The 124,288-nt window shown below is 39.1% G+C and overlaps 2 protein-coding genes across 8 annotated transcripts; one reads left to right on the forward strand and one right to left on the reverse strand.

Moving 5' to 3' along the window:
• Positions 1-18,231: 18,231 nt before the first annotated feature.
• On the forward strand, positions 18,232-108,721 carry YLPM1 (YLP motif containing 1). Of its 7 annotated transcripts, XM_072622581.1 has the most exons (22): positions 18,232-19,098; positions 31,401-31,637; positions 38,877-39,008; positions 42,245-42,424; positions 43,283-44,319; positions 51,167-53,371; positions 57,014-57,143; positions 57,699-58,080; positions 61,462-61,554; positions 61,765-61,960; positions 62,431-62,573; positions 64,570-64,724; positions 65,457-65,519; positions 65,858-65,977; positions 66,244-66,420; positions 66,510-66,593; positions 68,330-68,413; positions 69,393-69,473; positions 72,746-72,797; positions 78,026-78,156; positions 90,493-90,676; positions 91,016-91,419. In XM_072622581.1, exons 1-21 carry the CDS (start codon positions 18,232-18,234, stop codon positions 90,637-90,639), a joined length of 6,696 nt encoding a protein of 2,231 aa, XP_072478682.1. In that variant the 3' UTR covers positions 90,640-90,676; positions 91,016-91,419. The 7 variants fall into 7 exon arrangements, with proteins under 7 accessions (XP_072478682.1, XP_072478684.1, XP_072478685.1 ...); XM_072622583.1 differs by lacking the exons at positions 90,493-90,676; positions 91,016-91,419 and adding an exon at positions 108,591-108,715; XM_072622584.1 differs by lacking the exon at positions 38,877-39,008.
• An 8,563-nt stretch (positions 108,722-117,284) lies between these two features.
• PROX2 (prospero homeobox 2) lies at positions 117,285-118,724 on the reverse strand. Its single transcript, XM_072622587.1, has one exon. It carries the CDS (start codon positions 118,643-118,645, stop codon positions 117,302-117,304), a length of 1,344 nt encoding a protein of 447 aa, XP_072478688.1. The 5' UTR covers positions 118,646-118,724; the 3' UTR covers positions 117,285-117,301.
• Between the last annotated feature and the right edge of the window lie 5,564 nt (positions 118,725-124,288).

Genomic DNA, 124,288 nt, shown 5'->3' on the forward strand with positions numbered 1-124,288 from the left:
CTAAGAATAACACAGAATATAAAGAACGGGTATGGAAGTGGGAGAATGGAACACATAGGATGATGTTTGATACTTTCTGGAGTATAATCAATAGAACTGGGGAGAATTATCAACATTGTATATGGAAGAGGAAACAACAACTATGGAAGGGTAAGTCAGAGATCATGAAAGGGGGACCATTAGGCCCAGACGATGTGAAGTACTTTCCGGCTGTGGATTATAGAGTAAGACTGTTTCTAGAGGAAAATCCTGCTTTGAGAGGACATTATTGGATATGTGGGCAGACAGCTTATACTCACCTTCCGCTAAACTGGAGAGGTGTTTGTTACATTGGATTGGTGAGACCTAAATTCTTTTTCTTGCCTGAATCAGGGAAACAGCATCTAGGGGTCCCTCTATATGATGATCTAGCCAAAAGGAATAGGAACATTGACACCTCCCTCACTCAGACTGGAAATGCAAATGGGTGGGGTGACACTTGGCCTCCTCAGAGGATAATTAGAGAGTATGGGCCTGCAACTTGGGCTCAAGATGGGAGTTGGGGTTATAGAACCCCTATATATCTATTAAATAGACTAATCAGACTCCAAGCAGTAGTTGAAATTATAACCAATCAAACAGCAGAAGATTTGGACTTATTGGCTGATCAAGCCACACAAACTAGGGAAGCAGTACTGCAACATAGATTGATCTTAGATTATTTACTTGCAGAAGAAGGGGGAGTTTGTGGGAAACTCAATTTATCTACATGTTGCTTAAAAATTGATGATAATCGAAGGATAGTGAAAGAGATCACCAAGAATATCAGGAAAGTTGCCCACGTTCCACTACAAATTTGGAACTCCCTTTTCAATATGTCTTGGTGGTCCTGGTTTGAAGGGAGCTGGTGGAAGACATTACTGTGGTTTGGTCTCATAGCAATTAGTGGTATCATATTACTTCCTATTTGTTTACCGTGTTTGATTTCACTTATTACTAAAATAGTTAGAAATTCTCTCCTAAAACTTGCTAGAGTAGAAGAGAGGACTGAAGGAGCCATTTGGTTGATGATACTAAAGAAGGAAGGATGGGTATCTGTGGAGACAAAAGACAGGAATGACCCTGATTGGGATGAGGAGATTAATAGACAGTGTGAGATCATGTTACAGAACTTTGGTTGAAATATCTGTGAGAAGTCTTCAGGTTAATAAATAAGAGGAGGGATTGAGTGGGATAGGTTTAGTGAAGACTTCTCAGATTGTAATTCTTCTCTCAGGGGTGAGGTAAGACCTAGAGGCTCAAGGTTACAATATTTTTAGAATAGAATAGTTCCATATAAGGATATAAAACTGTGTAGTGTATTAGGGTCTTAATGATTGGATAAAACTTACATAATTCCTCCATGTCTTCATTTCACAAGGGATTGGTTAGATTTCGTGTCTAGAATGTAAGATCATATTCTCAGCTAATGAGGATAATGGTCAGTGGGGGAGGAGGGACTTGCGTTAGGGTCTATATAAATCACTGCCTTTTCTTTGTCTTTGTCTTTCCTACTCCAGATGAACTGGTGTAGGATTGTCCCAATTCTCGAGAATCTAGTAAATAAACTTTCTGTCATCACTTTGAGAGGCCTCTGAGTAATTGATTTAAGTAGGGACCTGAGCCATCCCACACAGTGGAAAGACTCAAGGAGGTTCCCAGAGTCTATACCCCATCACTAGGATAGACAAGTTACATGTAGAAAGCAAAGAGCAGAGAAAGGAAGGCAGGTGGTGCTCTGGAGCCTTTAGGGAAGATCTAAAACTGAGAGAATTGTGGGAATTGAATGAACCACACTTAACTCCATCTTGTGACTCAATTCTGGCTCTGACTCAGTTTGCTTTCTCTTCAGTTATGGGTCTAGTCCAATTTCTGTCTTGTGAGAGAATTTTATTCAATTGTGGGAATTGTGAGAAAGTTTTATTACATTGTTTGAACCTATCCCCATGTAGCTGTGTATGGGATGGCAAGACCCCTACTCAAATTGACTGCTCAGAGGGGTCTCAAGGTAAAAAACAGAAAATCTCCTTTATTTGGTTCTCTTGAGAAACTGGGCGGTCCCTTCACCAGCAAAGCTGGAGTAGGGAGGCGCCTTACAGAAGCAGAATGGTAATTTATATAGACCCTGATGTGAAAAGCCCCCTCCCACTGACCATTATTCTCATTGGCTGAGAAGCAAGGTCTTACATTCTAGGCGCAAAATCTAACCAATCCCTTTTGAAACCCAGTTCAAATTTCCCGCTCCTGATGTTACAAAGTCCGCGAAAATACACATCATTATATCCAAACTAGGCATGGAGGAGCTAGTGAGTCATATCCAGTCATTGATCCTAATGCAATACATAGCCTTATATGGAAATCATCCGACTCTGAAGGAATGGAAACCTGGGCCTAAGGTCTCTTCCACTCCAGGGAGAAGGCTTCACATTCCTGAGAAGTCTTCACTAAATCTGTTCCCATTCAGCTGGGAAGCTGGACCATCTCTATCTGCTACTTAGATAGCCTTAACTAGGATCACACTGACCAGAAACCCAGTCAGATCCGGTGATTAATGCAGTTTTCTCACAATTTTTCACAATTATATATCTCAAGCATCCCACATGTCATATCTGAAAACTGGTCACATATTAGTCAATCAGTTATTGTTTCTCCTTTGATTGAATACAGACACTTGTGGAGAGTGGGACACCTTTTTTCTAATTTCAGGAAATTGCACCTGTTCACTCTCCTTCTACCAACTTGGAAAGTCCCTAATCTTTCCTCTTATTAGAAATCAAATTACCTAATTTTGTATCCTGGTTAATTGTTTTTTTCAATTTATTGGCCTTATTTAATTGTTTTTAATAAACAAAAATCTATTTCAGGATCCCTATATTCGAGGTCTTTGGACTGACTGAGGAACCCATTGGTCTGTTTATTAGGCCTGTTTTGCAAATAAATCTTAGACCTCTGGTTCTTTCCTCAGTTGTTATTGATTATCCACCACAGAAGTCTAAGCCTGAACGCTGCAGCTAGAAGTACCCAAACCCAACCTAACCAAAGCTTTTATCTAGGCCCCTGACTGCTGGAGCCAGAAACAACAACTTTAGGGTACTCTGGACTGGTCCAACATGACACTCCCTGCCTGAGCCAAATAGCTCCTGAGCCCAGCCTAATTCTTTTCCTAGTTAATAACTATAGAAGCTAAGACTGGGAGAGTAACTTTGAAGAATTCTTAGGTAGTTCTGGTTGAATTCTTTGTCTGAGTCAAACAGAGCCAGAGCCCTGCTCAATAATGACCAAGCAGAGATCAAACTAAGCCCAAAGAGTAGCTTTGGGGACTCTAGTAGAGTCTAACATGACAAAATCCAGTCCAAGCAGTTCCTGAAAACTGATCAGGAACCCAACATGGGAGTAAGCACTGACTCTGGAAGCAAGGAGGAAGAACCTCAAAGTAGAGCCTATAGCAAGGAGAGCTACTGGAGTTCAATGACAAGAGGAGCCTCAAGGGAGAGCCTAACACTGTAAACCCTTAGTCCTTTGAAAGAAGGACCTAAACAAATTGTGGTGTAAATAATGAAACAAACAATTTCAGGGGAAACTGGGAAAATCTGTAAGAACTGATGCAAAGACTGATTATAAGTGGATAGAAATAATTTTTTACAGGAAAGGCATTGCAGATAAAACAGTAAACTAGCAAAAAAGAAAAACTTAAAATATCCAATCAAATGGATAAATACTGTAGAGTGTTTGTATTTATAGAATGTGTAATAGAGTGAAAATGCCTGAGTAACAGGAAAAAGTTCTAAAAAATTAAAATTGGCATCTATCTCTGAAGCTATAATGGAACAATGATTTATAAGAGCATTAAAAGAATCAAAAGAAGAATTAGCAATAGAAATAAGGACAGCAACTAGAGGTCTCAAAAAAGAAATCTAAAAATCAAAGGAATAGAGGATTTAAAGCAAATGATGGAGAACCTCTCCAAAACAGTAGATTCTAAGAAGAAAAAAATACATTCAGAACTCAAAAAATTAGGAGGTAAAAGAAAAATTGACAGAAAAAATCAAAAGACATCAAAGAATAGAACAGATGAATTCTCTATTAACCAAAACAATTGAACTTGAAGTTTAAATGTACAAGGATAATATCAAGGTCATAGATCTTCCAAAAGGAAAAAAAATAATGAAATAGAAATCTGAGATACCGTATTTCAGGAAATCATATCAGAACTTTGCCAAGAAATATTTAGCACAAAGGCAAAGTACAAAAAGATTCCACAACAGTCCCAATGAAAGCAAATCTCAAGTTTAACTCATCAAAGAATATTGTTACCAAGCTTTGGAATTTTAATATCTAACCATGAACATTGCAAACAGCTGAGAGGAATCTTTTCACATGCTAACATAAGAGTCTGAGCCACTCAATACATGAAGAATCAAAAGAAAATTTAGAATATAATATCCTAAAAGTTAAGGATTGAAGGAAGACAAAGCCAAGATGTCAGAGAAAAGGAAAGGACTTGCTTCAGCTCTCTCAAATTTCCCACCAAACAACTTTAAATAATGCCTCAAAACAAATTCCAGAACAACAGAACCCAAAAAGGGTGATGTGCAACAATTTACCAACCCAAGACAACTTAGGTCAGCAGGAAAGGTCTATTGCACTGGGGTAAGAATAGAGTACAGGCTATGCCATCACAGGCCATGGCATGGGAAACCAGTCACAGGTCTTGGGAATGAGAATCACCTATAGCAGTGGCTACTTCTAGAGTTCTCAGCCCACAGATGGAAGAGAGGTAAGAAGGAGATTACAGGTTTCCTTTTGTTGCCACTGGGCACAGGACTCTGTTGCATTAGCCATACTCAGATCTAGGTCACCGTCCTAGGTGGCAGTTCCAGCACAAGAAGGAACATTAACATATCAGAGTTTGAATCTGCAGGGAAACAGGGACCCTGGTCACAGTTCCAGGACAGAGAAGAATATTTGAGGTCACTCACTGACCAGAGCACAGGCCAGGACAGTAGTAAACACACCTCTGTTTAGATCATACCATCTTGGAAGAACTGAAAACTTACAGACTCTCAGAACTAGCTCTGAAAACAACTGCACAAAAAACCTGAAGTTTGGGATACTGCTCCCTTGACCCTGGGAGCAGAGTCTGACTTTAATATAAAGTTAGAAAGTCAAGAAATAGAGTAGCTGAGTGCTGATTGAAGTGTATTATTTGCTTTCTCTCCTTTTTTCTTTTTTTGTTTGTTTCTTCTTTCTTGTGGTTTCTCCCATTGGTCCTAATTCTTCTTTACAACATGACTAATGTGAAAATAGGTACAGTATGAATGTATATGCAGAACCTATATCAAATTACATGCCACCTTGGGGTGGGGAAAGGGGAGAGATGGGGAGAAAATTTGGAACTCAAAATCTTATGGAAGTGAGTGTTGAAAACTAAAATTAAATAAACAAATTTAAAAATAAAGCAAAATGTGATACTTAGACCTGGAGAAAAAAGAAATAGACTGGGAAAATGAGTAAACAACAACAAAAAAGATCCTGACTATAAAAAGTTACTATGGTGACAGGGAAAATCAAAACACAAACTCAGAAGAACACAACAAAGTCAAAATTGCTACATCCAAAACCTTAAAGAAAAGTGTGAATTGGTCTCAAGCCCCCCAAAAATTCCTGGAATAGATCAAAAAACATTTTAAAATCAAGTAAGAGAGATCAAGGAAAAATTGGGAAAATAGATGAGAGTGATAAAGAAAAATCATGAAAAAAGAGTCAATAGTTTGGTAAAGTAGACATACACACAAAAAACAACAACTAAAGAAACTAACACTTCAAAACCAGAATAGGACAAAAGGTAAAAGAAATACAAAAATTCAATGAGGAGAAGAATGCCTTGAGAAGCAGAACTGGCCACATGGAAAAGTTGTACAAAAATTCACTGAAAGGCAAAGACCAATTTGCACTACAGAATACCATATCCTGTAAAGTTGAACTTTGTCATCAATGAAAGAAAAATGAACTTTAAACATGAGAGGAATGGGAATCTTTCCTTCAAAAGAAACTAGAGGTGAGTAAAGCATTTGACATACAAATTCATCAAATGAAAGAAACACAAGACAGATAAACAATTATTTATAAAAAGAAAAAACTAAGTTTAATCAATGCTTACACACTTCTAGAACTAAACACAGCTTTGGATTTGGAAATTTGGAAATTCTCTTCTTTGTTTGATGTCTATGAAGAGATCAAAGAAAATTTCTATATACACATTTCAAAGAGAGTCCAAGAAGCAAAGAGAGAACTCAACAATTTTTCCTTGAATTAGAATCAAAGTTCCTCCATTAGTAAATTAACATAGTGGTGAAAAGGGAATACAAAGAAGATCATTCATGTAAGGGAATATAGTGAGGAAGGATTATAGAGACAGAAATTTAGAAACACGATCTTGCTGTGGTTTGTTTAGTCTCAACCTATCTGAGGGAAGTGGGACATTTGGAGAATGGATCCAAAGCATTGGAGAATAGAACCAAGATGGGTGAGAAAGCAGCCTGTGGAGAGAATAAATTCTGAAGGCATCAGGGTATCACAGACAGAGGTGAAGTATGTGATAGGTCTTTTTATGTGGGTTTTTTCAAAGGAAAGTAACTATGGCTCTTCAGATGACTCTTATTCTAACTCTAGGAAGAGTCAGTGTTTCTCAGGACCATATTCTATCTTAAGGGAAGAGCAATCTAGGTCCCCAAAGGGACTGGAAGAAAGATGATGTACTAGACCCAGAATGAGCAGATGATAAATGGGAAGACTTTGATTGGACTGGGTCCTATATCTCTGGATACAGAGATCCATATATATTGCCTCTTTGAATTAGTACTTCTGGGAATTGGGCTCCTCAAAAGTTCTTTCAAATAAAATGATGGGGAAGGGAAATATGAGTGAAAACAATTACATTTTTAGATGAACTAGATAAAGGATGGAACAAAGATTTAGTCTTCTAGAAAACTTACTTTAAAAGGGGTACCATAAAGAAAAAAATATTTAAGAGCAAAGCCCATAAAGAAGGGGCAAAAATCATAAGGAAGAGAATGAATTAAATGCACATTTATTGGGATGAATGTTATACAAGCCAAAAAATTAGATGAAGATCAAAGGCGGGGAAGATTCTGTATAGTACTCTTATCTAGTCTTAGAAAGGAGAGGGAAAGGGAGAAAAGGAAAGGAGAAACAAAAGGACAGAGAGAGAGAAAGAGATAAACATAAAGAAAAACAGAATAAAAATAGATGGTGGAATCATCCAAGGAATCTTATGTGGGGTAATAAGAAGGTGGAGAGAGAGTTAATATAACAAACCATAGGAACTTAGTACATTTTTTAAAACTTAGTACATTTTTAAAAAGGGAAAAATTGAGTGGTTGGAGCCAAAATGGAGGAGTTAAGACAGGGATTCACCTGAAATCTCCCTCAAACACCTCCAAATACCTGTAAAAAATTAACTCTAAACAAATTCTAGAGTAGCAGAACCCACAAAAAGACAGAGTGAAACAAATTTCCAGCCCAAGACAATCTGGAAGGTTGATAGGAAAGGTCTGTTGCACCAGGCTGAAAGAGGAGTGCAGCACAGACCAGGCCCGAGCAAACCCCTAAAAATAAAATAAGAGAAGTAGAGGAAATTTGGAAAGAAATGAGAGTGATGCAAGAAAATCATGAAAAATAAGTGAACAGCTTGGTAGAAGAGACCCCAGAAGTACTGAAGAAAATGACACCTTATAAAATGGACTAGACCAAATGGCAAAAGAGATCCAAAAAGCCAACGAGAAGAAGAATGCTTTAAAAAATAGAACTGGCCAAACTGGAAAAGGAGGTCCAAAAGCTCAATGAAGAAAGTAATTCCTTAAAAATTAGAATGGAGCAGATAGAAGCTAATGACTCTATGAGAAATCAGGAAATTATAAAACTAAACTAAAAGAATGAAAAATAGAAGTCAATGTAAAATATCTCATTGAAAAAACAACTGAGCAAGAAAATAGATCCAGGAGAGATAATTTAAAAATTATTGGACTACCTGAAAGCCATGATCAAAAAAGGGTCTTGAGATCATCTTTCAAAAAATTATTAAGGAAAACTGCCCTGATATTCTAGAACCAAAGGGTAAAATAGAAATGGAAAGAATCCACTAATCACTTCCTGAAAGAGATCCCCAAAGGAAAATTCCCAGGAATGTTATAACCAAATTCCAGAGTTCCCAGGTCAAGAAGAAAATATTGCAAGCAGCCAGAAAGAAACAATTCAAGTATTATATAAATCCACAATCAGAATAACACAAGATTTACCATTAAGGGATCTGAAGGTTTGGAATATGATATTCCAGAGGTCAAAGGAGCTAGGATTAAAACCAAGAATCATCTACCCAGCAAACTGAGTGTAATGCATGAGGGGAAAAATTAATATTCAATGAAGTAGAGGAATGTAATGCATTCTTGAGAAAAGACCAGAACTAAACAGAAAATTTGACTTTCAAATACAAGACTCAAGAGATGTATGAAAAGGTAAGCAGGAAAGAGAAATAATAAGGGACTTATTAAAGGTGAACTCTTTACATTCCTACATGGAAAGATGATATTTGTAACTCATGAGACCTTTCTCATTAGGAGGGTGGTTGGAGGGAATATATATCAGAGAGAGAGAGAGAGAGAAATAGATATAGACATAGATAAAGATAATGATAAATAGACAGAGGGCACAGGGTAAGTTGAACATGAGGGGATGATATCTACAAAATTAAGGGGTGAGAGAGAATGTACTGAGAGGAGAAAGGGAAAGGTGGACTGGGGTAAATTATCTCACATAGAAGAGGCAAGAAAAAGCTTTTACAGTGAAGGGGAAGAGGGGGGAGGTGAGAGAGAAGAAGTCAAACTTACTCTCATCGGAATTGGCTTAAGGAAGGAAAAATATAAACACTCAAATAGGTACAGACATCTATCTTACCCTACAGGAAAGTAGGGGTAGCTAGGTGGTACAGTGGATAGAGCACAAGTGCAGGAGTCAGGAGGACCTGAGTTCAAATCTCACCTCAGACACTTGACACTCACTAGCTGTGTGACCTTGAGCAAGTCACTTAACCCCAACTGCCTCATCCTGGGTCATCTCCAGTCATCTTGATGAATATCAGGTCACTGGATTCAGATGGCTCTGGAGGAAAAGTGAGGCTGGTGACCTGCACAGCACTCCCTCACTCAAAACAAAGTCAAGTGCAAGTCATATCATCATTTCTCTGATGGCATGATCTTCTTTGGCAACGAAGGACAAACACACACACAGGAAAGTAGTGGGGATGGAGTAAGTGGGAGGTGGGGTTATAGAAGGCAGGACAGATTGAGGAAGTGGGTAATCAGAAGCAAACCATTTTGAGGAGGTCAAAGGAGAGAATAAAATCGGGGGCAGGATAGGATGGAGGGAAATGTAATTAATCTTTCACAACATGACTATTATAGAAGTGCTTTTGTTGCATGAGTACACATATATAACCTATATCATATTGCTTGCCTTCTCAATGAGGGTGGGTGAGGAAGGAGGAAGGGAGAGAAAGTTTTTAAAGCAAATGTTAAAAATTATTTTTACATGTAATTAGGAAATAAGATACACAGGCAATGTGATATAGGACTCTATCTTACCCTACAGGAAAATAGAAACTGAGGGGGATGAGAGAAGAGGGGTATGATAGAAAGGAGGTAGATTGAAGATTGATAGATTGAAGGAAGGGGTAATCAGAAGCAAAACTCTTTAGATGAAGGAAAGGGTGAAAGGAGAGAGAAAATAGAATAAATAGCAGTAGTGAAATACAGTTAGAAATAGTAACTATGAAAAACATTTTTGAAGCAAGTTTCTCTGATAAAAGCTTAATTTTCTAAATTGTGTCACATTTATAAAAACAATCAGTTTTCAGATGAAGTAATTAAAACTATCTATAGCCATATGAAAAAGTATTCTAAATCACTGTTGATTGGAGAAATGCGAGTTAAAACAATGCTGAGATACCACCTCTTACCTATTAGATTAGATAATAGAGCAGAAAAGGTAAATGACAAATGTTTGAGGTGATGTGGGAAAAATAAGACATCAATGTACTGCTGTCGGAGTTGTGAATTGATTAAACCATTCTATAGAGCAATCTGGAACCATACCCAAAGGGCTATAAAACCAAACATATTCTTTGATGTAGCAATAATACCATTACTAGGTCTGTATGCCAAAAGAGATTAAAAAAAGAAAAAGGAAAAGAACCTATATGTACAAAAATAATTATAGCAGCTCTTTTCTGAGGGTAAAGAATTAGAAATTAAGGGGATGCACAATTGCAGAATGGCTAAATAAGTTGTGCTATGTAATTATAAAGGAATACTATTGTACTAGAAGAAACGATGAGCAGGAAGATCTCAGAAAATTCTAGAAAGACTGATGCAAAGCAAAATGTACTAGGTTCAAAGTATTAGCAATATTGTGAGATGATCAGCTATGAATGACTAAGCTATTCTCAGCAATCCATGACAACTCTGAAGGACTTAAGATGAAAAATGCTATCCATTCCCAGAGAAAGAACTGATGGTGTCTGAATACGATTGAAGTAACTTTTTTTCACTTTATTTTTCTTGAGAGTTTTTTTTGTCTATGTTTTCTTTCACAATGTAACTATTAGAAATATTTTAGCATGACTACACATATATAACCTATATGGAATTGATTGCCTTCTCAATGAGAGGAGGTGAGGAGGGAGGAAGGGAGAGCATTTGGAATTCAAAGTTTTAAAAGCAAATGTTAAAAATTGTTTTTACATGTAATTGGGGAAAAATAAAATATTAAATAAATACAAAAGGGAGGGGAAAATTAATATTACAAGTTAGTGGAGGAAAATACAGATTGTAATCTTTAATGTGTTTGTATGTAATTCAATAATCAAAGAGAATATCAAAATAAATTTAAAAGTAAAACAACAATTTTCTGCATACAAGAACCATAAATATACATGTAATGTTACATTAAACTTCGGAATTAAATTATTTTATTTAATTTCTGTTGTCCATTTAGAATTTTTGATAATCAATTACTTTAGTTAATAGTTGAGTTGTTTCAATTCAATACCACAACTTTTTCTTCTTATTATTCTCTATTCTTGTTTTCAACTAATCCTGATATTAGTTCTCCTAAATTCATAGTCTGGCTATGAGGAAGTTGACTCAAGCATAACTCTCTGAGTCTGTTTTTCCAAGTGTAACCAAGCTACACAGCCTGGTTGTATGGACTCATAGGAATTGTAATAAACAGAGACAAAGTAGGATCCTCTCACTTGAAGACTGTCTAAATATGTAGAAGCAGCTAACTCATGGTTGGCCTGGATAAATATGATATGATAAATATGGTCTAGATCTGTAGTAAGTAAGAGTATGTGAAGAGAATAAGAGGAGAGCAGTACTGGCAGTACCAACTACCTAGATAGGCAAAAGGGCACAGGGACCAAGACTGCTGTAGATGGGCAATCTCTCACCCAGGCTTCAAGAGGAGCTTTGGGCTAGTTTTATATCTATCAATGCCACCTCAAATATTACTAGTCTAGGGGTATAAGCTTGTATTCAGAACAAAAGCCACTATCCTTGGTTGCTCTCAAGAGGAAGGATAGCCCTTAGCTTATACTTGCCATCAAATGCTGATTATAGAAAAAGAAAACTACAAACATCTAAACATCTTTATTAAAGAAAGTAAACAGAAATTAGGCAACTTGTACAGATTAGCATGTACTAGAGAATATAAGAATAAATGAGATCTTCAGTTGGGAGAAAGATCTCAGTTCAAATCAAGAAGGCCTGAGGTCAACCTTCAGCATATCTAGGACTGCAGGTGCTAGAGAACAAGGGACATGATGGAGGCTGGTTTCCTCTACAGGTCTGCAGTTCTGGAGTTCCAGTCTTTCATTCAAAAGCCCATGCATCCTCTTTCGAATATTAGACTGTGTTGACCTGAAAACTTTGTTAAGAAAAGGCAGCAGGTTAAATGCATACATTTTATGATTTAATTAATTAATCAATTCCCTATTAAAGATAACGGTAACATAATGCATTATGGAGCCAGAGATGTTCTGGCTACCCAGTGCAGAAATCTTCTGGCTTATATACATTTTGCCGTGAGAAAGGAACTCTCCTAGTTGAACAAATCATAAACTTAGTAAGACAAGACAATTAATAAAGCAATGTTGGTCAGGCCTTGGGATTACAGCTGGGTAAACATATGTCTCGGTGATAGAGAAGGAAATCCCACCACCAGTAAGTGGCAGGCTTCCTGTCCTAAACAGATAACTGACATAGGAAAGGGTAAACAAAGTTCAATAGAAATTACGACCTAAGATGTCTGTGTTTTCTTTACCATTAACATGCCATAACATAGTATATGTAAAGGAAAGTCCCATTATTCAAGATAGTGTCTTAGGTTAAAGGTCTCTTAAGGAGTGTAGAGTCAGCCTTGGCTGGTTTTGTTGACATAGGAGAGGCATTCTCTGAGTTTGCTTCAGAGAGAACAAAGAGATTATTCCAAAATTTTATATTAAACATTATCAACTGTTAGAGGGAGCATCAACATGAACAATGAAGTTTCCTATTATAAGGGCAGGAGTTTGGGAGGAGAGGAAGACTGTACTCTGAATTCCTTGAGACAGGAGGGAGACTAGTTTTCTTGATGTCCTCTCTTCAAGAAGTGTGTCTCCAACAGTATGAAGGAGCATTCTTCTGGAGAAGGCAAGAGGAGACAGGATCAAGGGCACATGTAGTAGAGTTGACATGGACAAAGGTAAAGACCACCTAATTTTCAGAGATCAAGGGAAAGGAAGAGAGAATGGGAGATGATGTTTTGAGACAAAGGGAGAGAAAAGGGAACTGATGATGAATGGTCTCAGTTTTCTTTTTTTTAATTATCAAATTAGTTTTTCTTTTTCAATTATCAAGCATTTTTTTACCCTTCCATCTTCCTCTCTGAAACTAGAAAAACAAAAAAGCTTTTAACAAATATGCATAGTTGAGCAAAACAAAATCGCATGCTATGTCCAAAAATATATGTTTCATTATGCATCTTGAGTTCATGACTTCTATGTCAGGAGGTGGATAGCATGCCTTATCCTCTCATGGTTGATGACTGGAATGATCAGAGTTCTTAAGTCTTTAGAAGTTTTTTGTCTTCAAAATGTTATTACTGTTGTATAATTTGTTGTCCTGTTCTGCTCATCTTATTCAGCATCAGTTCATACAAATCTTCCCAGTTTTCTCTAAAATTTTCCCCTTTAAAATTTTTTATGACACAATAATATTCCATTAGGAGGCAGCTAAATGGCTCAGTGGATAGAGTACTGGACCTGGAGTCAAGAAGATCTGAGTTCAAATCCAGCCTTAGATACTTACTAGCTGCATGACCCTGGGTAAGTCACATAACTCTGTTTGCCTTGGTTACCTCAGCTATAAAATAAGCTGGAGAAGGAAATGGTAAACTACTTCATTATCTTTACTAAGAGAACAAGACAGAATAGAGCAAACAAAATCAATAGAGGAACAAGATAATTAAAGTAATTCACAGTAATTTGCTGTGATAGGGTAAGGGTCTGAGATATATAAAGTGGAAGATAATGCAGAATTGAATTGGTTAACTATAGGGTTAAGATTGGGAAGAAAGGAAATTGAAGTCAGAGCAGAGCAGGGTTAAGGAAGTACTGATAAGTGGAGGTATCGGAAGTTGTTGTGAGGGCTAAGAGTACATTTAAAAGGAGTCCTAGAGAGAGATGGAAAAACAAGAGGTTGTGGTCAAATAGAGGAACATCAGAGATTTTTCTTTTCTTTTGTTTTTGTTTTTATCAAGGAAGTGGAATACTTGCGGGTAAGGGTGAAACACAGGGTGAGACCCTATGTGTGGCTAATATGTAGCAGAGGAATAGATAGCCATTTTCTCTGGCTGGATCCCATGCCTGGAATGCTCTTCTTCTTCAATTCCAAATACTGACCTCCTTAGCTTCCTTTAAGTCCCAGTTAAAATTCCATGTCCTATAGGAAGCTTGCCAACCTTTTCCTATTTATCCTGTATATTGTTCCCTTTGTATGCATGTTGACTGTAATCTCCTTGAGATTAGACTGCCTTTTGTCTCTTTTTGTATACCCAGTACTTAGCAGAATGCCTGGTATATAGATATGTTGAATAAATGTTTATTGATTGATTGAGAGTGAGGAATTGGAAGGTTAGGATATTTGAGGAATCATTACCTAGAATATTGAAGTTTCCAATCTATTATCAAGGCAAGAGTTTGGGTTGGGGGAGAGGAAGACTATGAGCTGAATTTCTTGAGAAAGTATGGAGACCTGAATGTGGTGGTGGTGGATACCTGTTTTCCCAGCTACAAGAGGAGGCTGGGGCTAGTAGATCTCTTGAACTCTGGGGTTCTGAGCTACAGTAGAGTTAAAACCTATTGGTTGCTCAAACCATGACCAGCACCAGTATGGTGTCCCCAGGATTGAAGGGCCACCAGGCTGTCTAAGGAGAGGCAAGTTGATCCAGGTCAGAAATGGAGTAGGTTGTCATACAAATTTAGAGTGGAGTTTGGGTGAATAGCATGTAGCAACACTAACATGTGCTAAAACAGTTTGATGACACTCATATCCAAGTACAACATAGGAGGTTATGGATAGATGTACAGCAATTCAGTTAGTGATAGCAAGTGGCCTCCTGACTTAAAAATTAAAATAATTTTAAAAATTTAGAAACTAAAAGAATTTAAAAAGATCAGCACACTACCAGTCCATGGATTGTAGACAGAGAACAATCACAGCCAGATGGGTCTTACAGGGTAGTAGTATGCAGGATGGTGGCTCAGATCAACAGTTGGATATGAACTCCAGTTGAAGAGACAGAATCATTAGGGATTCAGTGGTTTATATAGGGTTTTTAGACAAAGGAACTGACATGACAGGCATTACCTCACTGGTGAAGTGATAGGGTTAGAGAATATGAGCCAATAATAAAAGTGAGGTTTCTAAAGATTGACCAGGAAGGCCTACTCAGGATGAGGAAGGCATCAGTAAGCTTGTGGGGAGTACTGATTACTAGCAGAATCATGCTAGCTCCTGTATTTCCAGTTTTGGCCAAATAGAGAGAATCAAGTCTCAGGAAAAAAAAAAAGGAAGGAAGGAAGGAAGAAGAAAGAAGAAGAAAGATGATCTGGGGATGGGTAGACATGCCACCATGATCTGTATCAAGTGATAAATTTAAATAGAATGAATTTTAAAGGAGGGGGAGGCTATTGAGGGATGGCAGTAAAGGGAGTGTCTGGAAGTGTCCCTGAGGAGTAAAGGTCCCCTCTAGGACCAGTGTGGTTGGAGTAGGGGGAGAATATGAATGAACCTACCACCAATGGTGGAGAGAACGTCAGGGATGAACGGTCATCTGGAGGAAGCCAGATTTCAGTGAGAGCAAGTATATGGACGGAGCGTGAAAGAAAGAGATCCAGATTGAAAAGTAAATTTGTTCCTTTTTGGAAAAGGACCTTCCAGAAGGTGTAGGGGAAAGGATGAGCAGACTTGGAATGGAACACAAGTTGAGGGTAAGATAAAGGAATGAGATTATTTACTTAGGGAGCCAAGAGGAGTAGCTAGGTGATGGAGTGCATAGAGTGCTGGGACTAGAGTCAGGAAGACTCTACCTGAGTTTAAATAGTCACAAACTTAACTCATCTGCAAAATGAGCTGGAGTATCTTTGCCAAGAAAACCCCAAACAGGGTCATGAAGAGCTAGACACAACTGAACAACAATAACAACAGATAGCCAAGGGAGAATAATGGGTGGTTGGAGTTTGCTAGCCATAAGGGTAGTGGTGGATGACATTTGAAACGTAATAGTCATAATCTCCACAGGATAGTATTTTAGAACAAAAGGTCAAAGGTACTGGGCCTTGGTATCTCCATCTGTTCCTGTGGATTAGAATGAATGAATCTATTCCCTTTTCTACAACCATACAGTCCTCATCCTAGTTTAAGTTCTCATTACCCCTAGCCTGGACTATTTTAATAGTCTTCAAAGTAGTGTCTTTGTTTCAGTCTCTACCATCTCTGGAAATAGATTGTTCTATGTAAGAAATAGCAGGTACATCTTCAGACATATCAAATTGGATGTCCATTGGACATCTTAAATTCAACATGTCCAAAATTGAACTCATCTTTCCCTGAAAACCCTCCCTACCTCCTACCTTCCCTATTACTACAAAGGGTAATACCATCTTCTCAGTCCCTCAGGGAAGGTAAGAGGTAGGTAATGGCAATGGGATATGAACCCCTAAAAGGAAAACATTATGTCTTTGAAAGCAACCCAGTTCCTGAATTTTCCCATACATTTCCGTAGACCAGATCACTGGTGCCTCTGCCCAAGGCATCTGGCCCACCTTGATTACTTAATTAGCTTACTTGCCACTCTTTCATCCCAGCCAGATCTTCTCACAATCTTTCTGTATGAAAATATGTCACGTCCTCATCAAATGCACAGATTCCTTAAGAATCCCAAATCCTAAACACACATGCTCCTCTGGTAACTCATTTCCTTAGAGAGATGGTCTGTGATAGTTACTTTCAAGTCACCAAGTCTTGATTGGTCTTGGTTAACCAAGTCTTGGTTACCTGGCGTATTCTCATCCTTGTGCTAACACTGAGGGAAATAAGAAAACACATTCCTTGCCCTCAGATTACAGTTTGGTTGCTAAAATGAGAATAACACACATATGTGGAACATAGAAGTGTGAAAAGTATAGAAGCAAATGATAGGTGGTATGGTTCATGCCATAAGTGCAATAGGACGAATTCAGAGAAGAAAAGAGCGTGTGACTTCACATTGCCAAAGAAAATTTCTGGAAGGTGGTGGAATATTCACAGGTCCTTTATAGACAGGGAGGATTTAGATGAAGGGCGTAGAAGTATTCCAGGTCAAGGAATCAGTACAAATACAGAAAGGTAAGAATGAGCAAGGCATGAGAAGGAATGAAAGGATTTAGAGCTGGAAAGAACTTTGGAGTATTTGTTCTTTAGTCCAATTGCCTCATTTACTTCACAGTTGAAGAAAGAGAGGATTGTAAAGAATTCAATTCAATCTGGGGGTGGGTGGGGCTCTTTAGGGCAGCTGTAGGAAATAAGATGGGAAAGAGGTCATCAAATAAAGGAATATAAATTGTAGAGAAGATGCTGCTGAATCTGTGCATCTTCTTTCAAAAAAATTCTTTTCTTAAAAATTCTTTTTTAAAAAAAATTATAACCTTGACAAGGACCAAGAAACAGAAAGGAGGTTGTCCATAGCACTGTGACACATACCTTAATTTTTAAAGCCTACATTTATCCTAGCATGGTCGCGTCCACACTGCCCTGCAAACGTCCTGAGCAGAGGTGGCTCCTGCAGCAGGGTGCCCCTTCTCAGAATGCAGAGTAAAAGCACACAGGAGATCAATCATATTGAAATGGCTGTCAACTCCTTTTGTTTTGAGGCCCCGGGTCTGCTGCAGAACCTCAGGAGCCGTTCCCCTTCGGCTTCCATTTACCTATCCGTTAAAAAAGGGGATGGCCCGCTCTACAAGACGGGCCTTCTTTCGGTTCCGAACTTCTCCTTCTAATTTCCCTAGACGGGTTGTGGGGGATCAGGCTGAAAGGCAGCTTGAGTCTGAGGGTCCAGAGGCCAAGGAATGGCTGCACAGGGCTTCCGGGGGCATTTGGGCCTCAGCTTCCTCCTCTGTAAAACGGGAGGAGCAGATCAGAGGATGGCCAAGGTGCCTTCCAACTCTGGACCTCTGATCTGGCGACACCGTCCACCTCTTCCAGGGTGGCACGCGGCTCGAAATAGTCTGGGATTCTACGGCAACGTTCCTCAGCCCGAGACAATTTTCGGGCCTGAAGGAAGATGGCAACCGAGAGTCAACACGCGCCTGGGCCGCTCTACCTTGCCTTTGTTCTCCTCTCGATGGTTACTGCGCAAGCGCCCTGGGATAGACCCCGCCCCTGCCTTCGCCTCTGCAGTCGCGGGCGAAGGCGTTCGGCGCCTGCGCACTTGCGCGCTCCGTTTACACGCTCCGGGGCCTGGAGACGCCGCGAGTTCCGGCTGTCGCGGCGGCTGCAGATCTCCGGGTCGGTTGCGACGAGTAACGGCGCTGGGGATCGCTCTGCCCCTTCCTCCGACATGTACCCGACTTGGGGCCGGTATGGCGGCGCCAGCCATTACCCGCCGCCCCCGGTGCCTCCGCCGCCCCCGCCCGTGGGGCTGCCCGAGGCCTCCCCGGGGCCCGGCGGCTACTCGAGCGCGGCGGCGCCGGCGGCCCCTGCCTCCTCGGGCTTCCTGAGCTTCCGCGAGCAGCACTTGGCGCAGCTCCAGCAGCTGCAGCAGATGCACCAGAAGCAGATGCAGTGCGTCCTCCAGCCCCATCACCTCCCCCCGCCCCCCTTGCCGCCCCCTCCGGTCATGCCCGGCGGGGGCTACGGGGACTGGCAGCCGCCGCCGCCGCCGATGCCCCCGCCGCCGGGGCCGGTGCTAAGCTACCAGAAGCAGCAGCAGTACAAGCATCAGATGCTCCAGCAGCAGCACCGAGACGGGCCCCCCGGCCCAGTGCCCATGGAGCTGGATTCACCTCCTGAGTCTCCCCCGGTGCCCCCCGGTTCCTACATCCCCCCATCCCAAACCTACATGCCTCCCGGTCAGCCCCCGCCCTCCTATTTCCCCCAGTCCTCATCCCAGTCCTACCTGCCACCAGCTCAACCCTCCCCTTCCCAGTCCCCCCCCCAGTCCTACATGGCCCCTTCCCAGTCCTCCTCTTCCTACTCCAGCTCCTCTCAGTCTTACTTGCCCCATTCCCAGGCTTATTTGGCCCAGTCCCAGTCATCTCCTTCCCACTCCTCTCAGTCCCATTCCAAATCACAGCTGGCTCCACCACAGCCCAGCCCTTCTGGTACCAGCACATCTGCCCAGCAAGAGCCGTTGGAGAGTGGTGTCAAGAATGCAAGTGCCGAGCAGCCAGCCCCGCAACCAGATCCTTCCACCATGACCCCACAGGTAAGCATTGACGTTGGACCGAGGGTTTGCTAGTTGGGGAATTTTCAGATTCACTTACCAAGTATTCACATACTTCCTTAATGGAGTATGTATATTTTGGAACCTGGAGGGGTCATTTGTGATTAGTAGGATTCACTTTACTAGAAATAAATCCAGAGGGTTATTTATGAAGGTATAAAAGGTCTAAACCAAGCATACAGACCAAGGAAATAATCAAGGTTGCACAGCCTCTTTCCTGCTTAAGAGAGTGATGTTTATAGTTTATAAAACAGAGTAAACGTTTAAAGAGGTTTTTAGATGCTCAGGATTAGTGAAATGAGTAAAATTTTACATCTCAGTAAAATTTCAAATTTAGCTCTTTAAAAAGCTTCTAGCCTCAAGATTTTTGCTAAATGTGATAAATGGCTTTTCCATAATAATTCAACTCAAAATTTCCATTGAAAAGATAAAGAAAACTAGTTTGATTGTGTTATACTCTGAATATATTAGTATTTGCCTGGTTTTTAACTATTTTTTATTAATTTTGAAACTCATTTGTAGCTAAACAATTTAAGTTCCTAACTAGGGTTTTTTTCACTGCCCAGTTCTAACTGGTTTTGCAGCATAAGGATTGTCTTGTCAAATGGTATAAGTGGTAACTGTTTTGTATTTAAGAGCTCCTTCCCATGAGGCGCTTGCTTTGAAGTTAGATAACTTCATTTTACATTTGACCTTTTTGAGGAATCAGTGGCTCAGAAAATTAGTTATAAATTCATACATCTTTTACTCTGCAACAATAGATGAACTCCATCTTGTTGACCATCAGTAATTCAGTTGAATTCAACAAACATTAAGCACAAGGTAGGTACTTTTCTAGACTAGGGAGACAAAAAGTCTGCCCTTAAGGAGGCATATATTTTACTGTGGTTAGAATTGGAAGAGTACAGCCTATGAACAGATAAGTTAATACAAGGTAATTTGAAGAGAGAGAAAATGTTAATGATTGGGAGTGGAGGGGTGATGTTGAGGATATGAAAAGGTTTTGTGGATGAGATAGCGCTTGAGCTGGACCTCAAAGAAAGATAGGATTTTGAAAGGCAGAAGTGAAAGGGAAAGGTTTCCAAATATAGGCCACAGCTTGTGTGACTACATGAAGACAGGAGATAGAATAATTCTAATTTGACTGGAATGTATAATGTATAAAGTGGAATAAAATGAACTAAGTATAGGTTGGTGCTAATGGAGTTGTATTTTATCTAATAGGCAATAAGGAACTGCGGCTTTGTGAGAGAAAGATTGGTGATGGGGAGAAACTGGAGACAGTAATAGTTGTGGCCAGAGGAGATGGGGCCTTGAGCTAGGGTGGTAGCAATGAAGAAGAAGGCAAAAGAAGGAACAGAACTTAGCAAGATTGGCTGGGGAAGAGGTGGTGTTGGGTGAGAAAAGAGAAGAGTCAGAGATAACTCTAGCATTATCCTGAGTAATTGGAAAATTGGTGGTATTGTCCATGGAAATAGGGAAATTTGGAAGAAGAGCAGGCTTAAGAAGGAATATAATGAGTTTAGGTGTGATCAGATTTAATTTGAGACATTGACAGAAGTGGAGGTGGAGGTGTCCAGGACCAGTTGGAAATGTGGTTCTAGACTTCCTGAGAGTCTGTATAGAGATGATAATTAACCTATGGGAGTTGATAAGATAACAGAAGGGGAGGGAGTTAAAAAAGAAAAAAGAGTCTATGATCAACCTTGGGAGACATCTGTGAATAGGGGTTCAGAGATTTGTGATTATTCAGCAAGGTTTATAACAGGTTTAGAAAGGAGGGGAGGAGGGATTACACCTTCATTAAGTGCCTACTATGTTCCAAGCTTTTGATAAGTGTTTTGTAAGTATTATCTCATTAAGAAGAAGGAAGAGTGTAAAAACACTGGATTTGGGTTGTGGTTTTGATATTTACTACCTGTGTAATCCAGGAGTGTATGGATTGTTTAAAGAGACTAGCACCTCTGGTATGAGAACTTGCTGAGCTCTTTTCAGGGCTGCTCATCTGCCTGGCACTCAGCTCTCACCTGTGGTTCCAAGAAACTGTAACATGCACAATGACCACACCCCAGGAAATCATCTCAGCAGATGGGCAGAACCAGGTTGAGGGTAACTGATAGGCTTCAAACCTGTGGGTGAGTTAGAGGGATATCTCCAAGCCTGTGAAGACTTCCCCTGGCAGAATGGGAGGATGAGAACAGTTTGTTCCAATGACCATGAATGTAGCTGAATCATGCATTGTGGAGTGCTTGGGGCTTGATCAAACGTTGAAGATGATAAGATCATCCACTACATTCTGGGCCATCGCCAGTCTTCTTGACTTTTATCTTACCACTAGACTTTGATGACTTGGAAGAGAGAATAAAGTCTACACTTTTGTGCAGCACTGCCTCATCTAAATCCAATACACGAGCAAGTCAAGACATCACCTGTGATGTCATTGGTCTTGTTTGAAAATGAAGGACAAACAATAACAACCCAGGGCAAGTCACTTTACCTCCTCTTGTGCTTCCAGTTCCTCATCCATAAAATGAGGGGATTGGACTCTTTATCTCCAACATCTTTTGCAATTGTATATTTATGATCTTATGAATCATTTATGGAAACTAGAGGAGGAAAGAACATTCAGGGAGGAAGTGCCGGTTGGTAGTGTCAAATGCAGCAGAGTACTTCAAAGGAAGAAGACTGAGAAATGCCATTGAATTTGGTAGTTGAGATCATTATTAACTTTTGAGAGAGCTTATTTCAATATAGTGGAGAATTCCAAAGCCAGAGACTGAGAAGTAAAGTGGACTTATTGAATATAGATAGCTCTTTGTAGGATTTGGCAGTAAGTGAATGGAGGAAGGATATAGGACAATAAGGTGAATGGAAGGTATGGGCAAGTTAAGACTTTAATAAGGATGAATTAAGCTTGAGAGTGTTTTTAGGCATTGGGGAATGAAGGAATGATTTGTGATAAGGGAGGGAATGATCAATCAGGGAACTTTCTTAGAGGGGATGAAATCAAGGATATGAAAAGAGGGGTTAGTATTGGCAAGGAGAAAAGAAGTGGTCTTGGGGCTTGAGGAAAGGGACAAGATTCAGAAATCACTGTAAGGATAAAATGATTCAAGGAAGAGTAAAAGGATTGGCCTATAATTGCAAGGAGTTTAGTAATATTAGATAATTGTGTTAATTTGTATTGGACTCAGTTATTATGGTTGTTTGACTACTTCTCTAGCAGTAACAACAGCCCAGGAAGTATGAGTAGAAAAGGCAAATGGTAGTGGTGGTGGTGGTGGTGGTGGTGGTGGTGGCCGTAGTGATGGTGGTGGCTAGAGCAACAAGTGGGAGTGGCAGTGGCAGCGGCAGCGGCAGTGGCAGCGGCGGTAGCGGCAATAATAGTGGAGCGACTTGGGGTTGAGGATGGGCAGGTGTGAATGGTGGAAGAACAGAAGAGCAAGGGATTCAGGGGTGGAGGATAATATATAGTTTAACTTGTTCAAGTTTAACTTGTGATGGCAAGAAAGTAAGCCTAGCGTAAGGATGAGAAGGGAGAAAGTAGGGAGATGGTGTTGGGACTAAAAGTAGAGATAAGGATGAAGAATAAATTTAGTGAGAAGTAAAACAGTGGGAGAGATGAATGGGAAGAGAAGAGAACATTGGAAGCTTATACCGTGAAGTGATGGTACTCCTGGGTATAACTGAGGTAAAGGAGGTAGGTCATTGGAATTGAAGAATGATGAATTGGGGGGACCAGGATATCTAAAGGGATGTTATCCACATTAGTATGGATATCACAGTCCTCAAGTACAAGGACAAAGGTTGAGGTCAAAGGAAAGAATAAGCACAAGTACTGAACTTCTTTTAGGAGGGAACTTGGTACAGGAGAAAGAACACTTGATTCAAGCCAGAGGACCTGGGTTTAAATCCTGCTTCTGATGCTTACCCAACTATATGAGGTTGGGGAAGTTATTTAACAACTTCCTGGGCTTCAGTTTCCTCATTTGTAAAATGAAAGGGTCAGACCAGAGAATCTCTGAGGTCTTTTCCACCTCTAGAGCTATGGTCCTATATTCCTATCATCCTTGAAAAAGGAGGTGGCTGCTCAGAGGCTTGTAGGTAATAGCAAGAAATAACCAGACAAGTTGATATCATTGTTACTATTCTTTGTAGGATGACTGAATCATTGTTACCATTCTTTGAAAACTGGTACTTTTGTCTGAGTTAAAATCAGTAGATGATATCTGTTCATGAGATTTCCAGATTGGCTCATACTACCTAGCTTCTCTTATAAGGTCTAGTTAGTAAACTCTGAACCAATCTTTATTTTAACATGACATAGACATTTATTTTAACAAGACATAGACAAGTACAAATGCTTGTTTGTTGAATTACCAACCAGGAATACAACTAATTCACATTTCTTCATCATCTGTTCTTTGCCCTGCTCTTCTAAGGATGAAAACAGGAATAACCAAACACAGCTACAACACAGAATATTCATAAAAATATCACTAGCGTTTTCTTTGTCAGCATCCCAGAAAAACTGAGTAGTTGTATTCACTTCATCTCCTTGTTCTCTGATTGCTATTTTTACCACTATTTTATATCAATCAGATCCTGTATTTTAAAATTTATTTTTAATATTATGATAAAACGTTTGTGAGGGTAGATGTCATCTGGCTCTTCCTGGTCAGTTGTCATTGTGGATATATATTTTCACTGTAGCGGGGTAAAAACCTCTCTTGGAAGATAAGCCATCAGATGTAGATATTCTCAGATCCCACATGACTCTTAGCATTTTGCTCATAATATATATGAAAGCCACAGCAGAGTAATTGGACATTGCTTCACTGAGCTTGGGCTCTTCAGAAAGACCCAGGAACCCAAAGTCTCACATGATTCGTTCTTGAAACATTACTAGCTCTTTTGATCACTTTTTGTGATCAAAATCTTTTTGATTACAAATATTTTGATTACTTTTCTAAATGTTAATTAATAATTTCTTTAGTTCCTTCTAGAATCTTCCCAGGAATTGAATTTGTACTTATTGGTCTGTAGCTTACAGACCATTCTTTTATTTTGAATATCAGGGCATTTGTAAGTTTCCAGTTGTGATGGTACATCTCCCATTCTTGATCTTTCTTGGTTCAGCAATTGCTTCCTCTAGTTTTTTTGTTTCTTGAGCATGTAAATAATCTGAGCTAGATGACTAAGCCAGGTTGGTGATCTTTTCCTATCCCCATATATATCTTGGATATCACCCTCTTCTCTCTCCTGCCCTTAGCCATTTTTGTTCTGTCGTTTAAAACTCTATAAACTAAGAATCAAACAACTCTGCCTTCTCTGTCAGATATGATCCTGAGCACCTTGAGCAGCGGTCTTCTTTATCTTTACTGGCTGTGTAGCTCGTTAAGCTATTCCTTGGCTCTCCTGACCCTGTGCTTACAATACTATGCCTTGATTTTACATATCCTCTCTTGTACTTATTTTGTTCTTTTGTACATTATCTTTAAAAGATCTCAGATGTTGGAGTTCTGTCCACTTTGATCACTTGAGACAACTTCCCCTTTTTTTACAGGAAATTTTTCCTTATATATATTTAGAATTTTGTTCTCAAGAATTTTTCATCCTTTTTATGCTGTTTCACTATGGAATTTTAGCCCCTGGAATCTTTCATATCAGTCCTCTGAATCCTTTTAAATCTACTCCTAAAATTCTGGGGTATGTATTGGACTATCTCCAACTTTCCTCTCCTCTTTTTCTTAAACTTTATGAAGGAATAGTATTTTTCTCCTATGGTTTCCATAATTTCCCCTCCAACAACAAGGTCCTTTGCCATATTGACTGTCAGTTTCAGGATAAAATTTCCCTTTCATTTGAGTAAAATTGTCACTAAGGTAAGTCAAAAAGATAATAACTGTATTACTTTTGGCAAACAGAAAATTCCAGTAGATACTGGTATCATTACAATTCCCCATGTTTCTATACATATTCTCTTTCCTGAACTTTTCTATTTCCTCTTTTTGTTAACTCCATTAGAATGTGAGATCCTTGCCTTTTAATATAGGAGACAGAATGTCTGTAATCCCTAATGTCTCTATCCCTAAAAATTAGGGATAATTTTTTGTATCCTTGGCACATTGTACAGTGCTTGGCACATACTAAGCACTCAGTGCTTGTTGACTTAATGACTTCTTTTAGATGTTTCACACATATCAAAGGTTGAAAGGAAAGATGATTGACTTTCTCTTGTTGTTGAGTCATTTTAGTTGTGTCTAATTTTTCGTGACCCCATTTGGGGTTTTCTTAGCAGAGATACTGGAGTGGTTTGCCATTTCCTTCTCCAGCTCATTTTACAGATGAGGAAACTAAGGCAAACAGGGTTAAGTGACTTGCCCAGGGTCACACAGCTATATGTGAACTCAAGTCTAACTAATTCCTGGCTCAGCACTCTATCCACTACGTCACTTCGCTGCCCTAGCATTCTATTAGTTGAGGAGAAGATAGTACTGGAGGTAAATGAAGAATTTACTTAATACCAAATCTTACCTTGAGGATCAAACATAAAATCCACTGGCTTCTAAAGCCTTTCATAAGCCAGACTCTCCTACCTTTCTGGTCTTCTTATACTTTTGCCCCTCTAGGTATTCTGAGATCCAGTGACACTGACCTTCTTACTGTTCCTCCCACAAAACATTCCATCTCCCAGCTCCATGAATTATCTCTGGCTGTCCTCCATGCCTAGAATGTTCTCCCTCTTCGCTTCCCTGACTTTCTTCAAGTCTCAGCTAAAATTACCTCTACAAAAGGCTATCCCAGCCTTCATTATGCACCCCTGCTAAGATGACTTCCAGTTTACCTTGTGTATGTCTTACAAGGTTCTTACATTGTTGTTTGAATATTGTCTCCCCCATTAGAACGTGAGCTTTTTGAGGGCTTAGCACAGTGCCTGGCACCTGGGAAGTGCTTAATAAATGCTTGTTGACTGACTTAAGCAGAAACTCTATCAACTTATGTTCATTACTTGAGCAAAATGAGAGTGAATTTTTCAATAGATATCAATAAACATGAGAAGCAATATGACATAGTGGACAGAGAGGAAAGCTTTGGTCCTGGATGTGTGATTCTAGGTTAGTATTTAATCTTTCAGTACTTGCAGGTTATTTTCCTTAGACTTTCAGTATGTAGTAGTTGTCCATGTCCATAGGTGGAAGAAGCTTTCTTACTGGGAGTTATGTATACCAGTTCAATCACAGATAGGACAAAAGCAAATCCAGGGTAGGTGTGTAATGCAGTTCTCATGAATTAACCATACACAATTTTACCTTTCCAGTGCTTTAGCTTTGTAAATTGAACACTAAAACATGCTACTTAAGAAATTGTGATTGGCATATTTCCTCATGGAAAAATCTGTTATAGGCAGATTGAGCAGGGGGTATAGTTTGGTAGAGTGGGAAAGAACACTGAATTTGTACTCAAAAGGATTTGAATTCTGACTTTGTTGTTACAACTTTTTTGGTCTTGGGCAAATCATTTAACCTCCTAGGGCCATGATTTCATCATCTATAAGTTTGAGGGAGTTATACCAGTTTATTTCAAAGGTTTCTTTCAGCTTTCAATTGTGTGATCTTAGGATAAGGAAAAGAATCAAGAAAGAGTAGCACTTTAGGTATTAGGTCAAGATTATTGGGGAAGTATTTCTGTTTAGAATCCCCGCATTGGTATCATTCCAACTACAAGTTCCCCTATGGTTCTCCTGGCATAGTTCACCTGAAAGACTACTTAGAACTAACCCACTAGAATTCCAGTGTCTTCTGAACATATAATGAAAGTTTGCTTATGGTCATTCCAAATCAGAGTGTGCAGTTATAGCCTGGCCATTTCTATGCACTTGAAATTTCCTTCCTCTTATAAGGAGCAACTAAGTTGTAATTTTGAATAAAAGTTTTTTGCCAGATGTGATTTTTTAAATTAATTCTGATTACCAAAAGACTTTCCTCTTTATTGTATTATAAACATTTTTTTAACTAGTCATTGCAATACATGGCAAGTAACCTTTGTAAATATTTACAGTTATACATTTTGGATTTTGTAGTTCATGAATTTTGGTGCAGTTTATACTTATGGTCTTAAAGTTGTTATTTATCAATTAACCTAATTCAGATAGAATCTCTGTATGGATTAAATTTAAGAATAGAAGTAAAAATATAAATTAAAATTTTTTATTTCTTTGTTCTTTGTTTTGGAATATTTAGAAATTGAGAATTTAATAAATGGTTATATGGACTTATAATAAATTTATGTTATGTCAGTGACAATCTTCTGCATTGTTGCACACTAACAACCACTGGACCTGATTTACAGCTGAAACCTGTATATATTGTCCTGCCCTATCAGGATGTAAATTCTTTGAAAATAGTGAATGTCTTGCTTTTCTTTTTGTATCACCAACCCTTAGTACAGGACCTTGCCCATAGGAATTGATTAATAAATGCTTTTTCACTCATTCCTGGAGGAGGCAGCTTATACTAAGTACTTACTTTTTAAAACAAAATATAAACTATCCATTTTTTGGTCTTGAAACATCTTATAGTGTTTTTCATATAGGGTTGTATAGTAATACCTAGCAGTAATAGAGTGCTTTAAGGTTTGCAAAACACTTTATAAATATTAGTTCATTTTGTCCTCATAACCACTCTGGGAGAGCTAAGTATATATTTATTAACTCATTTTACAGAGGAGGAAACTGAGGCAGACCACTATTAAATGATTTGCCTAGAGTCACACAGCTAATAATTGTTCAAGCCTGGATTTGAACTCAGGTCTACCTGACTGCAAGTCCATTACTCTCCACACAATAAATGCTTAGTGATTGTTTTCTAATAAATTTGTAGTTTGGTTTTATGGGGAAACAATTGGGGGGAGGTAGTTAGGGATGATGAAGTCATATTTTTATCAAATAAGCCATGTATACTTCTTAATGCTTACTCAGATTACACGTGTGTGTGTGTCCATTCACATTTTTCTGGATTTTTTTTTTTTTTTTTACATCACTATATTTTTTTTTATTATCCCTCTCCCTTCTCCTCAGCCTCCCAGAGGACCATTCCATATTATAAGTGGCATTTTCAAAAGACAAAACAGAAAAAGAAGAGGGAAAAAAAATCAGCATATCTAATTGAAAAAGTCTAAAAATATGTGCAATATATGCTTCTGGACCTTCCACCTTTGAAAAGTGGTGGCGTTATCTTACAGCACTTTGGAGTCATGTTTATTCTTTACAATTTTGCAGCACTTTATTTTTGGTAGCTCTTTTCATTTCTATTGTTGTAGTCATTTTATCTGTTATTTTCTTGGCTCTGCTTCATTCTCCAACAGTTTATGTAGATCTTTCCTTGCTTCTAAGAATTTGTCATATTCATCATTTCTAACAACACAGTAATATTCCATTATGTTCGTGTACCCACAATTCATTTAGCCATCCTCCATTCAGTGGGCATCTACTTTGTTTTCAGCTCTTTGCTATCACAAAAAATGGTGCTAAAAATATTTTGGTGTGTATGGGCACTGTCTTCTTATCAGTGGCCTTTTTGAGGTATTATCCTGACAAGCAAATCTTTGGGTCAAAGAGTAGGACATTTTAGCCACTTTATTTACATAATTCCATATCGCTTTACAAAATGAATTGTACAGATTCATAGCTGCACCAGTAATGCACTAGTGCGACTATCTTCCCAAAGTCTCATTGCCAATTGCCGTCTTTTATCATCTTTGCTATTTTTGCAAGATCTGAGGTAAACTCAAGGTTTTGATTTATCTGATTACTGATTCAAGTTTTATTTTTAATTGTGATCCATGGGTTATCACTTTAAGTTATGACTTTCTTATAAATAAACTAAGATTTCATGTGGGGTAGAACTGGTCCAGTGTATAGGACACTGAATAGGAATTCAGACCTGGCTCTTATTCCTATGATTTTGAATAATTTTAAGTGCACTTAGTAGTGCACAGTTTTTAAAAATTCAAATTATGTGATTCTGACAAAAATAGAAATAGTATTCTAACTTATCTCTGAAGACATTTTTTGAAGGGTAGTATCATTTTATCATTTGCTTATTGACTTCCAACCATGTGTTAACATTCCTGTCATTGAATTGGATGATTCCTATCCAGTGAGTTAAACAAATAGTGAATTCACAAAATAGTGAATCAGCAAGTATTGAGAGCTCAGCAAGGTTCATAATCTTAGATCTATGTCCTTCTCAGACCTGTAGCCATTAATCTATAAGGAATAGGCTGCATCTTAAGTATCTTTCAGTGCTGATCTTGGAATTGTAGGTTTATCTTATTTTCAACTTCTGCCAGTATTTGAAGAGTTTGTTGTTGTTTTTTTGAGTTACTGGATAAGGCTGTTTTCTTTCTCTTTCAAAAAACATAACATTTCATTGAAGGCTTTGTCTTTATATCCTAGTCATTTCAACACCCTCCTTCAGAGACCCTCCCTTGAAACAGACAAACAGTTAAGCAAAAACATCTCATCCAATGACTACATCTACATGTTCTTTTTGGATAATTGTTTGAAGTATTAGAAGAAAGTCAAAGGTGTGTTATAGGGAACATTGTTTGAATGTTTAGTCAACATTATGAATTTTATGCTTGCTTATTTGTAAGTGTATTGAAGTGTTTTTTCCACAGAAGGTCAGGTTGAAAACTTTTTGTTTACTAAAGTCCTCTTCTGATGCCTTACTCTGGCTTGGTGATGACCAAGGACTCCTGAAAGCTATGGCAGCTGAGGGCAGGCTGTACTAGCCCAGCTGGAAAGTCTTCTGGTATTTGTGCCCAGTGGTGGCTACTTGGTGATTGTCAAAGGAACATCCTAGTGAAGTTTGAAGTGGCTCCACCAGCAGGTTGTGTTCATTGTGATAAACTTTTTGGCTATGTGAAAGGTTGAAAACTGTTCACTTGAGTTTCTGTTTTCATCTATAGAGGGAGTACATATAATAATGAAATCACAGATTCTTAAAATTTTGAAGTAAGGTATGGACAAAACTTCAAGATGGAGGCACATAGGATGGTGTGCTATTTTTGTTTCAGATCAACAAGTATTTATCAAGCATCATCTGTTTTCGAAGCAGTGTGTTTGCTTCTGGGGCTGAAAGACCAAAAAACAGTGGCTCCTGACTGCAAGAGGCTTACATTATTCTGAGGAGGTGCAGTGCTTACACAGAGAAGTAAATCCAAGGCAATTTAAGGAGGGAGAGAGTAAACACTAGAAACTAGAGGCATCAGGGTTAGCTTCACTGAGGATGAAATTTGAGAGTTGAGCCTTGAAGGAAGAAAAGGATTCTGAGAGGAAGGGTGATAGTTGCACAAATGCCAGAGATCGGATTCAGGAAAATAGCTGGTATTCCAATATGGCAAGAATACAGGTTTTATACAGGAGAGCAATGTTAAGTAAAGCTGGAGAGGTAGGTAGGAGCTACATTGCAGAGGGCCTCAGTTGATGGATTGAGGAGTTTGTATTTTATGTTAGAAGCAGTAAATAGGGAGCCTTTGAAGCCTCTGAGCATCAGAATGAACTATAGAAAGATTCAGGAATGTAGTGAGGAGAGGTGATTTATATACCACGCAGGCTCTTTGTGTTCAATACTACATTTGGCACCAGTGGAGGTGGGAGGTTGTGGAGGGGAGGATGAGGGTACAGGCATAAGTAACTTATATTTTAATTGGGAAAATATGATTAACAGGCCTGACACAGTTACAGAGCAGTAAAGAAAGGAGAGATCGCGGGAAACTGGGATACTTGAGAGGCTTCATAAAGGAAATGAGATTGATTGGGCTCTTTGAGTAGAAGATGACGAGATAAATGTGCATGAACATGGAGTAAAGATTAACCCTAAGTGAATGTTCAAAGAGAATTGCCAGTAGTTTTTCTGATCTGACATCAGAGAGACTAGTCATACTTCTAGGTGAATCAGATGGCAGCATGTGCTTTAAAAAGAGAGTGAGGGATAGGAGGAAGGGATGTGGAGGAGGTGCTTTTATTTAGCGGTGTTGTCCCCAGGGTGTTTTGTTTGTTTTAACTTCTCACAAGGAGAAGGGATTGGAATTACTTCTCCAAATTGTGGCCAAAAAAGCCTACAAATACCTACTTGTCTGTTGCATGCTTTTTCTTTGTCCTTTCTGAAAAAGGCAGGCAGATAGACTGTATACACACTCCCACTCTACTTCCCTCAACTCTTTTTCAAGGGTAAGTAGCTTATACAAGTGATTGTCACAAATGATTTCCTTTGTAGGAACAGCAACAGTATTGGTACAAACAGCACTTGCTTAGCCTGCAGCAAAGGGCCAAAGCACATGCACAGGGACAGCAACCACTAAAGGGCCCTGGAGCAGTGAAAGATGCACCAGAGCCAGTGAAAGAAGAAACTACAACAACCAGTCAAATACCTGAACCTCCTCCATTTCAGGAGCCCCCATTACTACCCCCGAGTGAAGAAGTTCCACCTCCTCTCCCTCCTGATGAGCCCCAGGTAAGTCAAACACTTAATTCCTTGGCATTAAGTGAGGATTTTTTAATTGAAATGTAGGTTGTATATATATAATTTTGGACGGTAAATAGCCAAAAGAAAAGTATGTGCGCTGACTTTAACAATATAAAGTTAAAAATTAAAATTAAAAAAAAGAAAAGAAAAAGCAAAACAAAACCCTTATAGCATATCTGCAGGACAAATTCCTCCATTGATCATGTCCAAAACAACATGTCTTGGGCTGCACACTGGGTCCATCACAATTCTAGCAGGAGATGGATAGTATGCTTCATCCTGGGTCCTCTGGAATTGTGTTGATAGAGTTCTTAAGTCGTTCAAAAGTCGTTTGTTTTTGTGATATGATTGTATAATAAAATACTTTCCTAAAAGTAAAAAAAAAAAACCAATGTAAAGAAACATTGTAAATGTAAAAAGCGCAAAACCCAAGTTAAATACTGAACAGATCATGTTAGTACCATATTATCAGAGTTGAAATATACATCTTTCCTTTTCTCTTAGTAATTAGCAAGCTGTAAAATTGAAAAGTGATACCAATTCTAAGCATACTACTAGGTGATTTTACTTAATTGAAGGGAGGGTGTTGGGGGACAGCTCTGGACCGGGGTCCCCCGTGAGGACTGTGAGACGCCTGAGGGTCCGAACCTGCCCCCTTGTGGGGTACTGGGATGGCCCTGGTAACAGGCTGGCTCCACCCGCGGGGAGGCACTTGGGAGGAGCTCGCCCGCCCATGGGAGGTACGGGGGAGGAGACAGGGGATAATAAAAGGGGATGATCACAAGGGCTTAGGAGGAGAAGGAGAAGGGGAAGAAATGCAATAAAGCTTGCTGACTGCAACTCCTTTCGGGTGCTCTGCCTGTTTATTGCCCTCCCCCAACCGGGAGAGGGGCCGGAGACGTCCGAAGACCGGGGATCGGTAAGTGGAGAGGCGAAGGCCCGGGAGTAGACCCCGGGCAGCTGGCGCCTGAACAGGGACCGCTGTAAGGAGAGGAGAATCCGCCTTTGCCGCGCTACTGCGGGAAGATTCAGGCAGTCTCAGTATTGGGAAGTGGCCAGGATGGGTCAGGGAAATAGTTTTCCCAACCTGAAGCCCGAAGATAAAGGAGTGCTTGCCTGTCAGTTGTATAAGCTTTGCAAGACCCATGGGCTTAAGCCCCACATCTGGGACTGTAGAGCATTTGTGGAAAAGATCTGGGATGTTTCCCCTTGGTTAGAATATTGTGGGCTACACCTAGCCAAATGGGGCGTAGTGGGACAGCAGATGGTCGCCTATGAGAAAGAGAGCCCTGGCGTACTAACAGAGGAGGACTTTACGTTCTTTCAAGTGGTCGCCACGCTTCTGCGTTCGGATCCACGTCCCCCCGAGCGGTCCAACGGCGAGACCCAAACAGGGCAGTCCCTTCAAGGGACGACAGAAGAAGAAGGGGAATCCGATGAGGATAATACTGAGCCCCAGCCCTTATATCCATGGGGTATGTTAAGAGAATGTGCAGGCAGGGACCAGGACCGCGCCCTTCAAGATGGCGCACGGCTGAGCAAGGGGCAGGACTCTAGAGCCCCGAGGGGAGGAACAAAAGGGAAGTTTGATGAGGAAGGAACGCCCAAGAGGGAGTGGAAGGTCCCCTGGAAAGTCCCCGAGACAAAGGGCTCGTCAGAAGGAACCCTTAAGAAAGAATGGAAAGTCCCTGGAACAACAAAAGAGGGCGGGGGAATTTGCAAGAAGAAGTTTCAACAGAGTTTAGGAACTCCCAATCCTTCTGAGATCGGACCTAATGCCTTCTCCTTCCCCCCAGCCGCCATGTCCTTGTCACAATCATCACAAGGAACGCGGTCATTTACCTACGGGCGGTCTGGGCCCTCGGAGCCTCTGAGCGTACTCACTCAGAGCCTATCCGCAGCTTTGGTGGAGGGACAGGAGGTAGATTTAGAGGAGTGGGAGGGGGCAGGCGCTTACCCTGTCATAGTGGAGCGGGATCTGATGGGAAATGAGAACGGTTTACATCGACCGGTGCCCTTCAAATTATTGAAAGAACTGAAGGAGGCCGTCTCCAAATACGGCCCTTCGTCACCTTATGTGAAACATCTCCTTGCGAATGCCACAGCCACTTGGCCGTGGGCCCCAGCTGATTGGAGGGAGGTATCGGGGGCTATTCTTTTTTTTATTTTTATTTTTATTTTTTTTATTTTGTAATGTTTAACAGTCACTGCCATACAATTGTGATTTTATCCCCCCCACCTACCCCGCACTCCCCCCCTCCCTCCCCACGACTGCATACAATTCTGTATAGATTCTACATATACTTTCCTATTGAGTATATTTTCACTATAGTCATGCTATGTAGTCAGACTAAGATAAATGAAAGAAATTGTATAACAAATCAGAACATGATACACAAACACATACACATACACAAACATGATCTGCTACAATATGTGAGTGACTTCCATATTTCTCTCTCTGAGTGTGGCAGGCATTTTGCCTTGAGATCCTCCATTGGGATTTTTTTTTTTTTTTTTTTTGGTAAAAAGTTCTTGTGTTATTACAAAGATCTAAGTCTACCAGAAAAAACTCTCACACACTGTGGTTGTTGCTGTGCATAAAGTTCTCCTGGTTCTGCTCCTTTCACTCAGCATCAGGTCATATAAGTCCTTCCAGGCCTCTCTGAAGTCTTCTTGTTCATCATTTCTTATGGCACAATAGTACTCCATTACATTCATATACCATAATTTATTCAGCCATTCCCCAATTGATGGACATCCCCTTGACTTCCAGTTTTTGGCAACTACATAGAGTGCTGCTATAAATATTTTTGTACATGTGGGACCCTTTCCCATTTTTATGATCTCTTGGGGATATAGTCCTAGTAGCGATATTGCTGGGTCAAAGGGTATGCACATTTTTGTAGCCCTTTGGGCATAGTTCCAGATTGCTCTCCAGAATGGTTGGATGCGCTCGCAGCTCCACCAACAATGAATTAGTGTTCCAACTTTCCCACATCCTCTCCAGCATTTATCATTTTCTTGTTCTGTCATGTTTGCCAATCTTATAGGTGTGATGTGGTACCTCAGAGTTGTTTTGATTTGCATTTCTCTAACCAATAGTGATTTAGAGCATTTTTTCATATGATTATAGATAGCTTTAATTTCTTCTTCTGAAAATTGCCTGTTCATATCCTTTGACCATTTATCAATTGGGGAATGACTTGTATGATTGTACATTTGGATCAGTTCTCTATATATTCTAGAAATGAGGCCTTTATCTCGGGGGCTATTCTTACACCAGGGTAGGTAGTGGCCTATGGCGCTGCCGTTAGACGAGAGGCGCTCAGATATGTCAAGGAACACAATATTGCAGGGACAGAGGACGCTGTGAATATGATAACAGGGGCGGGGCCATACTTGCAGCTTGCTGACCAGCTCCAATTCGACCCCCAAGTGATGGCTGCAGTACAGTATTGTCATATTAGGGGCTTTGCCAAGATTGACGCCCCAGGGACTATGAGGGATAAGTTGGTAGGGTTAAAGCAGAGGGCTAGCGAGTCCCCTACTGATTTCGTGAGTAGGGTTCAGCTTGCAGTCCGGCGGTCTCTTGGCTCGGGACCAGGAACGGATTCCCTGATAACTCAGCTGGTCCGAGATGGCCTGCATCCTGAATGCTCCCAAGCCCTAGTGGGCTTGGGGCCTCTAGCCTCCCTTGAGGAGATAGTAGAGAGGCTGTTAGACATTCCACCTAAAGACACCCACCAGGCCATGGTGACGGCGGTGGCCCAAGGGGTGACCCAGGCCCTTCAGGGTGCCAAGGACCAGAGGCAATGCTATCGCTGTGGTCAGATGGGGCACTTTAAGAGCCAGTGCCCTGCCGCTAAGGTGGGACCACTGCCCACTTGTTTTTGCTGTGGGAAACCAGGTCATATTGCCAGATATTGCCGCCCTAAGCCGCAGCCTCAACCACCTCGGACGGGAAAGGGGGCCTCCCTTGGGGGGGCCCCCGAACCCAGAAACATGTCTTCCCAGTGGGGACCGTAGGCCCTGCCCCTGCCCCCCAGCCCAGGAATTCTGCACCCCTGTCGTATCCGCAGCAGTACCAACAAGCCCTCCAAAAATTACAACCTTAGTATGCACATCTGCCACGGATCCCTCAGACACTGATTTAGTTATAAGGCCTTGGCATACTGAAGGGATTGATGTGCCCCCCGCTCCCTTTCCCCGCTTGGTGGTGGGACCCTCCAGCTATGTGCCATTCATAGTCCATACTCAGTTGTTGTCCAGCGGGTCCTCCACGATTTATTTGACTAATCCGCATTGTTATCCTATAAATATTGCCCCAGGGACTCCCGTTGGGAGGGGCATCTCCCTGCCTTGGATTGAAGAGCCTGAGCAGAACACCCATCAAATTAATTGGTGCTCTCCAATTGTAGGCGATCGCCCCATGATACAGATTCTGGTTGAAGGGCATCCAATCATGGGTCTGCTCGATACTGGAGCAGATGTGTCAGTTATTAATGCATCCCAATGGGAGCCCAGTTGGGCGGTGAGCGGCAGTGCTACCCTGGTTGCTGGAGTAGGGGGTGCTAGTTCAGCGCTACGGGCTGCTAAACATTTGAGTTGGACCTTTGAGGATTATCAGGGATATTTTAGACCCTTAAAATTGGCCGGTCTTGCCTACGCCCTTTGGGGGCGCGACCTCCTCCAGCAACTTGGGTTACACCTTACCACTCCAGAACACCTTCAGTTAAACATGCTGGGGCCACCGTAACGGTGAGCAGCCCGCCTATAACATGGAAAACTGAGACCCCGTGTGGGTTGAACAGTGGCCCCTATCCCCCCAAAAGCTCACCGCCCTACGTTCCATAGTGACCTCCCTTTTGAAACAGGACCGCATTGAGCCCACCACGAGCCCTTATAATTCTCCTGTTTTTGTTATAAAGAAGAAAATTGGATCCTGGCGCATGCTCATAGACCTTAGAGAGATTAACAAATGCATGCTGCCTATGGGGGCGCTACAGCCCGGTCTCCCCACTCCTGCTGCGATCCCCCGAGATTTTACTATGACAATCATTGATATCAAAGATTGTTTCTATAGCATTCCCCTACACCCACAAGATAGGATCAAATTTGCCTTTTCCATCCCTTCGGAAAATCGCCAGCAACCATATGAATGGTATCATTTTACCGTGCTCCCTCAAGGGATGGCAAATAGCCCTACCATGTGCCAAATGTATGTCCATGCTATCCTCTCTCCACTTAGACAGCGCTTCCCCAAGGCCATTATCATTCATTATATGGATGACATTCTTGTTGCTACGCCTAGCCATGATTCCACAATGGCCCTTACTCAGCTTATGATTGATACCTTAGCTGCCCACGGGCTGACTGTGGCTCCAGACAAAGTACAGACCACACCCCCTTTTCAGTATCTTGGTTATGAACTAAAACAAGGGCGAATTGCTCGCCGTCCTCCGAGTATTGATCTCTCTCAGCTCTCCACTCTCAATGATTTTCAAAAGCTGATTGGCGCTATACAGTGGATGCGGGCAGTTATCCCTATCCCTGATGGTATTCTGTACCCGCTGTACGACTTGCTGCAAGGAGATCCTGCCCTACTCCCACCCAGACACTGGACATCTGAGGCCTTAATGGCAGCCAAGGGCATCCTCAACAGGTGCTCCGCTGTCGTTGTGCAACAGGAGCCCAATCAGCCCATTTATGCCACTATATTAAAAGCAAGTACCTTCATTGGATGTCTCTATCAATCACATGGCATTTTGGAATGGCTATACCCCCCTCGCCACAAAAGAGTCCTTCCACACAAGTGGCGAATGATCGCCCAGTTTTTTCTTTTAAGTGCCGAACGCTGCCTATTGGCTTTTGGCAGATTCCCCGTTCTGAACTTGGAGGCATCGGAGGAAGCCTTGAGGTGTTTCTCCGATGAAATCCCAGAATGGGCCTCTCTTCTATGCATGTGTAATATTGTGAAGCTTCCGTTCCCCCCAGCGCTTAGAGGATGGGAAGTTCTTCCTATTCGGGTTCCCTTTGCTATTGTATCTCCACAGCCAGTTATGGGAGCCACTGTTTTTACGGATGCCACCAAATGTCATAGGGCTGCAGTTTATATCCCTTCTAAGCAACTCCTTAAGGTGTACACCACCGAATATTCCTCAGCCCAAAAGAATGAACTAGTTGCAATCCAACATGCTCTCTCCATATTACCTAATGAGAGCTTTAATCTTGTCACTGATAGTTTATATTGTGCAAATGCTATTGCTGCCTTACCTTCTGCCCTTATTAATCCCCGTGCTTCAACTATAGCTCAAATCTTATATGATATTCAAGAGTCCATGTTACAACGCTCTACTTCTCTTTATGTATTGCATATTCGTTCCCATATGTCCACCATAGGACCAATTTATCAAGGTAACGATATTGTAGACAAAGCTCTTCTATTTCCTTTGCATTTAGAAGCACGAGCGGCCCATGACAAGTATCACCTATCTTCCCGATCTTTGCGACGCCTTTATGGCCTGTCCAAAGAAGACGCTCGTCGAATAGTCAAACAGTGTGTCAATTGTGCCCCATTTCGCCCTCCTGCTCGAGACACCGCTGTTAACCCCCGTGGTGATCTCCCTAACGACCTTTGGCAAATGGATATCACGCACTTTGGCAAAGTCCTTATACATGTTTGTGTTGATACGGCCTCCAATTTCATCATAGCCTCTATACAGCCCAAAGAGACAACCCGCGCAGTGCTCAATCACCTTTATGGTTGTTTTGCCGCGGTTGGAGTGCCCCAAGCTATAAAAACAGATAACGGGCCAGCTTATACTTCTTCTGCCTTTGCCTCTTTTTGTAAAGAATTTTCTATTACTCATATTACTGGCATCCCGTATAATCCCACTGGTCAGGCCATCGTTGAGCGTGCTAACCGCACTATAAAAACTCTTCTTTTAAAACAAAAAGGGGGAGTGAGGGCAGCGGGGCGCCTCTCCCGAGGTGATCTGGCACAAGCTGTCTTCACCCACAATTTTTTGCAAATCCAGGACGATGGCATAAGCCCCGCACAAAGGTTTTATCTCCATGAGATGGGGGGCAGAAGGGAAAGGCCGTTAAAGGCCCCTACTGCCTGCCTCACTGGAGCTCGAATCCGGTGGAGGGACCAAGAAGGCAAATGGCATGGCCCTGGAATAGTCATAGCGAGAGGTCAGGGGTATCTTTGTGTCCAACCAGATGAAGCCAACCCAGGGACTGAGATCTGGATCCCCACGCGATGGGCAGTCGAGCTGCGAGAAGCCGAAAGCAAGGAGGAGACGAGGGCGGCGAGGAAGGCACCTCCCGAAGCGGGTGCGCAAACAGCGTGAGGTAACCATGCTCACACTTCTGATAGCCCTTCAACAGTTCCTACCTGGGTCCGAGGCTGTCCAGTCCAAATGGTATAACGCCACCCCCGCAGAGCAGTGAGCCGCAGATCAAAGGGGCGACACCTACTGGGCATTAGCACAGGGACTCCCCGCCCTAAGAGTGGTCGGATGGGGAAACCATCCTATCCCTCTTCTTATGTATGGCAATGCCTCCATCCTGACTGGGACCCCAAAAGCAGATTACAGCTACCTGCCGATAGAGAGAAGTCCCTCCAAACCACTGTCGTTGGTGTCTGTGACTCCTCCAGTCTGTCTGTACAGAGGGTGCGGAGCGAATGACTCCTCTGCTCCGTGGGGCCGCTTCTGCGTGCCCCTGACTCCCCGTGAACTCACTGAACCGCCAGAGTCCAATCCAGAACTGCTTAATCATAGCACCTCGGTTAATGTCACCTTGTTGGCTATCCCGTATGCTGCTGCCAACATGACCAGAGAATGGAGCCCTCCTGTTGTGCCTCCTCCTTGCCTGAAGGGTTATCCATTGACGTTTGACCCCTTCACGGTCTGTTCTACAGGCATGGCGGCTCCAGGTCCGCCATTGCCAAATGGCACAACGCTTTGGTTTTGGGATGCAGATAATACGACCTCTTATGGGAGAAGGCCTGCCCCTACTCCCGTGGTGATTCCCTATGGAAGGATACATGGTGACTTGTGGAAAATAGGGCCCGCCTTGGGAACAACTAATTTGTCAGTCGCGGTAGTCACTGGACCTAGTGGAATTTGGACTCAACCGGACTTGTACCAAACATGGCAACACGTGTTCCAGGGGAAGTATTCCTCCTGTTCAGACAGACATCAAAAAGACACCGATTACCTCTGCTATGAGGTGGTAGCAGAAGTTCAAACACCTCCGAACAGTGCTTTTCTCCTGTGTCCCTCTAATAACCTCACCATACAGTATGAAGGACCACAGGCTAACCTACCTACATATAATGTCACTTGTACTCAACCCATTCTTACTAACACTCTTTGGAGAAACCATTCCTCCTATGTAGTTATGCTGGTCATAAATCCTCCCTATCAATTGCTCCCAGTTAAAGCTGAAGCTTTCGCGCTCACACCTGCAGACCGCATTTTTAATACATTGATGAAGATATTGACGGGCGGACTTCGTCCCCGCAGCCGCAGGGATGGGATTGGGGACGTTTTGGGGTTTGTAAATCTGGCTATAGAATTGTATTAAGAGTTTCAGATCCTACAACTAATAGAGGAAGGACAGTTATTAGCTTCCACCCTCCAATCTTTCATGAATTCAGAGGTAGCAGCGTGGCACCGTCAGGACCATATTGATCACCTCCTCCAAAGTCAAATCACCGCCCTACAAGACACGGTGATTTGGCTAGGAGACCAGATGGCTTTACACCAACGCTACGAGATATTGCAGTGCCACTACAAATATCGCCCGCTTTGCATGCTTAATCTCCCAATTGATTCCTCAACCTTCCCCAGTCAATGGCCGGCGGTCCGCAAAGCCCTCCAGGGGGCTATGCTGGCTTATAACGCCACAGATGACATCCATCAGTTGGACTTGCTCATTGATCAGCTGAATAACCTCTCCAGAACGTTTGAGGAAAAGCGTGAACGAGAAGAGCGTTCCATCTTCGATTGGTTACAACAAATCCTGGACTTGCATTGGCTGCCAGGGGTGCTCTCCTCCGTTGCAGTTCTTGTCCTTATGTGTCTTGTCCTGCCGTGCCTCCTGAAGTACCTCCTGCAATTATTGACACAGGCACTGGAGAGTCTTAAAGGCAATGTCTTGTCTCTGAGACACCGCGAGGGCAGGTCCCCATGGGGGGAATCGCCCAACCTACCCGTGTAAAACAAAAAGGGGGAGATGTTGGGGGACAGCTCTGGACCGGGGTCCCCCGTGAGGACTGTGAGACGCCTGAGGGTCCGAACCTGCCCCCTTGTGGGGTACTGGGATGGCCCTGGTAACAGGCTGGCTCCACCCGCGGGGAGGCACTTGGGAGGAGCTCGCCCGCCCATGGGAGGTACGGGGGAGGAGACAGGGGATAATAAAAGGGGATGATCACAAGGGCTTAGGAGGAGAAGGAGAAGGGGAAGAAATGCAATAAAGCTTGCTGACTGCAACTCCTTTCGGGTGCTCTGCCTGTTTATTGCCCTCCCCCAACCGGGAGAGGGGCCGGAGACGTCCGAAGACCGGGGATCGGTAAGTGGAGAGGCGAAGGCCCGGGAGTAGACCCCGGGCAGGAGGGGGATAAACTGGGGAGCAGGTGGTTTGGACTGTTTGGGAAGCATCTGTTGTCTCAAAACAAAATGTACCAGCCACAAAAAATAGTCTTCTTAGAGAGGAATTATGATTAGATCTATGACTATCTAATAGATTAAGGAAAGTAACTTTTCTCTTAGCTTAGTTTTAGATAATAGAGAGACCTTACACTATGCACTTGTAGATGCTGAAGGGATCTTTGGGGTAGTTTATAGATGTTATTTTTTGAAGTTTGAAAGATGTCAAACTTTGTATCTTTTTTATTTTACTCTGAAGTCATTTCTAAATCATTTTGTATTATTTTGGCAGTAAGTTCTTAGCATTGCAGTAGCATTAAGGACATATCTTGATTACAGAATACAGTTATGTGTTGGTTCAGGAAGATGAGTAGAAATTGTGCTAATCCAAAGGTCATAGTTCCCCAAAGAAGCTTGAACTAAGAAATTTTGGGGGTATAATAGTTTCCTGACCTCATTTGTTGTGAAAGTTGTAAAAAATGGAAAGAAGATCATAATTCTTTTCATCTTTTATATAAAGAAAGTAAATATATAAATACACAGGTTTACTCTGATGAAGATCTGAGGATTCTGACTAATAATTATGAGAATAACTACTCCCATCTTCATGATTGAGTATGGGCCTTTGTGGGATAAAGGAGTTAACATTTGTCACCTATCTGCTATGGGCCAGACATTGCACTCAGCCCTTTACAAATATTACCTCTTTTGACCCTCACAAGAACCTTGTCAGGCAGGTGCTCTTATTATGAAGAACCATGAAGGTGAAGTCCTTCTTTGCCATTGCACATACATGGTAAGAAAGATGACCCAAATTAGCCAGATGAATTGTAGGGGCTCAAGGCTCTATGGGAAATTTTAAAATACTATGCAAGTCTCAGTGATTTTTTTGTATATCATGTAATAACCTTGATTTTTTCTTTTTTCCTTTAGTCTGAAGAACCTGAAGAAGAGGCCAGATTAAAACAATTACAGGCTGCAGCGGCACACTGGCAGCAGCAACAGCATCACCGAGTTGGTTTTCAGTATCAGGGAATAATGCAGAAGCATGCCCAGCTACAGCAGATCCTCCAACAGTACCAGCAGATCATACAGCAACCACCACACATACAGGTTACTTTCTCATTAACTTATTAGTATAAAGGATATGAGCTTTTTTCCTAGAGACTAAGATTGCAGAATCATTAGATTATAGATTTTGAGCATAAAAGAACCTGATCAGTTTGTTAGTCTAACCTCTTTATTTTATCAGGAAGCAGAGGCCCAGAGAAGTCAAGCTGTGATTTGAGCCTAGGTACTCTGATTTTAAGTCCAACACTTTTTCAACAGTAGTATGCTTTTTCTTTTTCAATTCTTATCTTTGTAAGATATGAAGAGTACTAAAATTATTAGGTGAAAACCAACAATTGGATCTTCTGCAAAGGTTTTCCAGTTGCCTAGCACTTTTTCCTATGTATAGAAGGGTTTATGCTCATTGCAATAGAAGTTGAAGGCCCCATGGTGGTGCTATATTATACAACTTCTTGTTCACTGCCAGATTCAAGGTCTCAGATAGTGGTTTCCAGCTGTTAGAATTATGTTAGGAAATTTAATTAAATTTTACTTTACTTTTCCAACTTTACTGTATTTCTTCTGGAACCCTGCATACAAGGAGATAAATATTTACCTCTTTCGTCAGTTGTCCCTATATTCAAAGTTCAATTCATTGAGGAAGTAAATATTTCCTTTAGTGATTTTCTGCATATGTGGTTTTCTTGAGTGCATGGTAAATGGAAGACATGCTAAATAAATTATGAAAAGGAAAGAAATTATTATAATTTAAGTTAGTAAGCATACTTTTCTAAAGTCTTTAATTTTTCTCTCTCCCAAGTACTTGGAGTCTCCTGATTACAGCAAAGCTCCTAAGTCTTAACTATTTTAATCAAGTGTGTTATGATATTGCAAAATTATTTTTCTCTCTTCATTTTATAGACTATGTCCGTAGATTTGCAGCTACGGCATTATGAGATGCAGCAGCAGCAATTTCAGCATCTTTTCAAAGAATGGGAACGAGAATTTCAGCAGTGGCAGGATCAGCTCCATACCTATCCTCACAAAGATCAGCTTCAAGAGTATGAGAAGCAGTGGAACTCATGGCAGGGACATTTAAAAGCTACTCAGTCCAACCTTCAGGAGAAAGTGAACACACTTCAGAATGTGAAAAATCAGTATATGGGAAGCATGACAATACCACCACCATTTGTTCCATATTCTCAAATGCCTCCAGCAATACCAACAATGCCCCCTCCTGTATTACCTCCATCTCTATCAACATCATTACCACCACCAGTGATGCCCCCTGCTCTGCCTGCCACAGTGCCACCACCTGTGATGCCCCCACCAGTGATGCCTCCTCTACCAACATCTGTTCCCCCACCTGGACCTCCACCAGTTCTGCCTCCACCATCTCTCTCTTCAGCTGGACCTCCCCCTGTTCTTCCTCCACCATCTCTCTCTTCAACCGGGCCTCCACCTGTTCTTCCCCCACCATCCCTTTCTTCTACAGCAGCACCACCTGTCTTGCCTCCCCCATCTTTGTCATCAGCAACACCCCCTCCAGGAATGCCTCCCCCAAATCTCACTTCAGCAGTTCTTCCCCAAGGGTTACCCCCTCAATTAACTACCACATCAGTTCCATCAGCTGCCAGTTCTCAAAGCTCAAAACCTCCAGACAAACCTAGACCAGCCCTGCTTCCCACTCCTATATCCTTTGGTTCACCTCCACCTTATCATCCTCCAATAAAATCATCCATGGGCTCTTCAGAACAAGTGAACTCTAAAGCTTCTCTGCCATTCAGTTCTTTCTCATCTGAACAAGGGCATATGGAACCCAAAATTCCTACTACAGGATCTTCACCTGCTTCAAACCAGCCTGGTAACACAATTAAAGATGCACCAGTGAGATCAGGTGGGCTGCTTCCAGATCCTCCTAGAAGTGCTTACTTGGAAGGTCCAAGAGGAGGTCCTAGGTATGTCTGATGCTTCTTTACTGATTATATTTTGTATGGGGTCTAATGTTATTAAAAACTCCATCGATATAGTTATAATATGTACTTTCTGTTGGGTTGTTGCGTGGTGGTTGTTTTTTTGCCTTTGAAAATTACTGATTTGACTAAAAGGAAAAAAAGCATTCCATCCAGATTTATTGGTGAATTCTGTAAGATGTCTAAAGAACAACTAAAACTTATTCTAAATAAATTATTTCCAAAAATTAAGAAGAAAAACACTCTACTAGACTCCTTTTTTGAGACAAATATAATCCTAATACCCAACCCAGTGAGGGAGAAAGCAAAAAAAAAGAACTATATACCAATATTTATAATGAATATTTATGCAAAAATTTTAAATAAAATCCTTGAAAAAGATTATAGAATAGTATAGCAAAAAATAATTCCACTGTGACTATGTTGGATTTATACTAACAGTGCAAAGATAGTTTAAGTAAACAGTATAATCATATTTAAAGCAAAAATCACATGAATTATACCAACAGATACAAAAAATGTTTTTGATGAAGTACAACCCTTGTAAAAAAACTTTAAGTGATAATATTAAAACAATAATAATAAAACTTTTAAAAGGGTAGGTGTAGGTGGGCAATTTTGAAATGTGAAGAGTACGTATCTACAACTCAGAGTTTGCTATGTTTGCAATGAATAAACATTAGAAACTGTCCCAGTTAATACAAGAAGAAAGCAATGATGACCTACTTTTTGTGTTATTATTTGAAGGCATTTATAGAAATGTTAAGACTAATAAAGAGGAAAGAGAAATTCAATGCATGAACACTTGCAAAGAGGAAACATGATTTATTTTAAAAACAACAGGGAATCAAATAAAGCAACTGAGACAGAAGTTTCATTGAAGTAGGAAGTTTCAAAATAAATTCACAGAAAACATCACTGTGTCTGTAACAAATAAGAAAAATTCTTTTTAGTAACAAAATAATAGAAAATAATAGGGAAATGCCATTCAAAATAACTATAAAGGTACAGAATATCAGAGTTTACCTGTGAACACTCCACTGAAGACATAAATACAGTTGCAAAATGCTCATTTTGGAGGGAGATCTGGAAAAATTCAGTTTTTTTAAAGTGTCTATTAATTTTTGTTTTTGTCATGTGTGAAGAAGCTCTCTTTTGAAAGCTGTTTGTTCATCTGCTTTATTTTATCCATTGGGAAATGGTTCTTGGTCTCTTACATTTGTCTTTTCTATATATTTTGGATATCACTCCTTATCAAAGATAGTTGATACAAAAATTTCAAGATGCCCTTTAAAGAAATAAAGAATGTCTGAAAATTGGAGTGACATTCTTTGCTCCTGTTTGGACTGCATCACTATAATAAAAATGACAATACTTCCTGAATTATAAATTTAGTATTATGTCAGTCAAATAGACATGGTATGTTATAGAGCTGAACAACCTAATTCATTTGGAATAATAAAAGGTCAGAAATTTCAAGCAAAATAAACAAAAAAGTAGGAAAGAAGGAGCTGGAGTGATAGTACTTTCTGAGCTCAGGTTGCATTATAAGTCATCAGTCATCAAAACTATTTGACACTATTTAAAAAATGGGAAAATAGATCAGTGGAAATAGCTAGATAAGCAAAGACAGAAACCATTAAATTCATTAACCAGGCATCAAATAAACCTGTGCATATTAAGTACTTGCCACTATTTGGTAACTACTATGATAACTGAAAAGTGGTTTGACAGAAATTAGTTTAAAATATCATCAAAGTCAGGCACCTTTCAAAACTATGGCTAAGGGTAGAATCATTAACCAAACAAAAGATAAAAGATCACAAAAGAAAATACATAATTGAATTACATAAAATTAGAAAAATTTTTGTATGAATCTTGTTGATGCATGTGGGATGAGAAGGGAACTGTTATTTAACATAGAGCTATGATGATAGACCAAGTTGGGGAAAATTTTTTGTTTCAAATATCTCTGATATAGATATGATATATAGATACATAGAAAATTGTTGTTGACTCACTTCAGTCATATCTAATTCTTCGTGACCCATTTGAGGTTTTCTTGGTAAAGATTCTGGAGTGTTTTGCCATTTCCTTCTCCAGCTCATTTTATAGGTGAGGAACTAAGGCAAACAGGGTTAAATGACTTGCCCAGGTTCACACAGCTAGTGACTGAGGCCAGACTTGAACGTAGGTCCTGCCGACTCCGGGCCTGGTACTCTATCCACTTTGCCACCTCGCTGCCATATATAGAGAGCATAGCACAACTCTAGCTGGGTTCCTCACCTCCTCCTCTCCTATCTGCCTCCCTTTCCCCTTTCTTCTCCTCTCCAAAGGGAGGTAAATTTGGATGGCCAGAAGTTACCCAGTTGACCTGGGTTTTACTGCCCCCTCTCCTCCCCTTCCCTTCCTTTCCCCCTGTCCTCTCCCAAAACCTTAAACCTACTACACTCTGAAACTGGGACTCCAAGGGGCCCTGGCCAAGGGCTCCTGGACCCCACTTGCTTTAGAGTAATTATCAATAGTAACTGTTGTTGTTTCCCATCCGGCCTGATGTCTTTGTTTTCTCGATCTCATTTAAGGGGCCAAGCCCTGGCTCCTTAAACAGGCCTATTCAATGAATCGGTGTTGACTCACCCTAAGTGAGTACCTGCAAAGACCTTGGCCTGAAGGCCCCAAGGTCTCCCAGTGCATCCTGGGCCGTCTCCAGTCATCCTGAGGAATGTCTGGTCACTGGATGCAGATGGCTCTGGAGGAGAAATGAGGCTGATGTCCTGCACAGCCCTCCCTCACTCAAAACAAAGTCAAGTGCAAGTCATGTCATCATTTCTCTGATGGCATGGTCTTTTTCAGCAACAAAGGACAAACATGAATAATATAACAATAGCTTGCTTTTTTATAATGCTAACTAGCACCTACATAGTACTTGTTGTGTGCTAGGCACTTTACAATTCTTATCTCATTTGTTCCTCAGAACAACTCTAGGAGGTAGGTGCTATTATTATTATCATCCCCATTTTACATATGAGGAAATTGAGGCAAACAGAGGTTAAGTGATTTGCCTAGGGTCACATAGCTAGTAATCTCTGAGGTCATATTTGAACTTGGGTCTTCCTGACTCTAGGTCTAGCACTCTATCCACTGCATAGCCTGACCGCTCTTGGCTCTCTTAAGGCAACTTATGCACTTTTCTAATAGTAAAGATGTAGGCCTGCATTGAAAAAGAAGTTTTTTCACTGGGAGTTACTCATATCAATGAAATAAAACATATGGTCCAGAAAAAAAAATAAAGACTGTGCCCCGATGAACAAGTGATAAAAGGATATAAACAAAAAATTCCTAAAAGAGGAATTGCAGACCTTTAATAACCATATGAAAGATGACTCTAAATTACTGAATGGAAAAATAATACAAATGCAAAATTAATACAAAGCCTGATTTTTCAGTTCACATTCAACAAATTGGCAAAGAGGACAAAAAATAGAAAGAAAAAATAGAAAGAAAAAATTGCTGGAGGGATTATCAAAGGACCAGAAAATTATTACTCTGTTAATAGGCTATGAATTGGTCAAACAGTTTCCAGGTCTGGAAATAATTTCAGATTACTCTAAAGAAGTGATTAAAATGTCTATGCCTTTTGAACCAGAGATCCCACTCCCAGGCTTATATTCCAAAGATATAAAAAAATGTAAGGGTCCCCTGTGTACCAAAAAACTGAAGTTTTTAGCAGAACTTTTTGTGGCATCAAAGAACTAAAAACAAACTGATTTGGGGAATAGCTATACAAATTGTGGTACATGAATGTAAAGCAGGAGTTTCTTAATCATTTTTCTGTCAATGAAAAATATGTAAGATTACAAAGAAAACCAACTATATTGAAATATTTGTAAAAAACAAGTTCATGGATCACAGGTTAAGAACCCCTAAATGTAAAGGAATATTATGATAGAAACAATCAGTGTGAAGAATTAAAAGAAACATGGGCAGACCTCTGAACTAAAACAGAGCTCAGGAAAAAGAACCAGGAAACAATGGAATGTTGCTTAAAAGAATAAGTGGAAAGAACAATAAAAATGATTGCTTGTATTATTGAAATGACTAGGGGTTATCACAAAGAAGAGTTAGATTGGTGTCCTCACCCTTTATTGCAGAAGAGCAAGACTGTTGGTGTGGAATATTGCATATATTATCATTTAATTGCTGTTTTGCTTCATTTTGCTGAACTGCTTTTTTAAACTTTTCTTTAAAATCCTTGTTTGGGGTAGAGGAAGGGATCTATTAAGAAATGAATATGATGTAATAAGTTCAAGTGGAAAGAGCTCTCACCAGCTCTTAAGTTACAGAACCTGAATTCAGAGCCAGAATGGACTGAAGAGACATTTCAAATGAGGAAACTGTGGCGGAGAGAGATTAAGTTACTCACCCCAGGATTTATAGCTAGTAAGTGACTGAGAGGGACTTGTACTCAGGACTTCATAACCCCAAGTTTAGTATCCCATTCTCTAAACCATATCACTCTACCTCGTAACCATTTAATATCTGAATGACCTTGCAGAAGTCACTTAAAATCTCTTGGCCTCAGTTTTCTCATTTATGAAATGAAGGAGTTGTGTTGCATGGTTTCAAAGTCCCTTTCACCTCTAGAGATCTGACTTTCTGGTCTTAAGTAATTACTAATTTTTAACTATCAGTATTGTTGCTTAAATATAAAGCCTTCCCTCTCCTCTAAGATGTTAAAATCACTATAAGTTTGCCATCTTTCTCTCTTACGTAGGCTATTCCATTGCAGGCAGAGTGACATACATAGAGAGCCTACCTTGGAATCAGGATACTCTAGGTTCAGGTTCTATCTCAGGACACCTCTGTATTGCCTCTGTGACCCTGAGCAAGTTACTAACTTCTCAGGACTCTAGGGTACCATCCTTAAAGCCATAAACAACTTCAGGATGGCAACTGGTTTTCATTCCTTCAGGAATCACAGCAATAACTAAAGCCACAACTCCTGTAGGTAAAGAGAGTATAATACGGAATTAGAGTATTCATGTTCATTTATCACTTTTCAGTTTTAAACACACAGCCAGAAAATCCATTGATGACTTACCTGGTTTCTTCTGATCCACAACAATGACAAAGGAGCATAGGTGTGAACTTTGACTAACTGAACTTGTTTTGCTTCATCAATTAGGAAAACATGTTTTATCTTCTTCCTTTTTTAAAAAAAAATCCATAGTTTTCATTTAGAAAGGGGAAAACTATCTTGATTGAGAATAAATATTTATAAATAAAACAATTCATTTTTTTCTCTTTTTGTCTTGCTTTTTGTTTTTTGTCTTTTTTTGTCTTTTACTCCATTGTAATTTCCTGAACTATACCACTTTCCCCTCACTAAACCTTTCCTAGTAACATAGGCATTTGAAACAGACTTTATCTGAGAGTGTATATAGCATTCTGTACCTGTATTGTGACCAGCTCCTTTAGGAAAGTGTTGTGATTGTCTCTCCAGGACCAAGATTAGTTCTAAGCCGGATTTTAATAGTATTTGAAAACAAAGTTTTTGTTCTCTGTTCTCCAAATTAGAAGTTTTAATTACTTTCATTCAAAGTCTGTTTAAAGTACAACTCTTGAACAAAATAATTATTTCGAGCACAATATACATTTAAATCCAATTGTAATAATAGTTTCTGTGATTAAAAAAACTCTCAGTTTACACCTCTTAGGTGTCTCATCACTAATTCAGGGTCATGCTAGTTGTATTTTAGTTTCTATACACTCATAGAATTTCAGATGTGGCCACTGCCCTGGAGATCATAAAATTGTTCAGTCCCTCTGAAGCCTGAAGAGTTGAACTGATTTGCCTTAGTTCTTTTAACTTACTGGTGCTAGGTGGAGCGCTGTGACCAGAACCCACTTCTCTAAAGTCCTATTTTACCATTCTGCCACATAATCTCTCATGAATATTCATTGTATTTGAATTGCTTTTTTCTTATCAGAGGGACTCCCTGCCAGATCCCACCTTTGTAAAATCTGACCCTATGAAATAACGTTTCTTGTACTTGGGATAAAATGTGCTTGAGATTTCACCAAAAAGATTCTGCTTTAAAGAGAGTCAATCTATTATAAATCCTGAAAAAAAGTAACATTTTCTTTCCTGTCAGTGTAATATAACTGAAATATTATCTTTGTCCCTTTTTCTGAAAGTTCTAAACTGTATATATGAAATATGTATCCAAAACTATCTCCTAAAACATCCCAAATAAAACCTTAATGCTAAGCTATTGACATTTTAAGAACTAAAAAATAATGTATCATATTACTGAAAGTATTAAAAACCATCCAACTTTTAATTCTCATTTGTTTCATTAGCAACTTAAGAGATATTACTAAAGATAGTGGATTAAGAGATTGTTACTTTTAAAGTGAAAGAATTTTGTTGTCATTGTGTACAAATTCTATTCTCTAAACTGTTCCTTTTTAGTTATTAACATGCTTTGGAAACCATAAATTTCTATAATGTTTAGTTATTATTTATATGTATAATTATAATATTTATTTCCTAGAAAATTGGGTGATAGTGACAGGATTTTAAAAATCTATCCTAAGACCTATTTAATATTATTATTCTGGAGTTGCTTATGGGCCATCATCTGCCAGACTTTTGCCTTAGAGCATTGGTTCCAAGATGGAAGTTAGCTCATTAGCTTCATTGAAACTGTTAATGAAAGAAATATTTATGGTCTTAAAACATATTTATAAGATAAATGTCTTGACATGTAGGATTTTTTTCTACCATACTGATTTAGGTTCTTTAAAATGTGTCTTATCTTGTTTATAGGTTTGATGGTCCTCGAGGAAGATTTGATGCACCAGGGGCAAGATGTGAAGGACCGAGACCCAAAGGACCTCGTTTTGAAGGACATCGTTCAGATGGGCCAAGACCCAAATATGAAGGGCACCACTCAGAAGGTTCCTCTAAAAGCAAATGGGGGACAATTCCCCGAGGGCCAGCATCTCAGTTTTATATTTCTTCAAATACTTCTCAGGGCCCTCGACAGAGTGGACCACAGTGGAGAGGTTCTAAGCCACCTTATGGGCAGCAGCAACATCCACCCAAATTACAAGTAGAGTCCCATCTAGGAAATAAGGAATCTTTAACGGACCCCAGCAGTGGCCAGCAAAAGAACAACAGAATGTCACCAACTCCATTTTCTCTTACTGCAGATACGAAAGATTCTAAGTCATTTCAGTCCACTGAGAAACTAAAAGATACTCAACATGATGTTCCCCAAACTGAAGTCCAAGCAGGACCTAATGATCCTTCAAACTGGAGCCAGAATTCTCAAACTTTGGAGAAGCAAATAGACAAAACTGGGCAGCCATTACCTGCACAATGCCAGAAACCCTTTGCAAACAAATCTTCCTCTCTTCAATCAGCTTTTCCCTCACGAACAGGAGGAATGGATGGGGGAGGACCACCATCATTAACTGCAAATAATGATTTAAAATCTGTTGGTGTTGGTATCCCCCAATTAGAAAATAACCAGGACAAAGGTTTGCCTAGACTAGATAACAGAGATCATAGATCAGAAGGCAATAGAGGTAGCAGTTCATCTTACAGAGGTAGGGGACAAGGAAGAATGGAAGACATGCGTGATAAGGGCCTGACAAACAGAGGGAGAGGACAAATAATCAATCAGGGCCCTGGAATGGGCAAACCAGAAGACATTAGAGAGAAAGTGATAGGCAGAAGGGAAGAGAGTCGAGAGAAGATGGGCAGGCAAGAGGGCAGTCGAGAGAGAGTAATGGGAAGACGATCAGGCAGCCGAGATAGAGGGTTAGGGAGACTGGGAAGTGGTAGGGAGAAAATTCCAGGTGGTCAGGTAGATATCCAGGATAGGGGGAGAGCTGGCAGCCGGGAAAGGGGACCTCCCCGGAGGGCCAACAGTCAAGAGAGAGGACCTCCTAGAAGGGCTGGGAGCCGGGACAGGGGACCTCCACTCCATAGGGCTGGGAGCAGAGAGAGAGGACCCCCTCGGCGGCCTGGAAGTCGGGAAAGGGGACTGGGCAGACCAGAATTTGTTCGGGATAAAGGTATACCCAGACTGGAACCTATTAATGTAGATAAATCAGTTAGGATGGGAGATGGGGAAAAAATGCCCCCTTATCATCGAGATGAAGCATCTAGGACTCCCTGGAATCATGGAGAGGATAGAGGGCATGAAGACTTCTCATTAGATGGTAGAAATGTCCCTCCTTTAGAACGGGAAAGACTTGAAGACTGGGACAGAGAGAGGTACTGGAGAGAATGTGAACCAGATTATCAAGATGATGTAGATCCATACAACAGAGAGGACAGATTTTCATTGCCACCTTCTCGGTCCCATGATATTGATCGGCGAGGACCTTGGTGGGATGATTGGGATAGAGATCGAGACATGGATCGAGACTTTAGGGATATGGACAGGGACATGGACAGGGAGCGGGATAGGGATAGGGACAGGGACCGGATGGGAAGACCTATAGATATGTATGATCGAGAATTGGATAGAGAATGGGACAGAGATTATATGAGACCAATGGATGACCAGGAATCACAGTTTCATGAACGTGATATTCCCCCCCTTCCACCTTTACCACCTCTGCCTCCTCTTCCACCTTTGGACAGATATCGTGATGACAGGTGGAGAGATGAAAGGGATAGAGATCACATGTATGATCGGGACCTTCGTGATAGGGGGGAATTAAGAATGCGAGAATATCCTGAAAGAGGAGAAACGTGGCGGGAAAAACGAGATTACCTTCCTGAGCGAATGGACTGGGAGAGAGAACGATTGTCAGACAGATGGTACCCATCTGATGTAGACAGGCATTCCCCTATGGGGGATCATATGCCACCTATTCCTCCGTCTCACCACTCTTCTGAAATGTTGGGAGCAGAAGGAAATTTGGACTCTGATCAATCTATTGGAGGGGTGATGGTCCTTAGTCAAAGGCAGCATGAAATAATTTTGAAAGCTGCACAGGAACTGAAAATGCTACGGTAAGTTAACTAGTGAAGATAATTTCTTGAGTCAAAAAAGTATTTAAACTGTTCTTCAGAATTGCCTGATATACTTGTGTCGGAATCACTTCAGTTTTTTTCAAGTAGTTTTAATCTGGTATTTGGTACTTGAATTTTCATGGAAGATGAAAATTCTTTCTATGATGTACATTCCCCACTTAGTTGTTTAGTGGTACTTTATTGGGAATGAGAAGATATTTTCATAGGACTACAGGCATTTGAGCAGAAAGTGAGTTTAGTGATTATCTGTTTACTTCTGACCACAGTCTCTCTTGTGCCTGTCTTCTGTTTCTGTGGCTACCACCCTTAGTTTAACCCTCCTTATCTCTTGCCTAGACTGTTGTAATAACCTTCTAACTTATATCCCTGTTTCTGAATTAGTCTTCTAATGTCTTGATCTCATTATTGTGAATGTTATCTTCTTCAGGTACAGATCATGACTAACCATGTCACTCATTTGCTCCAAAAATCTTTAATGGTTTTTTTGATGACTATTTACAAAAATACAGATTTTGAGCCAGTCCAGACTACTTGTTCTTTCCTACCTTCAAGCTCTAGGACAAGAAAGGAGCATTAATGTGACAATACATTTGTGCATACCATTCTTCATACTCTAAAGTTCTGGGTTTTTTATGCCATTTAATGCATTTTTCATGTTCTAATTTGTCAGAGCCAATTTTTTGTGCTCCTCCCCTTTCCCCCTAACCCTTGCCTAACAGGATTATAAACTAAGGGCTGAAGACTGTCATTTTTCATCTTTGTATCTCCAGCACCTATCCCAGTGCCTTTAATGAGCTTTTGAATTGAACTGATCCATGTGAGTTATATTTATGCTTTAAAACACAAAAATATATGGTCTTTATAGACCTCTTATCAGCAAATTGGCTGTGTTTTTCTGTATTTTACTTTTAAGTGCTTATATTTTTTGAGTTATGACATCATTGCCTTTTTATTTTTCCTAGTGATTAATTCTCTACTTTCAGTGGGCCATTTCTTTTATATTGGATGTGAGAGAATCTGTGCTTACTAGTCTTTGTCATGATTTTGAAATGCTCTATCAATCTTAAGTTTCTTGTTGTTAAATCCCCAGGATTCTTTGATTTCCTTGTGGAAATTTCAATCTTAACCATAACTGGAATGGCTACCTTTGTTTCAGGTTATTACTGTTTTTACATAATGAAATATGGAATAGAATCCAAATTTATTTTAATCCAAGTCCAGTATTATATGTACTATAATTTACACCATGGATACATTTTTCCTATTATGGAATAGGAACTTAGAAGTCCATGGAAGCTTATCTAGTCTTTAGTAATTCTTTAGAAACTTTTGATTAGATTCTGGGAACAGTCCATTATACAATATCCAATCCAGTAAACATTTATTAAGTGGCTACTATGTACCAAGCACATGTGCTCAGTGATGGGGATACAGTTAATGAAAAGACAATCCCTGCTCTCAAGAAGCTTACAACATTCTCTGGATTTTGGGAGTCCAAGGCTACCAGTTATAGATTATACCAGTTAAAGATATAACTGAAGTTCTAGGACAAGACAATAATATTGCTTTGATAATAGAAAGTCACAGTAGGAAAAAGTGAAGAGCCTGACTGCCCATCTAGAATTATTGGCTAGAGAGATCTGTTATAGATACCATGAGATTGAGAAAGTAACATTATAGACTAAAAGAAAGGCCAGGTTCTTTTTCCTTCAGAACTCCTTGAGGCAAAAGGAGATGTGTGCTATAGAACACTGATAATATATTCTTATTTGCTCTGCTCTCTTTAACCCTAACCAAGTTAGATTTTTTTAGAAGTGTTTATTTTTGTCTGTGTTAAATTACTATTAAAATTTTTCCCAGTATCACTTCCCTTCCCAGAGAGCTACTTCATCTAATAATATTTTTAAGGACTCCAAAAAAGAGAGAGAGAGAAAAAAATTTAGCAAAACTGGTCAGTACATTGCAGAAATCTGAAAATATGTGTAATCCATTACACTGGTCAACCTCCCACTTCCTAAGTAAAGTAGGGTAAAAAGGTGTCTTCATATCTTCTTTAGAAACATGACTTGTTCTTTGTAATTTTGCATGATTTACTTTTGATTTTTTTGGGGGTTGTGATTGTTCTTTCTGTTTACATTGTTTTCTTGCCTCTGCTTACTTCATCCTGCAACAGTTCATGTAGATCTTTCTATGCTTCTCTTATTCATCATATTTGTGATTTCTTACAGGGAATATTCCATTTCATTTGCTTGTTGCAGTTTTTTTAGTCATTCCCCAATTGATGGACACCAAGTGGTTTCCAGTTTTTTGTTTTCACAAAAAATGCTGCTGTATAAACTGTTGGGTGGATATGAGGGCTTTTCTATGGCCCCCTTGGGGTATAAGCCTAGCAGTGAAATCTCTGGGTCAAAGGTTATGGACATTTAGTCACTTTATTTGCGTAATTCTAAATTGCTTTCCAAAATGGAATGTACTAATTCATGGCTCCACCAACAGGGTACCAGTATGTCTGTTTTCCTGAAACCCCTCCAATGCTATTCCCATCTTTTGTCATCTTTGCAAGTTTGCAGGGTGTTGAAGTAAAACCTCAGTATTTTGATTTACGTTTCTTTTAATGACTTGAATCATTCTTACATGTGGTTGCTAATATTGTTTGCAACTCTTCTTTTGGGGAATGGCTGGTCAAAGTTTCATTTTTTAATGAAAAATTTTTCACTTTTTGCTAAATATATCATACTGGATTGTTTATCCTTTATTTAAAAGTAGTGTTACCTTTGATATGTCTGAAAATTATTTCTCTCTGATTTTAGTATAGAGATACTGGCAATAAAGTGAATTCATCTGCTGATTTCATCTCAGTTCCTTATAATTATAGTTATTTTTATCTCATCCAAACTTAGAAATACAGTATAAGAAACAATCATAATACATAAGAACAATACAAGGAAACATTATATTGCTGTTGTGGAAAGTCAGCATGACGCTGACATGTTAAAAGAGTATGACTTAGAAAGCCCAGAAGTCTTTCCACTGTATTGTGAACTAGTCTCTTGTTATTATGTCCAGTTTGGGGGCACTATATTTTAAAAAGTAGAGAAAGTGGAATAGGTTCAAAGAAAATCAAATGGATAGGAAAAGGCTTCTATGAGTAAAGGTAAAAGGAACATGATTGATTTGACCAGAGAATAGAAAGCTGAGGATATATTGGTTAAAGCATGAGTTTCTTTATGCTTTTTTAATGAGATAAAACCAATTCATGGTTAGTATTTGGGTATAAAGATAAACAAGAAGAAATGGGCTTAGAACATGAAGGCTCAGAACCAGAAAGATCACACTTGATTATCAAATGATGAAACGCTGAAATGCATATGGAGATTGTAAAATCTCCCTTCTAATGGTCCCTTAAGAAGAAAATAGCCATTGGTTTTCACTGGTTTAGCTCTTGACCTACCTTGAGGCAGAGATCACCATCTGTAGAGTCCTTTTGGTTGGGGTGTTTTGGTATCTTTTCCTGTGGAGAGTATAGGGAGCATTGCAAGTTTACTCCTTGAGCATCAGTCATAAATACTTTACATAAGGAATCAAATAGGGTATGATCATTTCTGACAATGTACCACGCAGAGAACAGAAAGAGCAACTTCAGAAACTGAAAGATTTTGCTGCTGAGCCACAGGCACCTGACCTTCCCCCACCACCGCCTGAGCCGCCAAGACTTCAGGCTGGATCTGCACGGCCACCTGGAATCTTTCAGGTAAGAAATAAGATGTATTTTCAGGATTGTAGGCTTAGCAAAAAAGGCCAAAACCATGAAGGAGGTGAAATCCTATTTTCTTTCAGTCCTTGATCTCTTTACTCAGTATAAGTGAAAGCAATAACAGAAGCTCATGATAATCATAGTAATTTTTGATTGCTGAGTGAAGCAACATTCTACAGTGTGACATCAAACTCCACTTATTCTGTGCAGAGTACTCTGTAAGATTTGGGGCATAGTATGGAAGAAGATAAAAAGTTTGGATAAGATATGGTCTGTGTTTACCAACATATATTCTTGATAGATTTTATGACAAAACTTAAAGCTGCCATGGTCTTGGAAAAATTGAGTATTAATATTGAGAAAACTGAAAAAAATACATTGTTAGAAGGAAAGCAATGGGTACAGAGGTGTTTGCTTTGTTTTATAGCCCATGCCATAAATTTGCAACCAGGCTAAAACTACCCATCACAGACATATTTTTGATAACAACCCAAGTGTCTTTAATTATGGGAGCATTTTGTATACTTAGTACATGTTTTACTCTTTGTAAAGCCTCCAGGATCCTACAGGCCACCTCCGCCTATGGGTAAACCACCCCTTCCAGGGATGAGACAGTCTGCTCCATCAGCAAGGCCATCTATTCCTATGGCAAGGCCACCTGTCCCAATCCCACCTCCCCCTCCTGTGGTAAAGTCACAGCCTGCTGCTATGGAGCAAGAACGTTGGGATGAAGATTCTTTCCATGGACTCTGGGATACAAATGAAGATAAAGGACTGAATTCAGAATATACCTCAGAAACAGGCCCACCATCTGTTGCAATGAAAGCACCACCTATTCATCCTTCTATTCCCCCTCCAAGCCCAATTCCTGTGGTTTTGCAGTCAATGTCTAAACCTCCAGTGCAGCAGACCGTGGATTATGGCCATGGTCGAGGTAAGTAACCATGACTGACTTGTATCCCTAGTATTAGATAATGAGAAATCTCAATAAAGGTTTACCCTGTGTGATGTATACTTCATACAGCTTCTATAACCTAATTATCTTATTGTAATATATTTAGCTGTTTTTTGTGTTGTAAAACCAAACACTTGGGAGTAGTTTTAAAATTCAGACAATTGGTCCCTATTCTTACCGGTTTTTTTAAACATTTAATTTTTTTTCCTCAATTACATCTAAACAAAAATTTTTAATATTTGTTTTTAAAATTTTGAGTTCCAAATTCTTTTCCTCCCCTCCCCCCTCAGTGAGAAGGCAAGTAATTTAATATGGATTATACATGTGCAGTCATACAAAACATTTCCTCATCAGCTGTATTGCAAAGGAAAACAGACAAAAAAACTCAAGAATAATAAAGAAAGTAAAAAAGTATGCTGCAACTACATTCAGACTCCATGAATTCTTTCTCTGGAGGTGGATAGTATTTGTCCTCATAAGTATTTCAGAATTTTCTTGGATCATTGTATTGCTAAGAATAGCTGTAATAGATTCACAATTGATCATCATCCAGTATTGTTACTGTGTACAATAGTTTCCTGGTTCTGATCGTTTCACTCTGCATCAGTTCATGTAAGTCTTCCCAGCTTTTTCTGAAAGCATCCTACTCATCATTTCTTATAGTATAATAGTATCATATCGCAATTATATCCCACAACTTGTTTAGCCATTCTGCAGTTGATGGGCATCCCCTTATATGAATATGGACAGCTTTAATTCATTCTTCTGAGAACTGCTGGTTATATCCTTTGACCTTATCAGCTGAGAAATGACTCACATTCCTATCAGTTTGACTCCCTTCTCTATGTTCGAGAAAGAAGCCCTTTATTAGAGAAACTTGCTTTAAACGTTTTTCTGTTTCCTGCTTTCCTGCTCATCTTGGCTGCGTTGGTTTTGTTTGTAAAGAACCTTTTTAATTTACGTGATCAAAGTTACCCATTTTATATCCCATAATGCTCCCTGTCTCTTATTTGCTCATAAATTCTTCCCTTATTCATAAACCTGACAGGTAAAATATTCCCATTCTTACTGCTATTAATTCGTGTAACCTTATTACTTTCCCTCTTGCTCAGTAAAAGGGTAATGTATTTGCCAAAGCAAGTAAGTGTTCATGAGTTCAATTGACATATCCAGAGAAAAGATCCAATGAATTAAGAAGCATTTATTAATTAAAATAAGTACCTGCTATGTGCCAGACTGAAACTGTCCATATTCCAAAAGGAGCTTGCATTCTAATGGGGAAAACAGCAAGTACATATATTATAAGTACATAGATAATATATATGAAGACAATATGTACAAAGTATTTAAGTAGAAGGAGGCAGCTAGGTAGTTGGCAGGTATGTGTGATTAATACTAATAACAACAGTACCTCCCCTGACTCCTGTGTGGGGGATGGGAATGGGATGGAGGCCATATGTATGCAATACTGCATGTAATGTCAATTTTTTTTTTTGATGTGTAAAGCATTTTTGCTGAATATTTTTTATCTGCCTCTTTAAAAAAAAAAACACAAAACCAGAACTTCATTATAATGGGTAGCTCTCAGACAGAGGGAAATATAAGCAATCTAAAAATGATACATCAAATCATTAGAAAAAATAATAGTATTTACTCAGCACTTTGAATGTTATTTAATCCTCACAACTAACTGCCCTGATAAAGTAGGTGCTATTATTCTTATTTTGGAAATAAGGAAATTGAGTCTGAAAGAGCTGATGTGACCAGCTTAAGTCACACAACTGTTTAGTATTTGAGGCAGGATTTGTACTCTGGTCTTTCTGACCCCAAATCTAGTGCTCCATTCATGACACCAACCAACTGCCCCTTATTTATATAAGAGTCATGAAACTAAATTATTGGTAGACAAAATTTTCACCAAAGGCATTAGATGAGAGAGAGAGAGAGAGAGAGAGAGAGAGAAAGTGAGAAACAAGAATGAGAACATTATACATTTGGTTTGTAAGCACTAATTTTATTTTGCCATGGTCAAAGAAATCAGCAAGTAGCCCACCTTCTAGTGATGATTCTCTTCATATTTAGTCTGGTGCTAAAACAGACATAGGCTGTTGAGCTAGAACCTTATTGGAAACCTTTCCCATGATAGAGCCTTCCAGAACTTGCCTCCCAATGGCACAGCTGTGAAGACTCTAGGGTCACCCTCATGCCACCTTGAGGCATTGGAATAGGATTTTAGTGACAAAGATCTCACCAGGCTCTCTTTTTTTTTTTTTATTAATTTTTTTTATTTTTTTAATGTTTAACAATCACTGCCATACAATTGCGATTTTATCCCTCCCCACCCACCTCCCACTACCTCCCTCCCTCCCCATGACTGCATACAATTCTGTATAGATTCTACATATACTTTCCTATTGAGTATATTTTCACTATAGTCATGCTATGTAGTCAGACTAAGATAAATGAAAGAATCCGTATAACAAATCAGAACATGATACACAAACAGATACACATACACAAACATGATCTGCTACATTATGTGAGTGACTTCCATATTTCTCTCTCTGAGTGTGGAAGGCATTTTGCCTTGAGGTCCACCATTGGGATTTTTTTTTTTTTCAGAAGTTCTTGTGTTATTACAAAAATCTAAGTCTACCAGAAAAAACTCTCACACACTGTGGTTGTTGCTGTGCATCACCAGGCTCTCTTTGTGCCAATTTTTCCTATGTTACTTTTTGCCTGTCTTTTTATGTCTTGTTTTCCCCATTCTTCTTTCCTCAAATTTATGTTACTAAGCATAATTTATTCTTGTTGTTTCAGTACCTGTAATACTAGTCTAGCTATCCTCTAGATCATTGAAATACAATGTAATACAGACATGAATGTCATTTTCAAAAGTTGGTGTTAATACGTAGCTTTTTGTGGATGAATTCATTTCTGAATCCCGTCTTTTACGAAGTGAAGCTAATTGGCAAATATATTTGGCATATAAGAACCAAGAAACTTTTTTTTTCTGGAAAAAATAATTTTCCCCAAAGGCTTTAGCTCTTGTAACCCAGGTTTCTCACATTCTGTATTTGGTAGCCAACCTAGGAGTTCTTATTGAAGAGGTCCTATGTGTAGTAGGACAGTGTATGTGTCTGAAATAGCAAATCAGTAAAGACATCTCTGTCAAACTCTTTTATTCTTTCCCTTTTGCTGTAATTATAAAATATGAACCCAGACGTCTTTCTTAAGGTCACACGCACAAGTCAGTGTGTTAAACCTATTCAGAAAGTTCGTAGTACCTAAGTCTTACCAGGCTACTTATCTACCTCAAGTGTCACACTAAGTGTTTTTATTCCTGATCTTGCTTACCAGACATATCTACCAATAAAGTTGAACAGATACCTTATGGGGAGAGAATAACTCTGCGTCCTGATCCCTTACCTGAAAGATCACCTTTTGAGACAGGTAAGAAATGCCCAGAAATGAACCCTTTAAAACTTTTGAGGATGTGAACATTATATCCTTTTGAGTTAGGTAGCAATTGCTTTTTTAACACCTATATATCTAAAAATTCAAATTTTAGTGGATTACAGTAGTCTGTAGACTAGCTTCATCTTTAACCTTAACTTTAGGTTTGAGGCTATTTTGTTTATTTCACATTATTTGTTTTTCCAGAGCACCCAGGCCAACGAGACCGCTATGATAGAGATAGGGATCGTGAACCTTATTTTGATCGTCAGAGCAATGTCATGGTAGATCATAGAGATTTTAAAAGAGATCGAGAAACACACAGGGACCGAGACCGTGATCGTGCCATCATTGAATATGATCGTGATCGATTTGACAGAGATCGCCGTCCTCGGGAAGACCGGTACGGTGCAGAAAATTCTCTTTACACAAATAACATGGCCATGTTAACTATGCAGATTACCATAACCCTGGGGTCCACAATTGATTAGTTGATCAGGCTTTACAGAAAGCCTGCATATTAACTGCATATTTAGATTCTTATGTACATTAATTTGGGTGGGAAAAGGACTGAATGCATTTTTATTAAGCAAGTATTTATGTTTTCTGGAATAATAAGCCGGGGGGAGGTAAAATTTGTTGGCAGAGAGAGGAGGTGACCTTGTAAAAAAAGGTGAGTCCAGTGCATGCCTTAAATAGGCAGATGACCTTTGCATCTTTTAGCCTTTTTTTGAATGAATGTAAAGCTGATCTTTATAGTAAAGCAGTATAAAGATTTTGAGTATTTGACATGTGAGGCATCCATGGTAAGGGTTAGAGTTACGGTTATTTTGTAAGCCAGGGTGCTACTAATTGTCCTTTTTTTAAAATCAGGGCACCCCCAATCACACCCAGGACACAGTCTTATCGTGATAAAAAAGAGCACTCCTCATCCAGACGTGGCGGATTTGATAGGCCTTCATATGAACGGAAAACTGACAGGCCAGCTTATGACCATGGACCCTCTATGTTTGGAGGTAAAGCAGAGCCTCAGTAAATATTAGGACATTGAGAATGTTACCATTGGGAGAAGTTTTTTATTGTCACTATATGTTAAGTTCTAAGAATGGAGGTTTATTCACATGTGTTTCTTTTCATTCAGCTGAAACTGGTCTCTCCAATGTTAACAGTGATCTTCCAGTTGTCCAATCTAATGGTCTGTTCTTATTTCTTATCCTTCTGGACTTCTCTGCAGCATTTGACACTATTAATTAGTCTCTTCTCTAGGTTTTCATGAGATTGCTTTTCCAGATCATTATTTATTTCTTGCCCAGTATCTCTGCTTGTGCCACAAGGCTCTGCCTTCTTGTCTTTTGTTTCTGTATTACTTATCACTAGATTTCATCAACTCTCTTGGATTCAGTTATATATTCAGATATATTCTCTCTATGCAATTACTCCCAGAGCTGTAGATCAGCCCTAATTTCTCTACTGAGATCCACTTCTAGATCAAGAACTGGGTCTTGGACATTGATAAGTGGATATCCCACAGGACCCTCCTCTGTAAAATAAGATTGGATTACATAACCTCTGAGGTCCCTTCTAGCCCTAAATATGTGATCCTCTGATTCTAAGATCTCAAATTCAGTATGTCCAAAACAGACTTTTTATCTTTCCCTCTCAAGTCCTTGTCTTCTAAAATTTTCCTGTTACTGTCAAGAGTATTCATCTTTAATTTCTCCCTCTCCTTCCTTGCCCCATGAATCCATTCGGCCATCCTAGCTTGTTATTATCTTTACAGCATCTCTCAAGTAGATCCCCTTCTCTGTGGTCACACAACCACACAACTAATTCAGACCCTCTACTCCAGACATCTTACCTGGGCTATTGTAGGAGCCTCCTAACAGGTCTCTTGTTCTTCCTATTCGTCTTCCGAAACATAGGTACCAAAGTGTGAATTTCCTAAGGCATGGGTCTGACATTCCACTCCTCAATGAATTCCAGTGGCTGCATTAAATATGAAGTCTTCATGCTAACATTTAAAACAAAACCTGACCCTTCATTTCCTTCCATTCTTCTTACACATAACTTCTTCACACACTCTGTGGCCCAGCCCTACTGACCTACTTGCTATTAAACACTTCACACAGGCGCTCCATCTCCCACCATCCCTGCCTTTGTACAGGCAATCCCTCAGGTCTGGAATTCTGTCTGTTCCCTCTATGTCTTGGAGCTCCTGGCTTGCTCCAAGATAGCTCAGACACACCTCTCTGCAGGGTACCTTTGCTGGTCTCCCCAGATGATAGCGTCTTCCCTGTTAAACCTTGTTCTATGCCTATTTAGGTATGGCTTGCCTCTTCCATTAGAATGTAAGCTCCTGAGGGCCTGTTTTCCTTTTTTCTTTGTATTCTTTTAACAATGTTTTACATATAGAAAATATTTAGTAAATGCTTGTTGATTGTGATCTTGTATTTTTTTACATATAGAAAACAATAATGAGATCAGTATGTGTCAGGACAGGGCAAAATGATTGTCATTATAGGGTAATATGATTTTTCCTTTTTTATTGAAAGTGCTAAAAATCTAGCATCTCATAAATATACTGAGTTGATTGTCTTATTAAGGAAAAGAGATTTTTTTACTCTTACAACTGCAGAGCAGAGGTTTTAGATCAAACTGTAAGAATACATAATATTTTCCTTTGGATTTCATTTCCTTTAAAAAAGTTGTATTTACTATGAATTATGTATGTATTCGTATTCATATTTACTATGAATTACATATGTATAAATTAAGTAGACAGGCATCCCAAAGGCATCTATATCCCTGGGGATGTAATTAAAGGTGCCCATTTCCTCTGTTTTGTTTTATTTATATTAATTTAAATTTGTGTAAGAATTAAATTTAACAAATTCTTTAAAATAGCCTCTGGATCTTTATGGTTGATTTAAATTAAATTACGTTTTGATGGCTAGAGGGAGTTAAGGTTGTTATTTAAGTAAAAAATAATATATTCAACTATGGGAATTCTAGGAGACCGAAGGACTTATCCTGAGGAACGGATGCCTATGTCTACACCATCACTAAGCCACCAGCCACCTCCAGCCCCTCGGGTAGAAAAGAAACCTGAGTCTAAGAATGTTGATGATATTCTGAAACCACCAGGCCGAGAGAGCCGACCTGAGAGGGTGAGTAGCATGGAGTTGATAGTCTTCATATAAAAGTGCACATAACCCATGTTTACTTTTTCGCACTTTCCTCAAAGCAAGCCTATAAGTTAGAAGTTGCAAGTATTATCATCTCCATTTCACAGATGAAGAAGCTGAGGGGCATAGACATAGTGATCAGCTTAGAACCGAAACCTTGGTCTTTGAAGGATCCAGGATGTTTTCCATGATGTTATATAGTGTCTGAGCCCCTTCAGATCCTGAATATTTTTAAGTTCCTATAGCATAAATATAACATGACAAATTTTTCCTTCCCTGAAGTCAGCATGTATTCTGAATTTCTTTTAAGCAATTGGAAGATCTTTAAGAAGTCCTAGTTTAATTAGATTAATAACTTAGGGTTTCAAAAAAAGTTAAGTGGAGTTTAAGAATGAGAGACCTGGATTTCAAATTCTTTTTCATATGAAGGAAAACAGAAGAGAGAAAAAAAAGCAGGAGTCTTGATTAGATTGCCTAAGAAAAGAATTTATTTTTCAAGTTGCTCCTCTGTTTATCATAAAACCTTTTCATATCATGAAGTGATGAGACCCTAACTTAGTTATATTTGTTTGCTGATAATTGTAGAGAATTGTAATATATGCCTCTGTAATCATAATTCATAAGGTAGCCTATTAGATTTTCAGTTAAGTACAGGTTTTTATTGCACAGAAATTTTTCTGTTAGACTAAATTTTTTTTTCCCTTTGTATTTCAGATAGTTGTCATAATGAGAGGATTACCTGGAAGTGGAAAGACACATGTTGCAAAACTTATTCGTGTGAGTTCAGAAAAGACAAGAGATTTGTTATTATGATTAGCCTTTTTCCTCAGCAGCGTGCTGTTTTGAGACAGGATTCTTTTTTCTATTTCTGTTGGGCCCCTGTGCTTCAGCTTGCTGCTGCATGTTATACGTGTATTTGTTCTCTGGTCAGAGAAGTATACAACAAAGTTATCCTTTTCCCCTTTCGAGATACCATGCTTCTATGAATGTGTCCAAAAATTACCTTTCTGGTTTCTGAATTAGGAAAATAAGTTTGAATGATTCCTTGGCCTTTAGAGATCAAGCTTTGTTTGTTTTAATAGGAGGAAAATAGTTCTTTTTTAATTGCTTCTTAGGATAAGGAAGTAGAGTGTGGGGGACCTGCTCCTAGAGTACTCAGTCTGGATGATTACTTCATCACTGAAGTGGAAAAAGAAGAGAAAGACCCTGATACTGGAAAGAGGGTGAAGAAGAAGGTATGCTATATTCCCAGTAGCTGATTTTTGTTTTTTTGGGATGAAATTTAAGAAAAACTTTTTTTGAGAGGGAAGGAAAAGAAAAACTATCCCCCTTCCTCCCTCACCCTAGACATACATAACACTATTTTTGTGTATGGAAATATTATTACCAAGTTTAGAGATGTGCTTAGAGCTAGTAACTGATTCTAATCAACTACTAATCAGGTGGCAGGTTTAAACTTCTTCCTTTATTTATGCTAAGTTCTAATATTTCCTTAAACTAGGTGATGGAATATGAGTATGAAGCTGATATGGAGGAGACCTACCGTACGAGCATGTTCAAAACTTTCAAGAAAACCTTGGATGACGGCTTTTTCCCCTTCATAATTCTAGATGCCATTAATGACCGAGTTAGGCATTTTGAACAGTTTTGGAGTGCAGCAAAAACCAAGGGCTTTGAGGTACCTGGATAAGTTAATTTTGTGTAGTACCTTATGTTGTTACAATAATTCCTTAAATGTATACTTGATTCCTGATTCTTTCTTTCTAGGTGTATTTAGCTGAAATGAGTGCAGACAACCAGACTTGTGGCAAAAGGAACATCCATGGAAGAAAACTGAAGGAAATTAATAAGGTAATTGTTTTGATATATAGAGTCATAAGCTTTTGAAGTTAGTTGGTGAAGCTCCATTGATATGCTTATAAAAGCTAGTCTTCCTTTAGAATGCCTTTTTGTCTTTTTTGGAGGAGGTGAATATTCTTTTTTTTATTATTGTTAAATTATTTTATTTGTTTTCAGTGTTCTACAGTCACTTCCATATATCTTAGATTTTTTCCCCCTCCATCCTCCTCCTTTCCCCCTTCCTTCCCACTCCCTCCGTGAGACAGTATTACAATTTTATATAAGTTCTACACATACATTCCTGTTAAATACATTTTCATCTTAGTCACGTTGCATAAAAGGATTAAAATGAATGGGAGAAACCATAAAACAAAACAAAACATAATACAGAAGAAAATGGTCTGCTTCATTCTGTGATCAAATTCCATAGTTCTTTCTCTGGCATTTTGCCACAAGAGTCCATTGGGAATTTTTTAAGTCCTTGCATTGCAATGAGGTACTAAGTCTACCAGAAAAATTCCTCGCACACTATGGTTGTTGCTGTGTGCTGAGTTGTCCTGGTTCTGCTCCTTTCACTCAGCATCGGTTCATATAAGTCTTTCCAGGGCTCTCTGAAGTCTTCCTGTTCATCATTTCTTATAGCACAATAGTATTCCATTACATTCATATTCCACAGTTTATTCAGCCATTCCCCAGTTGATGAGCATTCCCCTTGATTTCCAGTTTTTGGCCACCACAAAGAGAGCTGCTATAAATATTTTTGTACGTGTGAGAGCCTTTTTATCTTCCATAAAATATTTGCAGCTGTCATTCTGTTTCATTAAGAAAGGTGTTGATAATACCTGGACATGACCATCTAGGCTTCAAAACTCTCAGTCTTACCTTTTAAAAGCAGCATAGTGTAGTGAATATAGAGTTAGACTTATACTTAGGAGTTGTTTCATTTCAGTCACTTCTTACTCTCTGTGACCCCATTTGAAGTTTTTTTGGCAAAGATACTGGAGTGGTTTGCCATTTCCTTCTTCAGCTCATTTTGTAGATAAGGAGACTGAGGCAAACAGGGTTAAGTGACTTGCCTAGACACAACTAGTGTCTTAAGGCAAATTTGAACTTAGGAAGATGAGTCTTCCTGACTCCAAGCCTGGTGCTCTATCCAGTGCACCACTTTAACTATCTGAAGTCAGGAAACTTGTCTTCAAATCTTCCCTCAGCTATTTGCTGGCTAGATTGACCCATAAGAAATCACTTCATCTCTCTGAGTCTGTTTTCTTATCTGTAAAGTGAGGATAATAATACCTGCAGCAGTCATTTCACAGCTTCACAGTTTATTGTGCATTATTTCGCAGCTGCACAGATTATTTCACAGTTAAGTATTAAGTGATAAAATGTATATAAAGAATTTTGCAAGGCTCTAAAAATGCTACCCTAAACGTCAGTTATCATTATTTGTGGTGTCACTCCTAATGGCCTGTTGCAGTGAACTGTGTCTGTGTCTCTCTTTTTCCATTCTACTTGAGCAAGCTTTGAATATTTAAGTGAAAGTTGGAGACTTTCAGAATTGGACAGGTTCTTAGAGGACAATTAGTTTGTCTTGATTTTACAGATGAAGAAATTGAAGCTCAGGAAGGTCCCACAGCTACTAAGTGACAGAGGCAGGACTCAAACTCAGCCCTTCTGATATGGAGTTCCTTGTTTCTTCTACTGTGCTACTTCTCTCAGATGCTCTGACCATTTAAATCTCTCCATAGATGGCTGATCACTGGGAAACTGCACCTCGTCATATGATGCGCCTAGATATTCGTTCCTTATTACAAGATGCTGCTATTGAAGAGGTAGGTACATGTCCTCAGATCTGAATGCAAAACAAATTTGAACTTTCATAATGAGAGTTGGAAGAGTAGGGTTCTGTATTTTCTAGTTTCATAGGTCATTGTTATAGGCGATATGGGCTAAATTTGTTGAAAAATGCAACTTCAGAGTGTTGTGTAAATCATTGCTTTCTGAAGTTTGTGTGTAGTCTTTGTCTATTAAAACTACATAAGTTATCTTTATACCATCTGAGCATCGTTAAAGATGGGGACAAACTTCTCTGGTTTTAGTGGAGACAGTGTTGTCATAGTAAAAGGACCACTGGACCTGGAGTTGGAGGGTCTGGGTTTGAACTCTGCTGTTCAGTTTACTGCCTGAGTGAACAAGAGGTTTCCCAGATGACCACTAAGGCTCATTAATTTTGGAAGGCTCATCCACATCAAAATTGATGAGCCTATAGAAATGATTGCATAAATTCAAGAAATCATTTTCCCTTTTCATTTAAGCTGAAGGTATACGGTAAACCTAGTGACATGAAAATAAGTAGTTCTTCTTAATTATACTAGAGTTTATTAACATTCACTATTTCATAAGGGAAAAAATCTTGTCTTTACCAATTTTAATCATTGTGGTAATAGAATGATTTCTCAGTTTCTAAGATTTTTCTATTCTGAAGTGATTATTTTGTTATTAAAGACCAATAGTTGGTCAGTTTGTATTAAGTGCCTACTTTGAACAGACCATTTAACTAGGTAACATAAGGCATTCCAGAAAGACAAAGCAAAGGAATATTTAGTAAAATACATTTCCTGTTTTGTTCTGCTTTGTTCCCTAAATTCAGATTCTTACAGCCAGATTGGATATTACCAGTAAATGAGTTTTTGTTTTGCTAAATTGTTTGTGATTTGGCAGTTTACCCTGTGTCCTTTTTCCAAGTAATAGCTCAGAAAAACTGTTTTTATAAATATTAACCTATAAACACTTTTGGCATGGGGTATTCAGGTGGAGATGGAAGATTTTGATGCAAATATTGAAGAGCAGAAAGAAGAAAAGAAAGATGCAGAGGAAGAGGAAAGCGAACTGGTAGGAGAATGATCAGCCACTTTGAACAACTTGTGCGTTAGAAGGGCCTAACTGACCTTTTAGCCTTCCATTCCCAGCACCATGGCTCCCCTACATATAGTAGAAAGTAATAGATTCTATATGAAAACAAGCCTAAGAAGACCTGAGGAAATTCATGCTTTGTTCAAAAATTAGACACTTCTGCTGTCTTTGTTCATAGAACAAGTAACTTCTTGACAGAGCACATCTCAACTTCCCCTTTCCACATACATTTGCAGACTGTAGGATTTGGTGGAGTAGTGTTTCTCGGGGATTTATTCCACATTTGAATTTTCTAAGGTTGTAAGAGGTAAGGTAGAATTACATTCCAGCAGGCATGTGGTGCAGTCAGCTTAACCACCACCTACATAAACCTCTCTTCTTGTTACAAGGTTTCAGAATTGGTTTTACATCAACTCTTCCTTAAAAACTGTTACTGGATGAAGTAGCAGTTGATTACCACTTGCTGCTGGATTTGTTCTTCCAAATTCTATCCTATTAAAAAGGGTATGTGAAAATGTATCTTGTCTATGTAGTCAGTGACATTGCTTCATGTTAGTTAGGCTTGCTTAGAGTGAGTCAAAAGTCCCTATGCACCTAACACAACACCTGTAATTATGTAGGTGCTTTTGGCTCAATCTGTCTTTCAGGAAAATGACCTGTAGAATAGCTTGGCAAGTAAAAGAGCCCACAGTGGCATGAAAAACTGTTGTTTTGAAATATTGCTAGGCTTATTCTACTCCTTGGCTCACTTGACCCCCTCTTTACACTCTATGCTACGAAGTAAGAGCCCTGCTTCCAGTCTGCAAAGTCTTAAGTGTTAGTTATTCATACATAATCTTTAGGAGGCGAGACCACAGAGCCTTTGTGTGATTTAGAAGACTTGAGGAAAATCATGTGAATTTGTAGAGATGGTGTCAACCTTTAGAATCCACTTCATAGATGCTGAATGTGCATGAAAATATAAGTTCTAAAGTTCATGGCATATAAGTTTTAGCATGTTTTGTTTTGCATTGTTTTTTAAGACATAACTTTTTCTTCACTAAACTGTGCTTGATTTAAATTAAACTGCAGATGGGAAATTCAAGTAAAGGGACCATACTCTCTGCTGGATTTGACTGCTAACATCTGTTTTCTACCTGTAGTGTCAGTGCTGAGAAATGATCACACATAAAGTACATAAAGATTTAACTTTTAAAAGCATCATCTTTCCTGATGAAAGAGATAATATGTGCAGTTCACTTAAGGAGACTTTTGACTTGCCAGAGTCTAGGGGAAAACTTGTACTTGAATATCTTCTGTTTGAAAAGGAAAACATTACAGTAGTACTACTGTTTTCACTTCAGAGACACAACAATAGAGGGTTTTTCTTCTTGTACCATTTCTTTTGTTCTCAACTTGGGCCATATAAGAAGAGGATGGGAGGATCAGTCACAAGAAAGGACTGCGTGGTATCAGCATACCTGAGGTGGAAATTAGTACATGCCTATTTTCTTTGAATTTTCTGTGTTAATAAGACTTCTGTTAACCCATTGGAAAAAGCAGGCTGTAGATCTGCTGTTAGGGCCTAATCTAAGTATATTAAAAGATCCTTGAAAAAGTCCAACCATCCTGCACCCAAAGGGTTAAGAGTGAGTCTTACTTTAGTTGAATAATATAAATGGAACACACAGAATAACTGGCATTTTGCACACTCTCCAAATTATTCCATTTGGGTAAGATCTAAGCTAACTGGTTAAGCTATGATTACTAGTATGATGCTATTTTGTCATTTTAGGACCTCAGTGAAGCTAGTAGGTGTGGCACAGTGTCTATACAATACATTGTTTTGGTGGTCCTAAGGTTTTGAGCAGATTTGAAGGTATAATTTGCCAACTGGATCAGGTTTTTACTTTTTAGTACATTTACTGCAGCGTAGTTTTTGTCTTGGTTTTGTTCTTATTTTAAAAATGTGTTTGATGAAGAATCTAGTGTAATTTATGACCTGATATAACATTTAGTAAAATGAAATTGAGCTGTCGGTGCTATCTAATGACAGGAAATGTTTGACACCTGCAGGACTCCTAAAGCGATTGTGCTGTGTTATATAAGCCCTGATGCCAAGAGCTGCTGTTGCAAATATTTTGGTTACAGTGTGTGTTCACCTGGATGTATGAAATTGAATGTTTAAAGTAGCAGGGTCTTATTGATCCTTGAGAGAGATGCCATTATTTATGAAAACTCTAAAATAAAAGCCCAGTATTAGATTAAAGTCTGCATATCAGGAGAGAACCTATAGCAGAGCACCATATAAAGGGGAATGGGATTCACAATATGCATGAAAAAAAAATTAGCTTTACTGAGTAGAATCTCTTAATTGAAAATAAGATGATTAAGTACATATACTGAAGACCTTGAAGTTTTTGAAATAGAGACTTTCATAAAGTAATTGCTTATTACATATAAATGTATTCAGTAAGTTAATCTACTGAGATATTTGACTTTACAAAAAGGGAAATGTAATTTAATCACTTGACCAGTCAACAGGCATTTATTTAGTGACAGCTATGTTCCAGGCACTGTGCTAGGCCCTGGGTTTAATAAAACATACATTACCACATTAACTGATGAAATGTACTTTGAATTGCTTTAAAATTCAATACTTCAATGAAAAATTAATTCAATAAAATCTAACCTTTCTAAGATTTACCTGGTAAGTGACCAAGTCTTTAAAAAATGAGTTTGCACTTCACTGTTGGGTTCAGTGATACTGTTTTCTCCTTTCTTTTGAGTATTTAAAAATGCAGTGAAACAAACCATGACTTACTTGAACAACACTCTTGGGAAAATATGCCTAATCAATTTGAGGATTGGAGTCGTATTAAAGGAAATAACCTAGCTCCTGTTATGTATTACAAGTCCTGTTACTTTGAGCATTATCACTATAGTAACCATCTATGTGCTCATGTTTTATGTGCTTACAGCTGTGATTCAACTCACATTTGTTAGGTCTGTGCTACATGTAGCTGCCCCCAGAGCGTCTTCATGATCATCCATAGGGACTGCTATGAACCAAGTAGTCAAGTTTGGTGAATTCAGTAACTGAGTAGTTTCCTCTGCTAATAATTCAGGTTGTGCTTATCCAAGGCAATGTTTATAGTTAATGAGTGGAACTTGAACCTATTCCCAGTTTTAATACTGTTTCCAGTTCAAAAATGTTATGCATGTATGTGTTTCTTTCTAACCCTTTGAGCTTCTCTCTGTGTACGATTTAGGGTTACATTCCGAAAAGCAAATGGGAGATGGACACATCTGAGGCAAAGCTAGGTGGGTATTCCCTTTTTCCTGTTTTTATATGTCTGATACTTGGTGGTAATTTATATAGATCTTCTCTCTAAAAAGTAGGCTTCCCTGAGTCTCTACTCAGTGAAACTTTTTGGCACACATACTACATCTTCCATCATATCTTCTTGGTAGCCTGCAATTTAGCCGTTCTGATGCCTGAAAATGATGTACAGATGTGAGCAGTACTATAAATGAAGTAATTTCAATACCACTTACATGTTAGACTAAAGAGAAAAAAATATGAAATAAGTTTAGTTTTGTTGCCAGTTCACAAATTGATCCTTTTATATACTTTTTAATATAGATCAGCACCACTGGTACCGACGGGATATCTGTTTTTTAAAGTGTAATGTGACCATTGTCCAACCATATTCTACATTCTGAATACATTGATCCTTGTTCTTAAGTAAAAGTTAAAAAAAAAGGGCGGTTATGAAGTTGAAGTCTCTGAAAAGAATGAGCCTTCCTTGTAGAACTTTCCTGAAAGTTAGAAGGAGACAACTGCCTGAAATGATTCAGAATCACAGTTGGGTGTAGTTCAATGCAAGGTTCTGGGGAGAGATGTGATTATGGATGCAGTGGAACTTTTATGCTTTTAATTGCCATCACAAAGAAGTGTTTTGATGTTTTGGGTTGACTTAAAAATGTTTTTTCGGAAAAAAAATCACATTTTGTGCAAATACAAGAGATTATGATGTATCCTGCATTAATGTATTAGGTACAGAATGCTTTTAAGTCCTTCTTTTTCTCTTATTTTTATACTGTTGATGCAGTGGGGAAAGTAATAGCTAAATGTTTTAAACGCTTGAACTGTCAATTACTACTTGAACAGCATTTAGGTTGCTCAGACCTTGTGTTGATTGCTTGGATCAGAATGGTACATGCTACAAGCAGTTCCCCAGAAAATGCTTTTCATTTTGCCTGACTCATCTGTTAATCTATTAAACACTTGAAGAGAATGATGAATTGTAATTGTATAATCAGTTGTGATGTTACACCAGGCCAAGTGCTTTGTTGTAATTTCTTGAAAAAGTCTTTTTAACCACGTGGTATATGTGGCTTGAAAAATGTAGATAGCTTGTACTTTCTTTGCATGGGAAGTCATAATGGGAATTAGCTGTCTCCTTTAATTTTTCAGTCAGCTGCAATCGTCTTTAAAGTCATTTTACATATTAAAAAAAATGTTTAGATATATGAGTACATGTTTCTTTAAACACATTTTAAATCTGTTCTTCACCTAAAAGTTATTTTTAAATGAAATAAAGTTCCGTACACTATATTGTTTGACTAGGTTGTTTTGCTGACTTTGGAATTTTCTTCTCTCCTCTTCTTCAACAATTGACTATCTTTTTCTTTGAAGTCAGGGAGAGAAAAAATTAACTTAGACAAAAGAATACTAAAAAATATGGTAAATATCAGTTAGGCATATACATTAAAAAGCTGTATGTGATCCAAGCTGATGATCCAGGATAAAATTCTGCAAGTCACTCTGTTTCTTTCTAATTTCTAAAACATATGAAAAAATGAAATGTAGTCATGACATGTTTCCAGGCTGTTCTGTAGTGATGTATGTGAATGTTAAGGGCAGATTCTTTAGATTGTGATTTTTCAGAAATGAAATTTTGTTTAAGTCTCTTGAGGAACTGGCTACAAATCTGGTAAACTAACATGTTTGCAATTAATCTTTATTTTAAACTGAAGTGATAATGATATTCTACACCACTTAACAGTTTTCATCTCAGGCCACCTTGTTATTTTGGGATATAGTCCAGTTGTGGAAGGTAAATTAAATATGTTCAGTCTTGGAAGTGCTTACCTCTTTGAGTCTTGTCCAAGGAGCCAAATAATCTGCTTAGGAAATGAAATTTACTTCTAAGAGGTGAGACTTTGGCAACCAAAGGAACATGTTTCACTTACCTTCCTGTTATCATTTACTTGAATGTTGTAGCAACCTGTAGGAGGTGTATTAAATACACATTAATTGATTTGCCAGGAACAGCTTCTGTTTCTGAATGCTCTACAGATATTCTCAAAGTAATGTTGAAGCACCCCTGTGAGTTGGATGGACATAGATATCACTCTGTTTTCCTCATGGCAAATTATACCAGCATCACAGCATGGCAGGGCTGTTTCTCATTTATAAACAAGTCACTGGCTAAAAATACTGTTTTTAAACCAAAAACTTTTAAACAGCTAGTTCAGTATCTTGGTGAGCTTCTCAGCCTGCACTCTTTTAAGTTCCCCAGTGGTTCTCAAAGGGCATGCTGTGAAATTTGGCCAAGAGTACTGCAGATTATACTTGTAGTTGCAAGTGCTTGTGGAACTCATGCAGGAATTTGTGTGCATGAGTTTTCCATGAATTATATGGAACTTACGCTTGCAATCACATGTGTGAGTCTCCTGATCCCTCAAAGCAGAATAATACCATGCCATGAGCAAAAAAAGTTTGAGAACCCCTGAGGTACATACTAAGTTATGCCCTTTTTAAAAGTTTTTGATAAGTTTTAAATATACTTTTTTATTTGCAGTGATGTAATTTTATATAATTTTAGTGTAATCTAAAGCAAGCTTTACTCAGGTATGTTTTGGAACTGTTGGAGACATTGCCCTTGCCATCTTATAACATATAAGGAGCTGTTACTCCTGCACAGGTGGTGAGTCAACCATCTTGCTTCAAGTTAGCTATTAGATGTCAGGGCAGATTTTGTGCAGATTTGACTTGGAGGCTTGAAACTGCTACTTCACTGGGTAAAATTGTAAACTCAATTGTAAACTCTCATTAGATTTTTGAGGACCAAAGTATTTTTGACCATCAGTCAGCATTCTGTTTCAGGTTTCGGCCTTCTAACAATGTTACCTTTTTTGCCTCAATGCTGTTTGCCTGCACTGATAAGTTGTTGTGTATTGACTTTCTATGCTCCAGACAGAATCAGACCACATCTCAATTTAGAATGTAATTCTCACATTTGAAACTTATAATTGTTCTTTGTTCACCTGGAACAGATTCTTTGGAAATGCCATTTACTTTTAGAAAATACAGTTTAATTTCAAGAGAAATTTTTTCTTTTACATATTGTAACTTCTTTTGAAGATACAGTATGAGTCTGTGATCTGCTTAGATGCCTATTTGCAACTTTATCTTCCCGCCACTTTGAAACTCTAACCTCCCAAAGCCATTAACATCAAATATACCTACGTATTATAGATCTATATTTGCCATGCCAGCTTCTTCTTTACTTATCTCATGCCACACATCTGTGTGTTTTGGGTTTCTAGGATGTCTTATGGAGGGGTGTGAATTTTTTCTTCAGACACAAGAAGGAAACTTTGTGAAAGTACTAAAGTTTTCAATTAAACATTCTGTTCCTGAGTATTCTGACTGGAAATAATGCTTGTTCTTTTGTACATGTTGCAAACCTCAGACTTTCAATCGACAACTCCTGTCAGATAGCCCATGTGGAAAAGTTCTCCTATTGCTTACTGTGCCCTTCATTGCTATTTTGTAGCAATCGTACTTGGAATTGGGATTTGAAATATGTTAATGTCAAAACTGACCTCTTTTCAAGTCTTAAAGTCTTTTGGGGTTTTCTTTTAATATCATATTCTATGTTGGGGCAGTTCCTATTCTTCTGTTTATACTGTATACTGTTGTACCATGAAGAACTTTATTGATGCATGGGTTTGTGGATATGTGTTTGTATGTGTGTATGTTTGTATTTTAAAAGTAATGCATATTCCTTGCCCCTTCACAAGTCAAGGAGTTATTTCTCTGAGGTTCTGTGTGATTTGCTCTAATTCATACATATAGCCTTGTGAATACAGTATTGGCTTTTGTGGTGATTAAAAGGATCTACCATTCTTTGAATATAGTTGACTGACCCAGGAGATTTTCATTATAGTGAGATACTAGAAATTTTTCTTGTAAGAGTAAATGGTAATTGTAGTTTTGTAGACCAAATGTTGCTTTGCCTTGTTGCTTTGCCATAATACTGGTGTAAAGGGTCAAAGTTGTGCCAAATATACAAAATCTTACTGATTTTTGAATCCTACTTGTAATGCATTCATAGATAGTTAATGTGTGTTAAACTTTACTGTAACAAACATAAAATTATCTGTTCTTTTTTTGTCTCTGAAGTCCTCGACCGCTTTCCTCTTTCAGAGTTAAGTTCTGCACAGCTCGATGACTAAATATATTTTTATGTTTGTATACGCCTGGATGTTTCTGAAGTTTGAGCCTTTTCTATGTTAGCTTAATAATGGTTATTTTTATTGAAGTATTATCAGTAATGTAACTTTTAAAAGAATTTTGATCCATAATCACAGTGCCACATATGACTCCAAATATACCTAGCATAACACGATTCAACATAAGGCATTTTGAATCGATAGGAATAAATATGATTAACATATTTTCTACAAGTAACGTTCTTGAAGTTATCTAGGCTGACATACATAATTTTAAAATCACAGACTTCTTATCCACAGCACAATGATGGGTCCTTCTTCTTTGGGACTGAATGACCAGAAATTGTACCCAACACTTGGTCATTTTATTTGCCTAACCTTCTGTCTTATAGTCAAACAGTACGTGACTAAGAAACAGAAGGAAATGGTGATTCATATTGACTTGCATCTTTAGAACCTAAATCCATGGAGAATCTCCCATTTTGCCAAAAATCATCATTTTGACTTTTGAGACCCAAAATTCTGTGCTCAATAGAAACTTCATCTAAAATAATTTTTTACACCAGTTGACTTCTCTGTCTTTGGGAGTGCATTTTCTTGTGTGTTTAACACATTACTAACATTATTCCAGATTGAATATGGGGTGATAATATTGTGTTAAACTATCAAATAGAAGGGATCACCCTCAGAAGTTCCCTGATTAATTGCATTTTGCCTTCAGAACATGACAGCTGAAATGCTCTGAATATTTGAGCAGTCATTGCTTGTATTTACTCATTGAACTGATCATTCAACTGACATCATTATGGCTGCCAAACCAGTGTGAAAGACAAATAAAAAAGATGGAGGTTGCTCAGAGTCAGATATTATGCCAGCCCTGAAGACAATTTGGATCTACAAGTGATGCTGCTTTCAGAAATATGGATATCTTCTGAAAGTGTGTTCCAGCCTTTTCCCTTGTTTATGTGCTTTTTGCAAACTCACTCTGTCTCCCTTAACACTTCGGCTCTGTGTTTGTCCCTCAGACAAGTTGGATGGCCTGAGGACTGGCACTAAGAGGAAGCGGGACTGGGAAGCAATTGCCAGTAGGATGGAGGATTATCTTCAGCTTCCTGATGATTATGATACCCGAGCTTCTGAACCTGGAAAGAAGAGGGTAAGAAACTTTGTCAGTTACATTTCCTGTATGCTAAAAGACTCAACTTTATTTTAGCAAAAAGAATTAGACAAGGAATAGTGAATGTTTTATTATTGAGCCACACGCTTTTTTTTTTCCTATAATCCAAAATACTAGATTCTGTGAATCCAAATTCTAGAGAGACCTAAAGAAACTGCCAGATGAAACACTTAAATTATCTAAAAGCATTGAGAGTAGAGAACTTGAAATGGGATCCTGTTCAAAGTCAAGTCAATAAGCATTTATTAAACACTTAACTACATACCAGCTAATATGCTTGTTGAGATAAAGGCTAAAAAGAGAAGGTTGGTGCAATGTATTTAGAAGAGTAGCAAGGTTTAGATATTAATAGACAGAGTGTAAGTTTTTTTTATATTGACCTTAAGAGGAAAATTGGATTGTGTTCTGTGCATTAAGAACGCTTTGTTAAATGAGATATTATTTTGTAATACTTGAATGTTAAAAGGAACATGATAAAGCTTACTGACATCCAGAAACTGTTGTAAGAGGAAAGATAGGCATATGTGTGCATATCACATATTATACGTATATAAATATGTGCATATATGTATATGCATATGTCTGCAAGCCTCTATTACAGCAGATAACATAGGGAAGAAGAGTGTAACACAACTATTTCCATGTTCTAATTGGATGATCCATAGCTGAGCTTTCTGAGTTGATTGACCTCCAGGCCCTTGTCTATTCTTATACTCTGCCTTTAGGTTTGTAGGAATTCTTAAAGGGGAAGGGAGAAGGTCTGGCAGCCATGTCTACCCTCCTCCTGCATAGTGAATACTGTAGTACTATGTACATAATACTGTAGGATTCTCTGTAAATCAAAAGTAGTTCCTTAGGAAAAGCTCATTCACTGGGAAGACCCCTTTAGTGATACTACTTTGTGAATCTGGTGAATATTTTCTCCATTACATGTTGTTCTCCATAATACAAGTATTTGATTGGATGCTTTCCGATTGTCTGGGCATAGTCATAACTTCTATATCTGTTGGGGTGTAAGCTCAGTTTTCACGTGAACAGTCTCAGGTCATGTAAAGGTGAGGGCTTCTAAACCTCAGAGCTCTCACGAGGCCCCCCAGGAAACAGCTGGGAATTGAGGAGTGAAACACAAGCTATCTTGTTTTTCCACCTCTTCTCAGTGGAAACTTGCTGGGGAGAGCATCTCACCCTTGAGATTGGTCCGTGGTCTGAGCACACCTGTTGTTAATTAGCTAAAGGGCTGAGAGCATACACGGTGTCCACAGATGAACTATGCAGCTGGGAGAACTTAAATGGGGACAGGAGAGCCTGGGGGTTGGGTTCCTCTCTCCTCTGGAAGGAGAAGGGGGTTTCACGGGGAGAAGTCGTCCTGCATGCTGACATGTAGCTGGTATCTGGAATAAAGCCTACACTTGTTTGACTCTGGAGGTCTCTTCTCTCGTATGTTTATCCAGCTGATCACCAAAGACCTGAGTTAGGTAAGAAGGACCCGGCAGCCTACGGCAGTTAGGCTGGACAGTTGGCGCCTCCAACAGGGACAAGCACGGAGATCCTGGGTGTCGGGAAACCCAGAAGGGGCTGAAAGAGAGAGGGTACCCGAACCTTGTGTTTGGAAGGAGAGAAAGAAGAGCTTCCCAAACCCGCGGGAAAAGGGCGGGGATGGGGAATCAATTGCCAGTAATAAAGCCAGAGGAACTGGAGGTCTGGGCTAAGATACTCTACAAGGCATGCAGGGATGTGGGGGTCACTACACATCTGAACGACCTCCGAAAGTTTTGTAACAGGACATGGAAGGTCTCTCCATGGCTCGAGTACACTGGAGTGTCGGGAGAGAGATGGGGAGCGGTTGGGGAACAGATGACCACTTATGAACAACAATGCCCCGGAGGGTTGGAGGACTTAGATATCCTGATATTCGGTTTGATAAAGGGCCTGCTGAAAGGCCTGGAGAAACTGAGGCAGGATTGGAATGAGAGCGGGAGTGGCAGAGTGGAGAGGGGAGACAGTCCTGGCAAACAAGATAATGAGGAAATTAAGGAGTGCAGGAAAAAAATAGGTTCGGAGCTCTATCTAGGAGATGGGAAAGGTGATGCAGGAGAGCATGCACCGTGTCTTCCCTCCACCCCTTCATATAGGATATTCCATTGGTCAGGCAGCCTAGGGCCACAGTCCAGTCTGGAAAAGGGGATACGGAGCGCAGCAGCAGCCCTTCTTTCTCCACAGTGGTCAGTTACGACCCCCGATTCCCCAGCAACCATGTTGAAGGAACCCACAGTTGGCATTGATCTTGGCACCACTTACTCCTGTGTGGGAGTCTTCCAACATGGGAAAATGGAGATCATTGCTAATGACCAAGGAAACAGGACCACCCCCAGCTATGTCATCTTCACCGACACAGAACATTTAATCGGTGATGCTGCAAAGAATCAAGTTGCAATAAACCCCACCAACACAGTTTTTGATGCCAAATGTCTGATTGGTCGCAGATTTGATGATGCAGTTGTACAGTCAGACATGAAGCACTGGCCTTTTACAGTGGTGAATGACACAGGCAGGCCTAAGGTCCAAGTGGAGTACAAAGGGGAGACCAAAAGTTTCTATCCAGAGGAATTGTCTTCTACGGTCTTGACCAAGATGAAAGAAATTGCTGAAGCTTACCTTGGGAAGACCATCACAAATGCTGTGGTCACAGTACCAGCCTATTTCAATGATTTCCAACGTCAGGCCACTAAAGATGCTGGCACCATCGCTGGTCTCAATGTGCTCCAAATCATCAGTGAGCCAACTGCTGCTGCTGTTGCTTATGGCTTGGACAAAAAGGTTGGTGCTGAGAGAAATGTGTTGATCTTTGACCTTGGAGGTGGTACTTTTGATGTCTCCATTCTTACCAGTGCAGATGGCATCTTTGAGGTCAGATCCGCAGCTAGGGACACCCACTTGGGTGGGGAGGACTTTGACAACCGAATGGTCAACCATTTCATTGCGGAGTTTAAGTGAAAGCACAAGAAGGACATCAGTGAGAACAAGAGGGCTGTTCGCCGTCTTCGCACCACTTGTGAACATACAAAACACACCCTCTCTTCTAGTACCCAGGCCAGTACTGAGATTGACTCCCTCTGTGAAGGTAGCGACTTATATACATGAATCACTCGAGCCCGTTTTGAAGAGCTGAATGCTAATCTCTTCCGTGGCACACTGGACCCTGTGGAAAAGGCCTTAAGAGATGCCAAGCTAGATAAATCACAGATTCATGACATCATCCTGGTGGGTGGTTCCACTCGAATTCCGAAAATCGAGAATGTCTTTTGAAAGACATCTTCAATGGCAAGGAGCTCAAGAGTATCAATCCTGATGAGGCTGTTGCTTATGGTGCAGCTGTCCAGGCTGCCATTTTGTCTGGAGATAAATCTGAGAATGTGCAGGACTTGTTGCTGTTGGATGTCACTCCTCTTTCCTTTGGAATTGAAACTGCTGGTGGAGTTATGACGGTTCTGATCAAACGTAATACCACCATCCCCACCAAGCAGATATACACATTTACCACCTATTCGGACAACCAGCCTGGTGTGCTTATCCAGGTTTATGAAGGTGAGAGGGCAATGACAAAGGATAACAACCTACTTGGCAAATTTGAGCTCACATGAATCCCCCCAGCACCCAGAAGTGTTCCTCAGATTGAAGTAACATTTGACATTGATGCAAATGGCATTCTCTGTAAGGGGTGCTGACTGCCACACCATCTGGGACTCCACACTGACGGACATCAGGTAAACTGAGTCCGGTGCAGGGAAGGGTGAACAAGATGGCGCTAGAAGGGACGGCCTCACCCCTGGTTTGTGTTTGTCACTATAGTTCCAGCTTGTGTTCATTACTATAGCTTCGGGTTTGTTTGTGTGTGTTACCATGGTTCGCTGGGCTGGCTGGCAGAGACTATATAATCAGAGTGTTTGCTTGAATAAATCGGAGTTGCTTCATGACCCACTCTCCTGCGTCATTCTTTTACTCACGAGCTCCACAGGAGGACGAGCAGCGTGGTGGTCAGGCATAAGACTTGTTCCTCTCAGTATGGTATGCCGATACCGTAGCAATTCTCAATGTTTCTGCTGTGGATAAGAGCACAGGCAAGGAGAACAAGGTCACCATTAGCAATGATAAAGGACGTCTGAGCAAGGAAGACATTGAGCATATGGTCCAGGAGGCTGAGGGTGAGAAGCAGAGAGACAAGGTGTCTTCCAAGAATTCTCTTGAATCTTATGCTTTCAACATGAAGGCTATAGTGGAAGATGAAAAACTGCAAGGCAAAATTGGTGATGAAGACAAATAGAAGATCCTTGACAAATGTAATGAAATAATCAGCTGGCTGGATAAGAACCAGACTGCTGAGAAGGAAGAATTTGAGCATCAGCAGAAAGAGTTGGAGAAGGTCTGCAAGCCCATCTTTACTAAGCTGTACCAGAGTGTAGGGGGCATGCCAGGAGGCAGGCCTAGTGGATTCCCAGGGGGTGGAGCAGCCCCATCTGGAGGTGCTTCTTCTGGACCCACCATTGAAGAGGTGGACTAAACAACAGAAGAAAGAGCATTCCACACAGCTTTTCCAAAAATTGAAGGACTCAAAATGTGTAGCCAAGGCAGTAGCAGTTTAAAAGTAACATTTAAGCTACTGTGTAAATCTGGGCATTCTGAATACTTGAATGTGTGCAGAGGGGAAAGAAGTGAAAAACATTGCACTTTATCAGTACTGTAAACAAGTGGAAATGTAGTTCTTGTCCTGGAGAATAAAAATTATTTAAAATTGGCACCATAAAAAAAAAGGGGGGGGATACAAAAGGCCATAAAGGATGGAGAAGATGTAGGGACATTCCCTGTGGTAGAAAGAGCAGACCCCGATGCCCCCAGTGGGGTTCAGAGGGGCCACATACCCATAGTGTGGAAGAGGGTAGCGACTCTCAAAGAGGCTTGTACCAAGCACGACCCCAATTCACCCTTTGTCATAGCCATGCTTGAGACTCTTAGTGGTCAGTTTGTCTTAACCCCCAATGACTGCAAGAGCTTAGCCAGAGCCTGCCTTACCCCTGGGCAGAATGTGATTTGGGTGTCAGAATTTTCTCAAAAAGTGAAGGATACTACTGGTGGGCTGGGAGCTCAGGCCTCCCAGGCTTATCAGCAATTAACAGGAACAGAGCAGTATGAGGCCACAGGAGATCAATTACAGTATTCAGGAGCAGATTATGTTCTGATTGCGGGAATGGCTATTGCCGCCCGGAAGATTATAGCCTCTAAGAAAGAAAGAGCTTCCCATGACTAAGGTTATGCAGGGAAGCACTGAGCCATTTACTAACTTTGTAGCCAGACTGCAGGAGGCTGTGGGCCAAGACATGGGAGAGGAGAGTCAAAGGACAGAGATAGTGTTAAAGACGTTGTTACGGCAGAATTGTAATCATGACTGTAAAAAGGCAATGCTGGGACTGCCGAAAAATGCATCCATTGAAGAAATGATACAGAGATGTGAAAGGGTAGGGAGCCAGGTGTACATGGCACAAGTCCAAGGGGAGTGTCTGGCCGCAGCCTTACGTAACATCTCTCTGGAGAAAAAATGTTTTCACTGTGGAAAACCGGGACACTTCAAGAGGGACTGTAGGCAAAGGGAAGGAACAGGGAGGGATCAGGGCCCCTGCTTTTCATGTGGAAAGCCAGGTCACCTAGCTAAACAATGCAGGAAGTTGGGAAACGGGGTGAGGGGCCCCTTAAGGGCCCCAAAAATGTGCCCTCTGGCAGAGACTCTGGACAGCCCCTTGGAGGGAGAATACAAGAGATTATGGGGCTGGAGAAAGGAATGCAACACCTTTACAGCTTAGGTAAATACCAGCTTGCAGCTCATCAGTTTGCTATGATTCCCCTGAGAGACCCTGTACAGGAGAAATCCCTGATATTGCAGAACCCCTCCCACACACCTGTAGTTATGTATACAGGAGTTTATCCCGCCGGCACCACTGCATTTCCATGCTCCAATGTGGTAGCCGAGCCAACTCATATAGACAATCACCTTCCCATAGCTATTGTCCTTCCCTTAAAGCACTCAGTTCAAATACAGTTACTAAGAGAAATAAGACGGAATAGACCTTAGTGTACAGTCTGGCTAGATGGAATTCCCATGACTGGCCTCCTTGATACTGGAGCTGATAGGACCTTCCTTAGCGGTCGCTCAGTACCCCGGCACTGGAAACTCAGAGAAAGCCAGAGACCAGTGTGGGGAGTAGGAGGGTGCCAAAATACCTTAGAGACAATGCACCCAGTGAAGTGGGAGGCAGAGGATCGCCAAGGAATTGTATGGCCATTGGTGATTCCAGGACTTAGTTTTAACATTTGGGGAAGAGACATCATGAGCCGCCTGGGGATGAGGCTATCAAATTTTTAGTGAGGGCCATTGCAGTTGCACTGGAGTCCCCACCCTTGAATTGGAAGTCAGACACCCCAATTTGGGTGGAGCAATGGCCCCTGACTCCAGAAAAGCTCCAGGCGCTACAAATATTGGTTAAGGAGCAATTAATAAAGGGGCATATAGAACTATCACAGTCGCCCTGGAATGTTCCTGTGTTTGTAATAAAGAAAAAATCCGGAAAGTTCAGGTTCCTCACAGACCTAAGGAAGGTAAATCAGTCTCTCATGCCCATGGGAGCCCTGCACCCAGGTCTCCCTTCTCCTAATGACATCCTGGATGGCTGGTCACTTATAATCATTGACATTCAGGATTGGTTTTTTTTTCCATCCCTTTAAACAAAGTAGATTGTCCCCGATTTGCTTTTACAGTGCCTCATCCTAATAATGAAGGACCTGCAAAGAGGTATCAATGGAAGGTACTGCCCCAAGGCATGAGTTGCAGCCCCACCATCTGCCAATGGTATGTTAATCAAACATTAGAAAGCCCCAGGTAGCAATACCAATGTAAAATCATCCATTGTATGGATGACATCGTTATAACTGCACCCCAGCTTAAGGAACTGGAGAAGTGTTTCCAAGCAGTAGAAAGGAACCTTCAAGGACTAGGATTAGTCATTGCACCTGAAAAAATATAGAGAGGATCCAGTTACAAATATCTGGGATATCAAATACAGGGCACCATCATTCATCTGGAACCCCCAAAATGGGATATAAAGATCCAATGCTCAGAAACTTGTAGGTGCTATCCAATGGATAAGATCAAAGGTGCCCATACCCCTACCTCTCATGCAACCTCTTTATTCCCTACCGACGAGAGACTCTGCTTTAAATTCCCCTCGAACGTTGACTCCCAAAGCAGCCAAGGCCTTAGAGGCAATAAAGAAACAATTTTTAGAGTCTATCACATTCTGGTGGGACCCAGAAAAGGATATGGAGGTATCCATTATCTCCACTACACCTCCCTATGCCATCATACATCTTTGGCATTGTTTTTCTGTTTCAGGTCTACCCTTAGAAATAAAGACAGATAACGGTCCCACCTACACTTCTAAAACCTTTGCACACTTCCTCCACGATCTAGGGATTCAACATGTTACAGGAATCCCCTACAATCCACAAGGCCAGGCCATAGTGGAAAGGGCCAACTTCACCATAAAGGTGATCCTCACCAAACAAAAAAGGGGAAGAGGTTGCCTAACACAATCAGAGCTAAACACAGCTGTATATACACACAATTTTTTTGCATCTTTCAAAAAATTCGCACACTACTCCAGCTATGAGACATTTTGTGACTATTCCACGGCAACCCCAGAAGGAAAGTGATACCTAGGCTGGAAATAAGGACACATGGGCCATGGTAAAGGACATGGCCTCAGGGAAATGGCAAGGTCCATATAAGATACTAATATGGGGTTCAGGGTATGTTTGTGTTTCCACAGGAAAAGGAGACACGTGGATCCCTATCAGAAGGATCCGCAGGTGGGAAGCAGCGTCGGAGACGTCGGAGACGCCGGAGGGTACGACCCAAGGGACCCCGGAAAAGGACCATACACCGCCTGAGTGTACTGCTGACAGCTTTGACATTGCTGCCCAAAGAGGAAGCAGCACCGATCCCAACCACTGCCACGCAGACATAGTACTGGGTTCTCCTGCTGAATCCATCGTGGCTGGTCCTCGTTGAGTGGACTGATACATTGCCACCTGTTATCCATCAAGGCAACTCCTCCCAGTGGCTGAGGGAGGACTTTGACATCACAGATCCCGCAAGGGGGTGACAAACTTTCGCTTGAACTTCACAGGCTTGGCCCTGTGGCCCATTTGCATAACTAAGGGGGCGTGGTAAAGTGATTAGGTGCCTGCACTGTGCCACTATCATAGAATATGCTTTGGGATTAGTGATTGCACTTCCTCTTCTTTTAATATGCTTAATTCAGTGATTTAGTTCCATCTTTGCTTTGTTGAAAACAAACCTGGTTCCCTGTGATGGGGAGATGCCTCTCTTTGTCAGTTGTTGTTCTAGCTGCAGGTTCCTGTGTAAATGAAGTTCTTGCTGTGGGGCATCCACATGTTAAAGGCCTCCCTAACCCACTTAGCCACCAGCTGCTATTTGCTCTAAGGTCACATGCGCTCCACGCAAAACAAAAAAGGGGAGATGTTGGGGTGTAAGCTCAGTTTTCACGTGAACAGTCTCAGGTCAGGTAAAGGTGAGGGCTTCTAAACCTCAGAGCTCTCACGAGGCCCCCCAGGAAACAGCTGGGAATTGAGGAGTGAAACACAAGCTATCTTGTTTTTCCACCTCTTCTCAGTGGAAACTTGCTGGGGAGAGCAAGTCTTGAGATTGGTCCGTGGTCTGAGCACACCTGTTGTTAATTAGCTAAAGGGCTGAGAGCATACACGGTGTCCACAGATAAACTATGCAGCTGGGAGAACTTAAATGGGGACAGGAGAGCCTGGGGGTTGGGTTCCTCTCTCCTCTGGAAGGAGAAGGGGGCTTCATGGGGAGAAGTCGTCCTGCATGCTGACATGTAGCTAGTATCTGGAATAAAGCCTACACTTGTTTGACTCTGGAGGTCTCTTCTCTCATATGTTTATCCGGCTGATCACTGAAGACCTGAGTTAGGTAAGAAGGACCCGGCAGCCCACGGCAATTAGGCCGGACATATATCCATGTATGTCATTATACAGTTGTATTACAGGGAACAAAGGCACCTGTGAGCAAAAAGAATTCATTTTGACTCCTCATCATTCTTTTCTTGCTACTAAATAGAAGTTAACTCTCCTTCCTTGCTTCTCACTGCCACCTTAAGCATGCCAACAACTTAGTGTCCAAACCACTTATCCAGTAGGAACAAAGGCATGAAGGAGAGACACATGTGCGCACACATGTATATATAAAACACACGTGCATGTATGTATCTACACATATACATGGACATAGAGGCATATGTATACACATATACACACATATAATATATTTCTCTTTTCCCTACTGGACTCCAACCCTGAATAGAAGGTCTGCTTCAGCTGCATTTCAACACCAGGTCAACAACGTCCTGGGAATATGATTTTCTAGCATTTTCAGTCTGTGTTTTTCAGCATAATGAAATTATACCACAAAATAATTAGGTAGTCCTGTGCTGTCTATCATTGTTATATTTTATCAAAATGCTTACTTAAACTGGAATTTGTTTTAGATTTCAGGAAAATTACTTCCAAGTGATACAGATATTCATTTAGTCAAAGGACATTTTTTATAATAGTTATATCTTTATTTTTTATTGTTCTTTGTGTTCCTCCATAAAGAAACTAAATTTTTCAGTTCAAAATTAGATGAACAGCTATTTTAAATTGTAGTTCTAAGTAAGAGTGGTTACACATAATTTTCTGCTCTCTGAGCTAGCATGTGTCTGAGGCCATATTTGAACTCAGATCCTCCTGACTTCAGATCCACCAGTGCTCTTTCTACTGTGACACCTAGTTTCCCTCTGTCCTTCCCTACCCCCACTAGTCATGTGACTTTCTAGTTCTAAATCTGTCATCCTGTGAGCTTAGGCTATTCAAGGTCTGGATGGATTGATAGCTCTGTTGATGCTACCAAAGCAATGGATTTAATTCATGGGCAAATCATTAATATCTAGTAACCCCAGTCATTTCACTCACAGGATATGTGTCTCTGATCGTAAGAGCGACTGAGCAAAAGAAGGCTATGGGTGGATCAAAAAAATCTACCATCTGTTATGGAATAAATTTAAATTACACATAGGTTGCGTCACGTACAGAGAAGAGCATTATTCGCAAGGCTTTTCAATAAAGCCATTGGAGGAGATTGAACAAAATGTTCCATACTTTGAAAATTAACTTTTCAAAGAAGAATCAGGAATAATTAGCACCAGTACCTGTGCAGATTTTTATTATTTTAATTTTTTCCAATTATATGTAAAGATAGTTTTTAACTAACATTCACTTTAGAAGATTTTGAGTTCCAGATTTGTTCTCTCTCCCTCCCCTCCCCTCTCCCTAAGGTGGCAAGCAGTCTTATATAGGCTATACGTATATAATCATATTAAACATATTTCCATATTAGCTATTTTGGGAAAGAAAAAATAAAAGGGAAAACCATGAAAGAAAAATAAGAGAGAGAAAGTAATACGTTGTGATCCTGTGCAGACTTTTATTTCTGTTGTGGTATTTTTCTTCACTCTTCAGAGTGTTTCAGTATTATCTTTTTAGATGATGATTAGGATGGTAGCTCTTTTTCAGAAAGCAGCTGTTTACCCCCACTGAAAATGTGAAAAATTCTCAAGTCAGAAATAATTTTTGTGTCTCCTGTTTCACAGCCCTCTTTTATGAGTATGCTGATAGATAGTTTTAACAAGCATAAATATTGTAGAAATTGATGTGTGGCAGAAGCTGTTTCACATTCATTTTCATTTGAAGAACTCTGTCACTGTTTACATACTGTATTATTATACCTACATGTTTTTGAAATAGTGGAGCCGTGACTTCAGCAAGTACAAATGCCTCCTGTGCCTTACGTAGCATGCTGGGCACTGAAGAGACAGAGGCAAGAAGGAGATGGGTCCTGTTCCCAAGGAGTTTCCATTGCACTGGAGAAGCTTTGTTATTAATATTCTTCGTAATCCCCAAATATGATAAATCCTTTCCTAGAGGAAGTAGAATTCCTGTCTTCAAGGCCAAACCTTGACATTATCCCATCATGTTCATTATCATTTCATTTCTGTCTTGGTCTGTTACAGTATCCTCCTTATTGATCTCTCTTCCCCAAGTTCCATCTCTACTCAGCTGCAAAAGTGATGCTCCTAAAGCCTTGATCTAAACTGAATTATTCCCCTGCTCAGAAACTTGTGACAAAACCTTTTTGGTTTTGGGATGAAGTACACACTCTTGTTTCTGACACTTAAAGCCCTCATGATCTGGCTGCCTCTTCACTATTCAGGTTGATCCTACAGAACTACTGTTTACGTAGCCTACATTCTTACCAAACCATCCTGCTTGCTGTTTCTCACACAACAACATTCTGTTCTTAATCTCTGTACTTTTGCACAGGCTATACCTATGCCTGGAATGCACTCCTTTCTCAACTCTGCCCCTTAGAAGTCCTGAGTTTCCTTCAAAACTTAGCTCAGGGGCCACCTTCTGCATGAGCTTTGCCTGATCTCCACCCCCTGCTATTTCCTTTAACCCTAGCCACACCGCTCCCCCAAATGATCCTGTATTTGCTTTACATGTATTTTCATTTTTACACATGTACATATTGTTTTCCTGATAGTATTCTGCAGGAACTGTTACTTTTTTGTCTTTGTGTCTTCAGTGCCCACCACAGTGCCTGGCATATGGCAGGCACTTAATAAATGCTTATTGTTTATTGACCTTTCCTTCTCTTTAAATAGGTGTGGTAGTGACTATACTCTCTCTTTCTTTCTCTGAGATGTCAACGTAAAGGAGATACGTGAACACATCAAAAGTATAGTCATTATACTAAGCATTACATTTTATTTATATGGCAATTATTATGTCAAGGTCTATTCAGCCTGCCTTTTCTTCCAGATGTGCTTATTCTTTAATCATGGAATTAGAATAGAAAGTACTTTAATATTCTGTATGTTTTTCTGTTATATTCAAAATGAAAATTATTGTCTTAAGAAGTGTTTCAAGAATTTTCTCTCCTGTGACTCAAGAAGAGCCTCTACCATTTTTCCTTGGATTATTTCTTTTACTTTTAAATAGGCTTCTTTGTTTAAATCATTAATTTTAAGTTCGTTTCCCCTTATGATGGGCTATTCAGAGAAGGGAGGAAACTCATTATATTCTGGCATATTTCTTCTCCAAAGGCCCAGCCTAATGCTTTGTTCTTTGTAGGTACGATGGGCAGATTTGGAAGAAAAGAAAGATGCAGATAGGAAAAGGGCCATAGGTTTTGTGGTTGGACAGACTGACTGGGAGAAGATCACAGATGAAAGTGGTCACCTTGCTGAAAGAGCCCTCAATCGCACCAAATATATTTGAGACTTAGTTAATGAATGGAGTCCTTATTGCCTATAAGGTAAGAATGTAACATTTTCTAAACGGCCTGTAAAGTAGTTGTTTCTGCCTAAAAAAAAAAATGACTGCATCATTTCCTAAAAGGACTTATCTTCCCATATTTTTCCAGTTCTATAATGGTTACTCATGCTAACAAATTACATACCTTTGTGAGTAATGACCTGTAAATGGGGTTTAAAAAGCTAGCAAGTTTGTATAACTCCCCCCTCACCCCTACACACCAAAAACTTAATCAACAAGAAAACTGAGATCTGTACACTTTTCAAGAGGATATAGTGTTGGATTGTACCTTTTCTTTTGTTAAGTTATGCTATATGACACCCCTTTCTTTTCTTTGCAGGATAATCGCTTTTAGGCACTCTGAAGTCAAGGACTCATGGAGATCCTTTGGGGGTCACATCGCTTCCAAGTTCAGTTTTATGGTTTATTTCTGCTGCTTTAGTTTTTACAAGTTTCTCTAAATATTGGCAGATGATCTCCAGTGTCCCCCAAGAGGTATTAGAGTCTTGCTGTACCTGAGCAAGATGCCAGTTTTCTTTTTAACTCTTTTGGGAAGGGAGGGATTGATAGTTTAGCTACTCAAGCCAGGGTGGGATCATGGGAGAGATCTAACAGATTTCCTCCACTGTACAAAGTCACAGACTGTATCATCATTGCTTTGTGGCCGTTTCCTTTTTATACTGTATGTAATTGGTAGCTGATTGTACTAGGATTAAGAACAATAAACTTTCACTATAAAGCCAATGAGGTTCATGGGCTGTACAGCATGGGCCCCTTTCTCTTGTTTTTGTTTTTGTTTTTTCATTTTATTTTTTGTATTTAATGTTGTGTGTCCTTAATGTGTGCTAGTTTTACATACCAAACCTGTTTCCCTTGACAGTGGCAGAGCTCAATGATTCTGTAGGACCTACATATTGTAAACACAAAGCTCAGTGTTTGATCACACATTCTTGTCTTTGTAGCTGACTTCTTTATCTGTCTTTGCCTCTTGATGACTGGTAGTGGTTAATTTCCATTTACTTATTAGCTCCCTGGAGAATATCTGTTCTATAAGATAATGTTTTTCTTTTTTGTCTTCTGTCCCGGTATGTCCTTTCAAATCTTAGTGGCCAGGACTGATATGCTCCATGGAGCTCAGTAGGATGTTGCCTTAGTGCTGAGCTTGATGTACTGATTTTTTCCAAACAAAATGCTAGAAAATGGTATGAAGCAATGATGAGGAGTCCTCTGGGACACGGGTTTCTTGTCCTTACTAGATGACTCCTCTTCAATGCACTCTGCCTCCAACACGAAAAGCTTAATCTTATCATATAGGTATGCCAGGCTATAACCTGGACATTTCCCAAGCTAGAACCCAAATACCCCTCCTGTCTACAGAGAGAAGAGGACCTCTTTTTACCTTTTTTTTTTTTTTAAAACAAAGGGAAAAGTCATTTTTCAGCCTGGGAGTTGGAGAGGAGCATTCTTCCCAAACAGCATTCCCATTTCACAACCTAACACAGCAAGTCGTAAGTTTGTTTCTAAAAAGCTTGAATATTTAGACATACTTTCCTTTACATTTACAGTTACAAAATTGTTTTGTTTGCTTGTTTACCTTCAATGTGGTGTAAAAAGAACTAACATTTGACTGGTAATTGGATAGTACCATTTTTTTGGACAAGGTATTAATATACTTGAAATTGTAGCCCTGAAACACTAATTTAAGGTGAAATCCTTTTCTGTACTCTTCTCTATCCTGCAATGCTAAATGTTTAAACTTAAGATGCTTCTAAGTTCTTTAACCAGTCAATACTGAATGTATTATTTGCTACATTAAAAAAGAACCACTGTTCGTAGTATTTAATAAGCCTTTCTCTGTTTGCTTATTGATCTAATACATTTCTGTTAACGTACTCTTTCAGCCTTTTTCATTATGTTTCAATGAAAAACTTTTCACAGGGTGAATAATAGAAACTATCTTAATGTTTGTGCGAGGACTTGATGTTTATTTTACAGTTTACCATTTCTACCTAGTGTCTGTTTTCATATAAAAAATAAAGCATCCAGAATGGGTACTTAATTCAGAAGAAGATACAGGCTTACTTTATTCCCACTAAACTCATCTTACTGTTGTGGTTTTTATTTTTGTGTTGTGATCCACTCCTTTTTACTGTGTACGGAGTAAAAAGTGGCCATTGCCAGTATCTCAGAGTGGGCCCTCTTTTGTCCTTGCAGGCATGTTTCTCTTTCTGTGCTCATGTCTTATGCAAATGAAAAAGAACAACAACACTCCTGCTTTGAAATACTTGCAGGATTAGAAAAAAAGACAGCTCTCTACAGAAATGTTACAATGACTTTGGAGAATAAACCCAAATCATTAATCATTAGTGGGAAAGCCTTTCCTAATTCACATGAGGTTAGTGCAGAGGTAATAGCATTTGCCTTAAAAATATGTAATGGATTATGAAGCTCATAATAGAAAAAAATTGAAAGAATTTTAATGAATGCATTATGAATGGGAGCAGAATGAATCAGAAACAGCCATAGATGTATTGGAAAATACATTAAATATAATGTGAAATTGGTGTGTGTGTCAGTTTGTTGCTACCTCAGATCTATTAACATGTGTATTCTCTTTGGGAATACAAAGGACTGAGCTAAGACCTAATTTTTTCTCTGTTCATTTCAATCTAACAAGAAGCCTGTGTGCCAAGGCCTTGTGTTGTGGGGATACAAAAGCAAAATTAAGGTCTTGCTCTTTAGGAGAGTAAATTCTGTAGCCTTGGCTGGGGGTAGGGAGTAGGGACATGTGTGTGTAAAGGAGGAAGGGACCATGGGATCGAGATCTATGTTACATTTCTTTAGCAAAGAACTTCTAGTGAGGAGGCTCACTAGAGCTGTAGAGATTGGCAGGTGCTATCCTACTTAGAATCTTAGGGATTTATCTGGGCATATTTAGAGTTCAAGTGACATGCCCTTAGTCACACAACCAGTATGTGAAAGACTTGAAATGTAGGTCTTTATGACTTGGATGATGGCTCTCTATTTGCTATTTTACCTTACCTTTCATAGAGTTCTCTAAACTCTCTGTAGTCTTAAAGAATCTGGGGTGTGCGTGCATCTGTATAAATATAGATATACACATGCATGCATACATATACACACGTTAGTTTATTACATTTATTCTAGTATTGTCCATGTCACTGCAAAACGAGTTGAATAATGTTGGGGGAAATCCTAACATCATTAAATTGCAAAGTGAAGTAATCCATTACTTCAGCTAGACATGTAATTTCACATGTAGTAAATTGCCTCTGAACAAACATTGTTGGAACCGGGATCTTATCTTCTTCCCTTTTGGGGAATCACTGAGATTGAGGTTGGTATTGCCCTTATCTTTTAATGACTGATAGCACAAGTCATTTATCCACACTAAACCATTTGATGTTGATATTCATTTTACTCAAAATTTACTAGGAGTTTGTTTCTTCTTTATGAGTTTGAACCTGATATTTGATATATTTTTTTCAAATATGGACTAAAAATGAAGATGTTTTAATGTCTGAAGTAAAAAAAAAATCCCCTGTCATAGCTACAACTCCTTTCCTTAGAAATGCAATAATTAGTTCCAACTTTTGAACAAATAACAAAAAACACTTGCTAACTCTGGGGACAGATACTGTAGAAATGCCACATTTTGAAAAGGATTAATCAAGGTATACAGCTGAATTTTTCCCTTTGATTATAAACCTCCCACTTGGGTGCCCCATAAGTGTCTGTGTTGTTTTCTTGTGCAGTTTCATGCTCTGTAGTAAAATTGACCACCCTCTGACACTGACCTTGAGATCTAATCCCAAGAAGGGCCTGCAGGTTTGAGTATGAGGGAATAACAAGGGAATGGTTGAAAAGTTGGCCACGTAAGCTAGTCATTCCTGTGTGTAAGAAGCTTGAAATCTCTCTCAAATTATGCACATTTGGTGTTCTTCAGCTTTTGGCAATGTTCTCTAGAGTAAGAACCCTTGAGTGATTGAAGTCATCTGTATTTCCAGCTTAACTAATATTCTTTTCTTGAGAGAGTTTTTTACTCCATGTTTTTGACAGAATGGGTTCCTGTCCCCTTAAGATGTAACTAGAATTTATTTTTCTACATATTTTTTTTTCCTTTTTTCCCATGCATAGGGAAAAGAACACTGAGGACTTTACTGATTGCTTCAGTGTTCTTCCACAGTAGACTTGTATACTTTCTCTTTAGAATGTTGAAGCTGGAAGGCATCTTTGAAACCTTTTAGCTCTACTCCATCTTATAATGGGGAATTCAGTCCAGAGAGATGAAAAAACTTACCTGATGTCACATAGCTGTGTAGTGGTAAAGTCAAGAATCAGATTCGCATCTCCTAGTCCAGTGTTCTTAACATTAGTCCAGGCTGATGACCTTCTTAGGAAGAACATTCACCTTGAACCTAGACTCCCATTTATAAATTTAACAAAAGACTGGACTTTGCAGTATTCAAAATATGGGTTGGAATATGGCAAGTCTATGATACATGATTACTCCTCTCCCAAAACACTTAACATATTTGGGCCTATTACTTAATACATCAATTAAATGCTTATTTAAGAAGTTCTTTGATATTTCTTCTCCAGTAATTATACCCAATCATAAACCTTATGGGAATGTTTACTCGATAACTGCCTGAAAACAGTACAATTTCATATAGAAAAATCATGAAAAACATGCATATGACAGCGTGTCAGGTAGTTTAGTTCTAAGCAAATACCCAATTTCTTAGACAATAACTTTTTACCATGGCTTCTTATATGCTTTTCTCAAATCACTTTTTTCACTGGCATAATAAAATTTGATTTCAAAATTGACACAGGCTAGTTTACGAATACTTCAGATATTCTCTGTATTTTATCTTTTCCCCCTTTCCAGTATAGCAGTAATTTCAGCGATAGATGTCTACAGATGCATTGAATCAGGGAGATATAACAAGTTTAAGTGCTTTTAAAATGAGCGTATGCATGGGTATTGGGGGGGGAGGGTGTAAACATTGAAGGCTTGGAAAGAATGAAATACTACAGTTCTAGTTGTTTTAGGTAATAATGTGCAAATTGAGCTTTTTAAAAGCAATTTTTCCTTCATATCAGAGGGTGTAGTTAAGTTTTGTTTTCCTTATGTGCTAGAAAGCAGTACTTATTTTAACATAGAATTTGAAAAGAACACTTTTGTGCATTGCTTCCTTTAGTGTGAAAACACTGATAGGTGTTGTTTTCCAAAGTCCCCATTTCTAAACACATTTTGTTATAGCACTTTCTACACCTAAAAAGGGAACTTATCAGTACTGTCTAGTAAATAGGCACATTCCTGCTCTAAAAGAAAATAGTTTCCTTTAGTTAAATGGAGCAGCTGTGGCCTATGCCTGGATATGAATTTAACCTCAATATTTTGCTATCAAATCACCATTCTTTTATATTGTTTCTGCCTTGGAAAAATGGAAGCACTTGCAGCTCCTCTCTGGCAACTAGCAGTTTGAAGGTTGGTATACTTTTGCTATGTATTGATTTCTTGAAGTTTATGATTTGTTACTCTCTCTTTTCAATTATTTTTATAATTCTCCTGGTATGAGCATGGACAAGACCCTAACTTTAAATTCTTTTCAGCTTATAAAGTTTCGCTACCCTCCTTTTGGAGTCCTTGGTAATAACTGATAAAAAGCTAATAAAATGGAAAATATTTTAGACTGGAAAAAAGTAACAGCTGTAAATCAAAATAAATATAATTTGGGGTAGATATGTATTGTGTTTGATGGACTGGAAAAAACAGACATTTCAGTTAATACGCGTTTCTTTTTTTTTCATCAAATACATTCCCTTTATGACCACTCCTTCTGTACTAATATTGTTCATTTGTTCTGTGCCCCTGGACTTGGATTTCTAATAAGTGGGGCAGTTTCTTACCCAGAATATTTGCAAAGGGAATAATGAAAAAACTTAGCCATTGAGTTCATTATTTTTTACTTATTAGACTTGCTCTGCCAAAACAAAACACTAGTGAGCTTTGTTCTCTCCAGAGCACACTGCTTTCGTTAAATATGAACCTTCTTATTTTAAAAGTATTTAAGTTGATAAGATCAGAAATATATTCCTTCATTATCTGAATAAGCAGAAATTGTCTTGACCCTAGTTCTGTCCCCTGAATTGGTAAGTTGTTAGTGTAAAAATTTACTGAGATTTAATAAGTGTTCATCTAGAGATGTGTGTCAGCACATTGATTGCTGGATAAAGATTGCATGGTAAGAAATAAACAGTTAAACTAATATTTGTAGCTGACCTAAGAACTGTATAATTCTTAGCAGTCTCTGCCCCATTTCCTGTTACTTTGTTAACACCACTGAAGAAAAAAGAAGGGATTGCACAGGAGTGAGAATCATTTTGTACTTTAGTCTGTATCATTATATGAAGTGGCCAAAACTGTCATGTGATCTGGTTGCTAATTGGTGAATTTTTTCATACTTATGCTTGTCCTCAGACTACAGACACAGTCTGTTTCAGGGCCTATACTCAATGCCTTTCTGCTTGGTAAGATCGGCAATAGTTTGGGATCCTCTGAAAGAACCATTGGGAGTCTTGAGGGCACCTCTATACCATGCTGAAACATCAGAGTTGAACCTTATTAAGGAAAAAGTGAGTCGCCTCTGTATTGACATTCTTACTAAAAACTGAAAGAATTAAAGAATTTTTAACTTAATGAAGAAATGACACACTCTCATTTTCAGATCCTCTTTAGAAGAGTAAATAACAAGAGTTGATAGAATTGATTTCATCATGTGCCCCACGAGAAGAAAATAAGAATGGCACTTGGCCATATCACCTTGTAGTACTCATGATGAATATGAGCAGGCACATCCCCGTGAAGATGATTGCAGCTCTTGTGCCAGCATCTCTTACAGAGGAGAGAGAAAATCTATGAAGAAAGTGACAAGATTCTTCCAAATGAGGGAACACGTTTATTTCATTGCAGACTCTTGACAACAGGGAAGACAATAAAAAACTATGGTGAGAAATGTGGCTCCAGACTAAAAAATAAGAAGAAAAGATATTGATTTTAGGATCAATGTCATGCTTATACACCAGGCAGTCATACCTGTATCTTATTCTTTCAAAGAAAGATTTGTAAAGTACTGGATAGGAGAAGCATTAACAGCATCATGAAAGTGCAGTTGACTGTCAACAGATAGAAAACGGTTGGAGATGTAGATATCTTTTCAAAGACATCTGTGTAGTCATCAAATTAGAAGAAAGGCTGAAGATTAACAACATAAATGTTCATAGCAACTCAAACTTGACTAGATATCAACTCCAAAAAATGTGAAATGAGCAAAACTAGACATTGTTTCTGACTTCCATTGTTTTGTTTTGTTTTTTTGAGAAGCTTAAAGTGATGGATGCCCTGAGATATCAGGAACTGTCCCAGCCAGAAAACATGTAATAACTTATAAATCTAAGAGGCATGGCAGATGGACAGCACAGATTTGAAATTAGTAAAAGTTTTATTGCAATACAAGTAAGATGGAAGACGGACAGGAAGGTGGACAGCATAGCCCTAAGAAATAATTGAAGTCTACAGAAAGCTACACCTGAGATTCAGCTAACACAATTCATCCAGAGATCATCTGAAGATGAGACCATGAGGAAGTTAATAAATAGATGCACATTTTAACAGATCTGCAGTAGTTTTCAGTGATTTATTTCCATCGACAACAGGAAGTACATATTTTGGCTATACTACCTCTGTATCCAGTGTGTAGTGAGATAATAGGAATATATTTTCAAAAGATGAAGTAGGGAAAAATGGTTAGGCCTGATCAAAAACATCCAGAAGAAATTAGTGCTGGAGGCAGCACAATTTGAAGGCATTCAAAAATCTATTTTTAAGATATCTTGAAGAGATTTTTTTTTAATGGAAAAGGTCCCAGATAGTATTTTCCTGCATACTCCCCTCCCCCCCCCAAAAAAACAAGAACTTTTCCCAAAAATTCTTCTTTGTCATCATTAGGGGAGAGTGGAGAATGGTTTGGAGAGGTGAAGAATCTGGTATCTTTTTTTTCTTTTCTTTCATCTTCAGCCAAAGTGTGCATTTTTCCTATAGTGATTTGCTGTTTGGCTACAAATCATTATACTCCTTAATATTGAAGAGTTAAACGTTCAGAAAGTTATTGGTCAAAGAAGTGTATGGTGATCTTAGATAGATTGTTGTGATGACCAGCTCTCTCCTGCACATGAGAAATTACTTAATAAATTATTGACAACAACAAAATTTGAATGATGCAGTTAAGCAGGTGTGGAAAGAAAAATACCTCTGAAAACTAAATAGAGAGGATTAATGAACTAAACCAGAAAATCTAAAATGAGTTGAAAAGAAATTGCAAAATTAGAAAAATAGGTAAAATTGGGGGAAATGATAGAAATGTTGAAGTGACTTTTATTAAAAAGACAAAAATTAATAAACCAACTAAGTGGTTCTGTAGTAAAGAGCACTAGGTTTGATTCCTGGGATAAAGTAGAAAAGGAAACCCCTGCAGCAGAATGCCATAATTATTGATGCAAAATTTATAAGTGAAATCTTAGTTAAGAGGGGTTTTTCCAACAGAAAGTTATTCTTTATGACCAAATGGAATTTATTCAATGAATACAAGGATCAAAGGTATATGCTTAAAGCCAAGGACAGCAGAGAAACACTGGAAGCTTTCCAAGTAAATACAGCAGTAAATCAAGAATGTCTCATCTCCAATATTGTTTGACCTAGTAGTAGAAATGCTAGCTATAGCAATAAAGCAAGAGAGAAAGTATCAACCTTGACAAAAAAAGAGGAAAAAATCAGATGTTGTGATGGTTTACTCAGAAGATTCCAGAAAATCATCAAAGGTAACTGATCAAGACAGTGTCAATAAAATAACGATACAAAAATCCCCCAAAAATTGTTGTTCAATTTATTAATAAAAATAAGAATTAAGTGATAAAAAATTCAGTATTTCAAAAATGCATACATTTCTGACTTCACCTACCAAGTCACACATAGGATTTGCATAAAGAAAATTAAAATCTTAAGGAAAATTAATAGAAAACTAGCTAAGTGGAAAAACCAGACAAGCGGAACCCAAAAGCAATTTGAACATAACATTCAAGTATGATAAACATGAAAACAAACTAATGGGGGAATGACTATATTTGACAAGAACTACTAGGAAAACTGAAAAACTTTTAGGTAAAAATAAAATTTTCTCCTTATGCCATATACCGTAATAGGTTCCAAGTAGATAAGTGGCCTCAGTGGCTTATCATATTAAAGGGGAAGGGGGGAGAGTGAAAAGGCAGCATCTTTCACAAATGACTAAAGGGGAATTTCTCAATGAAACAAGTGATCAAAGTGTCCATAAGAAAAATAATTATGATTTATGTAAAAAGCTTTGTGTGAGCAAAATGAATGAGAAACTGTTGAGTAAAGCAAAAATTGCCTAAAATATCTCTGATTGTAAAATCTGATATCCAAGATATATAGACAATTGACAGAAATGCATATAAGCCAAGATGTCATTTCTCCAATATAGGAATCAAAACATTCCTGATCTTTTGATCAAAAGAAATGAGTTTTCCAGGGAAGAATTGCAAACTATCAATAACCATATGCAAGCTTGCCCAAAATCTTTAGAGGAGAAAATTTAAATAACTGAGGTTTTGTGTCACACTCACTCAGCAAATTGTGACTAAAGAAGGGGCTGTGGAAAGATAAACATAACATTGCATTATTGGTGGAACAGTGAATTAGCCCAGCCATTCTGGAAAACAATTTGTAATTAAGCAAAAAAAGTAACTGAACTATTCTTGCCCTTTAAATTAGATATCTCATTTTTCAGTATATAACATACATACTGGAAATCAAAAGCAAAAAGAAAAGTCGTCCATGCTTATAGCTTGAGCAATGGCTGAAAAAGTTATGCTATAAGAATGATGCATGTAATGAGCAATAACAAATGTGAAGAATCCAAAGAAAAACTGATATACTGATAAAGAGTGAAGAAACTGATATAGAGTGAAGAAAACAGAAGCAGGACAATATAAACAATGAGAAATCTAAATGAAAATAAAAATAAAATTTAGTTGAATCCTAAGTAATCATAACGACCTGTCTTGTCCTTGGGGAAGAAATGAATAAATAAGCCTTCTTCATTTATTTGGGTAAATGAGGATAGGGAAGACTATGGAGTACAATGTTGCAGGACCTGTACATGTGGGTTAGTTTTGTTTAACTGTTAAGGCCAAGGGATAGAGGGGTGGGTGAAGTATCTAGAAATGGCTATAATGAAAGAATGGCATCAATAAAAAAAATTTAAAACTATGAAAATAATACTCTAAATCACAATAAGAGAAATGCAAATGAAAGCAACTCTGAGATTTCACCTCGTATCCTTCAAGTTGGCAAAGATGATAAAAGAGAAATATTTTTGGAGAAGCTATGGGGAAGAAAGCACACCAATAGCGCTGTGGATTTTGAATTATTCAGGAAAAGCCACTGAATTGTTCTGGTCATACCCTTTGAGCAAGTGATCCCACTTTTGGGCACATATTCCAAGGAACTCAAAGACAGAAGTGCCCCACCTAGGCCAAAATGCTCATCAGGTTTTTTTTGGAGAACAAAATACTGGAAGCAATGACTGCCCATTAATTGGGAAACGGATGGACAAATTATAGTACTCTATCATGGCATGCTATTGTCCTGTAAAAAATGGTGACTAAGAGGAATTCTGAGACATGAGAAGACTGACATAAACTGATGAGTTTAGAACAGTTACATACTGTTATATATATTATAATTATAATAATATGATTATTGTTATTTTAATTATAATTTGTATGACAGGGACACTAAAATACAACCAAAAGTCATTCATTATGGAAGTCATGTTTGACTAGAAAAGTTTGGCCTTCTTATATCAAACATGAGAGCAAACATTTGCATAAACAATACAGTACATTGATTCTCCTAAGACAGTAAAGGAATCAGAAGACCTGTAGTACACTGAATGGACCACCTATGGAGGGTTCATTAAAAGACAAAAATTGAACAGGATGAGCTGGCTGTTTGCATCTTCCATCTTCTACCGATCAGAGGACATGTTAAAATCTCAATTTCTTAAAAGGATCTGTGACTCAAACGTCTCTTGATTATTTTAACTGAAATATTTTGAAGGAAGTGATAAGGAAATAAAAGCTACTCATAAAACATGATCTGTGGTACAGATTTTGGTTTCTCATTACAGCTCTAACTAGAGTTTGGGTTTTTTGGTTGAATTCTTCAAGGGCAAATTATTTTCTGATTTCTGGATACCTATTAGAAGTGGAATTATCTCATCTTTTATGCCTACTAATTAAGTCAACATTTTATACAAAATAAAATTACTGTAACCTTGAGTTAATGCACCTTCCAAAAGGGCCTGACAGCCAAAAGGTTAACATCAGCACAGCGAGATGCTGGTTTATTGTGTCCAAATAAAATCAACAATTAAATGTACCTTTTTATTGAGGCTACGTGTGTGCCCCAAGCCTGAAAATAAATCTAGAGCTTTGTAGTCATATTGGAACTAGCAAAATATTATACAAGACATAAGTGAATAAGTGTAATTTTTTTTTAACTTGAGGGAGTGCAGGGAACTGGATTAATCTTTCCTATGAGAAATGTTTGTCTGATAGGGTTATTTATTTTTATATTGATGGACGATCCTCATCCATTTCCCCTAATATGATATTTATTACATCAAAGAATGTTTTTAAGGGTGGCTCGTTGAGGCAATTTTTCTGTATAAGAGATTTGTGGTTTAAGAATTTTTATAAGAGTACATCAGTGGCAATGAAGATTCATTTGCTCCTTCCTCCAGGACATGATGTTACCTTTCCTTAGTATCTTGTCTCCAAACCTTCTGACTACCCAGAAATTGAAGAGCAGGAATCAGTAGCAGAAAAAGGAGAGAAGTACTTCATTGTGTTCGTCAACGAACTTCACCAACTTTGAAGACTCTGCATTGTTGGTCATCTTTGCTTTTATGTAAAAGATTCTTTTGTAAGGGTGGAGGAGAAGTAGCCGAGGAATAGCAAAGTATTTGTTTTACACAAATTATTAGCCCTTAAGATGTACCTTAACTGTGATTGAGCATCCCCAACAATGTTTTTGGTAGACTGCCTTAATATCCTATTCTTGGGAACCCTCTAGTTATCTGAAAGCTGCTTGACAAAATACTCAGATACAATATCAAGATGACAGCCCAGTTTTTCAACATCGAAAACCCTACAGGGTCTCCAGAAGAATGAGTTGTTAACAGTGAATGCCTTGTGGTGAATGCTGGTTTGTTAGCATGGTAGGTGTAAGAAAACTCATTTAATTTTTCAATCTAAACATGAAGTCATGTATTTGAAAAAGCTAAGGAAAAAGTACCTCTTAGGCATTCACTAAGATTTTCTTTTAGTAGCAATGACAAAACACATTTAAATATTGATTTGCTTTGGTTTAAATTTTATTTTCAAAATGTTACTGTCTCTAAAGTATGACTTGTGGTCTCACAACCAATATGTATTTGCATACAATGACCAAGGAATAAAGATTTTCAATCGTGTTTGAGAGTACTTGCTAAAGTGCCACAGCTATAGAGAAAGGTACATTTTGAAATCTAGGTTCATAGAATACAAATGTATGGAGCCATTATTAAGGGAAATCAAAGTAAGCAAGGTGAGTTTAGTCATTTTCAACTCCAGAAAGGAGTAGGTGTTTCTCTATGGTAAGTCCTACTCTTAATTTTTTTTTTTTATGATGTCTAGTTGTCAATAAAGTACAGTCTAGCAAAGAGGTTCATACCTGTGAGTTTCATTGGAAGTTTCAGTTATCTCATCTTCCCTGGAAACTTCTTGGCACCAAGGTTTTGCCTTTCTTCCCAGCAGAGAAAGATTTCTGTCATTTATGTATTGTTAAGTCCAACCTCAATAAATTCAGTCCTTTATGAGGCCAAAGGATGGGGACGTGGGGAGTGCCATTTATGGAGATGCTTAAATTTTAAGATCATAATGATGGGCAAAAGCAAATTGAGAATGTAAAGAATAAATATTAAATACTATCTTTTTTCTTGTGATTTATAATAGAACTCAGTAAAGCATTTAATATCTTCATCACTCTCTAATATGCTTAAGAACTGATTAGCCTCAAACCATGTAATGCAGTTGGTAAATACTCTGAATAAGGGAGTCAGGGTATATAAATACAAGTCACTGAAGAAACTGGGCTTAGAAGAAAATCAATGGCAATGACAGTAAAATGAAGAGACTTAGGAAAGAGAATAGCTTCTCTCTGTGAAGAAAATAATACTGAAGCTAACTTTTATGTGATGGGAGAAAAAAACTTGAACCTTGTAAACGCAACCAAAAACTTAGACTCAAGAAAGCATTGATCCAACTTTTTAAAGAGGCAAATTAGTTCTACTGCTGGTATGATAACTAGTCATATAGAGATGAAAAAATATGATCTACCCAAAGCAATTTATTCAGTTGATGTAGAAACAGCCACAGAAAACAGTATTTTGAATAACCAGTGGGATAATTTTAGGGGTGATAAATTGGCTATAAGTTGCAAGGAAGTATTAATTAGGCTTTATATGTGATCAGCTCAAAAAGAAACCAGACTACTAGCAAATATATTAGTTTATATTTTGTATCAACTTTTGTTGACTTGAGCTGAGGTTTTCTGCCTTTATTATAATTAGCATTTTATTTTTTAAAAAAGACACTAAATTAGTTACTACTTATTAAAGATTTCCAAAGGATGTTAGCATAGGATCCTAGTATTATATATTTAGCAGGAAGGGATCATAGAGGTTATTTAGTCGAACCTTATCGTTTTGCAAATGAGATAACTTGAACTCAAAGAAGTGAAGTGATCTTCGGGTCACAGGAATAGCAGGGTCAAGGTTTGAACCCAGGTCACTGATGTAGCGCTGTCCATTATAGGAGGCTGCCTTTGCTCCCTTAAGTAACTTCAGTTACTTCAACTAACAAATAGTTAATATTTCATTGCAGGGATAGAAGTTCAGCTCTAATTCCATCCATTGCTAGCTTATGGTTCTTGACTGCTGCTATGTACTATAAACACTGAAGTTAAAAATGAAAAGATTTTGGTAAGGGATTGAGAAGAAAAAGTGAGGGGATACAAGGACAAGACTTATAATTTGTAAGCAAAGTATAAAAATGAAAATAGTATTAGCAGTGAAAATGTGTCTGAGAAGAAGTTCTTATGATTAGGATACTTTACCAATGATGAGTTTGGATACCAGTACCAGTCACAGAGTGGGAGATTAGGGTGGATTTCAAGAGTATCAGGATTTAGTACGAGGTTCGATATGGCAATAAAAAATGGAAAATCTTTTCTGTTAGAGAATAATAACACCTGTTTGAGCAGGGATAGAAAAGAAATAGCTGAAATATTTAGGAAGAAAACAGTACAATAAAAGTGGACTAATAAAATAAGGGAACAGCAAATTTATTAAAATTTGAAAAAACCTGAAAAGATGGTTTTTAGTTTAAAAAAAGGAATCTCAGTAAAAGAAGATAGAACTATTAAATCATAAAGTCAGAATCCTAATCTTTTCTCAACTAGTCATTCAAATGTCCTATCTTTAAATTCTTTTTTATTGCCTCCTAGACTCAAAATTTCATCACAATTTTTTTTTCATCAGACAGGACAAGTATCTGGCCTTTTTTATATGACTACCTGGGCCTTGATCATTCTAAAGATTTTGGATTTCAGAAACTGTTGCAACTTGGGCCATGTTTATTGTCAAACTGAAAAAAAAAATTTTTCCAGGAATGTTTGCTTTAACGTTCAGAGTAGTACACAGCAGTAGTATGTCTAAACACTTGACTATATTTGGTGCTGGCATCCTTGTGCTATGACGTGCAGTTTATATCAAGGATCTGTGATAATTGCGGAAATTCCTGCACTAATCCAGTCCATGACCTATCTCTGATTTAATTGATAAGTCTCAGCAGTCTTCAGTGACTTGCCCCTGAGTGTCACCTGCAGGATTTTAACTGAGTTCTGCTTGACTCCAGCATTGTATCTACTCAGCCATGCACAGATCTCCAAGACAAAAATGATCAGAGCCCCCTCTTCCTCCTCTTAATGACTGTTTTGAAAAACCAGAAACACTTTAAACCATTGTCTTGAAGTAGATTGGTCAACAAACATCTAGTCTTACTTCTACAAACCTAGGTATTTTAACCGAGGTGTAAATTCTTGAAGCAATTATTGATTGTTGTGATATACTTTTGACTAATAGGTATCATACTTTCACTTTCATTCTGGGTGGATATATGTTAGCCTAATTATCAGGGTTTTGCCCTCTTTTTTTTCTCCCAATCTTTTCCATTATTGCATGCCTTTCTCCTTGTTTTATATTCTTTTTTACTCTGCATTGTATGAATTCTATACACCTACTCACAGAGTTTTAAAACATCAGTCAAAAGTAGATTTCTGCTATTCTGAATCCAGTCTGGCTTTGGGAGGAAAGAGGCAGAGAGGTAGGCGATGAACCAAGGTTATAAGAATAAGAAGTTGGTAAGGCTGTCATTGGGAATGTTGGTATTGAAGTAGATTCTTATAGACAAACACAAAATTCTGAAAATCATCGTGACTTAAATTTAACAGACCTTATTAAGGTTTAGTTTCACCTAAATAGGTAAACAATTAGCCATGAGATTTAGGTGATATGTGGAGGTTCTTTCACATAATCAGGTGTGGAGGTAACCCTGGGTTCTCAGACCTTGGGTACTGGCAGAGTACAATCCCTTACAGATCCTATCCAGCTGGAAAGACTTCATTTATGGGCTCAGGGCTGGATTCAGGGATGAGGAAATTGCGATCTCAAGGCCATATGTGGCCCTCTAGGTCCTTAAAGGTGACCCTTTGACAGAATCCAAACTTCACAGAACAAATCCCTTTAAGAAAGTATTCTGTAAAACTGGGACTTAGTCAAAAGACTGCACTCAAGGACCTCAAAGGCCACATGTGCTTCCAAGGCCAGCCGCAGTTTCCCCACTCCTGGATTAGATCATCTGAGGACCAGTCTAACCAAATTTAGAGGGACTTATCAGCAGGATGCCTGCAGGGTATTGGATTTTTTGACCCTACCAACTCCTTTTAAGCTATGGAAAGGGTATGATTTATATCTGTAGAAGTACCCTAAGGAAATCACAGATTTTTGAAGTATTAGATCAGCAGAAGAGGGTCCAAGAAGTCAGTTGAAATTCTCTTTATGATTTTTGCCAATATAAACCTAAAAATCCATGAACAATTTTTTTTTTATAGAGAAAGTTCTATTTGATTCCTGGGACTTTGTTAATGGGGCATGTACAGTCATCTCAAAGGGAAAGTGAAGAGTTCTAATAACTCAAGATCAAAGGAGATGGTTGTCAGTCTCTCACTGTATAGGTCATGTTTGCAATTATATATGCTGTTAGAAAGCAAGCCTTTGTAAATATGCCTTGTAATAAACTTTTTCCTGCATGAACCATCATTTAATTGCCTGCTCTTAACTGGTAGTCAGGCATTAAATCAGAATAAACAAGCACCAGTGAGACCATAGAATGCTGTTGAAGGAATAAACAGATGTAAAATGTTTGAGGAGAGTATGTATGTATGAATATGTTCAATTTAGCAGAAAAATAGCTGCCTATTATATCTTAGTGGAAAGAATGAGCAGTTCATTAACAGTATTTGGGTTGCTAGAAGAATATAACCTGCTCGTTCACACTCAATAAGTGTTCCCAACAGAAAGTTATATGGCAGAAAAAAAGGAAAATGCAATAAAATTTAATTCTTCTGTTGGCCTAGTAGATATGTTTATACATTCTTCTTTTCTTAGCTCTGTGGTTAGGGAATACTTTCTGAAAGGACTGTGGGGTGCAGAAATGGTTTCAATTTTGATTTATACACGTCATCTAATTGAATCTTTTCAGATAGAAGGTTTACTGCCTTAGAGGTAATTTTGTTTTTGTCTTTAATGCTAATGAAGTTCAAGTTTGGGACTCAAAACAGGACCTCTCTAGATGAGACAGTCATGTGAGCTTGTAATCATTTCCCATGAATGACTTTGCTATGTAATTTCGCAGTAGACATTGTGCTCAATTGCTCTGTTTATATAATATGGAATGATTGACTATGCTCAGAGTAATACTAGGTTTTTTTTGCTTATTTTAAAACTTTTCAATTTAGCATGGATTTTATAAAGGTATTATAGCTAGAAAAAGTCAAGGGAGTTTTGAATGCAGTTGGATTAGTCTGGTACTTGGAGAAGTTTTTTTTCTAAAGCAAAACAATACCTAGAAAGACTTTTTAGAAATCTATCTTTACACTTGAGTTTTTACTAAAAGAAATGGGACCTAAGTTCTTTATATTTAAGAAACCCATCAAATATTTAAGCTGGCCTCAATAAAAAGTTTTCATTTTACCTGCTATGATGATTCCAGAAGCAGCAGACAAAGTGTGGCAGCATATAGAGGTGGGCTGGGGTATGTATAGAGAAATAGTAAAGTCCCAGACCTCCCTTAGTTAGAATTATAGATCTCAAACTGAGTGACATGCCTATGCTGTTTTGTGAAAAGGTTAGCTTTACAAAGGACTTCTGTCAGCAGTTCGCTGTGGGCCAGAATATCAATTCCATAAATTCTTCACTCTGTGCCAAAGATAGGCAGTAGACAGATGACTGTGGAATAGTCAAGGTTCCACTGCTGAAACCTCCCTAATGTGAAGGTTTCTGGTGCTTGGACTTCCCACTATGTGGACCTAGTCAGTATGTTATAGTAGCCTTTGAGCTCTGGTTTTCTCTTCTTTATTGCAGACGTTGGTCTCGGGAATGGCGTAGTGTGCAGCGTGCAGTGCCACCAAGCTCCAGAGATCTTTGGTGAAACCTTGTTTGCAGTGAGGGATTGCCATCACCAAAAGCTACCTCCCTGGGCATCAACTGCAATGGATAACTAGAGACTTTTGATAGCCTCTGACTGGTTGGCTGCTTTCCAACTGATAGTAGTGAGTGAACTGCAGTGCATTTAAGGTCTGTGACACTGTAAAGTCTCCTTAAGTTCCTGCAGCAAGTTGACCTGAAGCGCTATGTAAGTGTGTCCTGGATCCCTCAGCTAGGTACTAAACTACATCTGGGGCCTTAGCCATTGCTGTATATCACTGACTTATTACTATGTGTTATATGTATCCCAAAGAGGTGGGATACTTATTGAATATATCTATTGTGGACAACCTAGAAATTCAGTACCCAGCCAAGAGGGCCAGGATATCATCCTGTGGAATCCTTAGTAAGTTCCAAATACCACATGTAAGATAATCCTACATAACTCATGTGAAGCTACTCAGTTGCACTTAACTGATGTAATTTCATAGTATTAAATCTTTTGAGACTCAGGGAAGAGAATACTGGCAAAGAAATGATAATAGTCCTATTTGGTTTTTTTGCTTTCCCTTATGAGTAAAGCTGTATTCTTTGCCCTTTAATACAAATGCATGGTAAGCCCAGGCCGATATCTTTCTGGCACATTATTCCACATTTCTTGTCATGACAAAGGACAGCTCCTTTGCTATAGTAGACTCTTAATTCTAATGTAGCTCCTGTGGACAGCTGGAAGATTTGAATATCTCAGGAATGTCACTGTCCAGTTTTGAAATGATTTTATAAATGGGTTTCTTCCAGGAGGGGTCTGAGTCTTTCCCTGCTGTGACAGCATTGAAGAACTCCTGCAGTGTCAGGCTGGCAATTTCTAGGAACTGGTCTGGGACCTGCCAAGGCAAAGAAATCAATGAATGGCAAGGCCACCACATATATATACAATATACATTCCATGGTGAGTGTTGGGCTGGGCATCACTGGCCTACCAAAGAAGGCACCAAGGAACTGAGATTCTCCCTGACTCTTGTGGGAATAAGCTCCAGGATCCCCTTCAACAGGCACCAAAGAATAAATGCAAAGTAGATGGTGACAACAACAAGAACCTTCCCTGTGAACACATAAGGAACATATCAGGTTGCCATATTGGTAAATCACCTACAGGTGGCCTAGCATTTTAGTAAGCAAGTGTAAAACCTTGCTTTCATATAAAAATCTATGGTTCATACACCATGGGGTTTTTTTCAGTATTTTCTTACAAGCCTGACATAAAGAATACATCTAAGTAATGGTACCATACCATGCTAAGTGTCTCATACTCAGACACTCCTTATCCCCCACCCCCAACTCCTTCCCTTCCAGGCTAAACCAAGTATCTAAGAATTCTTTGGTCCCGGTGCCAATTGGGAAGCAAGCCCAGAAGTGTGATTCAGGCCAGCCTATGGAAAGTGGACCCAGATTCCTGGAACATCACTGTAAATGAGCAGACTCCATCTGTTAACTCTGGGCTTGAGGACCCAGGGCTTCATTGGTCTCTGCATGTCAAGTGGTCGACTCAAAGTTTAGAGATGTGGCATTAACTTTTTCACTTAAATTGTTACTCCTTTGTTTTTAAGTAAATCTGAATAAATCAAGTAAGCATCTTGAAAAAGTTTTCCTATTTCATGTGGCAGCCAAAAGAGACTTCTTAAGAATCAAGTTGATATGCTGAGCAAGCCACCAGAATTTAAGAGAATCTATGAAGCATCAAGGGTAAAAAGCTCCCCAGACAGTTCTATATCACCTTGAGGGATTTATTTTACTTCTCTGGGAATGTTTCATTGTCTGTAAAATGAAAAGGTTGGTTGCAGTGATTCCTGAAGTCCATTCTAGGCTTGGGTGACATACTCCAAATAAAAGAAGGACATTCTAGTTCAATTCCCCAGTTTCCAAAAATCTTTTTGAAATTCTGATTGAGCACCTTGCCAACTGAAGTCAATACCTCCCCTCCCAGAGGTAAGAAGATCATCTGTTTGTAATTGTGACCAAATATTGATTAATAGATTAACAAATCAGTTAATAGTGTGGTTTTCAAAAGGGGAGAATTCATTATAGGATCAATTCTGGCTCAGAGAAAACAACATGTTAGTCTAAGTTGTCAAAGTAGATAAGAGATTTGTCTGTTTCTTTGTGCAGAAACATCAATCAAACGGGGTAATCTATGCACTTGTATATTAGCAGCTTTACCATTAAAGTATACTACAGAGAGTGCCTTCTTCAAGAAGTTCCTAAGGGATTGGGAATTTGAATGTGGCATAAATGTTAAGATTAAAGTAGACTTCTCTCTTCCCAGACCCATGATATTTTCTGAACACAGTGGGACGATGAAATGGAGGTTTGTTCCACTGAATTCCATTCCTAGTCTTTGGCAGTGGTAACTTCTGGGTCATTCTTAGTAATCTTCCATCAGTCTTTTAAGGAAAGCAACATCATATTTCCTTAAACTCAACATCATCACGCAGGTATTGACTATAAGACCTTGTGGGAAACAAATAGGTAGTCTTACCTCAAAGGCATTTCCCTTATTGTAGTGCATGTTGAGAGTCCGGAATAGTTCTGAATTCCTGGGAACTTTCAGCATATTTGGGTTTGTGATTCCTTCGGAGATAGCTTGTCGGGCAAATTTTTCCATCTGGATATAATAAAACTCACGAAAATTACTGAACCACTTGATGAGCTGGGAGGTGATACAGCGATTGAACTGAAAAAAAATTTCAACAGGTCAAACATTAAAACGTTTCTCCTATTCTCACAAGGCCCTAAAATATAGAACTATAAACACAGCCAGTCCAGAATTATGGGGTGATGTGAACAGCTTTTTGACTTCTCTAAAAAGTATTGCTTTTTTTTTTCATTACAGATGTCATGGTTATTTTCCATGTTCTTCATTTAGAAATAGAACAAAATCAGGGTTGTGTTACCTATTAGGAAAAAATTACTTCTTCAGCTTTCTGAGCTCCTCTTGGTTGTTGACTTTTAGTCTCTATGATGAACGCTACCATTGTATGCAGTTGGAAAGTAAAAGCAGCAAAATAGAGGTCAGTGGGTATAGTGCAGAGTTCTCATGCAGCACATAACTGGACCTCATGGCTGCTGTCAACCCCTCTCAGAAGAGAATAAGACATGGGTAATATGTATAGGGATAGCATTCCAGGAAATAGCATGTGAGCAACATGGAGCTGCAAGTTGAATGTGTTTGAGGATGACTAAATTGGGGTTTGCTTCAGATACAACCTTTCCAAGTCTTTTCTGTCACAGACAGGGTCAAGAACATAGGTCACGAATCCTATTTCCAATAGATCAAAGCTAGATTTCCATTTACTCTGTCATGGTTGGCATGCATGGATGCATAGAGAAGATCAGCTAACCTGCACTTTGAAACACTGGAAGTTGGGGATGGATATAAATTGCTAAAGGTACCAATTGTATTATTCTGATAATCATTCTTTTCCAATGTTGTGTCTCACTGATTAGTACCTTTTCAATAAGAATACTAGACCTAAGGGCTTAGACCTACTGGATCATTTGAGGGCTTTGGTCCATGTGAGGGTACATATGAACTGGGATTCTTTCCTACCCAGTTAAAAGAGGAAAATTAAGCAGTAGTTTGAGGATTTGTCAATCAGGTACTTCCAGAACAATAGGGACACTTTGTATGCTCAGATTGCTGCAAAGGCCACCTGAAGTTGAATCAGCAAAAGATTAGGAGAGAGGAAGACTACATTCCTATGGCCTTCCTCCAGGGGTGTGCTGGTAAATGATTTACAACCAGCTCTCTGGGGGGAAAAGTATGCAAGACATATTTTAAGCTTAGTCTGCATTATTAACACTTTCTTAAGTCTAGAAATCAATAAAGCAATACATCAAGCCCTGATTTGTAGCATTTGCCAATACTGAAGGTGTACATGCTCACACTGAAAATTTAACAATTGGCTCTCAGATGAGCTGGCTCTAGCTGTGTCCAGCCAGCATAACCTTTCCTGCCTGCCTGCCTACGTCCCCTCTCTGGCTGGTGGTAAATAGAGATCAGGACTGCCAGCCACTGTTAACAGCTACTCAAGACAAACAATGATTAGTTAATTCGGATTGATAGCTCTGCCCTAACCCCTCTGCATAAAGATGGAAAGTCAGACATCCTCTGCTGCATCTCTGTGTTAAAGTTTTGTCTGTAAACCCACTGTATAAAATTCCTGCATGTAGCCCTGACTGGATTAGAGCTATCTACCAATCTTCCTCTGTGTTCTTGTAACTCTGCTGCTCAGGTAAGTGACTAGAACTAGAGTGATGTGTGATGGGAGGAGCACTGTCCAAGGGCCACAGTCCCAGTCTTGACCCTGGCACTAGCTATTTTATGTAATCTCTAACAAATCACTTGACCTTTACAGCAAGTTTCCTCAAATGTGAAATAAAAGGGTTGGACCAGCTCACTAAAGGTCCCTCTTAACAGTCTATGATTCTAAGGCTTTCAAATAAATTTTTTAAAAGTTCACTAAAACTCGTACTTATTCTTGTCTATTCTGTAACTCTTGTCCTACTCAGCCTTCATAAGGTCAAATAAGGATTTATTTTGTATACGTTATTTCAGTGTGTTTCTATAACTGACCACTTGGGGGAGTTTATAGTACATGGTTTGAAGCAGCAAGTTTGTTTATGGCTATCTTCTCCCTTGCTAAATAAAACCAAAGCAGTATTTTCAAAATTGTTGATTGGCCCCATTAGCCATGCAAATGACTTGAGTTGTTTTCACCTGCACATCAGGGAAGTAGACTTTCAGGAGGCTGGAGCTTGGGTAACGGGTGAAGAAAAACATCAGCTTGGCCTTCTTCAGGTGGCTTGGGGTTAGCCCTTCCTGGATTTACCCCATGGTCAAGGAGAGATAATTTTTATCCAACTCTCTGAATTGTGAATTGTCCTGCCCTTTGCGGTTTTTATTTTCTTGCAAATGGATGCTCTTCTTCCATGGCTGCCTAACTCAAAAGAGACTGAGTAGTATCACATTTCTTTCCTGATGTTTGGTATCATATATGCAGATTTTTTATTTTATAATTTACCTATTTTACATTTTGAAGCTTGAAATCACATAATTTACTTCATGGATTCAGCTGTTTAAACACAAACACAATAGTTTATAGGATGTCACATCTCTAAATTCTGGAATACGCAGGCAGATGGCTGGGGAGGTAAAATTTCTAATTAAGCAAGTGGCTCCTTGTTTGATTAATGATTTTATTTTTAGATACTGAAATTAGCTGAGACTTTTTTGTTACTGCTTTTAAAGGAGAGTATAACGAGCATGTGTGTGTATGTATGTATGTATGAAGATGCCAGTCCATTTAAAAGCCCAAGTAGAAAGTATCCTTACCTCTCTAAACTTTACTTTCCTCATTTGTAAAATAAGGGGGTTGAATTAGATGGATCTCTAAGACCTCTAACATTCATGAGTCTAAGAGTCATGCATGAGCATATGCGAAATTCAGTTCAGAAATTTGCACTACCAGAAATTAAGATTTAGACACTAGCAGACTACCTGCTGCTATTCAAGTAGTTTGAAATTACATATGTATCGCTGTTTAAGTCATTAATTTTGGCCCTTGTGTCTAAATGATACTTAATATGGAAACTTAATAATGACTCCAATCTGGATTTGGTAGTCTGAGGACCTGTATTCAAATCTCTTCCCTGCTACTTATTGCATGATCTCTGGGTCTCCAATTTCCTCATTTGCAAAATGAGGAAGTTAAACTAGTTGGCCTCTTAAGAGTTCTTCCAATTCCAAACCTATGATTCTGCATTGAGGTCCTATATTCATTCCAGAAGCATAAAATTCAGGCTGGAGTAGGGGAAATGGTGTGGAATTAGATGTTTGCTTTGTCCTTTTGGGGGGAAAAAGTCAATTCTGAGAGAAATAATCGATTCAGAAAGAGTGTGAAAGCAACAAAGTGAATTATAATGGGGGGGGGGGCGGCTTTGGGTTAAATTACCTACCAGGAGAAGCTCTGGACCAATAAACAATATATTATGATAAAATTTAGCAAAAGAAAATCAGCTAAGGACATTAATCCTTGAGTAGTCCTGAAATAGGGAAGCAAATAAAGATAATTTTTGGTAGTTATCTTATTTTAACATGCTCTACGTTATCTTGCTGGCCTAGGTCCTATTCCTCTCCCACTAGACCTTGCTCCTAGTAATCTTTTTAAAAGGCTAACTGAGATGGTTTAAGACCCTGCTACTCAGAGGTGTTTGTGCAATTTTTGAGTACCCTTAGCCCTGTTAAGTTTTCAAGACCCAAGAAAATGAATTTCTAATGAGTGGATATACTTTTTTGGAGAGGAGTGGGTTATGGAGGAGGCAGAAGATATTTTTTGAGTATTTTGTTATCCTTCAGAATATTACCATATTGACAACTACTTTGAATAAAGTATTGGCATGAGGCCAGCCCTGGAAATTCCCTACGTCTTAGTGATAAGTATGAAGCTATGACCAAAGCTAGATCTAAGAGGATCTCAGTAGGCTGCAACAGTGGGTTCAGTCAGTCTAACTAGATGAAATTTAGTAGAGATACATGTAAGCTCAGCACTTAGGTCCAAAAAAAATCAGCTACCTAAGTGAAAAAAGTAGAAGAGATGTCACTTGATCTCTTATAGTGGAGTGCAGTCTCAAAATAGGCAATCAGTAGGATGTAATAGCCAAGAAAGCCAATGTAATCTTAGACGGCATTAACAGAAGCATCCATTCTAAGGGAAGTAATAGTCCTGCTGTGGTCTGCCCTGCTCAGGCCATGCATAGAGTATTATATATTAAGTTCTGGGTATCCATTTTAGTAGAGACATTGACAAGCCAGAAGTCATCCAGAAGAGGGAGATCAAAATGGTTAGGGGATGAAAAGTCATGCCCTAAAAGGAATGGAAAGAACTGGGAATGTTTGGATCAAAGAAGGTATATATTTGAACAATTGTTACTAACTAGGAAGATACTTGTTGTTCTTGACCCCAGGAAGTCAATGTAGGAGAGAGGCAGAGTTCAACCAATCTGAGGAAATTATTTTTTTTAAACCATTAGAGTTGTTCAATAGTTTGCCTCAGAAGGGGTAGGTTACTCACCACCAGTGTTCTTCAGACTAAGACTTCTAGAAATACTGCTGCCATGCCCAGTATTCATGCTCAGATAAAGGTTGGACAGGTTGGCCACTGAAGTCCCTTCCCATCTTTACACTCTCACCATGGCAGCATGAAACAATTTTCTAGGTCTGTGATTTATTATTCAATGCCATGTTAGAGTAGACATCTTTGGATCTTTCTCAGATAATGTTGGCCTGCCTCCTCTCCTCCATTAATGGACTTGTTCAGGTGTTCTAGACAGAAGGTTGTTAGACTTGGGTCACCCTTTAGGCTACCCCCATCTTCTAATTTAGTCTGTGACATTGTCATGGGGAGAGAATATCCCACAATTTGAAGTTCCCACCCCTATCCAAGAACTCCCCTGTTTTCATCAAATGATCCCTCAGTCTGAAAGAATCTTAACTAGGTAATTACTATTATTTGCCCATATAACATCTATGGGGCAACAGGATTAGATAGATATAGATTTTTTAAACTGAAATGAACCCATTGTCCAACACAAAGGGGCAAGGGACATGTGGACTGCCAAAGCCAGAAAGAAGTAGAAATTTGAAACACATAATGGTATGGAATTTAGGTATTCCTTTTATCTAGGACTAATGTCTAGGTAAATCATGCCAAACTATGCCTTCCCTTATATATAAATACCTTTCAAGGCAGCAGTGTGCTGCTACTTTAAAGCCTATGTGAGCTTAATAAATTTACACCTGAAAAAATCTCTGGGAGCAGCAGGGTAAATAGATAGGGAATTCAGAAATCTAGCTTGTATTTCTGCCTTTGCCCCAGTCTGACTCTGGGTAAAGTCATTTCACCTTTTCTTTCTATAAAATTTGAATAATAATTACTCATTTTATGCCAGGCCATCGTACAGATAAATGTAATCAGGTTCAGTCATATGTAAAATTTGCCTGAGCACTTGCTTCCTTCCCCCATGACTGCCCTTTGCCACTTCTTATACTACCTTGTCTCTCTTGTTCTATCAGAGTCCATTTCCTCATAAATTGTCAAGGTACTAATACTGTCTCCATTGTATCATGCATGATGGTTTTTATTCTAGCACTTTTACCTGGCATATGTTATTTACAACTATCAGGACTGAAAGCATTGGATAAAAATATTAAGGTATTAGTTGATAAATGACCTAAAGCGATAATTTCTTCTGGTATTAAAACAACACTTGGAGTGAGAAAATTCTTCAAGACCCAAAGATTTTAATTTCTAATGGCAGAATGCTGGGCACCATGACAAGAACCGAAGAGAATCATTTTGGCAAGAAGAATTCCTGGAGTCCATGAAATAACACTTTTGGTGATTACCAACTCTTTGCAAGGCTGCCCTTTGAATGCAATGAAAAGCTTTGGGTTGCTATGAAGATTGACGTGAAAGAAAAGGCATTAGGAAAACCATGAGAGAGAAGCCTTAACTTTTCTCCATGTATCATGGAGGCCTCCCTCTATCATTTATAATTTTTCAGTTTCTTGGGATAGTGGCAAGAGAGCCTCAATGATCAATAAAGGATATGTGGACAGAAGAGAAAGGAACCACATCTGTGTTGGTCCTCAGGTTGTCTTGTTCCATCTTCACTGTTGGAAGAAGAGCCAGACTTTCTGCTTGATTAGAGGTGAAAGGCAGTGGATATTGCTGGTGGCTTATGCCTGATGACTGCCATTTAATCGTGCCCCATGGTAGGTCTAGAGACCGTGAAGAGGAAATATCTTGAGAGGAAGAGATTTGGGAAGGGCTATAACTCCAATGGCCATTTTGCCCATATCCTAACAGTTGGCTAAGAACCTGTTTTTCTTGAATGTGAGAAGTCATAGCTAAGTTTACCAGAGGATCCTGGTAGGGTTTCTGGGTCATTCTTGAATTGATGAGGCACCCTAGAGAATCTGAACACTTCTTTATGGATAATGGCAAAGCACTTGTGTGGGCCTCAGCTTGTGATGGTGCCATAATCTGGGAGCTTTCTATAGGAAGCTGATCTTTCCTTGCGTTCCCTGTAGCAGTAGAATAGCCACTTTTTCTGTTTTGTCCTTGTACTTGGATGCCATTTGCCAGTGGAGTCTGGTAACCTGATGGTTTTGATAGTACTTTTCTTAACACTGAATCTACAACCTGTGACACAGCCCCAGTTAATTCTTTCTTTAATATCTCTGATAGAGTTTTCTCTTCATAAGTTATTAACCAGGGAGCCCTGAATTGGCTTTCCTCTTCAGAAATTTTGGGTTTCTCTCCTTTGACGAAGTTCCTTGTGAGATCCTTGTACTGATTAATGCCCGCAGCCCAATGGCCATGGTTTGAGTCATGCCTTTGTTTTAGAGAGTCCTTTTTCCTTTCATCATCTTTCTGGCTTTGAGCTAAGGCATTGTGCTCAGAAAGCTGGAAGAGCCTTTCTTGAAGATGTCTTAGCTGTTGCTGTAGAATTTGAAATTGTTCCTTAAAATGGTGACTTTCTCCCTTCCGGTGACCTCTGCTGACCCCTGACCACTCTTCCCCCTGGGGATTCTGCTGCTGAGGAAGTTTTTGTTTCCTTTTATTCTCCCTGCTTTTTTCTGTGGGATGCCTGGTATCTTTTTCCCTGGAATTTCTTGATGGCATCAGTGGGTTTGGTGAAAGAGACATTCCTTGTATAATAGTTTCTACTCTGGCCCTTTTAGCTTGTATGTGTTCATCACAAAACCAGTCAGAATCAACAAAGTTAGAAACGGTGATTCGGTCCCAGGAGATGGGTGAGTCTTGCTCACATCCTCTAGAAGATGGGCTGCTTCCCTCTTCTTTCATAGATTCTTCCACGTGAGAATATATCTGAGGGTTAGAAGAAAGAAAAACAGAATTTGGATCCATCCTGATGGTTCCTCACAAGCTTGTCAAGTAGAAGTAATTTCACTGGAACTTCGAACCAGAGTATTCATTAGTATTTTGTTTTTTTAAACTGTGGTGGGGCCTCTCTTTTCCTTAAATACTCAGAGCTGAAGCTTACAGGACTATCCTCAGGAATGCACTGATTCATTCAACAAGGGAGTTTTCTCCTCTGAAGTTAGAAGAATGAGAGGAAACAGGAACAGGAGGGAAACTTTGACTTTTCAGTTCTGGGGTTGTAAAAAAGACCATAACAGGACCAGATTTCCAAATTCTGCTTTGCAAACTCCTGAAATGGAAGAAAAAGAGACCTGTAAGACTTGCCTTTGCAAGAGGACCCTATTTGCCCATCTGGATTTATGCTCAATTTTTTTTCTCAGCTGTATTTTGGGTACCCATACCTGTGCTATTCTTTTTTGTTTTAAAATTATGATCATTATGCCTTCTGACTAATTTTAGATGTGGTAATCTATTTTGTCTTGGCCCTATAGAACATGCTATATTTTATATAATCCTTCTTCAACCAGGAACCTTCTCAAAACTTGAGAGTTCATCAGGGTGGGGAACCTGTGGCCTCAAGGTTCCTCAAGGTGGTGGTCCTGGGGGCAGTCTTTTGACTGGGTCCAAGTTTTATAGAACAAATCCTTTTATTACGGGTATTTATTCTATGAAGTTTAGATTCAGTCAAAAGGCAGCACTTAAGGACCTAGAGGGCCACATGTGACCTTGAGGGTACAGGTTCCCCCACCCTGGCTAGATAAACCAACTTCCTTCCTCCCCTCCCCCCATGTCTTAAAAAAAACAAACCAGTTCATATGGTTTCAATTGGAGGTTAAAAGAAACTCCATCTCTGAAAACCCCCAGTTCTCATAATAGCTTTTTACATATACACCATTAGAACTGCTTCTGTGTCAGGGAAATCTTAGGTCCACAACAGTGGCTTGGGTTCTAGGCAAATCCTATGTTGCTCTAGCCGCAGCAATATTGAAAAAAATCATACAGTCGCAGGGTTGGAAGAGATCTCAAAGGTCATACAGTTCAATCTCCTACCTGAAGCTTAAATTTCTGTGCTTATCATACCTGGCCTTCACTTACCCCCATTATTCCGAGTTCTGCCCTCTAGAGTCAAGAAAAATAAGTCTTATGTCTCTTCTACATAATTCCCCTTCAGATATTGAAGACGATCTATCTTTTTCTCTTCACCTTTCCCACCAGAAACCCATACTGTGCCTAGAACTACTCTGGTTTCTGATAAATGAGCTTTTGCCTTTATCATGTCTAGAACCAGGCTAGAATGTCACTTCCCAGTTCTTTCTTTTTTTTTTTTTTTTACTATTTTATTTTTTCCAATTACATGTAAAAACAGTTTTTAACATTCATTTTTTAAAATTCTCGGTTCCAAATTCTCTCCATCCCTTCCTCCTCCCTCATCAAAAAGGCAAGTAATTTGATATACATGTACAGTCATGCAAAAACATTTTCCCTATTAATCACAGTGTGAAAGGAAACAAACCAAACCAACCAAACAAATAAGAAAAATAAAGTTGTTTTTTTTTTAAATATGCTTCATTCTGCTTTTAGACTCCATTAATTTTTTCTCTAGAGGTGAATAGTGTTTTTTATTCTGAGTCCTTTGGAATTGTTTTGGATCATTGTATTGCTGATAGTAGATAAGTCATTCACAGTTGATCATCATACAATATTGCTCTTACTGTGTATGATGCTTGCCTGGTTCTGCTCATTTCACTTTGCATCAGTTTGTTTCCAGTTATTTCTAAACCAAAATAAACCTCTACTCCTCCAACCCTTTATTTATTTAACTATACTTTATGTCTTTTCTCCCATTAGAATATAAGCTCTTTGAGGGCAGGGGCTGTCTGCTTTCCTGTATTTGTATCCCCAACAAAGCACAATGCCTGGTGTACAACAGGCACATAATAAATGCTTTATCATCCATTCGTTCTCCAGACTAAATATACCTAGTTCCTCTAGTTGAGCCTTATGTAAGAGGGAGTGTCCCCTACTACTAGCTCAACAATGACTTCTGAATTGAATTAGGTTACACACTAGATGTGAACAAGGTCTTACCATCTCTGTTGAGTCAATCAGAGATAAGGACAAGATGCAAGCAAGGCTGAGAAATGTCTTGAATCCATTAAAGGTATAAGCTATCAACTAACATGCTTTTGAGGTATTGGATGACAGTTTCCACAGAGGAAATATCTCATGGTTGGTTGAAGAGGGTCAGTCATGCATTGTGGGACTGAGATAAAAACAGCATGTCTTGTTCTTAATGCTGACATTTCCTTCTTTATAATCCTACAAGTACAAGCCTCTTAATGATACTTATACTTCAATGCTTAAAGGCTCTGTGATTCCGTGAGGGACCCATCTCTAACTTAGAGAGTTTAAGAGACTTACTTCTGGTCATACAAGTAGTAAATGTCATAGATAGGATTTCAATCCATGTCTTTCTGTCTGCAGTCCCAGTACTCTATTATACTACACATTTTTTTCTAAATAATGTATTAACACTATGTCTAGAATTTTATCCAGATTTTCTGTAAAGCTCATTAGCCTATAGTATTGACCTTTCTCTTTTAAAAAATTGGGACATTTGTTCAGTGTCTTAAACAGAATTTTGTTACTCCTAATTAGTGTTGTAGAAAACTGAATTATAGATGGCAGAGTATTTTAGGTCATCAACACTATTAAAAAGAAACACCAGTGAAAAAGTGAAATTGGGGATCCTAAATCAGAGTTGCTAGATTGATTTGCTTTTAAATTTACTATCACAATCAACAAAAATTCATAGGATCTATCAGTTAACAAGCATTCTAACCTTACTGTGGGCCAGGCCCTATGCTAAGTAATAGGAATTTAAAGAAAAGCAAAAAAAAAAAAAAAAAATCGTGCTCTCAAGGAGCCCAATCTAATGAGGGAGAGGAGAACAACATGCAAACTACATACCAGATACAGAGAGAATAAACTGGAGATAATCAATAGAAGGCATTGGTAATAAGAGAAATTGGGAAAGACTTCCTGTAGAAGGAGGGATTTTAGATGGGACTTGAAGAAAGCCAGGGAGGGAAGGAGATGCAAATGGGGAGGGAAAGAATTCCAGGCATAAGGGGCAGCCAGATAAAATGCCCACAGTTTGGAGATGGAGTGTCTTATTCAAGGAGCAACTCAGAGGCCAGTGGTACTGGATCACAGATTACTTCAGGGTGTATAAGGTGTAAAAATACTGGAAAGACAGGAGGGTATCATGTTATGAAGGGCTTCAAATGCTAAATAGAGGTTTTACATTTGATCCTGGAAGTGATAGGGAGCTTACTTGGTGTTACTTGAATAGTAGGGAAGTGTCATAGTCTGAGATGTACTTAAGGAAAATCAACAGCTAAGGGGAAGATTGACTGGAGTGGGGAGAGATTTGAGGCAGAGATACCAACCAACAAGCTACTTCAAATAGTCCAAGTGTAAAGTAATGAAGGACTGGACCAGAGTGATGGCAGTGACAGAGGAGAGAAGGGGACAAATCTAAGAGATGAAGATCGAGTAACAGGGCTGTCCCCCACATTGAACATGGGAATGTTATTATGAGTCTTGAAGGTAAGCAGAGTAGATATCTCTAGCCCCTTCTCCCCTGACTTCTTCAAGGAAGATTTTAATTTCTGCCAGGAGGAAAAGCAGGAAATTGGGGGTTAGAAACTTAGCCCCTTTTCTCTCCTCAGAGAACAAGGGCTACTGGGCTAAAATGTATCTGCTCCCTTAAATATTATTAGTCTAGCAGATGTGCTTAGAAAATTCAATCTAATTTCTGGTTGCTAATTTCATTAATTGGGGGGAGCAGGACCCCAAGCTTTATATCTAAGGCTTAACTTCCTTTCCATCAAAACCCAGTTCCACAATGAACACACATAAGGAGGTACCCAAGAAACTCATTTATCCAAGTCGACAACAAAAAACAAAACCCAGAAAAAATGTATATACACACATATTCACATACACACATATATACACATATACACACATGTATATGTGTATATATGTGTGTGTACACAGACATACACACACAGACACACACATACACACACACACACACACACACAGGAGAATACTTGCCAGATAATACATAGTGAAGAAGCTCCCCCACTGGGAATAAAGTAACTGAATTCAACCTAGAGAGAGTCTTAGATTTCACCCAGTGAGGCCATGAGTATTATATTGTTTTTGCACTGACAGGTTGAATGAGTTACCTAACTATGGTGGGACAATTTTTTTCACAAAAGGTCATTCTCTTTGGACCACCCCAGGAAAATAAATTCTCACAGTAGAGCTCATAGGCACACAATCTACAATTTAGTATTGTGTATGCAATAGTCTTTATTTTGTTCCTTATAGAGGATGCATAAGATGAAAAGAATTCACAGAAGCCCACAACAAATACAGAAACACAAATGATTTGAATAGCTTGTTAGATTTCCTTCAGAAAGTAAAGACACTTTGGGACTCCTAAACAAATGATCCCAGTTCACCAGCCTAGAAACTCAAGGTAGTATCAGGGAAGTGATGACAAGATTCAGATCTCCCCCCAGTCCTCAAGATGACTGCAGTTTTCCAGCTGTGTAAACTACATTGGCAGTCTTTCTTCTTTCAAGGAGCCCACTGCTGAGGAAATCTCCTTCTAGAAGGTCCCAGTGCCCTCAAGGATACTTGAATTTAGGATTACCCATAAGGTAACTATTAAACATGAGAAAGTTCATTCTGAGGAGCTCGTAGTTGCTGATGTATGCCAAGAATAGGAAAGAGGCAAAAGAAGGCAGCCAGGAAATGGAACTCTTAAGCTTATTATATTCTTCTCCTTAAAGTCACCATTATTTTCCCTTTGGGGTACAAAAAGGGAGAAATCCCCCTTCTCCCCTTACATGATAAACTACAGCAGGAAGGGAGAGAATGTCCTTGAAAAAGGGTTGAGCCATTTCACAGCTCATTTTATAAATTACAGGGTAAGAACAGCTCATCTTGTAAGAGTTCAAAGTTTTTCTTGCTCCTAACTCCTACACAGTCAAAATATCTGGGGGAGGAGGTCGACATCATCTATTCAGTAAATTTGAGTGGTTCCCCATTACCTCCAAGATCAAATATAAAACTCTGGCATTCAAAGTCTTTCATAGCCTGGCCCCCATCTACCTTTCCAGGCTTCTTACTCCTTACCCCCTATACTCTTCTATCTAGTGACACTGGTCACCAAACATCTGAGAGGTGCCTCAGTCATTGAGACCCAATCAGAGGAGTTCCCACTGTCCTCTAAGCTTCTGCTGGAGGTGAGGGAGAAGTACCATCATCCTTCCCAACATAAAGAGCAATCACTTGATTCCATATCGTTAACTAGTTGGAAGCATAGTTTGCATCCCATCCTCCTTATGGAAACCGATTATTGGGCTGGTCTCCAACAGAATCACACCTGCCCATAAACCTTCCCCATTCCATCCCCTCTAAAGCTGTGCAAATTCTCAACCTTCCCTCGTCTGAGCTGTGTATCAACCCTTCAATGTAATTATGACATAACACACACCAAAGCACTTATGCAGGTGGCATTAAAAGAATCACATCTCATCTTCAGCA

Source organism: Notamacropus eugenii, chromosome 7 (genome assembly GCF_028372415.1).
Source record: "Notamacropus eugenii isolate mMacEug1 chromosome 7, mMacEug1.pri_v2, whole genome shotgun sequence".
Lineage (NCBI taxonomy): Eukaryota > Metazoa > Chordata > Mammalia > Diprotodontia > Macropodidae > Notamacropus > Notamacropus eugenii.

What these genes read in the sequence shown, in the direction of transcription:
- PROX2 (XM_072622587.1), bottom strand. Translation starts at nt 118,645, where the DNA reads ATGGATCCAAATTCTGTTTTTCTTTCTTCTAACCCTCAGATATATTCT.
- YLPM1 (XM_072622579.1), top strand. Translation starts at nt 18,232, where the DNA reads ATGTACCCGACTTGGGGCCGGTATGGCGGCGCCAGCCATTACCCGCCG. An exon ending in CGCCGTCCTCGGGAAGACCG is followed by an intron (nt 61,961 to 62,430) that starts GTACGGTGCAGA and finishes TTTTAAAATCAG; the next exon opens with GGCACCCCCAATCACACCCA. An exon ending in GAGAGAGCCGACCTGAGAGG is followed by an intron (nt 64,725 to 65,456) that starts GTGAGTAGCATG and finishes TTTGTATTTCAG; the next exon opens with ATAGTTGTCATAATGAGAGG.